Here is a 133321-nt window from a genome sequence, read left to right on the forward strand (position 1 = left end):
GCAAACTCCACACAGACAGTGACCCAAGGTTAGAATCGAACCCGGGTCCCTGGCGCAGTGCAGCGCTAACCACTGTGCCACTGTGGCACCAATTACCGAAAAGAGAACTGCACCGGGCATTGATCCGTTTGCGATCTAACTGGCCCGCTCCCGTTGGTGGAATTCGGACCCCAATGCAGCGTGTCGAGAAACCGATAATCACCACTTAAGCGCAGTCTCCCTCCAATTAACGGCCTCCCGTGATCTGAACCCCTCCCCAGCAAGTGGTTCTGTGGGCACCGATTAGTTCTCCTTTTTGAAAACAAGAACCTTGTGGAAGGGCTGCTGAGGGGACCCGAGGAGGTGGGTCGCCATCTTCACCCACAGGCACAGAGCACGGGGTCACTGGGGTTGCTGCAAGGCCGCCCCACTATAAATCGTGAATTGGCCCACTTAAAGTGGCCCTCCAGGTTTAACGCTGCAAATCACCATCTGTCAGCTGATTCATTGGGACCGCACTCTCCAGCCCCCTGCTAACAAGTGACAGCAGGACTTGCACAGCCAGCCCCACTCAGCTCGCAGCCGAGCTCCAAGGATACCAGCCACAGTTTGGTGGTACCGACTTGGGAAGCCTGCTGGACATGGTGGATGTGACAAAGGAGGTCCTAATTTGCCGAGGGTCCAGGAGGGTCAGCCACAGGTCAGCCAGTGTCGCCTGGGAAGACTGCCATGCACTGCCGTAAGAAGGTCAACCACCGCCACCGCGCCACAGTGGAGGTTGGCATTGGACCACCAGTAGCCTCTCAGGAATGTGTCTGGCACCGCCCCCACCCAGCTCCGTTCCATTTCCCTGCAGAACCATAGCCAGCCGTGCCACTCATGCCGCCCAATACTCCGCCCACCCTAGCCATACTATGTGCTCACCCATAAGCCCTAGTCCCGCATACTCCGCTTTCCTCTCCCTTCCTTACCACCGCCCTCATATGGCCCACCCCCCCCCCCCAATATGGCCATTTCCCCGCAGCCCCCACAAGCCTCCCAAACCCCGCGGTGAAAGATGCGTGCTGCACCGATACCCCCTCTGTGTGCTCACAGGAGAAGCTGGCTCACAACAGGAGGGAGAGGATCCAGACAAGCAGCAGAGTGCCAGACATACGAGTCCTCGCCCCCGACGAGGAACAGGCCCTGGTGGTTCCGGGACTGGGTGAGGACAGATCCGGAACCAACGTGGATGTCGGACTACGCCGCAGAGAAGAGGATCCACCGACATGCTTCAAGGTGCTCTGTCACATGTGAGTTGTTATTGCCTTCCAGACTGACCCAGTAACTGTGCTCCAGAAGCTCAGCATCTGACATTTCCCACCGAGTTGTGTATCTCTGGCTGGTTGAGCGGGGTGTGACAGCTGTGTCTTGGATAAGCTGGTGTTCTCGGCACTCCCATCTGGGGAGTTCCCATGGAATGCAGTGGGGGACCGTAATATACATGGACTTCAGTAAGGCATTTTATAAAGTTTCCCATGGCAAGTTGATGGAAAGAGAGAAGTCGTATGGGGTTCAGGGTGCACTAGCTAGATGGATAAAGAATTGGCTGGGCAACAGGAGACAGAGAGTAGTGGTGGAAGGGTGTGTCTCAAAATGGAGAAAGGTGACTTGTGGTGTTCCACAGGGATCTGTGCTCGGACCACTGTTGTTTGTGATATACATAAATGATCTGGAGGAAGGTATAGGTGGTCTGATTAGCAAGTTTGCAGATGATACTAAGGTTGGTGGAGTTGCAGATAGCGAGGAGGACTGTCAGAGAATACAGCAAAATATAGATAGATTGGAGAGTTGGGCAGAGAAATGGCAGATTGAGTTCAATCCAGGCAAATGCGAGGTGATGCATTTTGGAAGATCTAATTCAAGAGCGGACTATACGGTCAATGGAAAAGTCCTGGGGAAAATTGATGTACAGAGAGATCTGGGAGTTCAGGTCCATTGTACCCTGAAGGTGGCAACGCAGGTCGACAGAGTGGTCAAGAAGGCATACAGCATGCTTGCCTTCATCGGACGGGGTATTGAGTACAAGAGTAGGCAGGTCATGTTAGAGTTGTCTAGAACTTTGGTGAGGCCACATTTGGAATACTGCATGCAGTTCTGGTCGCCAGATTACCAGAAGGATGTGGATCCTACAGAGAGGGTGCAGAGGAGGTTCACCAGGATGTTGCCTGGTATGGAGGGTGCTAGCTATGAAGAAAGGTTGAGTAGATTAGGATTGTTTTCATTGGAAAGACGGAGATTGAGGGGGGACCTAATTGACGTCGACAAAAGTATGAGAGGTATGGACAGGGTGGATAGCAACAAGCTTTTTCCAAGATTGGGGGTGTCAATTACAAGGGGTCACGACATCAAGGTGAGAGGGGGAAAGTTTAAGGCAGATGTGCATGGAAACTGTTTTACGCAGAGGGTGGTGGGTGCGTGGAACGCTTTGCCAGCGAGGTGGGAGAGGTGGGAACGATAGCATCATTTAAGATGCATCTAGACAGATATATGAATGGGCGGGGAACAGAGGGAAGTAGATCCTTGGAAAAAAGACAGGTTTAGACAAAGGATCTGGATCGGCGCAGGCTGGGAGGGCCGAAGGGCCTGTTCCTGTGCTGTAATTTTCTTTGTTCTTTGTCCTTTGTATCCCTCCCACTAACCATTCTCCATTCTCCCGCAGGATCGTCACCCGCCGGTGCCGGCCCGTCCAGGGTGGTCCTCCCACACTGTTTCCCATGAGAACTCCCCGGAGGGGAGTGCCGAGAACACCACCTTATCCGAGTCACAGCTGTCACACCCCCTTCAACTAGCCAGAGACACAACTCGGTGGGAACTATCAGATGCTGAGCTTCTGGAGCACAGTTACTCAGAGTTCATGCAGATGCTGAGGACCGTCCATGATATTCAGATGGAGATGGAACGTTTAAGTTACGAAGAGATGTTGGATAGGCTTGGGTTGTTTTCACTCGAGCAGAGAAGACAGAGGGGCGTCTTGATCGAGGTGTACAAGGTTATAAGGGGCATGGACAGGGTGGATAGGGAACAGCTGTTTCCCTTTAGTTGAAGGCTCAGTTACGAGGGGCCACAAGTTCAAGGTGAGGGGAGGGAGGTTTCGGGGGGAATTTGAAGAGAAACCTTATTACACAGAGGGTGGTGACGCTGTGGAAGACACTGCCTGGGAGGTGGTAGAGGCGGGTTGCCTCACACCCCTTAAAAAGTACCTGGATGAGACTTGGCACGTCATAACATTCAAGGCTATGGGCCAAGTGCTGGCAAATAGGATTAGGTAGGGAGGTCAGGGTTTATTTATGCGTTGGTGCAGACTCGATGGGCCGAAGGGCCTCTTCCGTACTGTAGTATTCTGTGATTCTGATGTCAGCGACACTCAAGCAGGTCAATATCTGATTGCAGGAGCCCAGCTGCTATGGCAGCAGGAGATGGCACCGGCAATGCGTGGCCAACGTTGCTAGGGTGGCAACTGCAATGGAGAACCTCGTGGACGATATCAGCAGCATGAGTGGAGGTGTGAAAGGCATGGCTCGGCTCAGCCAATGACAGCAATAGCTGTGCTCTTCGACAGTGTGACCAAGTCGCTGGAGAACGTGACCCAGTACCAGAACTTGACGAGGCAGTGCAGATCATGTCCCATTCAAGGATGGGATGTCAAGGATGTTGACAGCATGCTGCAGCCATTGGTGAGCGGCCAGGCCTCTAGGGGCAACTGAGTTTAACCCAGCTGGCGTTCCATCCCGAGGTGAATCCAGGGCCTTGGGGGCTGGGGGGGGGGCTGGGTGACAACCCAGAGCCACCCGATGGAGTGGTGGCAATGCCCTCCCCCCTCACCCTGAACCCACCCCACTGTCAACGGTACATCTCAGAGTCAGCACCGGGAAACGGGCGGGAAGGGGGGGGGGCATGTGCCACCAGCAAGTGCCCTCTGACCCAGGTTCCCCAGAGGATGTTATCAGGAGCATCCAACGTCACAGGCTGCCTCGAGCTCTGATGTGCATCCTGGGGGCACACCTAGACACATTGGTGGAAAGACAAAGGCCATTGTGTTGATGTGCATCACTGTAAATACACAAGGGATTATTGTAAATTCATGGAGAGTAGCTAGACACTAGAGGGAGCACCAGAGACATCACACACACACACACACACACACACACACACTCATCCAATACATCAGTTAGATGGAACACGACCAATGGGCATTCACGATACACACAGAGGTGACACGACCACAGGAGGGCATTACACCAACCCATATATAAAGGATACCACACACATGATCTGCCTCTTTCCAGTGGGGACAGTCAGTGAGTAGAGACACAGGGTTCATTTGATATCACTCCCACCACGTGGATTGTAGCAGTCTGATTAGTTAGTCTGAGTAGCTATAGTAGGATTAACAGTAGTGTTGAACCCGTTATAGAAGTGCATATAGTTTAATAAACGTGTTGAAGTTATCTCCACGTCTGATCCTTCCTTTGTCAAGTGCACCACAAGGAAGCTGCTTATGCTACACCTAGAGCATAACAAGGCAGCCATGTCCTATGTGATGCAGGCGAGGATAAGGGCCTCGCTGGCCCTCTGTTCTTGCCGGACCCTCGTCACTGCCGCCTGCCATTTATCCTCCAGACGGTCCTCAGGATCCTCCCTGGGCTCATCCTCCAGACACTCCTGGTGCGGCGCCTCCCCATCCTTGTCATCATCCACCCCCACCTCCTCATCCTCCTGGTCCTCGGAGGCCACATGTGCCAACCCGTCCACCTCCAGCACATCGTATCACTGCTGTGCCAGGTTGTGGAGTGCACAGCAGACCATCACAAAGTGGGCCACCTTCTGGGGGCTGTACTGCAATGCCCGATCAGAGCAGCCAAGACTTGATGAGTCCGACGCATGCTCAGTGACAGCGCAGGGGGCTGCATGGGCCTCGTTGTATGGGGTCTCCGCATTGGTCACCGGCCTCTGTACCAGCGTCATTGGCCACGTCCTCAGCGGGCATCCCTAATTCCCCAAGAGCCAGCCGGGCATCCTGGGGTGGTCTTTGAAGGGACCGGGGTTGTCTAACGGCCGCAGGATGTAGCTGTCATGCACATTCCAAGTGGTGCAAAGTCCGCAAGTGTGTGGTATAGATGCTGCACCGTCCCTTTGTTGAGGTGGAGCTTCCTGTGGCACATGTTGTCCATCACGTGTTCGAAAGACCAGCAGGTACAATAGTGACATTTAAGGGGTGTATTGACAAATGGATGGGAATAGAGGGATACGGACCCCAGAAGTGTAGTAGGTTTTAGGTTAGATGGGTAGCATGGTTGGCGCAGGATTGCAGGGCTGGAGGGCCTGTTCCTGTTCCTGTTTCTTTACCCTGCTGTTGTAGGACCTTTCTTTGTTCTTTGATGCCTGTACACGTTGGATCATTGCCGGCTTCTCCCTCTGGGTCCCTCACTGGCCTGATGGATGGTCAGGTCCTCAGGGTGTGGGGAGGGGTCCTGTACATGGGCCTCCGCCTCTAGCCTCTGTCAGCACTGCTGTGACTACCTTCTCCGGCATCTGGCCTTCTGCACTGCCAGCAGACCGACGAGGGAAGCTGCCTCGGGTACCAAGATATCATTCATTCCAGGTAATATCTGTAAGGGATGGGAAAGTGTGAGAGACTGACAACCAACAGCGTTTTCCACCTTGGGACCATCCATTCCTCCATTGCTCCCTCCCCCCAACTCCCTGCCATCTGACATGCCCTGCCCACGCACCCCCGGGCACAGCAGGGGCCGCTGCTCACCGGACCCCTAACCCTTTACCCCAGACACCCACATGTAACGTTACCTGGTGCGGGTGCTGGTTCCCTCCCTGGTGCACACACCCTCCCTCTGGTCACGGAAATGTCCCCGGTGCCAGGGCCCTGCCTCTGGGTGATTGGATGTTGGCCCCTGCACCCAGGGTGTTGCCTGCCACAGTGCCCAGGCCTCACAGTCTGAATGGGTTGCTTCGCAAGAGCCCCCACTGTTACATGGCACACTTACCCATGGGAATCCACTTGGGTTGTGTGAAGTGCTCCCTTCACTCTGATGTCCAATTCCCAAATAACAATAGACTTCAGCCGCTCGGCCTGAGGCCTCCCCGGTCAGCGGGGGTTATCGGTGGGGCAGGTGGGCTGCATCCGGAATGGGACCACACGGTCCTGGGGTTGACATGGCGGACCCGCAGACGCTGAGGCACTCATCTCCCCCCTCCGCTCCCCCCCGCTCCCGGCCATGGGTGGCCACCCCCCCTGCACAACACCCCCAACCCCCCCCCCACCGAAAACACAACCACACCCACCCTCCAGCCCAGGTCATGGACAGCCACCCCCCCCCCCCTACACAACACCCCAACCCCCATCCACACATCCCACCCCCCCACCATGGGAGCTCCCCTCTCTCCGATCACCGGGACAGCAGCTCCAGTCCCCCTGGGCCCTGTGCCTGTGGGTGAAGATGGCTACCCACCTCCTCGGATCCCAGCTGCAGCCCTATAGCCAGCTTCCGTTTTAAAAAAGGAGTACTAACTGGCACCTATGTGACGACTTGCTGGGGAGGCGGTTAGATCACGGAAGGCGGTTAGATAGGGGTCGCTCCCGTTTATTAGATGGAGATTGGGCTAAGTGGTGATTATTGGTTTCTCACCGCGCTCCGGCAGAATCCTGATTTCACCAACAGGAGCGGACCGGTTACATCGCAAATGCATTGGCGCCGGGCGTGGGTCTCATTTTTGGTCTCTCTGCGATTTAACGGCCCGATTGCACTCTCGCTTAAGTGCAACATGGCTGCAGAATCGCACCTGAAATGTAATTTGACAGCGGTGTGGAACTCGCTGGCAGAATTAACTGGAAACTCCCCACATAACCAGCCACAAATGTTCCTTTTTTTAGAATCATAGTATCCCAACAGTACAGGAGGAGGCCATTTGGCCCATTGAGTCTGCACCGACCCACTGAAAGAGCCTTTCACCCAAACTCACTTCCCTGCCCTACCCCAGAACCCATTAACCTAACCGACACATCTTTGGACTGTTGCAGGAAACCTGAGCACCCGGAGGAAACCCACACAGACACGGGGAGAACGTGAAAACACATAGTCACCTGAGGCTGGAATTGAACCCAGGTCCTTTGTATTGTAAGGCAGCAGTGCTAACCACTGTGCCACCGTGCCGCCCCTTCCAATTTTTACATTTATATTCCACCCTCTGTCTGTATTGTTGTGAATCTTTTTCTCTCTGTGCCTCTCTTGTCATGTGTGTCTAACTTTCTCTGCATGCTTGTGTGTATCCCTCTCTGTCTGTCTCTCTAATCTCTGTCTGCCTCTCTGTCTCTAATGTATCTCTTGCTGCTCCTTTCTCACTGTGTCTAAATCTCTCTCTGTGTCTTTCCGCACCTCTCTCTCTTTATGGCTCTCTCATGTATACATCTGACGCACTCCCTCTTTCTGCTTGCCTCTGTGTCTCTCTCTCTCTTTCTCCGTGTCTCTCTCTTTCTCTCTCACTGTGTGTGCCTCCCTCTCTCTCTCTCTTTGAGCCTCATTTTGTTACCCGTTCAACCTCTTTCTTCATTTGATCCTTTAATAAATAAAAACACTCACACAGAGGAACTTGTTGTTATTATTTTAGACGAGGAGACTGCTCATTTCCATTAAGTGCACACATGGGATAGTGAGGGAAAGAAATAAAAACGTCTTGATGAGAGGAAGTGGGGGGGGGGGGGAACAGAGTGAGAAAGGGGAGAGAATGAGGGAAATAGCGCAGTGAAGGAAAACTGAGATAAGTTCACAATGACATGTTATTGTGCTTGATACCACAATGTGTGAATATGCTTATGCGAGCACCTCCTCACCCTCCTCATTCTCGTGTTCCTTCATGGTGTTCTCAATCCAGTCCAGATAGTTCCCTACATGGGTGTACACCCCATAATGGCCACACTGCGGCGGACCAAACGATGCAATGCCCCTGACAATGTGACGACTGCGGTCGCGACGGTCCCGGAAGACGTATGGGCCCCCACTGTCCCCACGGCAGGAACCCACGCCCTGTCGTCCAGCGCAGATCATGTTTGGGGTGAAAATGGGCTTCTTTCCCTGGAAGTTGGAATTCTCACACTCATCCATGCTGACGACGGGAACCTCGGCAAACTGCAGAAAGATCGCAAGGCTCCTATTTTCTGTCGTACCCCAGCCTGAAATGTAACCCAATGTACCGAAATCTGGCAGAGACACATCTCCTCGTTCAGGCAGGCAAAGGGGGGACAGGTTGGGTCCCAGTTTCACCTCTTCCTGGAGCTTGATCAATGCAATGTCGTGATTGAAGTTGGGTTGCCCGTGCTTGACCTGCTTGAATTTGGGGTGGATGAAGACCTGTTCAGCGAGGAGCATGTTCTTTGGTGATTTGTCCCTTAGATTAATAAATCCACCGTGAATTTCCACCTGGCGCGTGTTATCAAAGAGACAAGCGGTTGTCAACACCCACCTGTCGGAGATCAGGGCTCCTCCAGCCATCCGATTGCCGCTGGCGAGCAGACGTACCTGCCAGGGAAATTCACCCAGTTTTGCCCTTCTGCCACCAAAGATGCGTCCGGCATCGGAGGAGAGGAGGCATTTCCCGCAGACTGGGGAGAGATGATAGAATCAGAGGAATTGAAAAGCTCTTGGATCACTGTCCAAACACCAGGATTTGAGAGACTGCACACAGTGGCATCGTGTCACTCCAACAGATAAGCTAAAGTCACTATTGTCCCAGATGACCATAGTCTGCTTTCCACTTTCAGGGGGGAGAGCTGACTGGTGGTGATTTAACCTGAGGGTCACCACACCTCAAGAGAGGGAAAAAGTCGAGAGGGAAGGGCCTTCGTGAATAACCTCAGGCCGTATGGGGAATTGAACCCACACTGTTGGCCTCACTCTGCATCACAAACCAGCTGTCCAGCCATCTAGACTAAACCAGCCACCTCGCCAACAACCCCACTACACACCCTGCTCAGAGGGCATTGATTATTATTGTCACAAGTAGCCTTACATTAACACTGCAATGAAGTTACTGTGAAAAGCCCCTGGTCGCCACACTCTGGTGCCTGTTCGGTACACAGAGGGAGAATTCAGAATGTCCAATTCACCTAACAAGTACGTCTTTCGGGATTTGTGGGAAGAAACCGGAGCACGTGGAAGAAACCTACGCCAGACACGGGGAGAACGTACAGACTCCGCACAGACAATGACCCAAGCCGGGAATCGAACCCGGGACCCTGGAGCTGTGAGGTAACAGCGTTAACCACTGTGTTACCACCAACATGCCGCCCATTGAGTTGATATGGAATGAAAGAACATTAATATTATTGCTCATTTTGGGCACCCTGCATGTAAAATTTTTATGTGGGCTCGGTTTAGCTCACTTGGCTAGACAGCTGGTTTGCAATGCAGAGCAAGGGGTTGTTTAGCAGGGGCTGTTTAGCACAGGGCTAAATCGCTGGCTTTGAAGGCAGACCAAGGCAGGTCAGCAGTACGGTTCAATTCCCGTAACAGCCTCCCCAACCACGCGCCAGAATGTGGTGACTAGGGGCTTTTCACAGTAACTTCATTTGCTGCCTACTTGTGACAATAAGCAATTTTCATTTCACTTCATTTCCAGGCCTGGGAACATAGAACATAGAACATAGAACGATACAGCGCAGTACAGGCCCTTCGGCCCACGATGTTGCACCGACATGGGAAGTCAAAAACTAAAGGCCATCTAACCTACACTATGCCATTATCATCCATATGCTTATCCAATAAACTTTTAAATGCCCTCAATGTTGGCGAGTTCACTACTGTTGCAGGTAGGACATTCCACGGCCTCACCACTCTTTGCGTAAAAAACCTACCTCTGACCTCTGTCCTATATCTATTACCCCTCAATTTAAGGCTATGTCCCCTCGTGCTAGCCACCTCCATCCGCGGGAGAAGGCTCTCACTGTCCACCCTATCTAACCCTCTGATCATTTCGTATGCCTCTATTAAGTCACCTCTTAACCTTCTTCTCTCTAACGAAAACAAACTCAAGTCCATCAGCCTTTCCTCATAAGATTTTCCCTCCATACCAGGCAACATCCTGGTAAATCTCCTCTGCACCCTTTCCAAAGTTTCCACGTCCTTCCTATAATGAGGCGACCAGAACTGTACGTAATACTCCAAATGCGGCCGTACCAGAGTTTTGGACAGCTGCAACATGATCTCATGGCTCCGGAACTCAATCCCTCTACCAATAAAGGCCAACACACCATAGGCCTTCTTCACAACCCTATCAACCTGGATGGCAACTTTCAGGGATCTATGTACATGGACACCGAGATCCCTCTGCTCATCCACACTACCAAGAATTTTACCATTAGCCAAATATTCCGCATTCCTGTTATTCTTTCCAAAGTGAATCACCTCACACTTCTCTACATTAAACTCCATTTGCCACCTCTCAGCCCAGCTCTGCAGCTTATCTATGTCCCTCTGTAACCTGCAACATCCTCCCACACTGTCTACAACTCCACCGACTTTAGTGTCGTCTGCAAATTTACTCACCCAACCTTCTGTGCCCTCCTCTAGGTCATTTATAAAAATGACAAACAGCAACGGCCCCAGAACAGATCCTTGTGGTACGCCACTCGTAACTGAACTCCATTCTGAACATTTGCCATCAACCACCACCCTCTGTCTTCTTTCAACTAGCCAATTTCTGATCCACATCTCTAAATCACCCTCAATCCCCAGCCACCGTATTTTCTGCAAGAGCCGACCGTGGGGTACCTTATCAAACGCTTTACTGAAATCCACGTACACCACATCAACTGCTCTACCCTCATCTACCTGTTCAGTCACCTTCTCAAAGAACTCGATAAGGTTTGTGAGGCATGACCTACCCTTCACAAAACCATGCTGACTATCCCTAATCATATTATTCCTATCTAGATGATTATAAATCATATCTCTTATAATCCTCTCCAAGACTTTACCCACAACAGACGTGAGGCTCACCGGCCTATAGTTACCGGGGTTATCTCTACTCCCCTTCTTGAACAAAGGGACCACATTTGCTATCCTCCAGTCCTCTGGCACTATTCCTGTAGCCAATGATGACATAAAAATCAAAGCCAAAGGCTCAGCAATCTCTTCCTTGGCTTCCCAGAGAATCCTAGGATAAATCCCATCAGGCCCCGGGGACTTATCTATTTTCACCTTGTCCAGAATTGCCAACACTCTTCCCTACGCACCTCAAGCCATCTATTCTAATAGCCTGGGTCTCAGCATTCTCCTCCACAACATTATCTTTTTCCTGAGTGAATACTGACGAAAAGTATTCATTTAGTATCTCGCTTATCTCCTCAGCCTCCAAACACAACTTCCCAGCACTGTCCTTGACTGGCCCTACTCTTACCCTAGTCATTCTTTTGTTCCTGACATACCGAGAGAAAGCTTTTGGATTTTCCTTGATCCTATCTGCCAAAGACTTCTCATGTCCCCTCCTTGCTTGTCTTAGCTCTCTCTTTAGATCCTTCCTCGCTTCCTTGTAACTATCAAGCACCCCAACTGACACTTCACGCCTCATCCTTCTTCCTCTTAACAAGAGATTCCACTTCTTTGGTAAACCACGGTTCCCTCGCTCGACCCCTTTCCTCCCTGTCTGACTGGTACGTACTGATCAAGAACACGCAATAGCTGTTCCTTGAACAAGCTCCACATATCCAGTGTGCCCAACCCTTGCAGCCTACTTCTCCAACCTACACATCCTAAGTCATGTCTAATGGCATCATAATTGCCCTTCGCCCAGCTATAACTTTTGCCCTGCGGGGTATACTTATCCCTTTCCATCACTAATGTAAAGGTCACCGAATTGTGGTCACCGTCTCCAAAGTGCTCACCTACCTGCAGATCTAACTCCTGGCCTGGTTCATTACCCAAAACCAAATCCAATGTGGCCTCGCCTCTTGTTGGCCTGTCAATATATTGTGTCAGGAAACCCTCCTGCACACATTGTACAAAGAATGACCCATCTAATGTACTCGAACTATATCTTTTCCAGTCAATATTTGGAAAGTTAAAGTCTCCCATAACAACTACCCTGGTACTTTCGCTCTTTTCCAGAATCATCTTCGCCATCCTTTCCTCTACATCCCTAGAACTAATAAGTGGCCTATAGAAAACTCCCAACAGGGTGACCTCTCCTTTCCTGTTTCTAACCTCAGCCCATACTACCTCGGAAGAAGAGTCCCCATCTAGCATCCTTTCCGCCACCGTAATACTGTCATTGACTCACAGCGCCACACCTGCCCCTCTTTTGCCCCCCTCTCTGAGCTTACTAAAACACCTAAACCCCGGAACCTGCAACAACCATTCTTGTCCCTGCTCTATCCATGTCTCTGAAATGGCCACAACATCGAAGTCCCAGGTACCAACCCATGCTGCCAGTTCCCCTACCTTATTTCGTATACTCCTGGCATTGAAGTAGACACACTTCAAACCACCTACCTGAACACTGGAACACTCCTGCAAAGTCAAATCTGTGCTCCTGACCTCTATACTCTCAATCTCCCGTACCCCAAAACTACAATCCAGTTTCCCATGCCCCTGCTGAATTAGTTTAAACCCCCCAAAGAGCACTAACAAATCTCCCCCCCCCCAGGATATTGGTGCCCCTCAGGTTCAGATGTAGACCATCCTGTCTATAGAGGCCCCACCTTCCCCAGAAAGAGCCCCAGTTATCCAGAAATCTGAATCCCTCCCGCCTGCACCATCCCTGTAGCCACGTGTTTAATTGCTCTTTCTCCCTATTCCTCGTCTCACTACCACGTGGCACGGGCAACAACCCAGAGATAACAACTCTGTTTGTTCTCACTCTGAGCTTCAATCCTAGCTCCCTAAAGGCCTGCCTGACATCCTTGTCCCCTTTCCTACCTATGTCGTTAGTGCCAATGTGGACTACGACTTGGGGCTGCTCCCCCTCCCCTTTAAGGACCCGGAAAACACGATCCGAGACATCACGTACACTTGCACCTGGGAGGCAACATACCAAACGTGAGTCTCTCTCGCTCCCACAAAATCTCCTATCTGTGCCCCTGACTATTTAGTCCCCAATTACTAATGTTCTACTCCTTTCCCCCCTTCCCTTCTGAGCAACAGGGACAGACTCCGTGCCAGAGGCCCGTACCCCATGGCTTACCCCTGGTAAGTCCTCTCCCCCCAACAAGTATCCAAAACGGTATACTTGTTACTTAGCGGAACGACCGCAGGGGGTCCCTGCACTGACTGCTTCTTCCCAGTCCCATCTATCTCCAGTCTTTGGTGTAACTACCTCCCTGAAGCTTCTATCTATGACCCCCTCTGCCTCCCGAATGATCTGAAGTTCATCCAGCTCAAGCTCCAGGTCCCTAACACGGTTTTTGAGGAGCTGGAATTGAGTGCACTTCCCACAGATGAAATCAGCAGGGACACTGACGGTGTCCCTCACCTCAAACATTCTGCAGGAGGAACATTGTACTGCCTTCCCTGACATCCCCTCTAGATAAAAAAAAAACAAGAAAAGCACGGTAGCATTGTGGATAGCACAATTGCTTCACAGCTCTAGGGACCCAGGTTCGATTCTGGCTTGGGTCACTGTCTGTGCGGAGTCTGCACATCCTCCCCGTGTGTGCGTGGGTTTCCTCCGGGTGCTCCGGTTTCCTCCCACCGTCCAAAGATGTGCAGGTTAGGTGGATTGGTCGTGATAAATTGCCCTTAGTGTCCAAAATTGCCCTTAGTTGGTTGGGGTTACTGGGTTGTAGGGATAGAATGGAGGTGTTGACCTTGGGTAGGGTGCTCTTTCCAAGAGTCGGTGCATTCTCGATGGGCCGAATGGCCTCCTTCTGCACTGTAAATTCTATGAAAGGGCAAAGTAGCCTCTGGCCACCTGGGACTATGGTGACATTACTTCATGTCAGTTAATTGGTGACCAGGACAGTGACTGATAATCTGTTTTAAAGTTGCTGCTTAATTCTGCCATTCTGTGCACTGCACTTCAGAAGGTGAAGCTGGAAATAGCAGTGGGAGCAAAGCAGATTCAGGTTACTACTGGCGCTCAGAAGGAAATTGCAGGAATATTGAATAGGAGAAATAATTTATAGGGGTATGGGGAAAGAAGAGAGGAGGACGATATTTACTGTGTAATTCGGCTAAAAAGCCAGCAGAGGGGCAATGGAGGGAATGGCCTCCTGTGAGACAGCCAATGATTTTGTGCTACTTTCCTGCTCATTACACTCTTGTAAATATTTACCTGGTTTGCACTTTGGAAGGGTCTCCTGTCCACTCGCGACATCCACCCATTCAGCATTATGCGAGCAGTTAAAAATAGCTGGTGGGGAAAATACGTAAAGGGAGAGAGATATCAGATGGAGAGCGACATGTACAGCCACACCTTTATCCCAGCCATAATGCAGCTGATTGAGTCACTTACCCCTGTCATTCGTGGCTGAACTTGATTTACCTGCACATCATTTTTGTCATGGGAATGTCCCTTTAAGAAATGTGTTCTCTCATCACATGGCAGCAGTGATGTTATTGTGTGGGTGGAGCTGGGCTGTGGCACTGGGTTGTTAGTTTTGTTTTTGAGCTGGAAGCCGTTGTGTGGCCGTGAGTTTTACTTTCCGTTCAGACTTTTGGTTGCTGTATTCAGACGACAAGGATCTTAGATTATCTCTCTCTCGCTGCATGTTAAAAGGTGTCCAGGTCACGTGATATTTTAAAACGGATTACTTCTTTTCTCAAAAGAATTCAAACCTACTGTTTTGGTTAAAACGTTTTTTGTCTTGTTTGGATGTTGTTGCATGAGTGAAACAGGATCAGGAAGTTATTAATGGTTAACTATAGAGTACTGTAGCTGTGGAGGGTATTTATGTTTGTAGTTGATAAAAATACTTATTATGTGTGTTTATAAAATGTTAACTGAATTCGTAGGATAAACTTTGTTTTGTTTAAAAGTGTTTAGGGCCTCTGTTAAATAACACCTGAAAAGTAGGCCCTTGTGCTCCTCCTAGACAAAATCTATAAACAGTTGATCATCAGGTGAAGTCCATGATATACTTTGGTGTTCTCTGAACCATGGCCCATCACAATTTATATTTTTTAACTATCCTCCACCCACTGCAATGATGTTGGCCAAATCCCCCGATCCTCTTGGGAGACATTGCTGCATTTCCAGTCATATTCTGTGCAGTGATATCATGTGTGTGTTGTAATTCACTGACTGACCACTAGGAGTCTCATTAGTATATGAATGAATGTTAGAGTCTGGTGACCTTAGGCTGACTAGGGAGCCGGGAGAGAGGTTGCTTGTACATAATCATACTATTATTCATCTGTTGTTTGTTTCTATTTGACCCACAGTTAATGTTAATATTTTGCTTATAGCTTCAGCTGAAAGTGTTCTTGTAATATAAATCAGGTCATCCGACAAGAACATTACATTTGGTTTGCTGTAGTTTGGAGAGACTCATTGCAGTGATGGGCAACTTGGCTGGTGAGTGGGCCACATAAGCGGCACTCCTTCATCTCAATAGGTTGCAAGGTTGAAATTGGGCATAGAACCGCATCAAGTCTGCGCCGATGCCTGAGAGAGCGCTGGACCCAGGTCCACATCCCGCGTCCACCATACCTTATTTCCGTAAACTAACCTGTACATCAATGGACTCGAGGGGAAAATTTATCACGGCTAATCCAACTACCTGCAGACCTTTGAACTGAGGGAGGAAACGGGATATTCTGGAGGAAACCCACGCAGACACGGGGAGAGCGTGCAGAATCCGCACAGAGTGTCACCCAAGACCGGAATTGAACCCCGGTTCATGGCTGTATCAGACAGCGGTGCTAATCCGGGTCCCTGGAAATCTGAGGCAGCAGTGTTAACCTGTGTCCCTGGCACTGTGAGACAGCAGTGTTAACCCGGGTCCCTGGCACTGTGAGGCAGCAGTGCTAACCAGGGTCCCTGGCACTGTGAGGCAGCAGTGTTAACCCGGGTCCCTGGCGCTGTGAGAGAGCAGTGTTAACCCGGGTCACTGGCACTGTGAGGCAGCAGTGTGCTCACCTCGGTGCCGCCATAATTATTAACTGTGACCCTTGAATATGGATGAATACATTTAATGCATGCCGAATATTTTGTTATAGAAAATGCTGTCATCATCGTCAAGTGATTTTTAAAAAAGTGTGGCAAGGTGATCAGCGGTTTGCACTGCTGTCTCACGGCGCCCGGGTTCGATCCTGGCTCTGAGTCACTGTCTGTTTGGAGTTTGCACATTCTCCACAGCTAATGCTGTGAGCAATCAGCATGCACCTCGCTTTATTCATTTACATGCAAATCACTTCAGTCATAGAATCAGAGAATTTACAGTGCAGAAGGAGGCCATTCAGCCCATCAATTCTGCACCGGCCCTAAGAAAGAGCACCCTACCCAAGACCACACCTCCATCCTACCCCCGTAATCCAGTAACCCTGCACAACCCTGTTGGACACTAAGTGGCAAGTTAACATGACCCATCCACCTGACCTGCACATCTTTGGACTGTGGGAGTAAACCGGAGATCCATTGGAAACCCACGCAGACGTGGGAAGAATGTGCAGACTCCGCACAGGCAATGAACCAAGACGGGAATTGAACCTAGGACCGTGGGTCTGTAAAGCAACAGCGCTAACCACTGTGCTACCATGCTGCCCAGTCATACCGGCAGGATAGACACCAGTGGAACGTGGCAACAGTCAAGAAAATCTCCTGTGGGCCCCATTCAGATTCCTGACGGGCCACAGGTTGCCCCCGAGGCCTTCGGTTGCCCACCATTGATTTATGGACTGTTTGCTCTGGGACATTATTTAGGCAAACTCTGCTTGCTCCAGTAGCTTTCTAAAAACAAGAGACACCATAAACGTCTGCTGCAGTGTGCAGTTTACCAAGAGGCATCCTTCAAAAGTTTTCAAACGTTTCTGAATACACGAGGTAAAGTAAATCCTTCAATTCACCAACATTAAATAAACAATTCCAATATTGTGTGCAGTTTTGGTCTCCGGGCTTGAGGATGGGCGTTCTTGTTATTGAGGGTGTCCAGCGAAGATTCGCCAGACTAATTCCCGGGATGGCAGGACTGACATATGAAGAAAGATTGGATCAACTGGGCTTGTGCACACTGGAGTTCAGAAGAATGAGAGGGCATCCCATAGAAACATATAAAATCCTGATGGGGCTGGAAAGGCTCGATGCGGGAAGAACGTTCCTGATGTTGGAGACGTCCAGAACTAGGGGTCACAGCCTAGGAATGTGGGGTCAGCTATTCAGGACTGAGATGAGGAAGAACAGGGCAGTCACTGCTGTCAGGGCAGCACGGTAGCATGGTGGTTAGCATAAATGCTTCACAGCTCCAGGGTCCCAGGTTCGATTCCCGGCTGGGTCACTGTCTGTGTGGAGTCTGCACGTCCTCCCCGTGTGTGCGTGGGTTTCCTCCGGGTGCTCCGGTTTCCTCCCACAGTCCAAAGATGTGCGGGTTAGGTGGATTGGCCATGCTAAATTGCCCGTAGTGTCCTAAAAAGTAAGGTTAAGGGGCGGGGGGTTGTTGGGTTACGGGTATAGGGTGGATACGTGGGTTTGAGTAGGGTGAGCATTGCTCGGCACAACATCGAGGGCCTAAGGGCCTGTTCTGTGCTGTACTGTTCTATGTTCTAACATCTCTCAGAGAACATAAGAACATGAGAACTAGGAGCAGGAGTAGTCATCTGGCCCCTCGAGCCTGCTCTGCCATTCAACGAGATCATGGCTGATCTTTATGGACTCAGCTCTCTCTCTCTCTCTCCCCCCCCCCCCCCCCGCCCCCCCACACCCCCGAACACCAGTGTTGTGAACTGGTGGAATTGTCCACCGCAGAAAGCTGTTTGGGCAAGTTCGTTGGATATATTCAAGAGGGAGCTGGACGGGGCCCTTGCAGCTAAAGGGATCAAGGGGTATGGAGAAAAAGCGTGAATGGGAGACTGAATTTGCATGATCATATTGAATGGTGGTGCAGGCTCGAAGGACCGAATGGCCTACTCCTGCACCTATTTTCTATGTTTCCAAGTTTCTTTGTCACTACTCCTGTTTCTGAGATGCCAACCCTTGACAGTAATAACCCACAAACCATTTGACTTGGGTCACCACCAGCCCTCAGTGTTAATGGAGTCTTGCTGTATGCTTTTCCCTCCATGATAACAGCAACTGAAGTTTAAAAGGAAAGTTTTTTGGGAATATCCTGAAGGGTGAGGAAGAAATAAAAGCCATAAATGTAAAATGGCCAAGAGGACTTGTCATATCGCCCACTTGATTCTCGATTTCCTCACTTCAGTCAGATAGGGAGGGATGGGTAAAGGAAGGCGGGAAACATCCAGTTATACATTATCACTGCTGCTAAAAACTGCAGAAAAATTCAAAAGGGAAAGTATGTTTGGTTGTAAAGGAAAATGGTGCAGAGGATGTGAGGGGGACCTGGAAGGTGGTTCGACATTAGTTAAGTAGGAATACGACTTGCTTTCATTAACTGAGGTGTAGAATATAAGAGCTGAGAAATTAATGCTTTGAACCTATGGCAAGCCCAACTGGAAGAACATGTGCAGTTCTGGTCACTGTGTGTTGAAGTACGCAGCGTGCAACGGAGATTTAGGAGCACGTTGGCTGGAGTGGAGCATTTTATTTCTGAGGAAAGGTTGGATATGCTGAAGTTGTTTTGTTTGGGACAGAGGGGACAGAGGCGAGACCTAATTGACGTGTACGGAATTATGAAGGGTTCAGATCGGGCATTTTCAAAGTGGGGGTCGCGACCCACGGTTGGGACACGGGCGGGTGTCGGGAGGGTCACGGAGCCATCCATCGCGGCGTTCCCGATTGCAGGAATTCAGGCACAACGGCCGCAGCAACTGGCTTTTAAAAATGACGGCTGCGACCAACTTTAAAAATGCGGGCGCACTGCGCATCCATGCCCGCTCATCAGTGTGCATGCCCGGAGCCCAGGTGGAGTTCAGTACGAGCTCGCCTCCTCCTGACGTCGGCACGATGACACATCATTTTTTTTTCCAATTTAATTCAGTCTTCCTGCATCTGTCTTAAATATGCTCAATGGCTGAGCCTGTAGAACACTCTTTGGTAGTGAATTTCAGAGATTAAAAAGAGTCACAGGGTAGCACGGTGGCGCAGTTGGTTAGCACTGCTGCATCATGGCGCTGAGGTCCTAGGTTCAATCCCAGCTCAGGTCCACTGACCATGTGGAATGTTTACATTCTTCCCATGTTTGCGTGGGTTTCGCCCCCACAACCCAAATATGTGCAGGGTAGATGGATTGGCCACGCTAAATTGCCTCTTAATTGGAAAAAATTAATTGGTACTCTAAATTTATTTTTAAAAGAAGAATCACAATACTTTGAGTTAAGTCATGCCTCCTCATCTATGTCTAAAATTGTGGCATTGTAATCTGCAGACTATATCCCCAGGCTGTAAACCACCCACCTGCCTCTGCTCTGGACAGTCCTGAGAGAGTAATGCCTGTTTCAATGAGGTCATTTCTCATTCATCGCTACTCAAGACTATAGAATATAAGCCCAGGCTGACCTCTCGCACTACAGGTCAGAGAAAATGGTGGGTCGCGAAAGTTGGCCGGCATGGGCCGCGATGGCCGTCCAGCGTGGGTCGTGAATATCGGCCGGTGTGGGTCGCGAAAGTTGGCCAGCATGGGCCGCGATGGCCGGCCAGCGTGGGTCGTGAATATCGGCTGGTGTGGGTCGTGAAGGTCGGCCAGCATGGGCCGCGAAGGTTGGCCAGCGTGGGTCGTGAATGTCAGCCAGCGTGCGTGGTGAAGGACGGACAACGTGGGCCATGAAGGTCCGCCAGCGTGGGTCATCAATGTCGGCCACCGTGGGTCGTGTAGGTCGGTCAGCTTGGGCGCTGTGAAGGTCGGCCGGCCTGGTCGCGAAGGTCGTCTCGGGTGGGTCCCGAAGTACGCCCGGTTGAAAAAAAAGTTTGAATATCATGCTGGAGATAGAGTGGGTAGGGAGTCCTTTTATCCCTTTTATTGAGGAGTCCATAACCCAGGGGCAGGGATTTTTGGATGCTTGGTGGGGATTTAAGCGGAACTCTATTCACCCAGAGTGTGGTGGAGATCTGAAACTGCTTCTGAGTGTGATAGAGGCAAACACCCTTGTAATAACCTGCATGGGACACGGGGAGGCAATGATTGCTTTCCCCCTGTGGCCTGAGGAGTATGATCTCCCCTGCTCACTACGGGGCTGTTAACCACGTGTATAGGTTGGCCAGTCTGGAACCAACCAACAGATAGGTGAGGGATAACCTCGATGTATATAGTTGAAATAAATGTCACATTTTCTATACTCTACGGATCCTCTTGGCCTTGTTTAAACCCCTCAAAGGATTGAATATTCAGATTAGAGCTGGAAATGTCAAAATCTACAGGTTCCCGTACCAGCCGCCGGAATGTGGCAACTAGGGGCTTTTCACAGTAACTTCATTGAAGCCTACTCGTGACAATAAGCGATTTTCATTTCATTTCATTATAAACCAAGAGCTGGAAAGTGGGATTGGGGGATGGCCACGGCGCTGATACGATGGACTCACCATTTCCTTCAAGTTTATAGTATGGCTCTTCACAGCTGTACTTGCTCTGTGATTTGTAAAAGGTGGATGTGAAATTACTGTATCCATTCTTCAATTTTGCTGGATATCCACAGTCCACAGCTGAGAAAGGGAGATTGTACTTTAATAAAGCTCAGTCAGGTATCAGATGCACCCTCAAAATTCATTATTCCAGTAATCATTTGTACAAATATTTATTCTATATATTTATTGATCTTTTTCTACGATTGATAAATTCCAGGTTTCGCGCCTGAAAAATTCCATCACGTTCAAATCGCAATTCCCAGAATATCCTTCACCATAAGATCATGGACTGGATGCTCCGTCGACGGGATGCTCCGATTTGCCGGTTGTGCACTCACGCCTGCGGATTTCCAGACAGCGCGGGTGTGCCCACAATGGGAAACCCCATTGAACGGCTGCTGGGACAGAGGATCCCGTTGCCGGCGGGGAGTGCCGCACCAGAAAACTGGAGTGGCAGGACAGAAAATCCCGATGCATGAATTAATTCTGCCGTGTTACAAATGACCAGGTCAAAAATAGTTTCTGACCGGATGGTGCCGGAAGAACAAAGTGTATCAGGCTATCTGGCCCCGTGAGCCTGCTGTGTTGTGTGATATGGTCACAGTTGATACTGAGATTCAACTCCCCAGGAGATTCGGTTCCTGGGAGATGGGACAGGGCGGTGGGGGAAGTGAGGTCTAGAGATCGCCCTTGATACCCCGAAACACCAAAAATCTGTCTATCCCATCCTGAAATTTGTTCAATCATACAACATCCAAAATGGCAGAACCCTGAAGAGTATAAACAGAGGGATCTGCGTGTACAGGTCCACAGGTCACTGAAAGGGGCAACGCAGATGGAGAAGGTTGTCAAGAAGGCATGCTTGTCTTAATTGGCCGCGCTATTGAGTACAAAATTTGGCAAGCCATGCTGCAGCTGTACAGAACCTTAGTTAGGCCACACTTGGAATATAGTGTTCAATTCTGGTCACCACACTACCAGAAGTATTGGGGATGGGGGGCTTTGGAGAGGGTGCAGAAGACGTTTACCAGGGTGGTGGCTGGGATGGAGGGCATTAGGTATGGTTGGATAACTTGGTTTGTTCTCACTGGAACAACAGAGGTTGAAGGTGACCTGATAGAAGTCTACAAGATTATGAGGGGCATGGACAGAGTGGATAGTGTGAAGCTTTTTTTCCCAGGGTGTAAGTTAATTACGGTAAGACATAGGTTTAAGGTGCAAGGGACAAAGTGTAAATGTGCCAGAGACGTTTTTTTACACAGAGGGGAGTGGGTACCTGCAAACTCGCTGCCGGAGGAGGTGGTGGAAGCATGTATGATAGTGACGTTTAAGGGGCATCTTGACAAATACATGAATAGGATGGGATTAGAGGGATACGGACCTTGGAAGTGTGGAGGGTTTTAGGTTAGATGGGCAGCATTGCCGGCGCAGGCTTGGCGGGCCGAAAGACCTGTTTCTGTGCTTTACTTCTCTTTGTTCTTTAACCCTCTAGGGAACCCTGAGCACTTTTCGAGTGAAGAAGTGTGTCCTCACCTCGATCCGGAATGATCGGCTCCTTCTGCTGAGAATCTATCCCTTGTTCCAGCCATGTCAACCCTGTCAAAACCCAGTCAGAATCTTGTATGTTTCACAGAGATCAGCTCTCATTCTCCCATAGAACATCAGCCCAGTTAACTCAGCCTCTCGCCACGGGGCAATCCTCTGATCCCAGGATCCAGTGCAAGTGTATCTTTCAATAATTATCGGCCTGAATTTTTCGCATGGCAGAGGGTCAGCCCTTCCGGAGAGTCGACAGGGAACATACCCTGGTGACAGGTCCGTTATAATGAGCATTGACTGGCAGGAGACAGATGATCCATCTTCACTAGGGCAGACGTCCCACGTTGGAGAGCTGCTGGCCAATCAGATTAACATGCTGCAGGCCCTCTGGACACTGAGTTTCAGTGGCCGTTAGAGGCGAAAAACATGGATCTCAGTGTCAGAGCGTAGAGGCAAAGTGAGTGGCAGGGATCCTGGGAGGATATGGGACACCTGGAGAGGATGTTGGTGGGGGAGAGGGTGGGGGGGGGGACGGGGGGGTGGGGGACGACAACAATTGGTATCCTGAAAGATTGGTGAGGGTGGTGGGGAGAAAGAGGTCCTGAGGTCTCCAAACGCTCAGGTGCCGATGTCTGCCCCCACCCCCGGCCACATCCGTCTCACCAAGATTTAGGTATTTCAATTTTTCTGTTCCTCCCCCAATTGCTCATTCATCCCTTATTCATTCACTGGAATTCAGGCTCGGTGGGTGAAGGTCCTTAAGTGGCCATTGACTGGTCAGTTACTGACATTAGCAGGAGAAATGGCATGCTTCCCCCACTCCCACCCCCCACTGAGGCCCTGCCCACCCCATCGTACAATTGGCACCAAGGTGGCAGTGTCAGGGTGCCTCCAATCCCCTGAGAGACTCTGACGAGTGTCATTCCGTCTGGCCCTTGTTTGTGGAGACCAGCACTGAGCGCACTGGCCCAAGTGGAAGGGGATCGATCCCAAATCCTCGGGAAACTGAATATCAAAGTGAGGCTAGCTGTCTCTCTCTAATACACAGATCCAGCAGAGGGCAGCAGAGCAGAGCTACTGATCAGCTGTTCTGGGCAAATTTGCATACGTGCAGTGCGGTCAGCCTAATTTGAAGGTGGTTTGTGGAGGGGCTGTTGTCAAGAGATAACCCCGGTAACTATAGGCCGGTGAGCCTAACGTCTGTGGTGGGTAAATGCTTGGAGAGGATTATAAAAGATACGATTTATAATCATATAGATAGGAATAATATGATTAGGGATAGTCAGCATGGTTTTGTGAAGGGTAGGTCATGCCTCACAAACCTTATCGAGTTCTTTGAGAAGGTGACTGAACAGGTAGACGAGGGTAGAGCAGTTGATGTGGTGTATATGGATTTCAGTAAAGCGTTTGATAAGGTTCCCCACGGTCGGCTATTGCAGAAAATATGGAGGCTGGGGATTAAGGGTGATTTAGAGATGTGGATCAGAAATTGGCTAGTTGAAAGAAGACAGAGAGTGGTAGGTGATGGGAAATGTTCAGAATGGAGGTCAGTTACGAGTGGTGTACCACAAGGATCTGTTCTTGGGCCGTTGCTGTTTGTCATTTTTATAAATGACCTAGAGGAGGGCGCAGAAGGATGGGTGAGTAAATTTGCAGACGACACTAAAGTCGGTGGAGTTGTAGACAGTGCAGAAGGATGTTGCAGGTTACAGAGGGACATAGATAAGCTGCAGAGCTGGGCTGAGAGGTGGCAAATGGAGTTTAATGTGGAGAAGTGTGAGGTGATTCACTTTGGAAAGAATAACAGGAATGCGGAATATTTGGCTAATGGTAAAATTCTTGGTAGTGTGGATGAGCAGAGGGATCTCGGTGTCCATGTACATAGATCCCTGAAAGTTGCCACCCAGGTTGATAGGGTTGTGAAGAAGGCCTATGGTGTGTTGGCCTTTATTGGTAGAGGGATTGAGTTCTGGAGCCATGAGGTCATGTTGCAGTTGTACAAAACTCTAGTACGGCCGCATTTGGAGTATTGCGTACAGTTCTGGTCGCCTCATTATAGAAAGGACGTGGAAGCTTTGGAACGGGTGCAGAGGAGATTTACCAGGATGTTGCCTGGTATGGAGGGAAAATCTTTTGAGGAAAGTCTGATGGACTTGAGGTTGTTTTCGTTAGAGAGAAGAAGGTTAAGAGGTGACTTAATAGAGGCATACAAAATGATCAGAGGGTTAGATAGGGTGGACAGCGAGAGCCTTCTCCCGCGGATGGAGGTGGCTAGCACGAGGGGACATAGCCTTAAATTGAGGGGTAATAGATATAGGACAGAGTTCAGAGGTGGGTTTTTTACGCAAAGAGTGGTGAGGCCGTGGAATGCCCTACCTGCAACAGTAGTGAACTCGCCAACATTGAGGGTATTTAAAAGTTTATTGGATAAGCATATGGATGATAAGGGCATAGTGTAGGTTACATGGCCTTTAGTTTTTTTCCATGTCGGTGCAACATCGTGGGCCGAAGGGCCTGTACTGCGCTGTATCGTTCTATGTTCTATGTTCTATTTACCAAAAGTCAACCCACCCACAATGGGAGTGGGGTGTCTCGGCTTCTATCAGACATGTGCCACAGCAAGCTGCTTTTCAGAAGCTGTGTGGCCGTTCAATTGCGCCCTTGTCTCCTCGAATATAAAGTCCTGTCTGCAGATCTGGATTCAGCAGCGCAGTGGTCACAGCACAGTTCAGGTGTAGATCACCTCAAAGGCACAGCTCCCCTTTCCCCAGTACTGGTGCCAGTGACCCAGGAATTAAAATCCATTTCACTCCTGCTAATCTTTGAACCGTGCACTCACCTCTGATCTTCGTTTTCCTATGTCATTTTGCTCATGCCTTAGGTAGCACCGCGGATTACAACCTTTCTGCCTTTTAATTTAAATCAATAGCTGCTAATACCCCTCAGTATAATCTCTTTCTCAGTCCTGCCTATATTTGCCTATTTGAACTGTCCAATGTACATTAAGGTTAAAGTTGTTCACTATTATCGTGTTATTTTTATTACAAGCACAAGTTATTATTACAAGTTATTTCTTAATTTATACTCTGCCTACAGTTGCTAGTTCACACAATCACAGAATAACACAGCACAGAAGAGACCCTTCGTCCCATGGAGTCTGCGTTGACACATGGAAAACACCTGACTTCCAACGTGATCCCATTTGCCAGCACTTGGCCCATAGTCTCGAATGTTAAGACGTGCCGTGCTCAGCCAGGTACATTGTAAAGGATGTGAGGCAACCCGCCTCTACCACGCTCCAGGGCAGTGCGTTCCAGGCCGTCACCAGTCTCTGGTTAAAATCCCCCCAAAACCTCCTGCCCCTCACCTTGAACTTGTGTCCCCTTGTAACTGGCAGGGGGATGGGAACCAGATTAGGAAGTTAGAGTTCAGTAAAGAGGCAGCAACTAAAGCCAGTAAGGTACTAGATAATAAACTCATTGTGACTCAGGGGAAGAGTAGACAGGGAAGAGATGATGAACGCAAAGTGACAGGTGGTCTGAGGTGCATTTGTTTTAGTGCGATAAGTGTAGCAGGTAAGACAGATGAACTTAGGGCTTGGATCAGTACCTGGGAATATGATGTTATTGGTATTACTGAGATTGGTTGAGGGAAGGGGAGGACTGGCAACTGAATATCCCAGGGTATAGATCCTTCAAGAGGGCTAGAGAGGGAGGTCGAATGGGTGGAGGAGTTGCATTGCTCGTCAGAGATGATATCACAGCTGTGATTAAAGAGGGCACGATGGAGGATTCGAGCACTGAGGCAATATGGGTGGAGCTGAGAAGTAGGAAGGGTGCAGTAACATTGTTGGGACTTTACTACAGGCCTCCCAAAAGCGAGCATGAAGTAGAGGTACAAATATTCAGACAGATTATAGAAAAATGTAGGAGCAATAGGGTGGTTGTGATGGGAGATTTTAACTTCCCCAACATTGAATGGGATTCGTGTACTTTTGGCGGTGTAGATGGAGCAGAGTTTGTAAGGAGCATCCAGGAGAGCTTTTTTTAGAGCAGTATGTAAATAGTCCAACTCGGGAAGGGGCCATACTGGACCTGGTATTGGGGAATGATCCCGGCCAGGTGGTTGATGTTTCAGTCGGTGATTACTTTGGGAATAGCGATCACAATTCCGAAGTTTTAGAATACTCATGGACAAGGACAAGAGTGGTCCGAAAGGAAGAGTACTAAATTGGGGAAAGGCAGAGTATAACAAAATTCGGCAGGAGCTAGGGAATGTGCATTGGGAGGAGATGTTTAAGGGTAAATCCACATTTGAAATGTGGGAGTCTTTTAAGGAAAGTTTGATTAGAGTGCAGGACAGACATGTTCCTGTGAAAATGAAAGATAGAAATGGCAAGATTAGGGAACCATGGATGACGGGTGAAATTGTGAGACTAGCTGAAGTGAAAAAGGAAGCATACATAGGATCGGGGCAACTCAAAACTGATGAAGCTTTGGAGGAATATCGGGAAAGTAGGACGAATCTTAAACGCGCAATAAAGAGGGCTAAAAGGGGTCATGAAATATCTTTGGCTAACAGGGTTTTATTCATATGTAAGGAGCAAGAGGGTAACTAGAGAAAGGATTGGCCCAGTCAAAGACAAAAGAGGAAATTTATGCGTAGACTCAGAGGAAATGGGTGAGATTCTTAATGAGTACTTTGCATCGGTATTCACAAAGGAGAGGGACAAGACAGATGTTGAGGCTTGGGATGGATGTTTAAATACTCTCGGTCAAGTTGTCATACGGAAGGGGGAAATTTTGGATATTCTAAAAGACATTAAGGTGGACAAGTCCCCAGGACCGGATGGGATCTATCCCAGGTTACTGAGGGAAGCGAGGGTTGAAATAGCTGGGGCTTTAACATATCTTTGCAGCATCCTTGAGCATGGGTGAGGTCCCGGAGGACTGGAGAATTGATAATGTTGTCCCTTTGTGTCAGAAGGGTAGCAGGGATAATCCAGGGAATTATAGACCTGTGAGCTTGACGTCAGTAGTAGGCAAACTGTTGGAGAAGATACTGAGGGATAGGATCTATTCACATCTGGAAGAAAATAGACTTATCAGTGATAGGCAGCATGGTTTTGTGCAGGGAAGGTCATGTCTTACAAACCTAATAGAATTCTTTGAGGAAGTGACAAAGTTAATTGATGAAGGAAGGGCTGTAGATGTCATATACATGGAGTTTAGTAAGGTGTTTGATAAGTTTTCCCATGGCAGGTTGATGGAAAAATTGAAATCGTATGGGGTTCAGGGTGTACTAGCTAGATGGATAAAGAACTGGCTGGGCAGCAGGAGACAGAGAGTAGTGGTGGAAGGGAGAGTCTCAAAATGGAGAAGGGTGACTAGTGGTGTTCCACAGGGATCCGTGCTCGGACCACTGTTGTTTGTGATCTACATAAATTACCTGGAGGAATGTATAGGTGGTCTGATTACCAAGTTTGCAGATGCTACTAAGATTAGTGGAGTTGCAGATAGCGAGGAGGGCTGTCAGAGAATACAACAAAATATAGATAGATTGGAGAGTTGGGCAGAGAAATGGCAGATGGAGTTCAATCCAGGCAAATGCGAGGTGATGCATTTTGGAAGATCAAATTCAAGAGCGGACTATATGGTCAATGGAAGGGTCTTGGGGAAAATTGATGTACAGAGAGATTTGGGAGTTCAGGTCCATTGTACTCTGAAGGTGGCAACGGAGGTGGATAGAGTGGTCAAGAAGGCATACAGCATGCTTGCCTTCATCGGAAGGGGTATTGAGTACAAGAGTTGGCAGGTCATGTTACAGTTGTATTGGACTTTGGTTCGGCCACATTTGGAATACTGCGTGCAGTTCTGGTCGCCACATTTCCAGAAGGATGTGGATGCTTTGGAGAGGGTGCAGAGGAGGTTCACCAGAATGTTGCCTGGTATGGAGGGTGCTAGCTATGAAGAAAGGTTGAGTAGATTAGGATTGCTTTCGCTGAAAAGACGGAGGTTGAGTGGGGACCTGATTGAGGTCTACAAAATTATGAGAGGTATGGACAGGGTGGATAGCAACAATCTTTTCCCAAGAGTGGGGGTGTCAGTTACAAGGGGTCACGATTTCAAGGTGAGAGGGGGAAAGTTTAAGGGAGATGTGCGTGGAAAGTTTTTTACGCAGAGGGTGGTGGGTGTCTGGAATGCTTTACCAGCGGAGGTAGTAGAGGCGGGCACGATAGCATCATTTAAGATGCATCTGGACAGGTATATGAACTGGCGGGAACAGCGGGAAGTAGACGTTGGAAAATAGGAGACTGGTTTAAATAAAGGATCTGGATCAACCCAGGCTGGGAGGGCCGAAGGGCCTGTTCCTGTGCTGCAATTTTCTTTGATCTTTGTTGGTCCTTCAACGAAGGGGAACAGCTGCTCCCTATCCACCCTGCCCATGCCCCTCATAATCTTGTACACCTCAATCAGGTCACCCCTCAGTCTTCTCTTGGAGGGGTTTTCCCTTGCTATTTCTTAGTTCCATCCAAGCAAATTCTACATTTTCATCTTTGGGCCAAGATCATTTCTCATGACTGTACTGATCCCGCCCTCTGTTAACAGAGAGTTGCTCTGATCCCAGTGTTAGCGGGAAAGAGAGGTTTTAAACTAATGTGGCAGGGGGATGGGAACCAATGCTGGAAGTTGGAAGGTAGTAAAACAGGGACAGAAACAAAAGGAAGTAAGGGGAAAAGTGCAAGGCAGAGAAGACATAGTCAGAAATCCATAAGGGCGACAGTACAAGGTACAGTGACTGAGGGGAGCACAGTGAATAGGCCCAGTAATAACAAAAGGAATAAAACTGGAGATGTTAAGATTCAAAACAGAGGTTAAAAAACCAACATAAGTGTACTTTACCTGAATGCTCGTAGTATTCGGAATAAAGTAAATGAGTTGGTGGCACAAATCATCGTAAATGACTATGATTTAGTGGCCATTACTGAAACATGGTTAAAGGATGGTCACGACTGGGAGTTAAATATCCGAGGGTATCAAACTATTCGGAAGGACAGAGTGGATGGTAAGGGAGGTGGTGTTGCTCTGTTATTTAAGGATGACATCCGGGCAATAGTAAGGGATGACATCGGTGCTATGGAGGATAAGGTTGAATCCATTTGGGTGGAAATCAGGAATAGTAAGGCGAAAAAGTCACTGATAGGAGTAGTCTATCGGCCACCAAATAGTAACGAGATGGTGGGGCAGGCAATAAACAAAGAAATAACTGATGCACGTAGAAATGGTACAGCAGTTATCATGGGGGATTTTAATCTACATGTCGATTGGTTTAACCAGGTCGGTCAAGGCAACCGTGAGGAGGAGTTTATAGAATGTATCCGTGATAGTTTCCTAGAACAGTATGTAATGGAACCTACGAGGGAACAAGCGGTCCTAGATCTTGTCCTGTGTAATGAGACAGGATTGATTCATAGAACATAGAACATAGAACGATACAGCACAGTACAGGCCCTTCGGCCCTCGATGTTGCACCGACATGGAAAAAATCTGAAGGCCATCTAACCTACACTATGCCCTTATCATCCATATGCTTATCCAATAAATTTTTTAATGCCCTCAATGTTGGCGTGTTCACTACTGTTGCAGGTAGGGCATTCCACGGCCTCACCACTCTTTGCGTAAAAAACCCACCTCTGACGTCTGTCCTATATCTATTACCCCTCAATTTAAGGCTATGTCCCCTCGTGCTAGCCACCTCCATCCGCGGGAGAAGGCTCTCGCTGTCCACCCTATCTAACCCTCTGATCATTTTGTATGCCTCTATTAAGTCACCTCTTAACCTTCTTCTCTCTAACGAAAACAACCTCAAGTCCATCAGCCTTTCCTTATGATCTCATAGTTAGGGTTCCTCTCGGAAGGAGCGATCACAATATGGTGGAATTTAAAATACAGATGGAGGGTGAGAAAGTAAAATCAAATACTAGTGTTTTGTGTTTAAACAAAGGAGATTACAAGGGGATGAGAGAAGAACTAGCTAAGGTAGACTGGGAGCTAAGACTTTATGGTGGAACAGTTGAGGAACAGTGGAGAACCTTCCAAGCGATTTTTCACAGTGCTCAGCAAAGGTTTATACCAACAAAAAGGAAGGACAGAAGAAAGAGGGAAAATCGACCGTGGATATCTAAGGAAATAAGGGAGAGTATCAAATTGAAGGAAAACGCATATAAAGTGGCAAAGATTGCTGGGAGATTAGAGGACTGGGAAATCTTTAGGGGGCAACAGAAAGCTACTACAAAAGCTATAAAGAAGAGTAAGATAGAGTATGAGAGTAAACTTGCTCAGAATATAAAAACAGACAGTAAAAGTTTTTACAAATATATAAGACAAAAAAGAGTGACTAAGGTAAATATTGGTCCTTTAGAGGATGAGAAGGAGTTTTAATAATGGGAAATGAGGAAATGGCTGAGGAACTGAACAGGTTTTTTGGGTCGGTCTTTACAGTGGAAGACACAAATAACATGCCAGCGACTGATAGAAATGAGGCTATGACAGGTGAGGACCTTGAGAGGATTGTTATCACTAAGGAGGGAGTGATGGGCAAGCTAATGGGGCTAAAGGTAGACAAGTCTCCTGGCCCTGATGGAATGCATCCCAGAGTGCTAAAAGAGATGGCTAGGGAAATTGCAGATGCACTAGTGATAATTTACCGAAATTCACTAGACTCTGGGGTGGTCCCGGTGGATTGGAAATTAGCAAACGTGACGCGACTGTTTAAAAAAGGAGGTAGCCAGAAAGCAGGAAATTATAAGCCAGTGAGTTTAACTTCGGTAATAGGGAAGATGCTGGAATCTATCATCAAGGAAGAAATTGCGAGGCATCTGGATAGAAATTGTCCCATTGGGCAGACGCAGCATGGGTTCGTAAAAGGCAGGTCATGCCTAACTAATTTAGTGGAATTTTTTGAGAACATTACCAGTGCAGTAGATAACGGGGAGCCGATGGATGTGGTATATCTGGATTTCCAGAAAGCCTTTGACAAGGTGCCACACAAAAGGTTGCTGCATAAGATAAAGATGCATGGCATTAAGGGTAAAGTAGTAGCATGGATAGAGGATTGGTTAATTAATAGAAAGCAAAGAGTTGGAATAAATGGGTGTTTCTCTGGTTGGCAATCAGTAGCTAGTGGTGTCCCTCAGGGATCCGTGTTGGGCCCACAATTGTTCACAATTTACATTGATGATTTGGAGTTGGGGACCAAGGGCAATGTGTCCAAGTTTGCAGATGACACTAAGATGAGTGATAAAGCGAAAAGTGCAGAGGATACTGGAAGTCTGCAGAGGGATTTGGATAGGTTAAGTGAATGGGCTCGGGTCTGGCAGATGGAATACAATGTTGACAAATGTGAGGTTATCCATTTTGGTAGGAATAACAGCAAACAGGATTATTATTTAAACGATAAAATATTAAAGCATGCCGCTGTTCAGAGAGACTTGGGTGTGCTAGTGCATGAGTCACAGAAGGTTGGTTTACAAGTGCAACAGGTGGTTAAGAAGGCAAATGGAATTTTGTCCTTCATTGCTAGAGGGATGGAGTTTAAGACTAGGGAGGTTATGTTGCAATTGTATAAGGTGTTAGTACGGCCACACCTGGAGTATTGTGTTCAGTTTTGGTCTCCTTACTTGAGAAAGGACGTACTGGCGCTGGAGGGTGTGCAGAGGAGATTCACTAGGTTAATCTCAGAGCTGAAGGGGTTGGATTATGAGGAGAGGTTGAGTAGACTGGGACTGTACTCGTTGGAATTTAGAAGGATGAGGGGGGATCTTATAGAAACATTTAAAATTATGAAGGGAATAGATAGGATAGATGCGGGCAGGTTGTTTCCACTGGCGGGTGACAGCAGAACTAGGGGGCATAGCCTCAAAATAAGGGGAAGTAGATTTAGAACTGAGTTTAGGAGGAACTTCTTCACCCAAAGGGTTGTGAATCTATGGAATTCCTTGCCCAGTGAAGCAGTTGAGGCTCCTTCATTACATGTTTTTAAGGTAAAGATAGATAGTTTTTTGAAGAATAAAGGGATTAAGGGTTATGGTGTTCGGGCCGGAAAGTGGAGCTGAGTCCACAAAAGATCAGCCATGATCTAATTGAATGGCGGAGCAGGCTCGAGGGGCCAGATGGCCTACTCCTGCTCCTAGTTCTTATGTTCTTATGAAAGACAGCTAGTCTACCTTTGTTTCTTCACAAAATGACAAGTGCTCCTGAATACAAACACATCGCAGAATTGTAAATCAGACCAAAATATTGAACACTGTGCCCCATCAGGTGATGTTAGGCAAGGTGGGCCACAACTTAATTGAAAGCAAGAACATATTTGAGGTAAAAAGAGAAAATATCTGGACAATCTGAACAGGTCTGACAATATCTGTGGAGAGTGAAGGGAGGTAACCTTTTGAGTCTGGATAACTGTCAACTTTGAAAAAGAGTCACCCAGACTCAATAGTTAGATGCCTTCTCTCTCCACAGATGCTGTCCGTTGAAATTGTCCAGTGTTTTCTCTTTTTGTTTCAGATTCCAGCATCAGGAATAAGTCACTTTTATCAACAAATTTGAGAAGGTGTTTGACTGACTCCTGTTCCTACGTGAACAGTAGTTTACTCAATAGGTAACGTTGGGGGAGCCAGTATTGAGGGGAAATGACAAATAGAGAGACCTATTCTACCCCCACCTATCGGGATACTTACGCACGCAGGAGTACGGGATACTGTTCCAGGTCCCATCCTTCTGGCAATGCACCATGGCATAGTCAATGTACTGACTTTCTTGTGTATCCTGCAAGGTTAAGTTTAGGAAACCATATTATAGCAGATCATAGAAACCTGATGCGAGTTCTCAAGAGTGAGCCATTAGCTGTGGTTCTGTGACATCACCAACGGGGGGAGACAGAGAGCAGAGTGAATGAGTGACATGGGAACTGGTGGAATTTCAATTCAATTAAATTAAATCAGGAATATAAACCTAGTCTCAAAATCGAGGGCCATGAAACTATCAACTGTCGTTAACAAAAACCCATTCTGGTTCACTAATTGTGGTGATTATCCAGTACATCTTTACACTAATGTCCTTTGAGGAAGGAAATCTGCCATCCTTACTCAGTCTGGCCTACACGTGACTCCAGATCCACACCAACCTTGGGAGCTCTGCTGCAGACCTTCCTCCAAACTGAAAAAAAAAAATCAATTTTTAACCTCTATCTTTCCTGTCACTCGGCCAATCTCGTATCTGTGTTTCTACTATCCCTTTTATTCAGTGAGTTCGAAATTTGCTCACAAGTCTGTTGTGTGGTACTTAATGAAATGTGTTTTGGATGTATAGGCATGCCACATCAACAATATCACTCCCATCGGCAGCACGGTGGTGCAGTGGGTTAGCCCTGCAGCCTCACGTTGCTGAGGTTCCAGGTTCGATCCTGGCTTTGAGTCACTGTCCGTGTGGAGTTTGCACATTCTCCCTGTGTTTGAGTGGGTTTTGCCCCCACAACCCAAAGATGTGCAGGATTAGATGGATTGGCCGCGTTAAATTGCCCCTTAATTGGAAAAAATTAAGTGGATAAATTTATTTTTTAAAAATCATCCTCATCGACCCTCTCTGTTACCTCTTCAAAGAAAATCCAGCAAATTGGTTGAACACAATTTGCCCTCAACAAATTAACCCGTAGTTTCCTAAGGGAACATTAATTTTGCCTCTAATTATCATTTCTAGAAGTTCCCCCAGCATTGAGGTCAAACGGACTGGTTTGCAGTTGTTGAGTTTACCCTTACACCCATTCCTAAACAAGGGTGTAACATTTGCATTTCTCCAGTCCTCTGATACTATTCCGAGTGGGAAATTATTGTCAAGACTCTGTAGTTTTCACCCTAATTTCCCTCAGTATCCTTAGATGGATTTAATGCAGTCTTGGAGTCTAATTCTTGTTTTTCATTTGTTCATGGGACGTGGGCGTTGTTGGCTGTGCAAATATTTATTGCCCACGCCTAATTGCCCTTGAGAGGGCAGTTAAGAGTCAACCACATTGCTGTGGGTCTGGAGCCACATGTAGGCCAGACCAGGTAAGGACGGTAGATTTCCTTCCCTAAAGGACATTAGTCCTGATTGGTTTTTATAACAATCGACAATGGTTTCATGGTCACCGTTAGACTTTTAAATCCAGATTTTTATTGAGTTTAAATTCCATCAGCTGCCATGATGGGATTTGAACCCGGGTCTCGAGATCATTATCCTGGGTCTCTGGATTACTAGTCCAGCGATAATACCACCGACTATGCCACCGTCTCCCCAAATCATCTCTAAAGTACCGACATCCTCTTCCATTTCTCCTCCTTACCAATTTTAAATCATTTAAGTGTCTGAACTTCTCTCTCTTTCACCATGTATCTTCTTCCTTGGTAAAGACATTTAACATCTCAGCCAATCCCCTGCCTCCTTTTTGGTTCCGAATCATCCCAATCCTCCTCTTATCAGCCTTTTTACGTGCCGACAGAAGTCTTTTGAATTCCCTTTTATTTTAGCTACCAGCCTCTTCTCATACTCTCTCTGTACTTCTGTTATTTGCTTATCAATTCCTTGCTGCAGTTTCTATATTATCCATGTGTCATAAACACAGCTTTATCCAGATCTGTTTTGTTATCCAAGGAGCTCTAGAATTGTTTGCCTTTCCCTTCCTGAGGATGTACTTTGGTGGCTGCTGAATTCTCATTTCTTTAAAGCAGCCAATTCGTCTGTTACAAGCTAACCTGCCAACTTCAAATTCTAATTTATCTGAACCAGATCCATTCTTACTCCATTATAGTTCCCTTTTTCCACAGTTATTTATTCCAAATCTGTTCCTTGTTCTTTTCTATAGCCAACCGAAACCTCATGAGACAATGATCACTGTTCCCTTTTGATATGTGATGTACTTGGCCCACCTCATCCCCCCAGGAACCAGGTCTAAATGTGACGTCCCTCTCATTGGACTGGGAATAGATCACTGCAGAATCTTCACCCGGACACACTTTAGGAACCTTTATCCTTCTCTGTCTTTTAGGCTTTCACTACCCCAATCCTTATTTGGATAATTAAAGTCCCCCATTATGGCCACTGTACAATACCTGCACCTTTCTGTAATTAACTTGAAAATTGGTTCCCACTTAAAATTGTACCATTTTGTTTATAGCAGGAGCAGACCATTCAGCCCTTCAAGCCGACTCTGCCATTCATTGTGATCATGGCTGATCATCCAACTCAATACTGTAGTCTGTACCCACCTTCCCCCCATATCCTCTGATTCCGTTTGCCCTAAGAGCTGTATCTAACTGCTTCTTGAAAACATCCAATATTTTGGCCTCAACTATTTCCTGTGGTAACGAATTCCACAGACCGACCACTCTCTGGGTGAAGGAATTTCTCCTCATCACTGTCCTAAATGGTCTACCCTGTATCCTCCGACTGTGACCCCCGGTTATGGACACACCCACCATCGGGAACATCCCTCCTGCATCTATCCAGTCTCGTCCTGTTAGAGTTTGATAAGTTTCTATGAGATCCCCCTCAATCCTCTGAACTCCAGTGATACAATCCATTCAATTCATCTCTCCTCAGACACCAGTCCTGCCAGTCCAGGAATCAGTCTGGTAAACCTTTGCTGCACTCCCTCTAGAGCAAGAACATCCCTCCTCAGATATGGAGACCAAAACTGCACACACTATTCCTGTGTGGCCTCACCAAAGCCCTGTATAATTGCACCAGTTTGAAAGCTTTGAAATTGTGTTCTCTGCACCCAAGTCTAGGTCATTATCTGAAATAACGAAATATTTTTATTTATATAGCGCCTTTCAACACCTGAGGACATCAAAAGTGGTTTATCGCCAATGAAGTGACAGCACTATTCCAATATAGGAAAGGTTATAAGCAAATTACATGGAGAAAACTCCTGCAAACAATAATGGCCACTTTTTTTTCCAAGATGCTAACTGAGGGACATATGTTGGCCAAGACACTGGGGGTAACTCCCCTGCTTTTCTTCAAAATAGTGGTCGCGACAGCCTTACTGCTCCCTGAAAGGATCCCGGTTTAATGAAAGACTGAACCTCCGACAGTGCAGAGTTCTTTATTCAATCCTGCACTAACATTTTGGGTTAGACTCTTTCACTCTGGTGTGGGAATCAAACCCCCAACCTTATAAATCAGGGCAGAAACCGTCGACATTAAAAATTACAACCAACTTGGCCAGAATAAAAATGGGACCGAATGTTCACGGACTTTCTTCAATGGAACACACAATCTAATGGGTGATAACTTACGTAGAGTTCAAACCCACTCTCACAGTGCAGTCGCACAGAATCTTTATAATCATATTCCACTTTCTTTGGCTGAATAATGCTGTGCTCCAAGATATCGGTAGGACATTGTTTAGCTGCAGGCAAAACACACAGAATACCTTGTTAGTCTCCAATAGACCACAAACAACATTTCCACAGAGCAATACAGTACAGGTGAGGCCGGTCAGTCCGGGATGTCTCTGACAGACAATGGTCCCTCTCCCTATAGTCTTTTCCCTTGAAATATTTAAACAGTTCCCCCTTTAAAGGTTGAACTCTATTACACTTCCCCTCAATAATTTAAGATTATTAACACTTTTGGCAAACGTTTTCACAGCTCAACTCTGCTTACCACCTTTCTCTGTGTTGGTGTTAAATATCCGCTGTGGTTCAAAGGGTAAAACTCTCATTTAAGAGTCATGACGTCGGGGGTTCATGTCCCACACCAGAGAGTTTGGCTCATAATCTAGGCTGACATTCCCAGCGTTAACGAGGGAATCTGCCAGCGTTGAGAGAGTGCTGCGCTGTCGGAGAGTCAGTACTGAGCATGTAGATTATTAGCAACATATTGTGTACGAGCAGCACATAGACTATTAGCATCACATAGAGTATTAGCAGCATATAGAGTATGAGCAACATTTAGATTATTAGCAGCCTATAGAAACCCTGGAGAAGGTAAGCCACTGGGAAAAGTAGAAAGCAAGGTGGTTTCAGCAAATCCTGAGTATTACCGGTTGATTTGTAAATGATCTTCCAGCCTTTCCTCTCCCCGTGTTCATCCGTGTTGAAAGTTATTTCCACCACATTGGACAAATGTCCTTTTATAACTGGTGCTTGGTCTCCACAGAACGGGCCATATACCCTTCCTCCAGATGTGACCTGGAATCAGGAGAATCCGCATTGGTTACAGAATTATGGAAAAGTCCGATGCTGGAGGAGGCCACTCAGCCCATCACATCTGTACTAGAGCAATCCAGTTTGTCCCACTCCCTCTGCTTTGGCATCTCGTCCAGCAAAGGTTTTTCTATAATTTATTTGTCTAAACCTTTCACAATTATGAATGCCTCGAACCAATCCCCTCCTCGCTTTCTCATTTCTAAAGGGGACTAATTCCAGCTGTTCCAATCTCCCACGTAATCCCATTGCCGAACCCTGGAACCATTGGAAAATTGATGGTTAATATTCGTTTCACCTGTGAGGAGAGAAAGAGAGAGAGAGCCAGAGAGGGGGGGGGGGGGGGGGGGGGGGGGAGAGGGAGAGGGAGAGAGAGGGAGAGAGAGAAATAGAGAGAGAGAGAGTGAGAGAGAGAGCGAGAGAGAGAGAGAGATAGAGAGTGAGAGAGAGAGAGAGAAATAGAGAGAGTGAGAGGGAAAGGGAGAGAGCGAGAGAAAGAGAGAGAAATAGAGAGAGAGAGTAACTGAAAGAATGCTTAAGATCAAGTTCTCTCCAGTGGCATTGACCACGAGAGGTTAGCAGTCTGTGCAATGGGCTGGAGAAGGGCTGAATGTCCTCTTCCTGCTGTGTTTAACAGGCTGGAGTGGGATTCAATACAATGGTTAGTACTGTTGCTTCACAGCGCCAGGGTCCCAGGTTCGAGTCCTGGATTGGGTCACTGTCTGTGCAGAGTCTACACGTTCTCCCCGTGTCTGCGTGGGTTTCCTCCGGTTGCGCCAGTTTCTTCCCACAAGTCTCAAAAAACATGCTGTTTGGTGAATTGGACATTCTGAATTCTCCCTCGGTGTACCCTAACAGGCGCCGGAATGTGCGACTCGGGGATTTTCATGGTACTTCATTGCAGTGTTAAGGTAAGCCTACTTGTCAGAATAATAAAGATTATTATCATGTCTTAAGGGACTTGCTGTAGGGATTAAGGGACCATTTTAAAGAGGGCCATACCTTTAAGACATCAGTTATGCAACCGACTGAAGGGTCCCCTTCCACCTCAAAATCCTTTGCGAATCCCAGGATCACCTCGAAGCCTTGCTCAATCTCGATTCTGTACTGACACTGAGAGTTCTCCGCATAAGGTTCAGGATAGTTGGGGCTGGTGATCATGCCCTTGAAGCTGGTGGACACTTCGCCGCTGCAATTCACTGGGGGTGAAAAAAATACAGACTGGGTCTCAGACTGACAGCTCTGATCATAGAATTTACAGTGCTAAAGGAGGTCATTCGGCCCATCGAGTCTGCACCGGTCCTTGGAAAGAGCACCCTACCCAAGCCCCCACCCTATCCCCATAACCCAGTAACCCCACTTAACCTTTATGGGCACTAAGGGCAATTTATCATGGCCAATCCACCTAACCCTCACATCTTTGTACTGTGTGAGAAAACCGAAGCACCCGGAGGGAACCCACGCAGGGGGAGAACGTGCAGACTCCGCACAGGCAGTGACCCAGCAGGGAATCGAACCTGGATCTGTGAAGCAACTGTTCCAACCACTGTGCTACCGTGCTGCCATGAATCAATGTCCTCTTATTGCTGTATCGAAGCTGGTTACCATTGTACACCCTGTTTACTGTCTGGAATTGATATATTTACCACACACGGTTTGTCGTATGAAGAGAGATTGAGCAGTTTAGGCTTATGCTCTGTCGAGGTTAGAAGAATGAGAGGAGATCAATTTGAGGTGTATGAGATGATGTAATGTATGGATATGGTAAACAGAGCAGATCTTGCCTCTTGTAGGGTGGAGGCGTGAGCTTAAGTAGGGCAGACTCGATGGGCCGAATAACCTCCTTCTGCACTGTAAATTCTATGATATGATTCTATGATTGTGGTGCAATCTAGAACGAGAGTACTTTTAGGGTGAGGGGCAGCAGATTTAAAACCGAGATGTGGAGGTATTCTCCCAGAGGTTTGCGAACCTGTGGAACTCACTACCACAGAGTGCGGTGGATGAATCATAAAATAGAATCATAGAACCACCACAGTGCAGAAGGAGGCCATTCAGCCCATCAGGTCTGCACCGGCCCGCTGAAAGAGCACCCTACCCCACCTTATCTCCTTAACCCCAACTAACCATTGTACACCAAGGGGCAATTTAGCAAGACCAGTCCAGCTAACCCGCACACCTTTGGAATGTGGGAGGAAACCGGAGCACCCGGAGGCAGTTCATGCAGACACGGGGAGAACGTGTAAATTCCACACAGACAGTCATAGAATTTACAGTGCAGAAAGAGATCATTAGGCCCATCAAGTTGACAACGGCTCTTTGAAAAAGCAGCCTACATAAGCCACATCTCCACCCTATCCCCGTAACTCAGTAACCCCACCTAAGCTTTTGGACTCCTGCACACCTTTGGACTGGGAGGAAACCGGAGCACCCGGAGGAACCCCACGCAAGCATGGGGAGAACATGCAAACTCCACACTGTCACCTAAGATCAGAATTGAACCAAGGTCCCTGGCACTGTGAGGCAGCAGTCCCAACCATTGTGCCACTGTGCTACCCACAACTGGGACATTGGGAAAATTTAAGGAGGCGATGGGCAGATTTTTAATCAGTAAAGGGTCGAAGGGTAATGGAGAACGAGCAGGAAAGTGGAAATGAGGCTGAGAGGAGATCAGCCTTGATCGTATTGAATGGTGGACGGGATTGAGGGGCTGAATTACCCACTCCTGCTCCTAGGTCTTATGTTTTTCTGGGTTTAATAGCATATTAATCTCAGCACCTTGAACTATCAGGCAGGTATATTCTAGGAGGTTATGTGGGCTATAATTCCTTTGCCGTGATGCAGGGTATTATAGGATAACGGCCGGAATTCTCTGGCCGTTGGGATTTCTCTTTTCCCGCCGGCAGCGCACCCCTGGCCATGGATTTCCCGGCAGAGTGGGATGGCTTCAATGGGACATCCCATTGACAAATGGTGGGAAGAGGGAATCACGCGCCGTGTGAATGGCTGTGGGAGGAGAGAACCCCGGCCATTATTATTGCTTTTAGGGGTCTTGTGGTGCAGTGGGAATTGTCCCTGCCTCTGAGCCACAACCTCCAAGTTCAAATCCGACCCCAGGAAAGAAAGCAGAATAGCTGCAGCGCGGAAAAGGCCATTCGGTCCATCTAGTCTTCACTGATATTACCTACCCCTAATCTCACTTACCAGTGTTTACTACATGCCCTGAGTTGGCACATGGGTTCTTTTAAATTAAAAGAAAAAACAGTTACTATCACAAAAAGGGTTGGAAAAAGGAATCCCTGCCCCCCATTCCTGACTTCACCCTAACCCTGTTTCGCTGCCAAGTTAGCCAAACTCAGAGCAAGGAAAACCTGTGCCTTTCGCCACCTTACGACTTCTGGAAATTCTCGCCAGACAATAGAACTTTGGAGTGGTCACTACTGAACAAAGAAATAACAAGGAAAATTACAGCACAGGAACAGGCCCTTCGGCCCTCCCAGCCTGCGCCGATCCAGATCCTTTATCTAAACCTGTCGCCTATTTTCCAAGGATCAACTTCCCTCTGTTCCCCGCCCATTCATATATCTGTCTAGATGCATCTTAAATGATGCTATCGTGCCCGCCTCTACCACCTCCGCTGGCAAAGTGTTTCAGGCACGCACCACCCTGCGCGTAAAAAACTTTCCACGAACATCTCCCTTAAGCTTTCCCCCTTTTACCTTGAAGTCGTGACCCCTTGTAATTGACACCCCCACTCTTGGAACTAGAGGAACGCAGCAGCCAGCCTGTGCACAGCAAGATCCCATGTTCTCATCGCAGATACCGTATTATTATTTGTTATTATGTTAATTAGGGGGAAATATCGGCCAAGACTCCAGGGGGAAACCACCCTCTCCTGTTTTCCTTTGTTTGAACTTGAGACCATGGGATCTTCCCTATTCACCCACGACAGGCCTTGATTTAAAGTCACACCTGACAGAGAGCGCAGCACCGAGGAAGCACTGCGCGGCGAGAGGCAACCTAGTGTCCTGGGCTCATTTCTCTGGCGTGGGACCAGACCCACAACCTCCGTGGCTCACCAAAGGAGACATTGCTGATGTGATGACTGCGTTGCTCTTGAAGGACATTTTTGTTGTAAAGCGCATTGAGATTTTCTGTTGTAAAGCGCATTGTGGGTGGCATGGTAGCACTGTTCTCCAGAGTTCCAGGGTCCCGGGTTCGATTCCCGGCTTGGGTCACTGTCTGTGTGGAGTCTGCATGTTCTCCCCCGTGTCTGCGTTTGTTTCCTCCGGGTGCTCTGGTTTCCTCCCACATGCCCAGAAAGACGTGGTTGTTGAGTGAATTGGACATTCTGAATTCTCCCTCTGTGTACCCGAACAGGCGCTAGAATGTGGACACTGGAGGATTTTCACAGTAACTTCATTGCAGTGTTAATGTAAGCCTACTTGTGACACTAAAAAAGATGATTATTAGACTATTGCAATTATTCAAGAATGAAGAATTTTGAGGCCACAGAAGACCTGGGGAGTGCGATTGACTGATTTGCTTTCGCAATGTGTCTGCAAGGATTCAACTGGCCTTAATGTCCTCTTCCAGTCTTCTAACCCCCATTCTATGATCATATGATTCTACCATAGAATAAATGAAGAGGATGATATTTACCTCCACAAATTCTTTTGTTTTCTTGCAGGAAGTAGCCTGGTTTACAGGAGCAAAGGTATCCTCCGATATAGTTGTTGCAGTAATGACTACATCTATCCTCCTCTTCACATTCATTGATATCTGGAATCAAATGGAGATGTTGAGGTTCTGAGTTCCATTCATACTATGACTCACCTGCGCACCCTGCTGGTGGAGGCTGGCACTGGGCCGAACTTCCAGAAACTTGAGGTGCTGTCCACTCTCTGAGCACGAGAGAGGGGTGTGGATGTGTGAGATGTGGCGGGTGTTGCTGCTGAGAACACCACTGGCCCATATGAAAGTCAGACAGATGCACTGGCAATACACACACATATATGTGTACATACATGTAAATATACACACTGAAACACAAACACTGTCAGGCAGGGAGGAAGTTGTCGAGCAAGGGAACCGTGGTTTACTAAGGAATTTGAAGCACTTCTCAAGAGGAAGAAGATGGCTTATGTTAGGATGAGACACGAAGGCTCAGTTAGGGCACTTGAGAGTTACAAGTTAGCCAGGGAGGACCTAAAGGGAGAGTTAAGAAGAGCGATGAGAGGACACGAAAAGTCGTTGGCGGATAGGATCAAGGAAAACCCTAAGGCTTTCTATAGGTATATCAGGAACAAAAGAATGACTCGAGTAAGATTAGGGCCAATCAAGGATAGTAGTGGAAAGTTGTGTGTGGAATCAGAGGAGATAGGGGAAGCGTTAAATGGATATTTTTCGTCAGTGTTTACACTGGAGAAAGACAATGTTGTCGAGGAGAATACTCAGGTACAGTCGACCAGCCTAGATGGGATTGAGGTTCACAAGGAGGAGGTGTTAGCAATTTTGGAAAGTGTAAAAATAGATAAGTCCCCTGGGCCAGATGGGATTTATCCTAGGATTCTCTGGGAAGCCAGGGAGGAGATTGCAGAGCCTTTGTCCTTGAACTTTATGCCGTCTTTGTCGACAGGAATAGTGCCGGAAGACTGGAGGATAGCAAATGTTGTCCCCTTGTTCAAGAAGGGGAGTAGAGACAACCCTGGTAATTATAGACCTGTGAGCCTTACTTCGGTTGTGGGTAAAATGTTGGAAAAGGTTATAAGAGATAGGGTTTATAATCATCTTGAAAAGAACAAGTTGATTAGCGATACTCAACACGGTTTTGTGAAGGGTAGGTCATGCCTCACAAACCTTATTGAGGTTTTTGAGAAGGTGACCAAACAGGTGGATGAGGGTAAAGCGGTTGATGTGGTGTATATGGATTTCAGTAAGGCATTTGGTAAGGTTCCCCGTACTTCCGTATTTTATGGAATAGCAGCTGGATCAGTAACTGGCTAGCTGAAAGAAGACAGAGGGTGGTGGCTGATAGCAAATGTTCATCCTGGAGTTCAGTTACTAGTGGTGTACCGCAAGGATCTGTTTTGGGGCCACTGCTGTTTGTCATTTTTATAAATGACCTGGAAGAGGGTGTAGAAGGATGGGTTAGTAAAGTTGCAGATGACACGAAGGTCCGTGGAGTTGTGGATAGCGCTGAAGGATGTTATAGGTTACAGAGGGACATAGATAAGCTGCAGAACTGGGCTGAGAGGTGGCAGATGGAGTTTAATGCGGAAAAGTGAGAGGTGGTTCACTTTGGAAGGAGTAACAGGAATGTAGAGTACTGGGCTAATGGCAAGATTCTTGGTAGTGTAGATGAACAGTGAGATCTCGGCATCCAGGTACATAAATCCCTGAAAGTTGCCACCCAGGTTAATAGGCATATGGTGTGCTAGCCTTTATCAGTAGAACATAGAACAGTACAGCACAGAACAGGCCCTTCGGCCCTCGATGTTGTGCCGAGCAATGATCACCCTACTTAAACCCACGTAACCCGTAACCCAACAATCCCCCCATTAACCTTACACTACGGGCAATTTAGCATGGCCAATCCACCTAACCCGCACATCTTTGGACTGTGGGAGGAAACCGGAGCACCCGGAGGAAACCCACGCACACAGGGGGAGGACGTGCAGACTCCACACAGACAGTGACCCAGCCGGGAATCGAACCTGGGACCCTGGAGCTGTGAAGCATTGACGCTAACCACCATGCTACCGTGAGGCCCCAGTAGGGGGATTGAGTTTCGGAGCCACAAGGTCATGCTGCAGCTGTACATAACTCTGGTGCGGCCGCACCTGGAGTACTGCGTGCAGTTCTGGTCACCACATTATAGGAAGGATGTGGAAGCTTTGGTAAGGGTTCAGAGGAGATTTACTAGGATGTTGCCTGGTATGGAGGGAAGGTCTTACGAGGAAAGGCTCAGGACTTCAGGTTGTTTTCGTTAGAGAGGAGATGGCTGGGAGGTGGCTTAATAGAGACATATAAGATAGTCAGAGGGTTAGATAGGGTGGACAGTGAGAGTCTTTTTCCTCGGATGGTGATGACCAACACGAGGGGACATAGCTTTAAATTGAGGGGTGGTAGCTATAGGACAGATGTCAGAGGGAATTTTTTTACTCAGAGAGTAGTAGGGGTATGGAACGCCCTGCCTGCAACAGTAGTAGTCTCGCCAAATATAAGGGCATTTAAGTGATCACTGGATAGACATATGGATGAAAATGGAATAGTGTAGGTCAGATAGGCTTTAGATGGTTTCACGGGTCAGCGCAACATCGAGGGCCGAAGGGCCCGTACTGCGCTGTAATGTTCTATGTTCTATGTTCTACACACACACAGAGGTCAGAATATATTGTCCTCCCCATGGCGGGCTTGGAGGGGCGGGGACACCACTGATGAAGTCAAGGGCTGGATGATCTGTGGAACGACCTTGAATTCCATTGCCACTGGTCTCAACCCAGAAACGGGCTAGGGTCTTGCCACCCAGGGGGAGGGGGGGGGGGAGGGGGTGAGGTGGACAGGTCATGCAAACCTCATTGGTGTTGCTAGCAGTTTCTCAGGGGTGAGTAGACACTCATTGTCAGGACCTCAGTAAGTCCGCTCGAGTGTAACCCTCAACGCCAGCCCTGAGTACAGCACAGCTGAAGAGGGGTTAGAGCGCCCACCTGCACCATCCACCAGCAGAGACACGCACACAGACCTCCGCAGCTCCCTGTTCTAGAAGAGCCTCAGGATCACAATATGGTGAGCATGGCACACCATTTGCTCCACAGCAATCAGACACAGGGACATCCGAGACCACCAGCACTCAGAGGATACCTAGAGGAGGAATCTGCTGAGTCAGGGTCCAATGACGCCCCTCTGGATTTGGTCCGGGATCAGTTGCTGGAACTGTAATGACAAGTCTGGGACTATCACAAAGGGATGCACTCTTCAGATTGCTATGCACGATCGAGATGTCCGTTCGCATTCAGTCTGAGTGATATGATAGGCAAGCCAACGCACCAAGGTGAATACTGGCAGGTTGACAGAATGTGATCCAGCAGATTAGTGCTGCACTGCTGCAGGAGAATCACTTCACCACTGCAGCCAGTTCAGGCATTCATGGGTATCAAAGTGAAAGGGCACAGGCGTCATACAAAGTATCTCACACACATATACACACACACAGTGTCTCACACACACATACACACACACAGTGTCTCACACACACATAGACACACACAGTGACTCACACACATACACGCACACAGTGACTCACACACATACACGCACACAGTGACTCACATACATACATACACACATGCAGTGACTCACACAGGCAAACACACACACAGTGACTCACACACAAACACATACACACACACACACTGACTCACACAGACAAACACACACACAGTGACTCACACACAAACACATACACACACAGTGACTCACACACAAACACATACACACACACAGTGACTCACACAGACAAAGACACTCACAGTAACTCACACACACACACACGCACACAAAGTGACTCACACACACAAACGCATACTTTGGGGCAGCGTGGTAGCATTGTGGATAGCACAATCGCTTCACAGCTCCAGGATCCCAGGTTCGATTCCGGCTTGGGTCACTGTCTGTGTGGAGTCTGCACATCCTCCCCGTGTGTGCGTGGGTTTCCTCTGGGTGCTCCAGTTTCCTCCCACAGTCCAAAGATGTGCGGGTTAGGTGGATTGGCCATGATAAATTGCCCTTAGTGTTTGGTAGGGTTACTGAGTTATGGGGATAGGTGGAGGTGTTGACCTTGGGTAGGGTGCTCTTTCCAAGAGCCGGTGCAGGCTCGATGGGCCGAATGGCCTCCTTCTGCACTGTAAATTCTATGTAATCTATGTAATACGCTGATTCACACACACAAAAACTCATACACTGATTCACAAACACAGTGACTCACACACATACACACAAACTCATATTGATTCTCACACACACAGACATTCAGACATACACACAAACTCATGCACAGAGACTCTCACACAGACAAAAACTCATAGTGACACACACGCACGCAAACTCATACACACTGACACACACACAAACTCAGTGATTCACACAACACACAAAGAAATTCAAACACACACAGAAACTCAGGGATTCTCACATATTCACAGAAACCCGTACACAGTGACTCACACACATACACCTAAACCCACACACACATACACACAAATGCATACACATTGATCCACAGACATACACACATACACAGACACAAACACACAAACTCATACACCGTGACTCACACATGCACAAACTCACACACTGACTCACACACACACAAACCCATACACAGTTACACACACAAACCCATACACAGTAACTACGCACACGCAAACTCATAAACAGTGACTTGCATTTTGTGTTATTTAGGGTACCCACTTATTTTTTTTCCACTTAAGGGGCAATGGACCTTTCCTAAACATCTGTGGGTTGTGGGGTGAATCCCAAGCAGATATGGAGTGTAACTGTGTAAGTTACTGTGTATCATACTGAAACTGACCTCAGGCCTGGATAGAAACCCGGTCCTGAGGCGCCATTGGCAGCAGTGCTAACTACTGTGCCACCTTGCCGCCATTCACAGTGTCTCACACACAAAAACTTATACACAATAACACACACAAACTCATACACAGTAACTCACACACAAACACAAACTAATACACAGTAGCTCACATAAACACAATCTGATACACAGTAACTGACACAGACAAACTCATCCACAGTAACTCACACACAAACACAAATTAACACAGAATAACTCACACAAAACAAACTAACACACAGTAACGCACGCACAAATTCACACACAGTAACTCACACACACAAACTCATACACAGTAACTCTCACAAAACACAAACTAATACACAGTAACACACACAAATTCATACATAATAACTCACACACACAAACTCATACACAGTAACTCTCACACAAATGCAAACTAATACACAGTAACTCACACACAAAAACTCATACACAGAGACAGTCACATACACACAAACTAATACAGAGAGACACACAGACACATACACGAAAGCTCACACACAGTGACTCATATGCACACACAAACTCATACACTGACTCACAAACACAGAAACCCGTACACAGTGACACATGCAAACGCGTACACAGTAAATCAGGCACACACAAGCGAATAAACAAAAACACAATTTTTTTGAAATTTAGAGTACCCAATTAGATTTTTTTTCCAATTAAGGGGCAATCCACCTACCCTGAACATCTTTCGTTTGTGGGGGTAAGACGTACACAGACAGGAGGAGGATGTACAAACTCCACACCAACAGTGCCCCGGGGCCTGGATCGAACCCGGGTTCTCGCCACCATAGGCAGCAGTGCGAACCACTACACCACCGCACCACCCTTCACAGTGTCTCACACACAGAAACTAATACACAGTAACTCACACCCACACAATCATGCACAGTGACTCACACACACCTAAACTCATACACAGTAACTCCCCCACACACACAAACTCAAACACAGCGAATCAAACGCACACAACCTCATACACAGTGACTCACACACACACACATGCAAACTCATACACAGTGTCTCACACACACACAAACGTATACACAGAGACTCACACACACCCACAGAAACTCATACACAGTGAATCACACACATACACACACAAACACAAACTCATATACAGTGAATCACACACACGCAAACTGATACACAGTGACTCTCACACGCAAACACATACACAGTGATTCACGCACACAAACTCATACACAGTGACTCACACAAACACATACAAACTCATACATAGTATCTCACACACAAACTCATACACAGCAACTCACAAAGAAACACAAACTCATACACAGTGACTTTCACACACACACACAAACTCCTACACAGTGACTCTCACACACATACAAACAAATACACAGTGAGCCCCGCACACAAACACAAACCTATACACAGTAACTCACACATGCTCAAATATATACACGGTGACTCAGAGTCAAACTCATAGTGTATCTCACACACACAAATACATACACATTAACTCACACAGAAACACAAACTCATACACAGTGACTTTCACACACACAGAAACCCGAACGCAGTGGCTTTCACACACACACAAATGCATACACAATGACTTTCACACACACACAAACTCATACACAGTGACTCTCACATACACACACTCATACACAGTGACTCTCGCACACACACACACACACACACAAACCCATACACAGTACCTCACACATGCTCAAATATATACACAGTAAGTCACAGTCAAACTCATACATAGTATCTCACACACACACAAACACATATATACATAGAACATAGAACACTACAGCGCAGTACGGGCCCTTCGGCCCTCGATGTTGCGCCGACAGTAACTCACACAGAAACACAAACTCCTATACAGTGCCTTTCACACACACAAGCACAAACTCATACACAGTGACTTTCACACACACACACACACACACACACACACACACACACACACACACACACAAACACAAACACAGTGACTCACACACACAACTCGTACACCTGACTCTCACACACAGACTCATACACAGTGACTCACACACAAACACAAACCCACACACAGTGACTTTCACGCACACACACAGAAACCTGGACACGGTGACTCATACACACAAAAACTCAAAAAGAGTGAATCTCACACATACACAATAAATTATGCATAGTATCTCACACATACAAACTCATACACAGTGACTCACACAGAAACACAAACTCATATACAGTGACACACACAAACACATACGGTGACTCTCACACAGTCACACAAACTCATACACTGCGAGTCTCACATGCACTAACTCATACACAGTGACTCATACGCACACACATACACAGTGACTCCCACACACCCACAGAAACTCATACACAGTGACTCACACACATACACACACAAACACAAACTCATATACAGTGACTCACACACACACAAACGTATACACAGTGACTCTCACACGCAAACACAAACACATAGTGATTCACGCACACAAACCCATACACAGTGACTCACACAAACACATACAAACTCATACACAGTATCTCACACACAAACTCATACACAGCGACTTTCACGCACACAAACACAGTCACAGTGACTTTCACACACACAAACAAACTCCTACACAGTGAATCTCACACACACAAACACATACAAAGTGAGCCCCGCACACACACACAAACCTATACACAGTAACTCACACATGCTCAAATATATACACAGCAATTCAGAGTCAAACTCATTCAGTGTATCTCACACACACAAACACATACACAGTAACTCACACAGAAACACAAACTCATACAGTGTCTTTCACACACACACACACACACACAAACTCATATACGGTGACTTTCACACACAACCTCATACACAGAGACTTTCACACACACAGAAACCCAAACGCAGTGACTTTCACACACACAAACGCATACACAATGACTTTCACACACACACAAACTCATACACGGTGACTTTCTCACACACACACTCATACACAGTGACTCTCGCACGCACACACAAACCCATACACAGTAACTCACACAGGAACACAAACTCCTATACAGTGTCTTTCACACACACAAGCACAAACTCATACACAGTGACTTTCTCACACACACACACAAACACATACATAGTGACTCACACACACACTCATACACAGTGACTCTCGCACACACACACACACACACACACAAACCCATACACAGTAACTCACACAGAAACACAAACTCCTATACAGTGTCTTTCACACACACAAGCACAAACTCATACAAAGTGACTTTCACACACACACACACACACACACAAACACATACATAGTGACTCACACACACAACTCATACACCTGACTCACACACACAAACTCATACAGTGACACACACACAAACACAAACCCACACACAGTGACTTTCACGCACACACAGAAACCTGGCCACAGTGACTCACACACACAAAAACTCAAAAAGAGTGAATCTCACACGTACACAATAAATTATGCATAGTATCTCACACATACAAACTCATACGCAGTGACTCACAAAGAAACACAAACTCATACACAGTGACTTTCCCACACACACACACACACACACACACACTCCTACACAGTGACTCTCAAACACACACACAGTGCGCCCCGCACACACACACAAACCTATACACAGTAACTCACACATGCTCAAATATATACACAGCAACTCAGAGTCAAACTCATACAGTGTATCTCACGCACGCAAACACATACACAGTAACTCACACAGAAACACAAACTCATACACAGTATTTTTCACACACACACACACACACACACAAACTCATATACGGTGACTTTCACACACAAACGCATACACAGTGACTTTCACAAACACAGAACCCCAAACGCAGTGACTTTCACACACACAAACGCATACACAATGACTTTCACACACCCACAAACTCATACACAGTGACTCTCACACACACACACTCATACACGGTGACTCTCGCGCACACACACACAAACCCATACACAGTAACTCACACATGCTCAAATATATACACTGTAATTCACAGCGTCAATCTCATACATAGTATCTCACACACACAAACACATACACAGTAATTCACACAGAAACACAAACTCATACACAGTGTCTTTCACACACACACCCAAACTCATATATGGTGACTTTCACACACAAACTCATACACAGTGACTTTCACACACAGAAATCCAAACGCAGTGACTTTCACACACAAACGCATAAACAATTACTTTCCCACACACACAAACTCAAAAACAGTGACACTGTCACACACACATACTCATACACGGTGACTCTCGCGCACACACACACAAACCCATACACAGTAACCCACACATGCTCAAATATATACACAGTAAGTCACAGTCAAACTCATACCTAGTACCTCACAAACACAAACACATACTCAGTAACTCACACAGAAACACAAACTCATAGTGTCTTTCACACACACACAAACCCATACACAGTGACTTTCACACACACACAAACTGATACATAGTGACTCTCTCACACACACACTCATACACCTGACTCACACACACAAACTCATACACAGTGACTCACACACAAACACAAACCCGCACACAGTGACTTTCACGCACACACAGAAACCTGGCCACAGTGACTCACACACACAAAAACTCAAAAAGAGTGAATCTCACACGTACACAATAAATTATGCATAGTATCTCACACATACAAACACATACACAGTAACTCACACAGAAACACAAACTCATACACAGTATCTTTCACACACAAACTCATATACGGTGACTTTCACACACAAACGCATACACAGTGACTTTCACACACACAGAACCCCAAACGCAGTGACTTTCACACACACAAACGCATACACAATGACTTTCACACACCCACAAACTTATACACAGTGACTCTCTCACACACGTACTCATACACAGTGACTCTCGCACACACACACAAACCCATACACAGTAACTCACACATGCTCAAATATATACACTGTAATTCACAGAGTCAATCTCATACATAGTACCTCACACACACAAACACATACACAGTAATTCACACAGAAACACAAACTCATAGTGTCTTTCACACACACACAAACTCATATACGGTGACTTTCACACACAAACTCATACACAGTGACTTTCACACACACACAAACTGATACACAGTGACTCTCTCACACACACACTCATACACAGTGACTCTCGCACAAACATACAAACCCATACACAGTAACTCACACAGAAACTCAAACTCCTATACAGTGTCTTTCACACACACAAGCACAAACTCATACACAGTGACTTTCACACACACACACAAACACATACATAGTGGCTCACACACACAACTCACACACCTGACTCACACACACAAACTCATACACAGTGACTCACACACAAACACAAACCCGCACACAGTGAATTTCACGCACACACAGAAACCTGGCCACAGTGACTCACACACACAAAAACTCAAAAAGAGTGAATCTCACACGTACACAATAAATTATGCATAGTATCTCACACATACAAACTCATACACAGTGACTCACACAGAAACACAAACTTATATACAGTGACACACACAAACCCATACAGTGACTCTCACACAGTCACACAAACTCATACACAGTGAGACTCACAGGCACTAACCCATTGACAGTGACTCACACGCACCCACATGCAAACTCAAACACAGTGACTCACACACACACACACAAACTCATATACAGTGACTCACACACGCGCAAACTGATACAAAGTGACTCACACGCACACACAAACTCATACACAGTGATTCACACACACAAACTCATACACAGCGAGTCACACAAACACATACAAACTCATACACAGTATCTCAAACACAAACTCATACGCAGTGACTCACAAAGAAACACAAACTCATACACAGTGACTTTCACACACACACACACACACTCCTACACAGTGACTCTCAAACACACACACAGTGCGCCCCGCACACACACACAAACCTATACACAGTAACTCACACATGCGCAAATATATACACAGTAACTCAGAATCAAACTCATACAGTGTATCGCACGCACGCAAACACATACACAGTAACTCACACAGAAACACAAACTCATACACAGTATCTTTCACACACACACACAAACTCATATACAGTGACTTTCACACACAAACGCATACACAGTGACTTTCACACACACAGAAACCCAAACGCAGTGACTTTCACACACAAACGCATAAACAATGACTTTCACACACCCACAAACGCATACACAGTGACTCTCACACACACATACTCATACACGGTGACTCTCGCGCACACACACACAAACCCATACACAGTAACTCACACATGCTCAAATATATACACTGTAATTCACAGCCTCAATCTCATACATAGTATCTCACACACACAAACACATACACAGTAATTCACACAGAAACACAAACTCATACACAGTGTCTTTCACACACACACACACCCAAACTCATATATGGTGACTTTCACACACAAACTCATACACAGTGACTTTCACACACACAGAAACCCAAACGCAGTGACTTTCACACACAAACGCATAAACAATGACTTTCCCACACACACAAACTCAAAAACAGTGACACTCTCACACACACATACTCATACACGGTGACTCTCGCGCACACACACACAAACCCATACGCAGTAACTCACACATGCTCAAATATATACACAGTAAGTCACAGTCAAACTCATACCTAGTACCTCACAAACACAAACACATACTCAGTAACTCACACAGAAACACAAACTCATAGTGTCTTTCACACACACACAAACTCATATACGGTGACTGTCACACATAAACCCATACACAGTGACTTTCACACACACACAAACTGATACATAGTGACTCTCTCACACACACACTCATACACAGTGACTCACACAGAAACACAAACTCCTATACAGTGTCTCTCACACACACAAGCACAAACTCATACACAGTGACTTTCACACACACACAAACACATTCATAGTGACTCACACATACAACTCATACACCTGACTCACACACACAAACTCATACACAGTGACTCACACACAAACACAAACCCGCACACAGTGACTTTCACGCACACACAGAAACCTGGCCACAGTGACTCACACACACAAAAACTCAAAAAGAGTGAATCTCACATGTACACAATAAATTATGCATAGTATCTCACACATACAAACTCATACACAGTGACTCACACAGAAACACAAACTTATATACAGTGACACACACAAACCCATACAGTGACTCTCACACAGTCACACAAACTCATACACAGTGAGACTCACAGGCACTAACCCTTTCACAGTGACTCACACGCACCCACATGCAAACTCAAACACAGTGACTCACACACACACACAAACTCATATACAGTGACTCACACACGCGCAAACTGATACAAAATGACTCACACGCACACACAAACTCATACACAGTGATTCACGCACACAAACCCATACACAGCGACTCACACAAACACATACAAACTCATACACAGTATCTCACACACAAACTCATACGCAGTGACTCACAAAGAAACACAAACTCATACACAGTGACTTTCACACACACACACACTCCTACACAGTGACTCTCAAACACACACACAGTGCGCCCCGCACACACACACAAACCTATACACAGTAACTCACGTATGCGCAAATATATACACAGTAACTCAGAATCAAACTCATACAGTGTATCGCACGCACGCAAACACATACACAGTAACTCACACAGAAACACAAACTCATACACAGTATCTTTCACACACACAAACTCATATACGGTGACTTTCACACACAAACGCTTACACAGTGACTTTCACACACACAGAACCCCAAACGCAGTGACTTTCACACACACAAACGCATACAAAATGACTTTCACACACCCACAAACTCATACACAGTGACTCTCACACACACATACTCATACACAGTGACTCTCGCACACACACACAAACCCATACACAGTAACTCACACATGCTCAAATATATACACTGTAATTCACAGAGTCAATCTCATACATACTACGTCACACACACAAACACATACACAGTAATTCACACAGAAACACAAACTCATAGTGTCTTTCACACACACACAAACTCATATACGGTGACTTTCACACACAAACTCATACACAGTGACTTTCACACACACACAAACTGATACACAGTGACTCTCTCACACACACGCTCATACACAGTGACTCTCACACACACACACAAACCCATACACAGTAACTCACACAGAAACTCAAACTCCTATACAGTGTCTTTCACACACACAAGCACAAACTCATACACAGTGACTTTCACACACACACACAAACACGTACATAGTGACTCACACACAAAACTCATACACCTGACTCACACACACAAACTCATACACAGTGACTCACACACAAACACAAACCCGCACACAGTGACTTTCACGCACACACAGAAACCTGGCCACAGTGACTCACACACACAAAAACCCAAAGAGTGAATCTCACACGTACACAATAAACTATGCATAGTTTCTCACACATACAAACTCATACACAGTGACTCACACAGAGACACAAACTCATATACAGTGACACACACAAACCCATACAGTGACTCTCACACAGTCGCACTAACTCATACACAGTGAGTCTCACACGCACTAACTCATACACAGTGACTCACACGCACACACATGCAAACTCATACGCAGTGACTCACACACACACAAACGTATACACAGAGACTCACACACACCCGCAGAAACTCATACACAGTGACTCACAGACACACACACACACACAAACACAAACTCATATCGTGACTCACACTCGCAAACTGATAGACAGTGACTCTCACACGCACACACAAACTCATACACAGTGATTCACGCACACAAACCCATACACAGCGACACACACAAACACATACAAACTCATACACAGTATCTCTCACACAAACTCTAATACAGTGACTCACACAGAAACACAAACTCTTACAGTGACTTTCACACACACAAACACAGTCACAGTGACTTTCTCACACACACACACACTCCTACACAGTGACTGTCAAACACACACAAACACATACACAGTGAGCCCCGCACACACAAACCTATACACAGTAACTCACACATGCTCAAATATATACACATTAACTCATAGTCAAACTCATGCAGTGTATCTCACACACAGAAACACATACACAGTAACTCACACAGAAACACAAACTCATACACAGTGTCTTTCACATACACACACAAACTCATATACGGTGACTTTCACACACACAGAAACCCAAACGCAGTGACTTTCACACGCACAAACGCATACACAATGACTTTCACACACACACACACACAAACTCATAAACAGTGACTCTCACACACACACACTCATACACAGTGACTCTCGCGCGCACACACAAACCCATACACAGTAACTCACACATGCTCAAATATATACACAGTAAGTCACAGTCAAACTCATACATAGTATCTCACACACACAAACACATACACAGTAACTCACACAGAAACACAAACTCCTATACAGTGTCTTTCACACACACAAGCACAAACTCATACACATTGATTTTCACACACACAAACACAAACGCATACATAGTGACTCACACACACAACTCATACACCTGACTCACACACACAAACTCATACACAGTGACTCACACACAAACACAAACCCACACACAGTGACTTTCACGCACACACACAGAAAACTGGACACAGTGACTCACACACACAAAAACTCAAAAAGAGTGAATCTCACAAATACACAATAAATTATGCATAGTATCTCACACATACAAACTCATACACAGTGACTCACACAGAAACACAAACTCATATACCGTGACACACACAAACCCATACAGTGACTCTCACACAGTCACACAAACTCATACACAGTGAGTCTCACATGCACTAACTCATACACAGTGACTCACACACACACAAACTCATAAACATTGACACCCGCACACACAAACTTACACAGTAATTCACACACACAAACACACACAAACTCGTACACAGTAACTCACGCACAAACTCATACACAGTGACAAACACATACACACAGAAACCAGGACACGGTGACTCTCACACATACAGAAAAGATTATGCATAGTATCTCAAATACACAAACCCATACACAGTAACGTTCACACACAAACTCATACACGGTGACGCTCTCACACACAAATGCACACACAGTGACTCTCACAAACACAAACCCATGCACAGTGACTCTCACACACAAACTCATACACAGTAACGTTCACACACAAACTCATACACGGTGACGCTCGCACACACAAACGCATACACAGTGACTCACAGAGTCAAATTCATACACAGAATCTCACACACACAAATGCATACACAGTAACTCAGACAGAAACAGAAACACATCCACAGTGAATCTCACACATACAAACTCATACACAGTAATATTTGCACACACGCAAACTTATACACAGTATCTCACGCACACGAACCCGTGCACAGTAACTCACACAGAAACACGAACGCATACACAGTAACTCTCTCACACACACACACAACTCATACACAGTAATTCACACACACACACACATCACACACAAACTCATACACAGTTACTCACACACACACACACGGAAACCCACACACAAAATCATACACAGAATCTCACACACGCAAACTCATACACAGTAACTCACACACAGACAAATTTATACCCAGTAACTTATGCACACAGAAACTCATACACAGTAACTTACACACAGAAGCAAACTTATACACAGTAACTCACACGCACACAAACTCATACACAGTGAATCTCACACACATAAACTCAGACACAGAGACTCTCACAAACACAGTGACTCACGCACATAAACTCATACAGTGTGACACACACAAACACATACACAGTGACGCACATACAAGCATACTCACACACAGACACTCACACACAAACTCATATTGTGACACACATGCACACAAACTCATTCACACTGACAAATACACAAAAACTCAATGATTCACACACACACACACAGACACACAGACAATCAGACATACACACAAACCCATACACAGAGACTCACACAGAAACTCATACACAGTGACACACAAACACATACACCATGGGCGCGATTCTCTGATGCCGCGCCGGAGCGACCTCGCTGTCGTGAACTCCACTGAGTTTCACAACGGCATGGAACGGCCCCTATTGCGACCGATTCTCACCCCGGCTAGCATCGGTGCCGTGTGGAACACAGGGGGCGTGGTGTGAAATGTACCTCATCAGCGTGCGACACCCGAATGATACCGCACCGCATCTTAAAAGGCGCGATCTGCGCACGGAAGGACCCGGAGCAGAAGAGGGAAGAAGGTGACTGAGCCACGGAGGGCCACCCCGAGGTTCCGAATACGGACCTGGAGACCCTCCTCGAGGAGGTGGAGCAGCGCAGGAGCATCTTCTGCCCAAGACGAGGGCATTGCCACCCATCTAGCACAGTGCGACGGGCCTGGCATAAGGTGGGCACCACAGTGAGTGCTGTGGGGCAGACCCCTTGGTCAGGGGAGCAGTGTTGAAAGAAGCTCCACGACCTCACCAGGGCTGCCAGGATAAGTGCCACGAGGGTACCCCTGGGTCACAAATACCCCCTCCCCCCGGGCACGAGGTGGAGGGGGGGGCGAGAGTGAGTGGAGGGGGGTTACAACATTGTAACAGACCCACATGATCGCTGCGACCCCCTGGAGAGATGCCATGGTGTGGCTCCAACTTTCCCCCCACCCAGCAGTAATGTAGCCTATATCTGAACGCCCTGATGATACCCGCCTAATTGTGATGCTCTATCCATGCCCCTCCCCCCTCCCCCAACAGGACAAGACTGTTCACAACAACCGAAAGCGTAATAGAACCGGAGGGGGTTCGTCTGTGCTGCACCCCCCAACAGTCTTTGAGCAGAGGGCCCTGGACCTCGCTGGAGGATCCGCCACACGGGATGTCGCCCAATGCGAGGTTGGAGGTGCAGAAGCAAGTTAGACAGCCCTGCATGCCCCCCCCCCCAGTCCATCCTCTCTCCCCTCACACTCTGCCCACTGCACCACCCATCCTCTCTCCCCTCACATTCTGCCCACTGGACCACCCAACCTCTCTCCCATCACACTCTGCCCACTGGACCACCCAACCTCTCTCCCATCACACTCTGCCCACTGGACCACCATACACCAGGCCGAGCATGTCTAATGAACCCCATATCATTCTGTTCCCCAGGGCCAGCCGACGAACGTCCAGGGACGTCTTCTGCCACACAATTCCGACCATCAGCAATGACACCCGCACCTAGGGTCGCACGCCAGAGGGTGGCAGGAGGTCGGCCAGGAGGGCCATCCTCTCAATCCGGGACTCTGGAGGGGGACGTACAGACGACGGACAGTGACGACTATCATGGCTGTGCATTGCCTGAAAGTCGGGTCGCGAGACTTCACAGTGACGGGGACAGGACGGGGTCTGTGGAGCTAGACGCACAGAGGACAGCCATGCAGTCAACGGACTCAACCTCTGCGGAACTTTACATGGGCCGCGCGCGCCTTGCGCCGGGCCGTGAGTGGGACCAGGACTCAACGGATGTACTGACAGACGAGGATCTAGAGCTTGTGGCACTGCTGTCTCCCACACCATCCACCATCCCACTATTCTATGATCCCAGAGACACTCAACTCGGTTGGGCAAATAAGTAATGAGGCTCCTGGGTCACTGTCTGATGTGCACCACACAGCCGAGCCGGTACAGCAGGTGCAGTTCGGAGCAGCCTAGGGGCTGGACGGTCGGAGGCACCCCAGGTCCAGCATCCAGCTGCCGCCCATGCGGTTCCCGGGTTCCTGGATATACTCGACCCACCCGGACACCCGATGCATTTGGAAACCCGGGGACACAATGATGGAATGAGGGCCATCTTCCAGCAGATGCAGACGCAGTTGGAGGAGTCCATCCATGTCCAGGAGCAGGTAGTGGTGTTGCTCATCGCAGCCACCCAGGCCGACACCGCACGGGTGGCGTCCGTGGTCGAGGCAATGGGTGAAACGGTTTGGACCATGGGTCAGGTTCTGTAGGCGTTTGGCTTCATGTGCACACATCATCCATGGCCCAGGAGAGGGCTCCCCTCTCACAGGCAGCAATGTGCTAGAGCCGAAACGTCATTGCTGGCGAGCTCCGGCCCTGGTCGAGTCTCATCGGGTCATGGCCCAGTCCCAGCAGGCCCTGGCACAGTACCAGCAGTCAGTCGTGGAGAGCATCGACTGCCTGACGCACGTGCTGGATGGCATCGTGCACTCACAGGTCGAGGTCACACAGTCCCTGGCGGGAGTGTCTCACTCCCTGGACTCTGTCTCAGCGAACATTCGGACCCTGGTCGATACTATTGCAGGCCTCCAGGACCGGCAACGCCAGGTGTCAGTGGGTCGACGGGGCACGTCTCCGATCACACCTCCGTCCTACAGTGAGGCCTGGGGTCCACCAGGCTCCCCGAGGGAGGAGGTGGTTTTGGGGCCCGTCCCATTAACCCCATCACGGGGCGTCCCTGAACGCTCGGCCTCCCTCCTTCCCGTCCCTGGCGCATCTGGTGGGCAGTGGGCATAGCAGGGTGGCACAACATCATCCGAAACGCCCGCGGAACAGCCTGGCCCATCAAGGCCGGGTCTCCCCAGGAAACGCGTGCCGACGGGGAGCCACGTCGCGGGGCGTGATTCTCAGCAGTCCGCCTCCACTCCCGCTGTACCATCTGGGGATTGACCTCGCCGCATTGGTAGTAAGTAAGTAGTAAGGCAAGGAGGTTGGACACATAGTAAGTTGCCACGGGTGCAGGGCTCAGTTTAGTTGTAGGGGCTAGGGCATCTGTATATAACCTTCACTGTTAAACTCACTGTTGCACCTAACTTGGAAGTCTCTGCTATCTCCAGTGCCACGGAGCTCCTGATGGTGACCGACTGTCGCTGGGGTTGACGAGCGGTTAAACTTCGGTGCCGGGTGTGCAGTCCCTTCTCCACCCACCACCCCCCCCCCCCCCCCCACAGTCGGACACCGTAGTCCTCGGCACTCCGACGCCAGCTTTCACACATGGGCACGTGATGGAGTGTCCCTGACGGACACAGCGACTACCGAGAGGGATGGTTGAGCTATTGCCATGTGTCCGACTTTGTTTTAACGATTCTGAGCTCACAGCTCATCGCAGATCGGGCTGTCATCATTCATCATGGCAATGATCACACCCGCTTACACAATCATCAATGTAGTGCTGTACCATAGTGCCGCAGTGGTAAGGTGATGTCGAATTGGAGCAGTGAACGCGGAGCGGGGGTGCAGGGGAGGGGGTGGTGGGTGTTGTGTGCTGTCCGTGTGCACGGCTGACGATGCAAGTGGTACTGTTCAGCGATACCCTCCCACACAATGCGTGAACCTTGCTGACACTAACGTGTCGCATGCAGCCTCCTGGACATAATCAACACCCGGGTCGTGTCTATGCCCTGTGCCCCACGCCCCACCCTGCTGCATGCCATCCTCCTCCACCTCATCCTCCTCTCATCCTCCTCCTCATCCTCCTCCTCATCCTCCTCCTCATCCTCCTCTTCATCCTCCTCTTCATCCTCCTCCTCATCCTCCTCCTCTTCGTTAGCGTTAGCACTGCTGCCATTGGCTTCTCCCTCCGATTTCCTCCACCAGGGCATTCCCCCCTCTGCATAGCAATGCTGTGCAGCGCACAGCAGACCACAACTATGTGACCGATCCTGTCAGGCCGGTACTGCAGGGCCCCTCCAGAGTGGTCCAGGCATCTGAATCTCATCTTCAGCAGGCCGAAGCATCTCTCCACCTGGTTGCTGCATGGGCCTCGATGTATAGGGTCTCCGCATTGGTCTGAGGCCTCCGTATCGGCGTCATCAACCATGACCTCAACGGACAACCCAGCAACCAGCCCCTCAGCCGGGGGGGGGGGGGGCATCCCTCGAACATTGCGGGGATGAACGACTGTGCAAGAATGTAGGCGTCGTGCACACTCCCGGGGAACCTTGCGCACACGTGCATGATCCTCATGTGGGGGTCGCAGACCACCTGGATGTTCATGGAGTATGTGCCCTTCCTGATACTGAACACTTCCCTGTTGCCTGCAGGCGGGTGCATGGGGACGTGAACACCATTGATCACTCCCTGGACCATCGGTATCCCGGCCACGTTGGCGAGTCCACGGGCTCGTGCTTCCTGATGTGCTCGGTCCTCGGGGAATGCAATGTGATGGTCCACGATGGCAAACAAGGCATCGGTCACGTCCCAGATGCACCTGTGGACCGATGCCTGTGATATCCCAGATAGGTCCCCCTTCGGAGCCTGGAGGGAACCGGTAGCATAGACGTTTAGGGCCACCATCACCTCGACGGATAACGGTATGGCATGTCCTCCTCCCATTCCGCATGTGGTGAGATGCGCGACGTGATGGCAGATATGTGCGACCATCTTCCTGCTGAACCATAGTCTCCTCCTGCATGTGAGGTCCGGTAGGGCCTTGAACGACATTTGGTCGGTACACCCGAGGCTTTGATGGCCACCTGTGGTGCCCTGGCTCCAACATCTGTGGCTCCTCCTCCTCCTCCTCCTCCTCCCCCCCATTCACTTCAACATCAGTGCCCACATCCTGTGCCTTCCTCAGCGTTTGGGGGTCAATGTTCCCCTCGGCATCCCCCTGAACATACCGGCCATGAGCGCCTGTGGCCTGCGTGGCGACGACGGACCACTCTGCGACTATCCACTCTGCTGCAGCAGCAGCCCCTGCATCTGCATCCACTGTGGGCTGTCGCAGTCGACGCTGCTGGATGGACAACTTCAGTGCAGCGTCCCCAAGCACTGTGTTGAACATCGCTGTCTGGTTGGCATACATGGTGACCTACAGAAGGGTAGTGGGAGGCTGAGAAACGATACGTTACACAGAGGTTGTTCGACACCTCGGCAGCCGGCTGCCATGGGATACCTGGTGTGCCCCAGGTGGCCTGGTTGCGCTGTTGACACGCGGCCAGCCTAACCCCTGGTACGTATCTGCGTCCAACGGTCAGTGAACAACGTCCTCCTCACCGGTGCGTCAGTGGGCTCTGCCCATCTGCCACACGACAACCTGCGGACGAGTTCTCATCACCGTTCTGCCATGGCAGGGTGGCTGACATGTGGCATCCGCGGATGGACGACCCCCTCCACTCCCTCCCTCCCCGTCCCACCTCCACTCCCTCCCTCTCCACCCTCCCACCTCCACTCCCTCCCTATCCCCCCTCCCACCTCCACTCCCTCCGTCTTCCCACCGCCAGTCCCTCCCTCTCCCCCTCCCACCTCCATTCCCTCCCTCCTCCCACTTCCACTCCCTCTCTCTCCCCCCTCCCACCTCCCACTGCCCCCCATTGGCCGCAGTGTTCTCGGGGATGCCTTACCCAGTCTGCGGAGACTCCAGGGCTGTCCGCTCACCTCCTCAGCGCTCAGCGTCAGCCAGGACACTGGTTCATGACTAAAAAATGCAGGTGTGAACGGTGACGGCGTGACCCCAGTTCACGGGGTCAGGACTTCGGCCCATCCGGGCCGGAGAATAGCGGGGGCACCAGAGAATCGCCATTTAGGGTGTCTCGGGCATTCTCCAGCTTGTGCCACGCGGAACCCAACGGGACTGATTTCGCCTTTTGGGAGAATCGCGGGAGTGCGTCGGACCGGCGTTGAGTGAAAAACTGGTGCGGCTGGCGATTCTCCCAACCCCCGCGGCCTCGGAGAATCAGGCCCCTTGACTCTCGCATACACAGAAATTCAAACACAGTGACACACACAAAAGCATAATCATACACAGACTCTCACACACACATAGATTACATGTAGAATTTACAGTGCAGAAGGAGGCCATTCGGCCCATCGAGTCTGCGCCGGCTCTTGGAAAGAGCACCCTACCCCCTATCCAAGGTCAACACCTCCACCCTATCCCCATTACCCAGTAACCCCACCCAACACTAAGGGCAATTTTGGATACTCAGGGCAATTGATCATGGCCAATCCACCTAACCCGCACATCTTTGGACTGTGGGAGGAAACCGGAGCACCCGGAGGTAACCCACGCACACACGGGGAGGATGTGCAGACTCCGCACAGACAGTGACCCAAGCCGGAATCGAACCTGGGACCCTGGAGCTGTGAAGCGATTGTGCTGTCCACAAGGCTACCGTGCTGCCCCCACACAAACGCTTAAGGTGACACACACGCACACGCACACACAAACTCGTTTACAGTAACTAACACACAGACACACACACACAGACTTGCACACTCACTCCCACACACTCATGCACAGAGACAGGCACACTCACATGTACTCAGACATTCACATGCACACACTCTCGCTCACCCTTCCCTTCTTGTCTCTGTCTACCTCCTTCGTCTATTCTCTCTCACTCTCACTGTCTCACTCTCTTTTTCTCCCTCCCTCCCCTTCAGATTCTTCCCTCCCTCCCTCCCTCCCCCTCGTCCTATGCTCTCTTTCCCTGCCTTCCCTTCTCTCCTGGCCTCTCACCCATTCCCTCTCCCTCTCTCCTCTCCCTCATTTCTCTCCCCCTCCCTCTCTCCCTTCTCTCCCCCTCCCTCCCTCCCTTCTCTCCCCCTCCCTCCCTTCCTTCTCTCCCCCTCCCTCCCTTCTCTCCCCCTCCCTCCCTTCTCTCCCCCTCCCTCCCTTCTCTCCCCCTCCCGCCCTTCTCTCCCCCTCCCTCCCTTCTCTCCCCCCTCCCTCCCTTCTCTCTCCCCCTCCCTCCCCTCCCTCCCTTCTCTCCCCCTCCCTCCCTTCTCTCCCCCTCCCTCCCTTCTCTCCCCCTCCGTCCCTTCTCTCCCCCCTCCGTCCCTTCTCTCCCCCTCCCTCCCTCTCCCTCCCTTCTCTCCCCCACCCGCCCGCTCTCTCCCCCTTCGTCCCTCTCCTGCTCCCCTCCTTCCCATCTCTCTATCCTCTTCTCTCCCCCTCCATTCCTCCCTCTCTGACCCTCCCTCCCCTGCTTTTTTCTCATCTTCCTCTCTCTCCATCTCTCACTCCCCCTTCCCTCCTTCTCTTTCCCCCTCCCTCCTTCTCTTCCCCCTCCCTCCTTCTCTTCCCCCTCCCTCCTTCTCTTCCCCCTCCCTCCTTCTCTTCCCCCTCCCCTCCTTCTCTTTCCCCCCTCCCTCCTTCTCTTTCCCCCTCCCTCCTTCTCTTTCCCCCTCCCTCCTTCTCTTTCCCCCTCCCTCCTTCTCTTTCCCCCCTCTCTCCTTCTCTTTCCCCCTCCCTCCTTCTCTTCCCCCTCCCTCCTTCTCTTCCCCCTCCCTCCTTCTCTTCCCCCTCCCTCCTTCTCTTTCCCCCTCCCTCCTTCTCTTTCCCCCTCCCTCCTTCTCTTTCCCCCTCCCTCCTTCTCTTTCCCCCTCCCTCCTTCTCTTTCCCCCTCTCTCCTTCTCTTTCCCCCTCTCTCCTTCTCTTTCCTCCTCTCTCCACCTCCCTCAATATCCCCTTCCCTCACTCTCCCTTTCTGCCTCTTGCGCCCACCCACACTCTCTCTCCCCTCCCTCAACACCTCTCTTCCTCTCCCCCCTCCTTGTCTCCTTCCCCCTCTCTCGCCACCTCCCTCCCTCTCTTGCCACCTCCCTCCCTCTCTCACCCGCTCCCTCCCTCCCTCTCACCACCTCCCTCCCTCTCCCCCACATTCCTTCCCTCTCCCCCTCTTTTCCTCTTTCTCCCCCTCCCTCCCTCTCTTCCTCACTTTCTCTCCCCCTCCTTCCCTCCCTCTCCCTCCCCTCTCCCTCCCCTCTATACACATTCTGTGTAACTCTTACCAACTGCTGCGTAATATGCCGCAAATCCAGTGTAGCGTTCCTCGTTGGAGAAATTGGATACAAACGTCACCTTCATCCAGTTTCCAGTGGTGTAGTACTCAAGGGGGAATTGGAACTCCATCTCCACTCTGTCCTTGCTGCCACAGATTGGTGGATGAAGAGCTTTTTCACTAAAAACCTGGGAAATGAGAACAGGAAATGATTAGCATCTCTTCGAATGTGAGATCCTCAAAGAGACAGAAAGGGATAGAGGGAAGCAGGGATGGAAGGAGGGAATTTTATGGGAGACAGACTGACGGACACAGAGGGACATACGGATATGCAGTAGACAAACAGGCCATTCGGCCCTCTTCGTAATATTATTATCTTTCTATCCCTTCGTCCTTCATGTGCATATCCAGTTTCCCCCTGAAATACATCAGCACTCAATGAAAGGTCAGGAGATCCGACAAGGTGATTCAAATGGAGGTTTATTTTATTCATTGGACGTGAGCATCACTGGCTGGACCAGCATTTATTGCCCATCTCTAATTGCCTTTGAGGGGGCAATTAAGAGTCAACCACATTGCTGTGATTCTGGAGTCACATGTAGGCCAGACCAGGGAAGACGGCAGATTTCCTTCCCTAAAGGACATTACCGAACCAGACGGGTTTTTACAGCAATCGACAATGGTCATCGTGAGATTTTAAATCCAAGATATTTTAGTGAGTTTGAATTCCACCACCTGCCGTGGCGGGATTCGAATCCAGATGCCCAGAGCATTATCCAGGGTTTCTGGATTACTAGTCCAGCGACAATACCTCCACACCACCGCCTCTCCTTAATTACTTATCACCAACAGATCCCAACCGGGACTACAGATCATGCCAGTCACAATGTGGGCCATTTTTAAAGAGTGGATTCCATGGACCCCAGCTGATAGGGTCATCCCCGTGGGTCCCGTAAGGGTTATTTACATATTCCCTGTGGCAAAGACTTCCTCATCCTCACCACACTCTCCAGATAAGCAAATTGTCTTCTGAGCTCCTGATTGGATTCCTCGTTATTGTCTTCGACTCCTGTTTTGCTTCCCCCCCTCCCCCTTCACCCTTCCCCCTCACCCTCCATAAAAGGGGAAACACCCTCTCTGTGTCAACTCGATCAAAACCTTTCAAAATGTTAACTGTGACTCACTTCAGCATTAGTTTTCCTCTGTCTGAGAAGATAGACCATCAGCATCGCAAATAGTTTGTGCAACCTCTCAGGTGCCGTTACATCTTATAATAGATCAGTAGATAAACAGAGACAGGTGATAAACATATAAAGCCATGATAGAGAGTCAGTTGGATAGATAGAGAGAGAGTGAGAGACAGACCACTAGACAGACAGATAAAGGAGACAGATGATGGATAAACAGAGTGAGGTAGACGAGAGACAGAAATGGATAGAGAGATACTGAGAGAGATGTTTGAAATTAATGGACGTATAATGGATATACTGACATTTAGCAAGATTTAAGAATTCTAGCTGAGAAAAATAAGACACACAGGAAGCGACATTGCTGTTTGGAGGAGAGGCTCATCATTCAATCCACGAGGGCTGAAGCATTGTTTGCCACAGAAAAGGATTACCTGCACATGATCATAGGCACAATCTGGGGTTGGCTCAATGTCGATGTGGGTGAAGGACAGTCTGATGCCGTAGCCAGTGGCAACCTGGATCTCCCAGCTCTGCTGCACATCATTGGGGTAACGCTGGGGGTAATCGCGAGACGTGATCTGGCCTTGCAGCCCACACATCGAGATGATGCAGGAGGCCGAAGGCAGCAAGAGGAGAGAGAAAGTCAGCCTAAAGCAGCAAGAGAAACACATACACACAAACTGAATACACCAAGGAAAACAGGGCAGCGGACACAAATATTCCTCATTGTTCCAGATTAGTTATTCTTCCACTCCCTGCCCAATTCACACCCTTATCTACATAACCCCGAACAGGCGCCGGAATGTGGCGACTAGGGGCTTTTCACAGTAACTTCATTTGAAGCCTACTCGTGACAATAAGCAATTTTCATTTTCATAACCATCTGCAATGTCAGAGGGCCAGTACTGAAGGAGTGCTGCACTGTCAGGGGATCAGCACTGAGGGAGTGCCGCACTGTCAGAGGGTCAGTACTCAGGGAGTGCTGCACAGTCAGTGGGTCAGTACTGAGGGAGTGCTCCACTGTCAGAGGGTCAGTACTGAGGGAGTGCTGCACTGTCAGAGGGGCAGTACTGAGGGAGTCCTGCAGTCTCAGTGGGTCAGTACTGAGGCAGTGCTGCACTGTCAGAGGGTCAGTAATGAGGCAGCGCCGCTCTGACAGAGAGTCAGTACTCAGGGAGTGCTGCACAGTCAGTGGGTCAGTACTGAGGCAGTGCTGCACTGTCAGAGGGTCAGTACTGAGGGAGTGCTGCACTGTCAGAGGGGCAGTACTGAGGGAGTCCTGCAGTCTCAGTGGGTCAGTACTGAGGCAGTGCTGCACTGTCAGAAGGTCAGTAATGAGGCAGCGCCGCTCTGACAGAGAGTCAGTACTGAGGGAGTGCTGCACTGTCAGAGGGTCAGTACTGAGGGAGTGCTGCACAGTCAGTGGGTCAGTACTGAGGCAGTGCTGCACTGTCAGAGGGTCAGTAATGAGGCAGTGCCGCTCTGACAGAGGGTCAGTACTGAAGGACTGCTGCACTGTCACAGGGTCAGTACAGAGGCAGTGCTCCTCTCCCACGGGGGGGGGGTCAGTACTGAGTGTGTGCCGCACTGTCAGAGGTTTAGTACTGAGGGAGTGCTGCACTGTCAGTGGGTCAGTACTAAGTGAGTGCCGCACTGTCAGAGCATCAGTACTGACGGAGTATTGCACTGTCAAAGGATCAGTATTGAAGGAGTGCTGCACTGTCCCAGGATCAGTACTGAGGGAGTGCTGCACTTTCAGAGGGTCAGTACTGAGAGGATATTGCACTGTCAATGGATCAGTACTGACGGAGTGCCGCACTGTCAGAAGGTCAGTATTCAGGGAGTGCTGCACTGTCAGAGGGTCAGTACTGAGTGAGTGCTCCACTGTCACAGGGTCAGTATTGAGGGAGCGTGGCTCTGCCAGAGGGTTAGTACTGAGGGAGTGATGCACTGTCAGGGGCTCAGTACTGAGGGAGTGCCGCAGTGTCAGTGTCAGGGTCACAACTCTGACAGTGCACCACTCCCTCGATACTGACCCTCTGACAGTGCAGTACTCCCTCAGTACTGACCTTCTAACTGTGCACCACTCCATCAGTCCTGACCCTCTGACTGTGTTTCACTCCCTCAGTATTGACCCTCTGACAGTGCAGCACTCACTCAGTACTGACCCTCTGACAATGCAGCACTGTCTCAGTACTGACCCTCTGACAATGCAGCACTTGCTCAGTACTGACTCCCTGACAGGGCGGCACTCCCTCAGAACTGACCGTCAAACAGTGCAACATTCCCTCAATACTGATCCTTTGACAGTGTAATACTCCCTCAGTACTGACGTCTGACCGTGCAGCACTGCCTCAGTACGAACCCTCTGGCAGAGCCACGCTCCCTCAGTACTAACCTTCTGACAGTGCGGCACTCCGTCAGTACTGACCCTCTGGCAGTGCAATACTCTCTCAGTACTGAACCTCTGACAGTGCAGCAATGCCTGAGTAGTGACCCTCTGACAGTGCAGCAGTCCCTCCGTACTGACCCTCTGATAGTGCAGCACTCCCTCAGTACTGACCCTCTGACAGTGCGGCACTCCCTCAATACTGATCCTTTGACAGTGCATCACTCCCTGAATACTGATCATTTGACAGTGCGGCACTCACTTAGTACAGACCCTCTAATAGTGCAGCACTCCCTCAGTACTGACCCTCTGACAGAGCAGCACTCCCTCAATACTATACCTCTCACAGTGCGGCACTCACTCAGTAGTAACCCACTGACAGTGCAGCACTGCCTCAATACTGACCCTCTGACAGTGCAACACTCCCTCAGTACTAAACCTATGACAGTGCTGCACTCCCTCAGTACTGACCCTCAGACAAAACGGCACTCCCTCTGTTCTGACCCTCTGGCAGAGCCACGCTCCCTCAGTACTGACCCTCTGACAGTGCGGCGCTCCCTCAGTACTAACCTTCTGACAGTGCAGCACTCTCTCAATACTGATCCTTTGACAGCGCAATACTCTCTCAGTACTGAACCTCTGAAAGTGCAGCACTGCCTCAGTACTGACCCTCTGACAGTGCAGCACTCCCTCAGTTCTGACCCTCTGACAGTGCGGCACTCCCTCAGTACTGACCCTCTGACAGTGCGGGACTCCCTCAGTACTGACCCTCTGACGGTGCAGCACTCCCTCAGTACTGACCCTCTGACAGTGCAGCACTACCTGAGTAGTGACCCTCTGACAGTGCAGTAGTCCCTCCGTACTGACCCTCCGACAGTGCGGCGCTCCCTCAATACTGATCCTTTGACAGTGCAGTACTCCCTCAGTACTGATGATCTGACAGTGTGGCACTCACCTAGTACAGACCCACTGACAGTGCCGCACTGTCTCAGTATTAACCCTCTGACAATGCAGCACACCCTCAATACTAAACCTCTGACAGTGCGGCACTCCCTCAGTACTGCCCCTCCGACAGTGCAGCACTCCCTCAGTACTGACCCTCCGACAGTGCAGCACTCCCTCAGTACTGACCCTCTGACAGTGCAGCACTCCCTCAGTACTGACCCTCTGACAGTGCGGCACTCCCTCAGTACTGACCCTCTGACAATGCTGCCTCAATACTGACCCTGTGACAGGGCAGCACTCCCTCTGTACTGACCCTCTGACAGTGAAGCTTCAATACTTTTTTTTTTATAAATGTTTTTTATTGAGTTTTCATATTTTATACATGACAAATTACAAATTATTAGAGAGAGAGAAAAAAAAAGAAAACACAAAAATTTAACATGAATATTTACAGGTAAGCATCTTCATAACAACAATTGTGGCCGCCCCCTTTAGCCAGCATACATATTTTACATTCCCCAATATGGCCGAGGCACATGTTTATAGGCATTTATTTATAGTTTGGTTTTGGGCCTTGGCTTGCCATCAAACCCCCATAACGAGCCCGTAACCCCCCCCCCCCCCCGCCCTCCCCCCGGCTACCTTCCCCCGATTCCCGTCCATTTTCCCCTGGTTCTTGGCCACCCGACTATTCTTCCTCATGTACGTTGGCCACAAACAGGTCCCGGAACAGTTGCATGAATGGCTCCCACGTACTGTGGAAGCCGTCGTCCGACCCTCGGATGGCGAATTTGATTTTCTCCATTTGGAGAGATTCCGAGAGGTCGGACAGCCAGTCTGCAGCTCTGGGTGGTGCTGCTGACCGCCAGCCAAACAGGATTCTACGGCGGGCAATCAGGGAGGCAAAGGCAAGGGCGTCCGCCCTCCTCCCCAGGAATAGATCTGGCTGGTCTGAAACCCCGAAGACCGCCACTATCGGGCATGGCTCCACCCTCACCCCCACCACTTTGGACATAGCCTCGAAGAAGGCTGTCCAGTACTCCACAAGTCTGGGGCAAGACCAGAACATGTGGACGTGGTTGGCCGGGCCTCTTTGGCACCGCTCACATCTGTCCTCCACCTCCGGGAAGAACCTACTCATACGGTTTCTCGTTAAGTGGGCTCTATGTACCACTTTTAGTTGCGTCAGGCTGAGCCTTGCGCACGTGGAGGTGGAGTTGACCCTATGCAGTGCTTCGCTCCAGAATCCCCACCCTATCTCCATCCCCAGGTCGTCCTCCCATTTCCTTCTTGCTGCGTCCAGTACGGTGTCATCCCTATCTACCAGTCGGTCATACATGTCACTACAGTTCCCTTTCTCTAGGATACTTGCGTCCAGTAGGTCTTCCAGTAGTGTCTGTCGTGGCGGTTGTGGGTATGTCCTTGTCTCCTTTCGTAGGAAGTTTTTGAGCTGCAGGTACCGTAGCTCGTTCCCCCCAGCTAGCTGAAATTTCTCTGTCAGTTCGTCCAGTGTTGCGATCCTGTCGTCCGTGTATAGGTCCCTGACTGTCAGTGTCCCCCCGTCCTGCCTCCACCTTTTGAAGGTGGCGTCAGTCAGTGCTGGTTTGAACCTATGGTTGTTGCAGATGGGAGCCTTGTCCGACATTTTGTACAGGCCAAATTGCTGCCGCAGTTGGTTCCAGGATTGGAGGGTGGCTGTCACCACTGGGCTGGTGGAGTGTTTTTTGGGTGGGGATGGGAGTGCTGCCGTGGCGAGGGCCCGGAGGGAGGTTCCCATGCAGGAGGCCTCCTCCGCACGCACCCACTCGGCTTCTGGCTCCTGGATCCATCCCCTTACTCGCTTGGCTGTTGCCGCCCAGTGGTAGAATTGTAGATTCGGGAGGGCTAGCCCCCCCCCTGGATTTTGTTTTTTGTATGACCTTCTTTGGGATCCTAGCATTTTTACCCCCCCATATGAACGCCATGATATGTTTGTCCAGCGCTTTGAAAAAGGCCTTGGGGATGTAGATCGGAATGGATCTAAACAGGAAGAGGAACCTGGGCAGTACGTTCATTTTGATCGTCTGGACTCTTCCCGCGAGGGAGAGTGGGAGTGTGTTCCATCTTTGCAGGTCCTTTTTAACTTCCTCCGTCAGGCTGGTGAGGTTCCATTTGTGGATCCCTTTCCAGTCATTGGCTATTTGGATCCCCAGGTAGCGGAATTTATTTCGGGCTTGTTTGAACGGCAGCCCCTTTAGTGCTCCCCCCCCCCCCCTTACGGGTGTACTGGGAAGATCTCGCTTTTGCTCATGTTGAGTTTGTAGCCCGAGAAGGCTCCAAACTCTTTCAGGAGCGCGATGATTCCGTCCATGCTGCTTTGTGGGTCCGAGATATAGAGGAGAAGATCATCCGCATAGAGTGAGACTCTGTGCTCTCTGCCTCCCCTTCGGATCCCCCTCCAATTTTTTGCTGCCCTGAGCGCGATTGCTAGCGGTTCGATTGCTAGTGCGAACAGCAGCGGGGACAGTGGGCATCCTTGTCTGGTGCCCCTGTGCAGCTGGAAGTATTGAGAGTTGGTATTGTTGGTCCATACACTCGCCATGGGAGCGTTGTATAGGAGCTTTACCCAAGCGGTGAACCCTGTTCCAAGCCCGAACTGCTCCAGTACCTCTATGAGGTATTTCCATTCGACTCTGTCGAAGGCCTTTTCTGCGTCCAGGGAGACGATCACCTCTTGTGTTCTCTCCCCGGAGGGGGTTATTATCACGTTCAGCAGGCGCCTGATGTTCGAGGTGAGCTGTCTACCTTTGACGAAGCCCGTCTGGTCCTCTGTGACCACCTCAGGTACACAGTCTTCTAGCCTTTTGGCTAGGATTTTGGCCAGTATTTTGGCGTCTGCGTTCAGCAGAGATATGGGTCTGTATGACCCACATTCCGTTGGGTCTTTGTCTTTCTTAGGTATCAGCGAGATTGAGGCCTGTGCTAACGTGGGTGGCAGTGTGCCCCTAGCTAGCGAGTCTGTGAACATCTCCCGCAGGTGCGGGGCCAGCGCTGTCGCAAATTCTTTGTAGAAGTCCGCCGGGAATCCGTCCGGTCCCGGCGCCTTCCCCGTCTGCATGGAGCTAATGCTCTCCATGATCTCTCCCAGTGCTAGTGGTGCTTCCAGATCCCGTTTTCTGCCCTCTCCCACGACTGGTATGTCCAGTCCGTCAAGAAACCGGTTCATCCCAGCCTTCTCCGTTGGGGGCTCTGAGGTGTACAGCTCTTGGTAGAAGGCCTTGAAAGTTTCGTTAATCCTCTCTGGTTCTGTTTCCCACGTGCCTCTGGTACCTCTGATTTGCGCAATTTCTCTGCTGGCAGACTGCTTTCTCAGCTGGTGTGCCAAAAGGCGGCTGGCTTTGTCTCCGTGTTCGTACAGGGTCCCGCGCGCCTGGCGGAGTTGGTGCACTGCTTTCCTGGTGGAGAGCAGGTCAAAGTTCCTTTGTAGTTCTTTTCTCTCCGCCAGGAGCTCTACGGTCGGGGCCTCGGAGTATTTACGGTCTACCTCCAGTATGGAGTCGACCAGCTTCTGCCTAGCCACCCTTTCCACCCTATCTCTTTGCCCTTTGTAGGCAATGATTTCCCCTCTTAGTACGGCCTTAAGCGCTTCCCAGAACGTGGAGGATGAGACCTCCCCGTTTTGGTTGTTCTCCGTGTATTCCGCTATGGCCCGCGCTATCCTTTCGCTGAAGGCCTTGTCAGCTAGAAAGGCACCGTCCAGCCTCCATGTGGGGCGCTGGGCCCTTCCCGTCTCCAGCCGCACGTCCATGTAGTGTGGGGCGTGGTCTGATATCACAATTGCGGAGTATTCCACGTTGTCTATCCCTGGAAGCACCGTTTTCCCCACCACAAAGAAGTCAATTCTGGTATACACGTTGTGTACTGGGGAGAAGAAAGAGAATTCTTTCTCCCACGGGTGGGCGAATCTCCAGGGGTCCACTGCTCCCATCTGCTCCATATAGTGACTGAGTTCCCTTGCCATGTTTGAGGTTTTCCCCGTTCTGGGGTTTGATCTGTCCGTCTTTGGATCCTGTACACAGTTGAAGTCCCCCCCAATGATTAGTCGGTGCGTGGAGCTTCAATACTGACCCGGTGACAGTGCAGCACTCACTCAGTAGTACTGACCCTCTGACAGTGCAGCACTGCCTCAGTACTGACCCACTGACAGTGCGGCACCCCCTCAGTACTGACCCTCTGACAGTGCGGCACTCCCTCAGTACTGACCCTCTGACAGTGCGGCACTCCTTCAGTACTGACCCTCTGACAGTGCAGCACTCCCTCAGTACTGACCCTCTGACAGTGCAGCACTCCCTCAGTACTGACCCTCTGACAGTGCGGCACTCCCTCAGTACTGACCCTCTGACAGTGCAACACTCCCTCAGTACTGACCCTCTGACAGTGCAACACTCCCTCAGTACTAACCCTCTGACAGTGCGGCACTCCCTCAGTACTGACCCTCTGACAGTGCGGCACTCCCTCAGTACTGACCCTCTGACAGTGGAGCTTCAATACTGACCCGGTGACAGTGCAGCACTCCCTCAGTACTGACCCTCTGACAGTATGGCACTCCCTCAGTACTGACCCTCTGACAGTGCGGCACTCCCTCAGTACTGACCCTCTGACAGTGCGGCGCTCCCTCAGTACTGACCCACTGACAGTGCGGCACTCCCTCAGTACTGACCCTCTGACAGTGCGGCACTCCCTCAGTACTGACCCTCTGACAGTGCGGCACTCCTTCAGTACTGACCCTCTGACAGTGCAGCACTCCCTCAGTACTGACCCTCTGACAGTGCAGCACTCCCTCAGTACTGACCCTCTGACAGTGCAGCACTCCCTCAGTACTGACCCTCTGACAGTGCGGCACACCCTCAGTACTGACCCTCTGACAGTGCGGCACTCCCTCAGTACTGACCCTCTGACAGTGCAGCACTCCCTCAGTACTGACCCTCTGACAGTGCGGCACTCCCTCAGTACTGACCCTCTGACAGTGGAGCTTCAATACTGACCCGGTGACAGTGCAGCACTCACTCAGTAGTACTGACCCTCTGAGAGTGCACCACTCCCTCGATACTGACCCTCTGACAGTGCAGCAGTCCTTCAGTACTGACCTTCTAACAGTGCACCATTCCATCAGTCCTGACCCTCTGACTGTGTGGCACTCCCTCAGTACTGACGCTCTGACAGTGCAGCACTCCCTCGGTATTGACCCTCTGACAGTGCAGCACTCACTCAGTACTGACCCTCAGACAGTGCAGCATTCCCTCAGTTATGGCCCTCTGACAGTCCAGCACTCCCTCAATACTGACTCTCTGACAGTGTAGCACTCCATTAGTACGCCCCTCTGACAGTGCAGCACTCCTTCAGTACTGACCTTCTGACAGTGCGGCACTCCCTCAATAGTGACCCTCTGACAGTGCAGCACTGTAACAGTACTGACCCTCTGACAGGGCAGCAATTGCTCAATCCTGACCCCTTGGCAGTGCGGCACTCTCTCAATACTGATCGTTTGACAGTGTAATACTCCCTCAGCACTGGTGCTCTGACCGTGCAGAGGGTCAGTACTCAGTGAGTGCTGCACTGCCATAGGGTCAGTATTTAGGCTGCACTGTCAGACGGTCAGTACTGAGGGAGTGCTGCACTGTCAGAGGATCAGTTCTGATGGAGTGCCGCACTGTCAGAGTGTCAGTACTGAGGGAGTACCCAACTGTCAGAGGGTCATTACTGAGGGAGTGCAGCAGTGTCAGAAGGTCAGTACTGAAGGAGTGCTGCACTGTCAGAGGGTCAGTACTGAGGGAGTGCAGCACTGTCAGAGTGTCAGTACTGAGGGAGTGCAGCACTGTCAGAGGGTCAGTACTGAGGGAGTGCGCCACTGTTCGAGGGTCAGTATTGAGGGAGTGCTGCACTGTCAGAGGATCAGTACTGAGTGACTGCTGCACTGTCACAGGGTCGGTATTGAGGTTGCACTGTCAGAGGGTCAATACCGAGGGAGTGCTGCACTGTCAGAGGGTCAGTACTGAGGGAGTGGCGCACTGTCAGAGGGTCAGTACTGAGGGAGTGCTGCACGGTCAGAGGGTCAGTACTGCGGGAGAGCTGCACTGTCAGAGGCTCAGTACTGAGGGAACGCTGCACTGTCAGAGGGTCAGTACTGATGTGAGTGCCGCACTGTCAGAGGGTCAGTACTGAGGGAGTGCTGCAGTGTCACAGGGCCAGTACTGAGGGAGCGCCACACTGTCAGTGGGTCAGTACTGAGGGAGTGCTGCATTGTCAGAGGGTCAGTACTGAGGGAGTGCCACACTGTCAGAGGGCCAGTACTGAGGGAGCGCCACACTGTCAGAGGGCCAGTACTGAGGGAGCGCCACACTGTCAGTGGGTCAGTACTGAGGGAGTGCTGCACTGTCAGAGGGTCAGTACTGAGCGACGCCGCTCTGTCACAGGGTAAGAACTGAGGGAGTGCTACAGTCTCAGAGGGTCAGTACTGAGACAGTGCTTCACTGTCAGAGGGTCAGTACTGAGGAAGAGCCGCTCTGTCAGAGGGTCAGTACTGAGGGAATGCTGCACTGTCAGGGGGTCAGTACTGAGTGAGTGCTGCACTGTCAGAGGGTCAGTGCTGAGAGAGTTCTTAACTGTCAGAGGTTCAGTACTGACGGAGTGCCGCACTGTCAGAGGGGCAGTACTGAGGGAGTGCTGCACTGTCAGAGACTCAGTACTGAGGGAGTGCCGCACTGTCAGAGCGCTTGTACTGAGTGAGTGCCGCACTGTCAGAGCATCAGGACTGAGGGTGCATTGCACTGTCAAAGGGTCGGAACTGAGGGAGTGCTGCACTGTCAGAGGGTCAGTACTGAGTGAGTGCCGCACTGTCAGAGCATCAGTACTGAGGGTGCATTGCACTGTCAAAGGGTCAGTACTGAGTGAGTGCTGCACTGTCAGAGGGTCAGTACTGAGGGATTGCTGCACTGTCAGAGGGTCCGTACCGAGGGAGTGCTGCACTGTTCGAGGGTCAGTATTGAGAGAGTGCTGCACTGTCAAAGGATCAGTACTGAGTGAGTGCTACACTGTCACAGGGTCAGTATTGATGTTGCACTGTTAGAGGGTCAATACTGAGGGAGTGCTGATCTGTCAGAGGGTCAGTACTGAGGGAGCGTGGCTCTTCCAGAGGGTCAATACTGACGCAGTGCTTCACGGTCAGGGGATCAGTACTGCGGGACAGCTGCACTGTCAGAGGGTCAATGCTGAGGGAGCGCTGCACTGTCAGAGAGTCAGTACTGATGTGAGTGTCGCACTGTCAGGGGGCCAGTACTGAGGGAGTTCGACACTGTCAGTGGGTCAGTACCGTGAGACTGCTGCACTGTCAATGGGTCAGTATTGAGTGAGTGCTGCACTGTCAGAGGTTCAGTAGTGACGGAGTGCCGCACTATCAGAGGGTCAGTACTGAGGGAGTGCTGCACTGTCAGAGGGTCAGTACTGAGGGAGTGCTGCACAGTCAGACGGTCAGTACTGAGTGAGTGCCGCACTGTCAGAGCATCAGTACAGAGGGTGTATTGCACTGTCAAAGGGTCGGAACTGAGGGTGTGCTGCACTGTCAGATGGTCAGTACTGAGGGTGTGCTGCATTCTCAGAGGGTCAGTAAAGAGGGAGTGCCGCACTGCCAGATGGTCAGTACTGAGCGAGCGCCATTCCGTCAGAGGGTCAGTACTGAGTGAGTGCTGCACTGTCAGAGGGTCAGTACTGACGAGTGCCGCACTGTCAGAGGGTCAGTACTGAGGGAGTGCAGCACTGTCAGAGGGTCAGTACTGAGGGAGTGCTGCACTATCAGAGGGTCAGTACTGAGGGAGAGCTGCACTGTCAGAGGTTCAGTACTGAGGGAGAGCTGCACTGTCAGAGGTTCGGTACTGAGAGAGTGCCACACTGTCAGATGATCAGTACTGACGGAGCGCTGCATTGTCAGAGGGTCAGTACTGAGGGAGTGCGGCACTGCCAGAGGATCAGAACTGGGTTTGTGCCGCACTGTCAGAGGGGCAGTACTGAGGGTGCTGTGCTGTCAGAGGGCCAGGACTGAGGGAGTGCTGCACTGTAAGAGGGTCTGTACTGAGGGAGTGCTGCACTGTCAGAGAGTCAGTGCTGAGGGAATGCTGCACTCTCAGAGTGTCAGTACAGAGGGAGTGCTGCACTGTCAGAGGGTCAGTACTGAGGGATTGCTGCACTGTCAGAGGGTCCGTACCGAGGGAGTGCTGCACTGTTCGAGGGTCAGTATTGGGAGAGTGCTGCACTGTCAAAGGATCAGTACTGAGTGAGTGCTACACTGTCACAGGGTCAGTATTGATGTTGCACTGTTAGAGGGTCAATACTGAGGGAGTGCTGATCTGTCAGAGGTTCAGTACTGAGGGAGCGTGGCTCTTCCAGAGGGTCAATACTGATGCAGTGCTTCACGGTCAGGCGTTCAGTACTGCGGGACAGCTGCACTGTCAGAGGGTCAATGCTGAGGGAGCGCTGCACTGTCAGAGAGTCAGTACTGATGTGAGTCTCGCACTGTCAGGGGGCCAGTACTGAGGGAGTTCGACACTGTCAGTGGGTCAGTACCGTGAGACTGCTGCACTGTCAATGGGTCAGTATTGAGTGAGTGCTGCACTGTCAGAGGTTCAGTACTGACGGAGTGCCACACTGTCAGAGGGTCAGTACTGAGGGAGTGCTGCACTGTCAGAGGGTCAGTACTGAGGGAGTGCTGCACAGTCAGACGGTCAGTACTGAGTGAGTGCCGCACTGTCAGAGCATCAGTACTGAGGGTGTATTGCACTGTCAAAGGGTCGGAACTGAGGGCGTGCTGCACTGTCAGAGGGTCAGTACTGAGTGTGTGCTGCATTCTCAGAGGGTCAGTAAAGAGGGAGTGCCGCACTGCCAGATGGTCAGTACTGAGCGAGCGCCATTCCGTCAGAGGGTCAGTACTGACGAGTGCCGCACTGTCAGAGGGTCAGTACTGAGGGAGTGCAGCACTGTTTGAGGGTCAGTACTGAGGGAGTTCTGAACTGTCAGAGGTTTAGTACTGAGGGAGTGCCGCACTGTCAGAGGGTCAGTACTGAGGGAGTGCTGCACTGTCAGAGGGTCAGTACTGCGGGAGTGCTGCACTGTCAGAGGGTCAGTACTGAGGGAGAGCTGCACTGTAAGAGGTTCGGTACTGAGAGAGTGCCACACTGTCAGAGGATCAGTACTGACGGAGCGCTGCATTGTCAGAGGGTCAGTACTGAGGGAGTGCGGCACTGCCAGAGGATCAGTACTGAGTTTGTGCTGCACTGTCAGAGGGGCAGTACTGAGGGTGCTGTGCTGTCAGAGGGCCAGGACTGAGGGAGTGCTGCACTGTCAGAGGGTCTGTACTGAGGGAGTGCTGCACTGTCAGAGGGTCTGTACTGAGGGAGTGCTGCACTGTCAGAGAGTCAGTGCTGAGGGAATGCTGCACTCTCAGAGTGTCAGTACAGAGGGAGTGCTGCACTGTCAGAGGGTCAGTATTCTCACCGCCCTCTGAGTAAAAATTCCTTTTCTCAAATGCCGTCGGAATCTCCAGCCTCTCAACCTGAAACGGTGTCTCCTGTGATTGAGCCCTCAACCAAGTGGAATAGCTGCTTCCTGTTTCCCCTGTCCAATTCCCTAATAATCTTATACACCTCGATCATATCCCCCCTCGGCCTTTTCTGCTCGAAAGAAAACAGTCTCAGTTGATCCAGTTTCTCCTTATCGCTCAGATGCTCCATCCCAGGCGGAATCCTGTTGAATTTCCTCTGCACCCTCTCCAGTGTAACTGCACAGTGGCCGAACCAATGTTCTGTACAACTCCAACATAACCTCCTTGCTCTTGTAATCTTTGTCACGACTGATAAAGGCAAGTGTCAAATCTGCCTTCTTAACTATCCTATTCATCTGCTCTGCCGCCTTCAGAGATCTGTGAACAAGTGCCCCAAGATCCATCTGTTCCTCTGAGCTTCCTAGTGTCCTGCCATTCATTACATACTCCCCTATCCTGTTTATTCTTCAAAAGTGCATCACCTCGCACTTATCAGGGCTGAATATCATCTGCCACTGCTCTGCCCAGCTGATCAGCCCATCTGCGAACAATGGGCTGTTTGAACAACTTCAAACAACCGTGCAACCTCAAACAAACATTGTTTGCAGCAAACTACCCAGCCTTCAGAACAGCGACCTCGACACTACGCAACCCTGCCATGGCAATCTCTGCAAGACATGCCAGATCATCGACATGGATACCACCATTACACGTGAGAACACCACCCACCAGGTACGCAGTACATACTCGTCCGACACGGCCAACGTTGTCTACCTCATACGCTGCAGGAAAGGATGTCCCGAAGCGTGGTACATTGGCGAGACCATGCAGACGCTGCGACAACGAATGAACGGGCATCGCATGTCAATCACCAGGCAGGAATGTTCCCTTCCAGTTGGGGAACACTTCAGAAACTTGAACCAAACTGTGTTGTGATCGCTATCACTAAAATGCTCCCCCGCTGTCACATTGAACATTCAGCAGTCAAGGGCATTCAGCCCCAGGTCTCTGGATAAGCGTTCTCCAAGGTGGTTTCTGCTTGAAATGGGGAGAGTACAGGTTCAACATTTTACCAGGAGGTGGAAATGTAGGAACAATAACTTCAGGGAACCCTGGATGTTGATGACAATCCAGGCAATTCTACATTGTTGCGCAATTCCTCTCGGGTTGCATGTGGACTTGCTAAAAGCCTTATCGGGCTTTTAGCAAGTCCAACTGCAACCCGAGAGGAATTGCGCGACAATGCAGCATTGCCAAGCAGAAACCTATAGCCAAGTTCCGCACACATTAGTGCGGCCTCAACCGTGACCTGGGATTCATGTCGCATTACATTCACCCCTACCATCTGGCCTGGGCTTGCGACATCCTACAAACTGTCCTGGCTTGAGACAATTCACACCTCTTTAACCCCTATCTCTGGATCTGTAAAGACTTGATTACCTGCAAATGCTCGCATTCTAAGCATTGTCTGGCATCTTTGAATTTGTGTATACATATGTTTCTGGAACATACCTCATCATTCACCTGAGGAAGGAGCAGAGCTCCGAAAGCTAGTGTTTAAAACAAACCTATTGGACTTTAACCTGGTGTTGTAAGACTGTGCTTTGTACTCAGATTGCCCCCTTGATCTCTAATGGGTCCTAGTTAACCTCGTTTCCATGGTTTACACTTCCCCTTAATGCATTTATAGACTATTTTAGAGATCTCCCTAATCTTATTCACAAGTTCTTTCTTGTGCCCCCTTTTTGCTCGTCTAATTGCTTTCTTAAGTTTCCTCGTGCATTTCACATGTTCTTCTCGGGTTGCAGTTGGACTTGCTAAAAGCCTTTCTCATCCTCCTTATCCAGTCCTGGATTGTCCTCAACATCCAGGGTTCCCTGAAGTTATTGTTCCTACATTTCCACCTCCTGGGAACATGTTGGGCCTGTACTCACCCCATTTCATGTTGGAGTGTCCCCCACTGCTCCGCCGTAGATTTTCCCACAAGAACCTGTACCAAGCCAGATTTTGCCAGATTTGGCCTTATTTCAGTCAAATCTACCTTGCACTAACCCAAAACCATTTTGCGCAGGTTATCTTTTTCCTTGTCCATCACAAACTTGAACCAAACTGTGTTGTGATCGCTATCACTAAAATGCTCCCCCGCTGTCACATTGAACACTTGTCAGCTTCGTTCTGCAGAACCAGATCCAGCACTGCTCCATCTCTTGTTGGGCGTTCTACGTCTTGATACAAAAAACCTCCCTGAATATATTTCAAGAAATGCGCCTCTTCTAACCCCTTTACACTATGACTATCCAAATTCATGTTGGGGAAGTTCAAATCCCCGAGTCTAATTACTCGATTCTTATTCTTACACACATCAGTGAATTGTCTACAAAGCTTCTCCCCTATATGCCACTGACTCTTTTAGGGTCTATTATACACTCCCAGCAATATGGCTGCCCCCTTTGTATTCCTAAATTCTACCCATAAAACCTCATTTGAAAACCTTTCCAAGATATCATCTCTCCTCGTTGCAGTAATTGATTCCTTAATTAATAGTGCAACACCACCTCCCTTTTCAAACCCTCCTCTATCTCACCTAAAGATCCTCTACCTCATAATGTTAAATTGCCAATCCTGCCCTTCCCTTCACCATGTCTCTGTGATGGGAACAATGTCACAGTTATATGTGTCAATCCACGCCCTTAACTCATCAGTCTTACCTATTACACTCCCAGCATTAAAGTAAAGACCATCCAGCCTAGTCTTACTCTCTTGACATTCAACATAGCTGAATGCACTCTGTCTTGCTTCCTTTATTATAGTATGACGTGTCTCTATTTTATTAATGCTCTGTGTTCCCTCCCCCTACCAAACTAATTGAAACACCTCCCAACAGCACTAGCAAACCTACCTGCAAGGATGTTGGTTCCAATGTGGTTAGGGCACAGACCATACCTCTTGTAGAGGTCCCACCTTTCCCAGAAATGGTCCAAGTGACCCAAGAATCTAAACCCCTCCCTCCTGCACCAACTCTTGACCCATGCCTTCAAAGAACAAAGAAAACTAGAGCACAGGAACATGCCCTTCGGCCCTCCAAGCCTGTGCTGATAATCCAACCGTCTAACCTGAAACCTTCTACACCCGGGGTCCATATCCCCCTATTCCCATCTTATTCATGTATTTGTCAAGCCCCCTCTCCAATGCCACTATCGTCCCTGAATCCACCACCTCCTCCGGCAGCGGGTTCCAGGCACCCACTGCCCTCTGCGAAAAAAACTTCCCTCGCACATCTCCTCTAAACTTTGCCCCTCGCACCTTAAACTTAATTCCCCGGGTTCCCCCTCGACCTCGATCGTTCCAGTGAGAACAAACCGAGTTTTTCCAACCTCTCCTCGTAGTTAATACCCTCCATACCAGGCAACATCCTGGTATTCACCCATCGTATTTTTATATTTCTACACTCGCTAGCATGTGGCACAGGGAGTAATCCAGAGATTATAACCTCAGAGGTCCTGATTTCTAATCTACTGCCTCGTCCCCTGAAATCTTAATGCAAGGCCTCAACCAATATCGTTGGTGCATCATGAACTCTGATCTTTCACCCTCAGCCTTTAGGATGCCCTGCATGGGTCACATTAGAGGAGTTACTGACCATCGGACTTGGGAGCTTTTGAAGGAAATATTAAACCGGGGCCTGCCTGCTCCTCAACCAGACACTAAAGGTCCCTTTCGGTCCTCCAAACTTGTACCGGTCATTATACCACCCTTAATCAAAACCCTCAGCACTTCCTTGTGCCGTATCCCTTTATAACCATCCTATCCATATATTTGTCATGATGCCTTTTGAACGCTGTTAATGTATCTGCTTCCACAACTTCCCCTGGCAACACGTTCCAGTCACTCACCACTCTCTGCGTAAAAAACCTGCCTCGTATACCTCCTCTAAACTTTGCCCACGGACCTCAAACCTATGAGGTGTGCCAGAATTCCAAACCTTTTTATCCTTTCAGCCTTAGACTCTCTCCCTCACTTCCCTTCCGTTTCTTTTTCTATCTTTCTCACTCACCACATTTCCACTGGCTTTTCACAACCCTCAGAAGAACGGGAGTCTCGGCATGTCGCTTCCTACCAGTCAAACATGAACTGGTTTGATTTCATAGGTTCAACACTCTGACTCTTGGTCCCTGGGATCTAAGGTTGTTTGGCACCCGCCCCAGAAATACACAAATTGCCAGTCATTGAGCCAAAGCACACTAGTCCAGCCCAACTCTGAAAGACTGTACAGATCCCGTGTATTCTCATTGAAACCTTGTCCGTCAGACCAAGTTTGTGGCAGGGGTAATTTAATCACAGCTTTGTACAGGGGTCCCTTATTTCTTGTAAATTAATTCATCATCGGGCTGCTTTTCGGCAGAAGTGCGATTAAAGATTAACCGAGTGATCCACAATCGCTTGAGGACAGTAAATAGAGATTTTTTATTCAGTAAACACTTGTCATTCCAAACCCTAACCTGATCATTTCCAAGAATAAGGTGTGGCCAAAGGACCAATTGGGACTGGTCACTTGTTTAATAAAAACAAAAACAAAACATGCTGGAGAGTGCTAGATAGTCTGAGATGGATAGACTGAGAGTGACGAACAGACAGATAGACAGAGAGATATTGATCATACTCGTGCAACAGTCAATCGTGAATAAAGTTCAACCCCATGACTTCTGGTCTGAAAAAGCTGAATTTTTCATTAATTTTGTGTAATAGGCGATCCTCGTTTCTTGAGGGATCAAAGGCTTTGTAATTATTAATTACTTGCAGATAATTAGTGCAGTTTATTAATTTGATGTTACACACTGGAACTGTTAGACTTTCCCTCTGAAAATTCGAGCAGCAATTGCAGTTAATCAGCGAGGCAGCTGGAAACCTCGGAACCTTCAAGGGAGAATAACAATGCACAGCTCAATTTAAATGGAAAGTTGTAGAACTTGCCAAGAAGGCGAATAACTTGCAGTAGCAAGAGAGTTTTAGAACATAAGAACATAAGAGCTAGGAGAAGGACTAGGTCATCTGGCCCCTCGAACCTGCTCCGCCATTCAATGAGAGCATGGCTGTTATTTTGTGGACTCAGCTCTACTTTCCGTCCCAAACACCATAACCCTTAATACCTTTATTCTTCAACAAAATTATCTATTTTTATCTTTAAAACATTTAATTAAGGAGCCTCAACTTCTTCACTGGGCAAGGAATTCCATAGATTCACAACCCTTTGGGTGAAGACGTTCCTCCTAAACTCAGTCCTAAATCTAGTTCCCCTTATTTTGAGGCTATGCCCCGTAGTTCAGATTTCACCCGCCAGTGGAAACAACCTGCCCGCATCTATCCTATCTATTCCCTTCATAATTTTATATGTTTCGATAAGATTCCCCCCTCATCCTTCTAAATTCCAACGAGTACAGTCCCAGTCTACTCAACCCCTCCTCGTAATCCAACACCGTCAACTCTGGGATTAACCTAGTTAATCTCCTCTGCACACCCTCCAGTGCCAGTACATCCTTTCTCAGGTAGGTAGACCAAAGCTGAACACAATACTCCAGGTGTGGCCTCACTAACACCTTATACAATTGCAGCATAGCCTCCCTAGTCTCAAACTCCATCTCTCTAGCAATGATGGACAAAATTCCATTTGCCTTCTTAATCACCTGTTGCACCTGTCAACCAAGTTTTTGCGCCTCATGCACTCGCACACCCAGGTCTCTGTGCACAGCAGCATCTTTTAATATTTTATCATTTAAATAGTTATCCCTTTTGCTGTTATTCCTACCAAAATGGATCACCTAACATTTGTCTTAGGGGCTGGTTTAGCACAATGGGCTAAATAGATGGCTTGCAAGTCAGAACAATGCCAGCAGCACAGGTTCAATTCCCATACCGGCCTCCCTGAACAGGCGCCGGAATGTGGCGACGAGGGGCTTTTCACAGTAACTTCATTGAAGCCTACTTGTGACAATAAGCGACAGTCAATTTTGGACGGACAGAGGCTTTTCCCCAGGGTAGAAGGGTCAATTACTAGGGAGCGTAGGTTTAAAGTGCGAGGGTCAAGGTTTAAAGTAGATGTACGAAGCACGTTTTTTACACGGAGGGTAGTGGGTGCCTGGAACTCGCTGCCGGAGGAGGTGGTGGAAGCAGGGACGATAGTGACATTTAAGGGGCATTTGACAAATACATGAATATGATGGGAATAGAGGGATACAGACCCAGGAAATGTAGAAGATTGTAGTTTAGTCGGGCAGCATGGTCAGCACGGGCTTGGAGGGGAGAAGGGCCTGTTCCTGTGCTGTACTTTTCTTTGTTCTTTGTTTGTCAACATTGTATTCCATCTGCCAGACCCTAGCCCATTCACTTAACCTATCCAAATCCCTCTGCAGACTTCCAGTATTCTCTGCATTTTTTGCTTTACCACTCATTTTAGTGTCATCTGCAAACTTGGACACATTGCCCTTGATCCCCAACTCCAAATCATCTCTGTAAATTGTGAACAATTGTGGGCCCAACACTGATCCCTGAGGGACACCACTAGCTACTGATTGCCAACCAGAGAAACACTCATTGCTTTCTATTAATTAACCAATCCTCTATCCATGCTGCTACTTTACCCTTAATGCCATGCATCTTAATCTTATGCAGCAATCTTTTGTGTGGCACCTTGTCAAAGGCTTTCTCGAAATCCAGATGTACAACATCCATTGGCTCCCTGCTATCTACCGCACTGGTAATGTCCTCAGAAAATTCCACTAAATTAGTTAGGCACGACCTGCCCTTTATGAACCCATGCTGCGTCTGCCCAATAGGATAGTTTCTATCCAGATGCCTCGCTATTTCTTCCTTGATGACAGATTCCAGCATCATCCCGACTACCGAAGTTAAGCTAACTGGCCTATAATTACCCGCTTTCTGCTGACCTCCTTTTTTAAACAGTGGTGTCACGTTTGCTAATTTCCAATCCGCCGGGACCACCCTAGAGTCCAGTGATTTTTGGTAAATTATCACTAGTGCATTTGCAATTTCCCTATCCATCTCTTTTAGCACTCTGGGGTGCATTCCATCAGAGCCAGGAGTCTTGTCGACCTTTAGCCCCATTAGCTTACCCATCACTACCTCCTTTGTGATAACAATCATCTCAAGGTCCTCACCTGTCATAGCCTCATTTCTATCAGTCACTGGCATGTTATTTGTGTCTTCCACTGTGAAGACCGACCCAAAAAACCTGTTCAGTTCCTCAGCCATTTCCTCATCTCCCATTATTAAATCTCCCTTCTCATCCTCTAAAGGACCAACATTTACCTTAGCCACTCTTTTTTGTTTTATATATTTGTAGAAACTTTTACTGTCTGTTAATATGTTCTGAGCAAGTTTACTCTCATATTCTATCTTACTCTACTTTATCGCCTTTTTAGTAGCTTTCTGTTGTCCCCTAAAGATTTCCCAGTCTTCTCGTCTCCCACTAATCTTTGCCACTTTGTCTGCTATTTCCTTTAATTTGATACTCTCCCTTATTTCCTTAGATATCCACGGCCGATTTTCCCTCTTTCTACCGTCCTTCCTTTTTGTTGGTATAAACATTTGCTGAGCACTGTGAAAAACCGCTTGGAAGGTTCTCCACTGTTCCTCAACTGTTTCACCATAAGGTCTTTGCTCCCAGTCTACCTTAGCTAGTTCTTCCCTCATCCCATTGTAATCTCCATTGTTTAAGCACAAAACACTAGTGTTTGATTTTACTTTCTCAACCTCCATCTGTATTTTAAGTTCCATAATTTAAAACTTCTGAAAAAAATAACGAGAGACTGGAGAAAGATATTCAATAAAATATTTGATAAATACCGTGGGCGCACGGTGGCACAGTAGTAGCACTGCTGCCTCACATCGCCAGGGACTTGGGTGATTGTGTGTGCGGAGTTTGCAGTTCTCCCCGTGTCTGCATGTGTTCCACCGGGTGCTCCAGTTTCCTGCCACTGGAGCACCCTGTATGCAGGTTAGGTGGATTGGGCATGATAAATTGACCCTTAGTGTCCTAAGGCTAAGTGTGATCATGGGGATTAGACAGCGTTGTGGTCCTAGGTAGTGCATCGGTGCAGACCTGGTGGGCTGAATGGTCTTCTGCACTGGATTCTATGAACTAGAAAAGATAACAAGAACTAAGTGCACCAGGAGATGAATAACTATGTGGCCTTACCTGGAGATCAAAGTGACAGAATTGGTCAAAGGACATTGCCAGAGAGTCATAACATCACACAGAACAATCTACCTCAACGCTTTCAGTGAAGAAAGGTGGTATCCGGAATTCAATGCTAGTGCTGGGTGATGGGCAAGATTCATGAAGAGCTGTGATTTAGCACACCGTCAGAAAACAAAACATTCTCGTTCTCTGCCACCTGAAATCGACAGGAAAGGACAAAAAAACGAAGGACAAAGAAAAGTACAGCACAGGAACAGGCTCTTCGGTCCTCCAAGCCTGCCTCGAGTTTGCTGCCCGACTAACCTAAAACCTCCACTTCCGGGGCCATATCCCTCTATTACCATCCTATTCCTGCATTTGACAAGACGCCCCTTAAACGTCACTATCGTACCTGCTTCCAGCAGCAAGTTCCAGGCACCCACTACCCCCTGTGTAAAAAAAACTTCCCTTGCACATCTCCTCTAATCTATGCCCGTCGCACCTTTAACCTATGCCCCCTGGTAATTGACTCTTCGAGCCTGAGAAAAAGCTTCTGACTATCCACTTTGTCCATACCCCTCATAATTTTGTAGACATCTCCACCTCAACCTCCGTCGTTCTCAAAGCTAATGCCCTCCAGACCAGGCAACATCCTGGTAAACCTCTTCTGCACCCTCTCCAAAGCCTCCACATCCTTCTGGTAGTGTGGCGACCAGAATTGAACACTATATTCCAAGTGTCGCCTAACTAAGGTTCTATACAGCTGCAGCATGACTTGCCAATTTTTATACTCAATGCCCCGGCCGATGAAGGCAAGCATGCCATATGCCTCCTGTACTACATTCTCCACCTACGTTGTCACTTTTAGTGACCTGTGGACCTGTACACCCAGATCCCTCTGCCTGTCAATACTCTTAAGGATTCTGTCATTTACTGTATATTTCCCACCTGTATTAGACTTTCTAAAATGAATTGCCTCACATTTTTCCGGATTAAACTCCATCTGATATATCTCCCCGCAAGTCTCCAACCTGTCTATATCCTGCTGTATCCTCTGACAGTCCTCATCACTATCTGCAATTCCACCAACATTTGTGTTATCCGCAAACTTACCAATCAGACGTTTTCTTCCAAATCATTTATATATACTACAAACACCAAAGGACCCAGCAGTTAAGGTTGCGGCACATCACTCGTCACAGCCCTCCAGTCAGAAAATCACCCTTCCACAACTGCCCTCTGTCTTCCATGACCGAGTCAGTTCTGAACAAAGAGAACATAGAATAATATATCACAGGAACAGGCCCTTCGGCCCTCCAAGCCTGTACTGGTCATGATACCAAACTTGGTCAAAAATCCTGGGCACTTCCTTGTGTCATATCCCTCTATACCCATCCTATCCATGTGTTTGTCAAGTTGCCTTTTGAACGCAGTTAATCTACCTGCTTCCACATCCTCCCCTGGCATTGCGTTCCATGCACACACCACCCTCTGTGTAACAAACCTTCCTCTCACATCTCCTCTAAACTTCACCCTTCCATCCTGGGAAGGAGTGCCTGCCCATCCACATTATCCATGCCCCTCATAATCTTGTAAACCTCTATTAGGTCACCCCTCAACCTCAGTCGTTCTAATGAAAACAATTTGAGTCTATTCTGCCTCTCCGCGTAGATAACATCCTTCAGACCAGGAAACATCCTGGTAAACCTCCTCTGCACTCTCTCCAAAGCCTCCACATCCTTCTGGTAGAGTGGCGACCAGAATTCTATGCAATATTCCATCTTGCCAGCTCACCTCTACGACTTCAGCTTCTGTACCCGTCTCCCATGCGGGACCTTGTCAAAGGCCTTCCTGATGTCCATGTAGACAACATCCACTGCCCTTCCTTCATCAATCATTTTCGTCACTTTCTCAAAAAACCCGATCAAGTTAGTGAGACATGACCTCCTCTTCACAAAACCACGCTGCCTCTCGCTAATACGTCCACTTCCTTCCAAACGAGAGCAAATCCTGTCTCGAAGAGTCCTCTCCAATAATTTCCCTACCACTGACCTAAGGCTCACCGGCCTGTAATTTCCTGGGTGATCCTTGCTACTCTTCTTAAACAAAGGTACAACATTAAGTGAAGTCATCAAATGTCACCGTTTTGCTATCCGCCATTGAGAAAAGAATGGGTACAGATGGGACTACATTGGAAATATGGACGGGACACCAGTGACCATCACCATGCCACCAAATAAAACTATTCGCAACAAAAACAGAAAACACCAGACAATCTCAACAGACTTAAAGCATCAGTGGAGAGAGAAACGGAGCTAACATTTCAAGTCTGGATGATTTACTATTCCCAAGACTGGTGGAAACAAGTAATTATACAGATAACTGAACACGCGAAGACACTGTTCACCCTGGTGCTATGTTGGATGGGCTGATATTCCAGCACAAAGACCACCCCAAAGAGATATTCCAGAAAGGTGGAGTCCCCGGTGCACACGAGAGACGTTGAATGGATAAATGCAGTTGCAAGAAATGGGTCATAGAAGTGTGGAATTTGAAACCAGGAGGATTATGCAAAGAAAAGAGTTTGTTTGTCTGGGATATGTTCAAATCCCACCGTGTTGATGATGTTGTGCGTGACGGGAGAACAACCAACACAGACACGGCAGTTATTCCCGGTTGTTTTGGGAGTGTTGTTGAATCCTTTAATGTGTTGTTGAATCCCTAAGGAAAACCTCTCAAGGGCAGTGTCTGAAAGATGTGGAACAATTGGATGTTGTAAGATGAAAATTGAGAATGGGAATATGCAAACCTCATTAACAGGCTCGGTAACATTGTGTCGATGGGCCACAGACACCGTGGACTGAACTTGATCCTGAAATTGTGAGAAAAAATCAATTGTAAAATGTGGAATATCTAATGCGCTTGGCTGTAACTGGGATGAGTACTTGTGGAATGACGGTGGCAAAGTTAACAGTACTCCTAATGATGAAGCAGTGGAAGGCCCAAATGTTATTATTCTATCAGGTCATTGTGATAAATTGTTTAGCGTTTCAAAGAGTGATCAGAGTGATTCAGAAGGAATTTACTGTGACATGTCATAGTCAATACATTATGACTTACATTTACATTGTGTTGGATCAATTTATATGTACGTATTTAATGCTATAAGGTTAATAAATGTTGGAGAATTAGAATGAATTCTTTAATATTGTTGGTTTGCATTTTATTCAATTATGAGTGCAGATGACTGCACAATGTTCATCACCATTCGCAACTCCTCAGATAATGAAGCAGTCCGTGTCCAAATGCAGCAAGACATGGACAATATCCAGGCTTGGGCTGACAAATGGCAACTTACATTCGCACCACACAAGTGCCAGGCAATGACCATCTCCGACAGGAGAGGATCTAACGACCGCCCCTTGACATTCAATGGCATTACCATCACTAAGTCCCACACAGTCAACATCCTGGGAGTTACCATTGCTCAGAAACTGAACTGGACTGGCCATATTAATACTGTGGCTACCAGTACAGGTAAGGGCTATAAATCCTATGATGAGTAACTCAGCTCCTGACCCCCAAAAGCCTGTCCACCATCTACAAGGCACAAGTCAGGAGTGTAATGGAATACTCTCCACTTGCCTGGATGAGTGCAGCTCCAACAACACTCAAGAAGCTCGACACCATCCAGGACAAAGCAGCCAGCTTGATTGCACCCAGTTCCACAAACAGGGGTCATAACAGGCTGCGTGTGCTGGCGCCATCCCCGTGCATGTGCAGAGGGATTTGCTTCTGCACCGGGAATGACGCAGGACCACCGATTGCGGGCCAGGCCACCATGGGGGCACCTCCCGGGGCCAGAGCCCCACGCACCCTCTCCCCCCCCCCCCCAAGAGCCCCGGAGCCTGCCCGCGATGATGGGCCGAAGTCCCGCCGCTGAGAGGCCAATCCCGCCGCCGTGGTTTCAACCACCTCTGGTGCCGGTGGGAGCAGATGGAGCGATCAGACCCCTGGGTCCTGGGGGGGGGGGGGGGGGGGTGCGCGGGGCGATCGGATCCCGGGGGTGCCCCCACAGTAGCCTGGTCCGCGATCGGGGCCCCACCGATCGGCGGGCGGGCCAGTGCCGTGGGGGTACTTTTTCTTCCGCTACCGCCAGGGCCTCCACCATGGCGGAGTCGGAAGAGAATCACCCAGCACGCATGCGCCGGTGGTGAAGCTGACGTACCGGCGCATGCGCGAACCGACGAAGGTCTTTTGCCCATCCCCGACGCCAGGCGTCGGGCATCAAAGGCCGTTGTTGCCAGTTTGGGCGCCAGTCGGCGTGGTGCCATCCGCTCCGGCGCAGGCCTAGCCCCTCAATGTGAGGGCTTGGCCTCTAAAGGTTCGGAGAATTCCGCACCTTTGAGGAGGCCTGACGCCAGAGTGGTTGGCGCCACTCTGCTACGGGACCCCCCCCCCCACCCCCGCCCGCCCCACCGGGTAGGGGAGAATCGTGGCCCTGAGAACTTGTGGAGCCCCTGGGTCCATTGAGTCACGCCGGTCCCCACCATTCTCCGAGGCCAACTCACGCCGGTGCAATTCTTTTGGGGATGGGTGCGGGAGAATTTGGAGAACGGCGGGGGCGGGAGTCACACCGACCCCCGCCAATTCTCCGACCCGGCGGGGGGGTGGGGGGGGGGGGTCGGAGAATCCCGCCCCTGGTGTCTCTTTCGGTGGTGTGTGGCGTGCTGGATGTGACACACGGGTGATCAAAGGCAGGACGCACTTGTGAGGACAATTGCCAGAAGGTGGCGTTCACACGCTCAATAAATTGTTTCTGTTCCTTGTCGAATACAAGGTGTATAAATCAGCTGCATCAGTGTCTGTGTTCTCGAGAGAGGACACACAGCTTCTTTATTCAGGCTTCCGTCATCCCATTAACTCAAATGCTCTTTAATGCTTCTTGTAGATAGCAAGTAACCCACAGCCTGTGGCAGGCACTTTGGCTGAGAAACGCCATTCCTGAGTGAATAGTGGCAGCACGGTAGCACAGTGGTTAGCACGGTTGCTTCACAGCACCAGGTTCTCAGGTTTGATTTCCGCCTTGGATCACTGTCTGTGCGGAGTCTGCACGTTCTCCCCATGTCTGCGTGGGTTTCCTCCGGGTGCTCTGGGTTCGTCCCACAAGTCCCGAAAGACGTGCTTGTTAGGTTATTAGATAATTTGGACATTCTGAAGTCGCTCTCAGTGTACCTGAACAGGCGCCGGAATGTGGCGACTCAGAGCTTTTCACAGTAACTCCATTGCAGTGTTAATGTAAGCCTACTTGTGACAATAAAGATTATTATTATTATAACGTGGTCACTGTCCTGCATTTTATGGACTCCTGAGGCAGGAGGGTTGTGGTTCCGATGAAGGGCCAGGAAATTGTGCTGACGGACCTTCACAATGGGCGCCCAGAGTGTCCAACGTGAAGATATTGGAGAGAAGCTACATCTGGTGACTGGGGTTCTCCCCGTGTCTGCGTGGGTTTCCTCCGGGTGCTCCGGTTTCCTCCCACAGTCCAAAGATGTGCAAGTTAGGTGGATTGACCATGATCAATTGCTCCTTATTGTCCAGGGTGTGCAGGTCAATTTATGGGGTTACAAGAACAGGGTGGGGTGAATTGGGGAGTGGACATGGGTGGAGTCATGTCCGCACTGCTCCATACAATCCGGCATCGAATGGCTTGGTAGAGAGAGCCATACAACTGGGGGCTCAAGAAACGGTCTTCGGGCTTGATGGGCACCGGGGTGGCATGTTGTTCTCAGGTTATTTCCATTATACACGGGCATGAGGCAGGGTGCCCCTGTCTCCGTTATTGTTTGTTTTAGCGACGGAGCCATTGACCACTGTGCTTAGATTGTCAGGAGAGTGGCGAGATATTGAGAGGGGGGATTAAGAGCATAAAGTTCCCCTTTATGTGGACGATTTATTGTTGGACGTCTCTGATCCTCTCACAGGTATGGGAGAAATTATGAAACTTGAAAAAGTTAAGACCCTTCTCAGGGCACAGATTGAATATGAGCGAGGACAAAATCTTCCCGATGAATTCCCTGGGGAAGAGGACAGATCTGGAGAGGCTGCCTTTTAAACTGGACAAGACAAAGTTTAAATAATTAGGAAATCAGGTGGCGCATTACTGGGCTCTGTTTCCTAAACTTTTGGCTGGTCGAGTGGAGGAGGTGAAGGGGCACCTGAGGAGGTGGGGTGCCTTGCCGCTATCACTGTGGGTAGAGACAGACGTTCAAAATGAATGTTCTGCCAAGATTTTTATTTGTGTTCCAGTCTCTTACCATCTTCCTCCCTAAATATTTTTTCACGAGGGCTGACAGGTTCATCTCTGCCTTTGTCTGGGTGGAAAAGACTCCCAGGACAAGAAGAGATTTCCTTTTCTTTACTTTTATCAATTTTAGAGTCCCCAATTCATTTGACCAACTAAGGGGCAATTTAGCGTGGCCAATCGACTTGCCCTGCACATCTTTGTGTTGTGGAGGCGACACCCATGCAAACACAGGCAGAATGTGCAAACTCCACACAGACAGTGACCTGGGGTCGGGATTGAACCTGGGACTTCAGCGCCTCGAGGCAGTAGTGCTAACCACTGTGCCACCGTGCGGCCGAGAAGAGCTTGCCTGTAGAGAGGACGACAATCGGGTGGGTTGGCGCTGCCTAACCCAAATCTTTATTACTGGGCGGCGAACATTGGGAAAGTGAGAGGATGGTTCGAGGAGCTGGACCAGGGTAGAAGGGGCCTCGTGTGTAGGGTCATGTTTAAGGACGTTTGTTACAGGCCCCTCTTCCACTCTCCCGGGCCAGACCTGTGATCAGCCGGTCGTAGTGGCATCTTTAAAAGTCTGGAACCAATTTAGGCAACATTTTGAACTGGGGGACAAATCATTACTGTCACCAATCTGTGATAATCATAGGATTCCACCGTCAGGGAAGGAGGCAATGTATAGGATCTGGAGAGAGAAGTGGCTGAGATGTTGAAGGATTTGTCCGTGGAAGGTGGGTTTGCGATTCTAGAGGAGATGGAAAAGACATTTCACAGCCCGAGGGTGAGTGCATTTCGGTATTTGCAGCCGAGGAACTTTATCCGTGAAGAGCTGTCTTCATTCCCCCAATTGCCGAGACCCACACTGGTAGATGGGATGCCATCATGGGATGAGATGGGGCAAGGGAAGATCTCCGATATATATCAGTGTTTGCTGGTGACAAGAAAGTGAAGGGGAAATCATAACCTGTCTGCTCTGATCTGAAATGGCTTCTGGAAGTCCATAAATAACATTCTTTCAACATTTCCCTGCTCACTACCTTACTCATCTCTTCAAAATATTCCTGTGGTGAATCCATGCTGTCTCTTCCTGATTAACTGAACGTTTTCGACGTATTCAGTTATCCAATCCCTGATTATAGAGTCCAACAATTTCCCCACCATAGATGTGAGACTAACCGCGCTGGGATTCCCTGCTTTCCTCCTTTCATCCTTCTTAAAAAGTGGAATGCCATGAGCAATTTTACAACCCAGAGCGAGGACTCCTGAATCTAGGGACCTCTGGAACATTACAGTTAGGGCATCTCAATGTGTTCCTCTACTTCCTTTAACACTCTCGGAAATAACCTGGTCCTGGGGATTTGTCACTCTTTAGTTCCATTAATTATCTCATTAATAATGTTTTATCGATTAATTGTATTTACTCTTTATCCCCCATCCTCAGCTGATGTCCCCCTGATTTCCGTTTCTCCTGCAAGTTATCCTCCTTTCCTACTGCAAATGCTGAGGCAAACTAATTATTCAACATGTCTGCCATGTTCTAATACTCACTGACAATATCCGCACTTTCAGTCTTTCATTGACCAATATTGCTCCGAACCACCCACGTTCCCGTTCAGTAATAAAGACATGTTTGAGTCAAATATCAGCTTTTCCCAACAAATTGGCCCCCTTTTTCGCTGAATGTGTTCAATAAATTAGTGCCAGATGGGTTCCTGTTATATCCTGACAGCTTTCATTTTTATTCTTTCCTCAGGATGGTCAAATGGGCAGAAACGTGGCTGATATATTCTAACCCTGAAAATTGTGAGGCGATACACTTTGGATGAAGCAATTTGAAGAGAAAGTATACAATGAAAGGCCTGACACTAATAGGTGATGAAAAATGTTTATGGGTCACTCGTCTTTATCAATCGATGTATGGATAACAGAAGCATGGACGTCATGTTGGAGTTGAATGGAACGTTGGTGAAGCCAACTGTGTGCAATTCTGGACGCCAGATAACAGGAAGTATGTAATCGCACTGGAGTGAGTGAAGAGGAGATTCACAAGGATGTTGCCTGGGATAGAATATTTAAGTTATGAAGAGAGGTTGGATAGGCTTGGGATATTTTCTCTGAAGAAAAGATGGTTGAGGGGTGACCTGATCGAGGTGTACAGGATTATGATGGATATAGACAGGGTGGAGCTGTTCCCTTAGTTGAAGGGTCCCTTGCGAGGTGACACAAGTTCAGGGTGAGGGGCAGAATATTTATGCTGGATTTATGGGAAACGTTTTTTCCCCCAGAGGGTGGTGATGGTCTGGAGTGCACTGCCTGAGAGGTTGGTAGGGGCCGGTTGCCTCACATCCGTTAATAAGTACCTGGATGAGTACTTGGCACGTCATAATATTCAAGGCTAATATTCAACTAATGGCCAATTGGATTAGGTGAGCAGGACAGGTGATTTCATGCGTAGGTGCAGACTGGATGGGCCGAAGGACTTGTGAGCTGCATTAATCTGTGATTCTGTGATTCTCTGGCAAGACACACTTATCCATTTCTGCCACCTGGTGGCGGGAATGAGCTCTCGGTGCAGGTTTTTGTCGCTGTGGGTCCGCTTTCTCAAACGCTGTGATACTACAAGCACAGAAGTAGACAGCGGTGTGAGATACAGCGGCCTGTCTCAGTTTGAGACTAAACAGCGTGTTGCTAGTCCTGGCTGCATCGAACGGCTCGGAGGTGTAGTTGTTGAGATTCCCTGCTCCAGCAGAATAGAAAAGAGCTTCTATTGCCCGATTTGGTTGTTGTCTGTACCAGAACATTTGCGGATAGTTGGTATTCTTCAGCGTGCAGCTGATAATGGCTGATTTTCCTGCTGCGATCGAGAGCACAGATGGCGACTGTTCCACGTAAGAGGCGAGTATTCCTGCCGAATAAAACATCCGTTAGAATCTCAGGTTAGGCAGAGATAAACATATAAAACCGATTTATAAAGCATGTTTCGCGCTCCTGAAAGTCCCAAATCCTTTTATGAACAAGAAAGAATTCGTTATAATCTGGTCATTGTTGTGATGGGGTCACTGACTTCCGCCCAGAGGGCACCTCTGAAAATACCGAACTCCCGCCGCACTGACCTCGAGAGAATCACCGTGTCCTCAATCTCAGGGGTAAGAGTGGCATCTGCACCTTCTGATTCCGAGGACAAATTCCTCCGAGTGAGTCGATAACTGACATTATAATGCAGAGCTCCACAAAGACCTCTCCAAAGGTTTGAAACTTTGACTTACGTGGAATTAGTAACACCATCAATGTTAGATAATGAACTTCACACAACATGTTGTCAGCTTGAATCGATACTGCTTCGCTCTGTAAACTAATGGAGCTCAGGACCACGTTCAGAGGCCGCCCCTGTCCTCTGGCTGATTAAATATGAAGCATTCGGTTGAGGTTAACACGCTGACGTCATCTTCCGGAATAACTGACCCCCCCCCCCCCCCCCCAGTCTTCGGGCGCGTCAGCAGCGCCACATATTGGCAGAGCACAGCATGACAAGTAGGGATGTAATACTGTAGAAGTGTTCACAGTGATGACCGCATTTGATTGAATTGATCAGGAAACAGTAATTCCATTGGATGAGGCTCGTGGACCACAGGGTACATGCTTAAGATGATTGACAGAAATATACCTTGGGTGACAGGGAATTCCTGTGCACCGGAATAGACTGCCTGATCGAATGTGAGCAGCAGAATCAATTATATCTTTCTAAAGGGATAATTAGTTGAAGGGGAGACTTTTGGACACCGAGTGGCAGCCACGTTCCAAGATAAAGGGGGTGTGGGTTTTGGGAGCTGGGTGGTGATAATTAGGCAGCAGGCACCAAACCGGGAACCGTAAGTGGTTGTAATAAACTCACTCGGTTAACTGGGATGGGTGGTGAGAATGTGGACCTCGCTCATGCAAAACGTGTTTCAGGAAAACAGTGCTGGGTATTTAATAGAATTTCCGGAAATACTGAAGAATTACATCGGAAGAAATTAATTGAAAGATATTCAATAGGGATAGGTGAGGAAGGTTAGGATTTCTAATAGGGAAGATTTTATAAAGAGAGCTGGCAGAGACTCGATGGGAGAAATAGCCTCTGCTTTTCTTTTAGATCAGGCGGTGCAAGTTTCTGCTCCAATTGGCTAAAAGTGAATCAACGGGTTAAATTATTTTCCGAATACAAACTACAGATTATTACACAAACACCTGAAAAGCGGCCTTGAGTCTGAGAGAAGCGAGTTAACGGTTGTCAACAGATTCTCAACCCGCCCTCAAGAGACAGGTGTCCCTGTGATGAACAGATGAACAAAGGCCTTTGTACAGGGTGAAACTAAGAGATGTTTAAAGATTCTGAACTGAATTATTTTCTGTGTGTGTGGGGCATTCCTCTTGGAACTGAGGAGGCTATGCCGAGGTTATCCAGAATGGAGGATTTTGGTTACTGTGCCGACTGTAGAATCTACTCCATCCAGCGAAGAGATGAGGGGCAGAATTGATTGAGCCGTTGAGAATCAGGAGCGTTTTTCATCGTGCGAATAAAGAACAATTGTTTCCAGTGGCAGATGGTTCGCTTGCTGAAGGAAAATGCTGTAATATAACTGGAGGAGCCATTTAGAATCGGTTTATTCTGTGTTTTTTTATGTTCTGGAAGAGGTCACCTGGAGGGATACTATACGTAGACCGAATCGGGACTGACTGGATCATTCTTTATCAGGGCTAGTACAGACAGGGAAGGTAGAATAACCTCCTTTCGCGCTAAATCAGTCTATGGTCTTATCAGAATCAACCTCTCCATCGTTACTACTGTGACGTGTTGATCCGTTAACAACGTCATCTGATTGTAAACATGTTGATGACACCTGAAAGGAAGGACATTAACTGCATTGAAAAATTGTTCGTCATTAATTAGTGCCAATTGCAATCAATTAAATTTAGACTAAAGAATCTGAGAGTGAAGCAACAAAGGCCAGCGGCCGGAGACTTTGTCATCGAAGACCTAAACTGGGGACTGTAAACTGAACTAGCAGAAAACGCTGAGGCCACAATACCCCGTCCTCCAACCTTAATTTACAGCTCCGCCTTCACCTGATTGGCTGCAAGTAGCGCACATGGGAGCCGGCGTTGCTCAGGGTTCATCAGACATAAACGGGGTGGGCCAAAAGGTGTCAGATGAAATCTATTGTGACCCAATTCAGCACCAAGAATGATCCTCTCCAGTATCCAACTTCTAATGACAGTGCTGTCTCTAAATGGTGAGAAAGTAGAACACGAGGTGGAAGAAAGGAATATGTGTCACACAAACAAGTAATTACAAACTGGGACACAGGCAATTGGAGGAGTAGCAATCTTGCGGGTTTTTGGTCCTTCCCTCTCGGAATACAAAAGGAAAATGTGTCGCTTCCGTTGTATACAACATTGGTCAGTCCAGAATACAGAGCTGAATTTTGGGGAATATCTTACAATACCTTCGGGGTGAGGGACCGCGGGGTGGGGTGGGGGGTATCTTCGACGCACCCGTCACATTTGGGATTTCTGAGCTACATTCAAAAGCAAGAACATGCGTGGAACTTTCGACCCATCGAATTGCCCCGCCAGTGAAGCAGTTGAGGCTCCTTCATTAAATGCTTCCAAAATAAAGATAGATAGTTTTTTGAAGAATAAAGGAAGAAAGGGTTCTGGTGTTCGGACGGGAAAGTGGAGCTGAGTCCACAAAAGATCGGCCATGATCTCATTGAATGGCGGAGCAGGCTCGAGGGGCCAGATGGCCGACTCCTGCTCCTAGTTCTTATAACTCCATTTTTCAGCCTGTTCGTATAATCCTCGAGCATTTTGCCAGTCAGAATTCTCTCTAATTCATTCTTGAATATATTCAATAAACGCAGCCTCCACTATTCGCTCGGAAGACAAATTCCGACAGAATCAACCGAAAAATTCCTCTTCAATCGTCTTCTTCTTCTTTGGACTTCACTAGTTTTACTCAGGGTCCCACAATGCCAGTTGATTGCGCAACCCCCATCTCCTCTGCTAAGTCACTCATTCCATCTGCTCTAAGGTATTTCTCTCTTTCGTTGTTCCAGGCAGTCTCATCGCCCACTCGCCGTCACCCAACTCACCACATTTCCGCTCTCTCTTTACCTCTGAAAGAGATGACTGGAGCATTTCAGCTTCTGCTGGTCTCCCCTCTCCGATGTTTCCAGAATATTCCCTGAATACCCCTCACACTCCCCGGCGGGTTGGTTCCTGAATTGATTCCTTTCAGTCCGCTTCCCTCATTCAGATGGCATTACTGCCCAGTTCTTCTTCCTCTCTGCTTGATGTTGTTGAAGTTTCTGCACGGAATACCAAGCCCCATCTCATTACTGTCTTGTAGATTAAAGAAGAGCATAATGTCCCGGCATCCATTGCTCTCGTGAGTTCTACAGACTCACGCCCCTTTGAGAGACGTAAGATTGCTTCAGCAGCAACTTCGGTAGAGTGCACTAGGGAACTGGTAATGCTGGATTTGGTGATGCGTAATGAGGTAAACTTGATTCGGGAACTTAAGGTGACGGAGTCTTTTGGGGCAGTGACCACAATATGATATAATTCGTCCTTCGGTTTGAGAGGGAGAAGCTGCAATCAGATGTAACGGTATTACAATTGAATAAAGGTATCTACAAAGACATGAGGGAAGAGCTGGTCAGAGTTTTTAAAAAATAAATTTAGAGTACCCAATTCAGTTTTTCCAATTAAGGGGCAATTTAGTGTGGCCGATCCACCTACCTTGCACATTTTTGGATTGTTGGGGCGAAACCCACGCAAACATGGGCAGAATGTGCAAACTCCACACGGACAGTGACCCAGAGCCGGGATCGAACCTGGGACCTCGGCGCCGCGAGTCAGCAGCGCTAACCACTGGGCCGCCGTTCTGCCCCGAGCTGCTCAGAGTTGATTGGAAGGGGTGCCTAGCAGAGAAGACAGTGGAACAGCAATGGTAGGAGTTTTGGGGGTTTATTCGGGAGGCACCACATCAATTCATCCCAAGGAGGAGAAACATGCTAAGGGAAAGACTTTCGTAGAAAGAATAGAGGCTGAGGCTATTTTCAAAATTGCACAAGGCTTCGGAGATGTGACGCACAAAGGGATGTAGGAGTCCTAGTTCACGATTCTCTTTAGGTTAACATGCAGGTTCAGTAGGCAGTTAGGAAGGCAAATGCAATATTAGCATTCATGTCGAGAGGGCGAGAATAAAAGAGCAGGAATGTTCTGCTGAGGCTCTTTCAGGCTCTTCTCAGACCCTATTTGGAATATTATGAGCAGTTTGGGGTCACGTTTCTAAGGATGAATGTGCCTGACTTGGAGGGGGTCCACAGGAATGATCCCGGGAATGAAGAGCTTGTCATGTCAGAGGTATATTCTCGAAGGTATTCAGAAAGTTGAGGGGGAGGAGATGACGGGAACAGCAAGTTGCAGTAGATGAAGTGAGTAAGACAGTACAAAGCAGGGTAGAGTTTATTGCGGGTCATCCACGGTGGGTCGAAGGTGTTAGAGTAATTTCCAACTGATGCGAGGCAACGAGACGTTGAGGAAACGAATTCGTTGTCCAGCTCTCCAAATCACTTACCCTAGAACACAAATATAATTCAAAATCATAGGAAGCGGAGTGGAGAACTTGCCCCTGTCTACATCAATGGGAACGAAGTAGAAAGGGTCGAGAGCTTCAAGTTTCTATGTGTACAGATAACCAACAGCCTGTCCTGGTCCCCCCCTTTCTTAACTACAGTGTCGGCATTGGGGGGGGGGGGGGGCGCAATGCCGACACTATAGTTAAGAAAGCCCACCAGCGACTCTATTTTCTCAGAAGACTGAGGAAATGTGGCATGTCAGCTACGACCCTCACCACGTCTACAGATGCACAATAGAAAGCATTCTTTCTGGTTGTATCACAGGTTGGCATGGAGCCTGCTCTGCCCAAGACCGCAGGAAACTACAAAAAGGTTGTGAATGTAGCCCAGTCCATCACGCAAACCAGCCTCCCATCCATTGACTCTATCTATAATTCCCGCTGCCTCGGAAGGGCGACGGCATAATTAAGGACCCCACGCACCCCAAACATACTCTCTTCCACCTCCTTTTGATGTTTGAGGTCATGTACCAACCGACTCAAGAACAGCTTCTTCTCTACTGCCACCAGACTTTTGAATGGACCTACCTCGTATTAAATTGATCTTTTCTCTACACTTTGCTATAACTTAAACATTATATTCTGTAGTCTCTCCTTCCTTCCTTATATACGGTATGCATTGTTTGTACAGCATGCAAGAAACAATAGTTTTCACTGTACACAAATACATGTGACAATAGTAACTAAAATCAAATCAAAGAGACCATAGAACCTCATCGAATTCAGCCTTCCTATCGGGAGAATGTACAAAATGGTGGATGTTCGACTCGAATTGTTCCAGAGACCGGAACATATGGAACAAAGTGCTCAGTTAGAATCCAAAGACTCCCTCCAGTGCAGATGAGGCCATTCGGTCCATCGAGTTGTCACCGACCATCTGAAAAATTTCTGGGCAACGCGCTTCAGGAAGGATATATTGGGCCTAGACAGTGTTGAATGCACATTGACTGGAATGCGACCAAGCGTTGTGGGTTAAATGTACAGGGGTATGAAACATAAGGTTGTCTGTATTACCTTCAGTTTAAATATTATACAAAATAATAAAAATAAATTGAAAACAAATTATGGGGGTGATTGAATAGTTTAAGCACTGGAGGAGGAATTTTAAGCATAGAAACAGAGGAACAAACTGAAGGTGCTCAAGTGTCATTCATGTCGTTCATGGTCCTGGGGTGTCCTCTGTTGGCTGCTGGAGGAAGAAACCAGAGTCCCTTAAACAACCCTCTTCACTTTGTTACTTTGCATTTCTATTAATCAGCCATTTCTTTCATACGCTCCTGCTATCCTTATTTTATTCATCAAGTCTTCTCATCATTTATCATCGTCATAGAGCATTACAGCATAGAAAGAGATCCTTCAGCCGATCTTGTCTGTGTCGGACATTAGCACATACCTCTTCCACTCTCGTTGTCCTGAACTTGGTCCGTGGCATTGTGTGCTGCGGCGTTTCAAGTGCTAATATAAATATTTCCGAAATGCTGTGAGGGTTCCCGCCTCCACCACCCATCAGGCAGCGAGTTCCAGATACCCACCACGCTCGGGGTGAAAAAGATTTTCCTCAAATACCTTCTCAACCTCCCTCCTCTCACGTTAAATTTATGCTCAGTGGTGATTAATACTGCCATTAAGAGGAGTGATTTCTTCCTATCTGCCCATGTCCTTCATAATTTTGTACACCGCAATCAGGTTCCCCTTCAGCCTTCTCTGCTCGAAGGAGAACAACCCCGGCCTAACCAGTTTCTCTTCATAACTCCAGAAATGCTCCAGCCCAGGCAACATCCTGGTGAATGTCCTCTGCACCCAATCACATCCTTCCTGTAGTATGGTGACCAGAGCTGCACCCAGTACTCTAGCTGTGGCTTAATGAGCTTTCTATAGAGCTCTATCATAACCTGTCTGCTCTGATCTCAAATGGCTCCTGGAAGTCCATAAATAACATCCTTTTAACATTCCCCTGCTCACTACCTTACTCATCTCTTCAAAATATCCCTGTGATGAATCCATGCTGTCTCTTCCTGATTAACTGAACGTTTTCGAGGTATTCAGTTATCCAATACCTGATTATAGAGTCCAACAATTTCCCCACCGTAGATGTGAGACTAACCGCACTGGAATTCCCTAGTTTCCTCCTTTCATCCTTCTTAAAAAGTGGAATGCCATGAGCAATTATCCAACCCAGACCTAGGACTCCTGAATCTAGGGACCTCTGGAACATTACAGTTAGGGCATCTCAATGTGTTCCTCTACTTCCTTTAACACTCTCGGATAAAACCTGGTCCTGAGGATTTGTCACTCTTTAGCTCCATTAATTATCGCATTGTCAATGTTTTATTGATTAATTTTATTTCCTCTTTGTCCCCCATCCTCAACTGATGTCCCCGGGTTTTCATTTCTCCTACAAGTTATCCTCCTTCTCTATTGCAAATGCTGATGCAAAGTAATTATTCAACATGTCTGCCATGTTCTAATACTCACTGACAATATCCGCACTTTCAGTCTTTCACTGACCAACATTGCTCCGAACCACCCGCGTTCCCGTTCAGTAATAAAGACATGGTTGAGTCAAATATCAGCTTTTCCCAACAAACTGGCCCCTTTTTTCGCTGAATGTGTTCAATAAATTAGTGCCAGATGGGTTCATGTTATATCCTGACAGCTTTCCTTTTTAGTCTTTTCTCCATCGTCTGTTTATCCACTTTATTATTCAACTCTTAAATGTACCTCCGCTGTTCACCTGAAGACATTGTGGCGAGTTCCACATTCCCAGCAGCCTATGGGAATCTATCTCCTGAATTCCGATTCGATCTTTCTCGTGACGATTTTATATTGATGATCTCCTAAATCTGGTGTCTCCACAAATGGAAACAGCTATCGAACCCGATTCATAATGGCAAACACTTCGATCAGCGCAGCCCCCAAACCGTCCCTTTTCTACAGAAACGAACATGTTCTGTTATCCCTGATATTTATAACAGTTCTGTCAATACCGCTGTCCATTTTCCAGTTCCCCTTTTCCAATGCTCATCTAAATCCAATCACTGACATTGATAATAATCTTGATCCTGTTGCCAAAAATATAGTCACTCAGCACGACAAACTACAGCTGCTGAAAGCACCGCGCGGTTTTCTCGCTCACAGCTGTCCCCTGCACCCTTTCGGGTTTTTGTTGAACTGCTCCATCTCTCAGTCACTGTGAAGACTCCAGGCGCAGTAATACACGGCCGAGTGATCCACCCGTAGGCTGGAGGTCGCCAGTTTGAGCTCGGAGCCACTCGGTCTCTTGGCGGTGAAACCGTCCACCGGGTTACTCAAATCCACATCACCGCTAAGCGCAGAGTAAAACATAAACTGAAGCTCCTTCCCCGGGTATTGTCTGTACCAGAACATATCAGGGTTACTGTTGCCCTGGACACCGCAATGCAGTTCCACACTGTCCCCGGGATATTTAGAGACAGCTGCGGGAGTCTGGCGGACAGTCTGCGAGTTCACGTCTGGGGAAGAGACAAGAGAGGAAGAGGTCAGAACCGGGGTAATCTGGGAGGTGCAGAAGGGAAGATAGAAAGAAAAAACTAAGAGGAAAGAAAAGTTCCTTGTTAATAATCACTCACATTGAAATAAGATCAGGAGACTCAGTAACGCACACATGTTGTCTGGCAGGCTTTATTCGAATAACGAATGAACTAAGTCAACAGCGTTGCATCTTGTTGCTTTTTCGACGTCAATGAGTCATGACGTTTTTTCCGAACTGACGTCCTTGTGGGTGACCAGGCTCCTCCTACTCTGATTGAAAGGCCCATGATTGGCTGATGGGAACAGGCGACTCCAAAATCGAGAGAGACAGGTGAAGCGAGTGGGCAAAGCAATAGCAGATGCAGTTTCATGTGGGAAATTCTGAGGTCATCCGCGGTCAGGCCTTATGAAGCGGAAGAGGAATAATACTTAACTCTGAAGAACTGTGGAGTTACAAAGGCATTTAGTTGCCCCGCTAATCAGAAACCTGAGCACGTTCTGTTTCATTGTAGAGAACCCTCGGTAGATTCTAAAGGTAATCCGTTTTTCCTTCTGAGCAGACAATTCAGGAAAGGGTGAATAAGTAAGGCTGGTGACGACGCGGTGGCCTAGAGGTTAGCACTGCTGCCTCATGGCGCCGAGAGCCCAGGTTCGATCACTCTCGGTGTGGAGTTTGCACATTCTCCCCGTGTCTGCATGTGTCTCACCCCCCACAACACAAAGATGTGACGGGTAGATGGATTGGCCAATTTAAATTGCCCCTTAATTGGAAAAAATGAATTGGGGACTCTAAATTTTATTTTTAAAAGAGTTAAAAACTGATTCTGCAGAATTATCTCCCGCCCTTACTGTGAATATTCCTCTCGCTGCACTCTGTCTTTCTCTACGTAATTCTCTGTGCAAGGAAACTGCATTGAAAAGTAAAGGGGCTCTGATCTCAGCTGCTGCCCAATCACAGGCAGTGAAGGAGGATTCACAGGGACCTGGATCCATAGCTCCCAAGTTCTAGGCCCATCGCCCCTTCACTGCCATGCCAACGTCTGTTACTCAATCTTGTAATCAGTGCAAATTGAAAGGAAGTGTTGTAAATGCTTAGCTTAGCAGGTCTGGCAGCAACTGTGGAGACAGAAACAGTTCACATTTCGATTCCAAATGACTCTTGTTGAGAAAAGTTATACAATATTGTATTGGAAACGTTAACTCTGATTCTCACTTCACAGATACGGCCCGACCCACTGATTATTTACATCATTTGCGATTGTTCTTTCAGATTTTCCACCTCAGCTGTATTTCGATTTGAATTTAATATGCAACATGCTGGTTCAGAGATTGAGACCTGAAAGATGGTCGCTTGCAAGGGCTGGAACAGGCCGGTCCGGATCATTCATGAACAGAGCGGGAGACTGGAGTGGAGCAGCAGAAATCTGAGACACAGAGGGACCTGACTGTCCTGGTTAATGATTCACAAAGAGTTAGTCTACAGGTACAGCAAGTGAAGGTGAATGAAACATTGGAGTTTATTGCAATGGTTTAGAAGATAATAGTAAGTAAGCATAGGAAGTATAGGACTTTAGGGTGACATTACGTGGACTATCATAGAATGATTGAATCCCTACAGTGCAGAAGGTGGTTATTCGTCCCATCTATGGGTTGAAAGCGCCATTGCCTCACATTGCCAGGGAATTGGGGCTCGGGTCACTCTGTATGAGGAGTTTGCACTTTCTCCCCATGACTGCATTGGTTTCCTCCAGATTCTCCAGTTTCCTCCCACAGTACAAAAGATGTGCAAGTTAGGTGGATTGTCCATGCTCACTTTTGGACCCATTGCAGGTTCCTGCCCCCCTCCCCCCACCCCACCCCCACCGCTGTTTTCCGATGCCTTTAGGGTTCTTGTTGTATAGTTCCATCCCTCTCAGTCACTGCGAAGACTCCAGTCCGAGCGCGTCAGCCACTGGCCAACGGACCCCAGGTTGGTCTTATTCACTGGGTCCCCTCAATGTGAAACTGTCCATTGCCCTGTCTGGATCAACATAATTTGCAGCATTAGAATAAAACATTAGCTGCAGCTCGGAGGGAGTAGTGTCTGTACCAGAACATGTAGATGTTGCTGCAACTGCCCTCCACACTGCAGCTCAATCTCAATCTCTCCCCTGGACATCTGGAGAGGGCGGCGGGAGTCTGGCGGATAGTCTGAGACTTCACATCTGAGAAAGAGACAGGGAGAGGAGATCAGGAGATGAGACCCTCTGCTTGGTGAAGAACCAAGATGAAAGATAGAAAGAAGGAAAGAAAGAAGGAAAGAAAGAAGGAAAGAAAGAAGGAAAGAAAGAAAGAAGGAAAGAAGGAAAGAAGGAAAGAAGGAAAGAAAGAAAGAAAGAAAGAAAGAAAGAAAGAAAGAAAGAAACAAACAAACAAACAAACAAACAAACAAACAAAGATGTCTGGAGACATCTATTGACAAAAACATCAGAGGAAATGTGGAAGCCTGACTCTGTCTGGGTGAATGGGAGCTTTTAACACAAAAAAATATCGTTTTTCTACTAAAATAGCTCCTCGAGATTTAGGGAGAAAGACGGGAAGACGGTAATTAGTAACAGAGCGGTCATGATCTCAGTCAATGATTGATAAATCCCAAGATGCTGGACCGGCTCCTTCACAGACTTGAAGGGCTGAATGGCCTCCTGATGTCCCTGAGCAACAAATTCAAAGGAGGATGAATGACCCTTTGGTTGTGAGGGGCTGAATGGGCTCTTCATGTTCCTCAATAGCAAGTCCAGAGAGTCTCAATGACCTTCTTTCTTACGCTGTTTCGTAGGTTCACAGGAGCCGAATAGTCCCTGTGTCCCTGTTAAACAATGTACGACACACTGCTCTCCTTTCATGGTCCTCGAGCGCCGCCTGCTGTTACTCTGGAGAATAATTACACAGTCAATAATTGAACCCCAAACAGTTTTCCGCAGTCAATCCTTTCAATTCTCCTGTTATGTTTGTCAATCTATCCCCAGATACCCATCCTATATCACTTTTTAATTGTTTATTGTCACAATCACGTTCATTGTACAAGAATGCGACACCGCCTGGTTATCTCGCTCACAGCTGTTTCTTGCTGCCTTTGGGTTTTTTGTTGAACTGCTTCATCTGTCTGAGTCACTGTGAAGACTCCAGGCGCAGTAATACATGGCCGAGTGATTCACCCGCAGGCCGGAGGACTTCAGGTTGAACTGGGAGCCACTCGGTCGTTCTGCGTTGAAACTGTCCACCGTCCCCGGCTGAATCACACTTGCTGTAGCTGCTGAATAAAACATCAGCTGGAGCCCCCTCCCGAGGTGTTGTCTGTACCAGAACATGTCACCGCTACTGGCTCCCTCCGCAGTGTACTTCAGTTCCACTGCCTCTCCAGGGGATTTGCAGACATTGTTAGGAGTCTGATGGACTGTCGCTGAGTTGACGTCTGAAAAAGATATGGGGAGGTGAGGGAGTCAATAAAGAGGGAGAATTAGACAATAGGAGGAAGGAAATTAGAAAGAAATTAAAGGATAAATGATGATGCCAAAAAATATTGCAAGAAAAGACATTCACATTGTAATAAGTTGACGAGGCTCAGTAACAGATACATGTTCACTTGCAATTTGTTTTGCAAACAGGAAATCGAGTAAATAAGGCTCTAGTCCTGCTGGAATGAGACCGTCTCCTTTCAAATTATTCAAGTAAATACGTGTCAAGGGGGAGTAGACGTTTGAAGACTCCCCTGACACTGTCACTGAAAGGCCCGCCTTTCTCTGTCATTGGCTGCAATGGGTGCAATGAAAACAGGCGTTTTCGAACGCGTCACTGTTTGAAGAAGTGGGTAAATCCGTGGCAGATGCAGTTTCATGTGAACAAGTCCATGCTCCTCCGGGGCAGGGTGAAGCGAGAGATCAGCACTGTCTAACTGGTGAGAAGAGACGGTCTGTGGAGCAGCTAGTGAATTCATTTCTGTAGCTGTACTAGACTCCCGAAACACGGATAAACATGTACAACAAATATCAAAACCTAATGAAATGCTCGCCTTCAATTGTATGGGGGCTCGGTAGCACAGTGGTTAGCACAGTGGCTTCTTAGCTCCAGAGTCCCGGGTTAGATTCCCGGCTTGGCTGATGGTCTGTGTGGAGTCTGCACGTTCTCCCCGTGTCTGCGTGGGTTTCCTCCGGGTGCTCCGGTTTCCTCCCACAGTCCAAAGCTGTGCAGGTTAGGTAGATTGGCCGTGCTAAATTTCCCCTCAGTGTCCAAAAAGGTTCAGTGGGGTTACAGGGTTAAGGGGAGAGGTTGGAGTTGTGGTCTGGGTTACAGGGTGAGGGCCGGTGCGGACTCGATGGGCCCAATGACCTCCTTCTGCCCTGTAATTCCTCCGATTTCTATGAATTCCGGGGAGCTCATAATCGAATGAGGGAGGTTCTGCTCCAGTTTTTGAGAAGCTGAGGAAGACTCCAGACGGGATATGTGTTCCAGCCCCTGGATAGATTCTCCCGGACAAACTTCAGGAGGAGGATTCACCAGAATGATCGCAGGCCCCAGAGGGTGACATCTTGGGGCACTTTGCACAATCTAGCGCAATTTCCCTTGATTCTCGGAGGCTGAGGGGAGAACAGACTTGTGGTGGTTTTAGACGCTATTGGGATTAACAGGGATGGGACTGAATTCACAAATCAGAATGTACAATTCGGACTTCAGGCTGCGAGGAAGGGGAAGCATTTATTACACACATGGGGGTGGGAATCTCGAACTCTGCCACCCAAATACAGTCAATGTTGTTGCTGAGTTGGATATCTGAAGGCCGAGATTGATAGATGTCCATTGATTAGTCGAGGGATACATACTGGAGCCGGGTAGATAGAGTGCAGGTACAGATCAGTGCAATCAAATTGAACGGCTAGACTCTCGGGGTCTTTCTGGGGTCTGACTGATCCTATTCATGTCCCAGGCAATGATGAGTTTCATTGTTTTAGAGCGCCCTCTGTAAAGACAATTTGGAAATTCAGTGTAACTCGGGTCTTTTCACTGATTCCCCTGTTCGTTCCCTCTTGTTTCTATTGTCCATCAACTCTAACCTTTATTTGTATTTATTTTTATTTTTATTACCTTTTCGCATTGTGTGGGGGCGGGGGGAACTGAAGTGACATCACAGTAAACCTGTGACCCGATTGGCTGGTTGGGAATCTACACTAAATTTAAAAATTAAGCATTGTTAATCTAATTAAACATAATTACTTGATTACTTAATTATAATTTACTGGTGTATCTGAGCCAAAGATCGGAGAGTACTGTATTTAGCTTTCAGATTTATAGTAGAAATCTAGTGCTCGGAAACATATAGTTAACAGTAACTTTTAAAAATGTTAAATTTAATTTACTATTTAATTGATGCAATGTCAATTAGAGGGGTGCATTGCTCTGACTGTGAGATGTGTCAGGTCCAGGAGGCATCCAGCGTCCAGGATGGCTTAATCTGCAGAAAGTGCACCCAACTGGCTCCTCACAGACCGCATGGTTTGGTTGGAGCAGCAGTTGGATGCACTTAGCAGCATGCAGGTGGCGGAAAGCGTCATTGATAGCAGTTATATAAATGTGGTCACACCCAAGGTCCAGGCAGAGAAATGGGTGACCACTAGAAAGGGCGGACAGTCAGTGCAGGAATCCCCTGTGGTTGTCCCCCTCTTGAACAGGTATACCCCTTTGGGTACTGTCGGGGGGGATAGCCTATCAGCGGAAAACAGCAACAGCGAAAGCAGTGGCACCACGGCAGGTTCTGATGTTCAGCAGGGAGGGTCAAAGCGCAGAAGAGCAATAGTAATAGGGGACTCTATAGTCAGGGGGACAGATAGGCGCTTCTGTAGACATGAAAGAGACTCAAGGATGGCGTGTTTCCTCCCTGGTGCCAGGGTCCAGGATGTCTCTGAACGGGTAGCGGGAATCCTGAAGGGGGAGGGCAAACAGGCAACGGTCGTTGTACATATTGGTACGAACGACAGAGGCAGGAAGGGGCATGAGGTCCTGCAGCAGGAGTTCAGGGAGCTAGGCAGAAAGTTAAACGACAGGACCTCTGGGGTTGTAATCTTGGGATTACTCCCTGTGCCACGTGCCAGTGAGGCTAGTAACAGGAAGATGGACCAGCTAAATATGTGGCTAAACAGCTGGTGAAGGAGGGGGGGGGGGTTTCCGTTATCTGCACCACTGGGATTTCTTCCGGGGCAGGTGTGACCTGTATAAGAAGGACGGGTTGCATCTAAACTGGAGAGGATAAATATCCTGGCCGCGAAATTTGCTCATGTTACACGGAAGGGTTTAAACTAGTATGGCAGGGGGGTGGCTACCGGAGCAATAGGTCAGAAGGTGAAAGCATTGAGGGAGAACTAGGGAATAGGGTGATTATGGATATGAGGAAGAGCAGACAGGGAGATATTGCTAAAAATTGCGGGTCTGGTGGCCTGAAGTTCATATGTTTTAAGGCAAGAAGTATCACGGGTAAGGCAGATGAACTTAGAGCTTGGATTAGTACTTGGAACTATGATGTTGTTGCCATTGCAGAGACCTGGTTGAGGGAAGGACACGATTGGCAGCTAAACGTTCCAGGATTTAGATGTTTCAGGTGGGACAGTGAGGGATGTAAAAGGGGTGGAGGAGTTGCGCTACTGGTGTGGGAGAATATCACCGCTGTACTATGGGAGGGTACCTCAGAGGGCAGCGAGGCTATATGAGTAGAAATCAGGAATAAGAAGAGTGCAGTCACAATGTTGGGTGTTTACTACTGGCTTCCCAACAGCCAACAAGATATAGAGGAGCAGATAGGTAGACAGATTTTGGAAACGAGTAAAAACAACAGGGTTGTTGTGATGGGAGACTTCAACTTCCCCAATATTGACTGGGACTCAAAAGGGGCTTAGACGGGGCAGAGGTTGTAAGGAGCATCCAGGAGGGCTACTTAAAACAATATGTAGACAGTCCAACTAGGGAAGGGGCAGTACTGGCCTGGTATTGGGGAATGTGCCCGGTCAGGTGGTAGAGGTTTCAGTAGGGGGAGAATTTCGGGAACAGTGACCACAATTCAGTAAGTTTTAACGTGCTGGTGGACAAGGATAAGAGTGGTCCGAGGGTGAATGTGCTAAATTGGGGGAAGGCTAATTATAACACTATTAGGCGGAAACTGAAGAACATAGATTGGGGGCGGATGTTTGGTAGTAAATCAACATCTGACATATGGGAGGCTTTCAAATTTCAGTTGAAAGGAATTCAGGATCGGCATGTTCCTGTGCGGAAGAAGGATAAATACGGCAAATTTTGGGAACCTTGAATAACGAGCGATATTGTTGGCCTCGTCAAAAAGAAAAAGGAAGCATTTGTCAGGGCTAGAAGGCTGGGAACAGACAAAGCCTGTGTGGAATATAAGGAATGTAGGAAGGAACGTAAGCAAGGAGTCAGGAGGGCTAGAAGGGGTCACGAAAAGTCATTGGCAAATAGGGTTAAGGAAAATCCCAAGGGTTTTTACACCTACATAAAAAGCAAAAGGGTAACCAGGGAAAGGATGGGCCCACTGAAGGACAGGGGAGGTAATCTATGTACGGAGCCAGAGGAAATGGGTGAACTACTAAATGAATACTTTGCATCAGTATTCGCCAACGAGAAGGAATTGGTGGATGTTGCATCTGGAGAAGGGTATGTAGGTAGCCTGGGTCAGATTGAGATACAGGAAGACGAGGTGTTGGGCGTCTTGAAAAATATTAAGATAAATAAGTCCCCAGGGCCTGATGGGATCTACCCCAGAATACTGAAGGAGTCTAGAGAGGGAATTGCTGTTGCCTTGACCGAAATCTTTGGATCTGCACTGTCTTCAGGCGATGTCCCGGATGACTGGAGATGAGCGAATGTTGTTCCTTAGTTTAAGAAGGATAGCAAGGATAATCCAGAGAACTGCAGGTCGGTGAGCCTTACGTCAGTGGTAGGGAAATTACTGGAGAGAATTCTTCGGGACAGGAAATGCTCTCATTTGGAAGCAAATGGACGTATTGGTGAGAGCCAGCATGGTTTTGTGAAGGGGAGGTCGTGTCTCACTAACTTGATAGAGTTTTTCAAAGAGGTCACAAAGCCGATTGATGCAGGTAAGGCAGTCGATGTTGTCTATATGGTCTTCAGTAAGTCCTTTGACAATGTCCCTCTTGGTAAACTGGTACACAAGGTCAAGTCACACTGGATCAGGTGTGAGCTGTCAAGGTGGATACAGAACTGGCTGGGTCGTAGAAGGCAGAGAGTAGCAATGGAAGGGTGCTTTTCTAATTGGAGGGCTGTGACTAGTGGTGTTCCACAGGGATCAGTGCTGGGACCTTTGCTGTTCGTAGTCTATATAAACGATTTGGAGGAAAATGTAACTGGTCTGATGAGTAAGTGTGCAGATGGCACAAAGCTTGGTGGAATTGCGGATAGTGATGAGGACTGTCAGAGGATACAGCAGGATTTAGATCGTTTTGAGACTTGGGCAGAGAGATGGCAGATGGAGTTTAATCCGGACAAATGTGAGGTAATGCATTTTGGAAGATCTGATGCAGGTAGGGAATATACAGTGAATGGTAGAACCCTCAAGAGTATTGAAAGTCAGAGAGATCTAGGTGTACAGGTCCACAGGTCACTGAAAGGGGCAACACAGGTGGAGAAGGTAGTCAAGAAGGCATAAGGCATGCTTGCCTTCAGTGGCCAGGGCATTGAGTATAAGAATTGGCAAGTCATGTTGCAGCTGTATAGAACCTTAGTTAAGCCATACTTGGAGTATAGTGTTCAATTCTGGTCGCCACACTACCAGAAGGATGTGGAGGCTTTAGAGAAGGTGCAGAAGAGGTTTACCAGGAGGTTGCCCGGTATGGAGGGCATTAGCTATGAGGAGCTGCTGAATAAACTCCGTTTGTTCTCACTGGAACGACGCAGGTTGAGGGGCGACCTGATAGAGGTCTACAGAAGTGTGAGGGGATAGACAGAGTCGATACTCAGAGGCTTTTTCCCACTGTAGAGTGGTCAATTACTCGGGGTCACAAGTTTAAGGTGCGAGGCACAAGGTTTAGAGGAAATATACGAGGCACGTTTTTTACACAGAGGGTAGTGGGTGCCTGGAACTCGCTGCCGGAAGAGGTGGTGGAAGCAGGGACGATAGTGACATTTGAGGGGCATCTTGACAAATACATGAATAGCATGGGAATAAAGGGAGACGGTCCCAGAAAGTGTAGAAGGTTTTAGTTTAGATGGGCAGCATGGTCGGCACGGGCTTGGAGGGCCGAAGGGCCTGTTCCTGTGCTCTACTTTTCATTGTTCTTTGGTAGGTAGTCTCAAGTTCCTCCTGAATTTCCAAGACTTCCCTTTCCAGTGCCACACCAAGCTGAATCTTCCGACGTTCTTCCAAAGTGTTTTCAGCCAGTCTCTGTGCATTTCCCAATGAGCTTCCGACACGAGGTCCACGTTGCTGCCTCAATGGGTCTTAAATCCCCACAAGCTCCATTGTGCCAGAAACATCCTCTTGCAAACATCCTCCTCTGGCAGCAATAACTTCATCGTCCAGCAGCACATGTCTCTGCCTCCTCATATGCCTCGGTCCACAAACCCCAACAGCCCCTCTTCTGTGCCAATGTGTGAGCAGCGGCGCTTGAGTTTCTAGGTTTGGACTTTGGCTTTTTTTCTCATTGATCATGGACACTTATCACGTGATCTCCGGGCAGAGCTCAGCAATTTCATCATCCCCACTGGGACATTATCTGTGACCTTAAATTAGAAGAGTTAGCTGAATAGCCTTATAAAGTGTGGCCTTTCGGGTCGATGGAGATGAACATTTTCAAAGATTTCATAGACTTCTGACAACGCAGGAGGAGGCAATTCGGTCCGTCGAAGCGCAGCCCACCTCGGGTCAGGCACCCACTCTATCCCCATAAGCCAGGAACCCTAACTAACCTGCTGGACACTAAAGGCAATTTAGCATGGCCAATCCACCTAACCTGCACATCTTTGGGCTGTGGGAGGAAACCGGAGCACCCGGAGGAAACCTACGCAGACACGGGGAGAACGTGCAAACTCCGCACAGTCACCCGGAGTCAAAATTGAACCCATGTCCCTGGCGCAGTGAGGCAGCAATGCTAACCACTGTGCCGCCCTGGATGATGACGGTGGGGAATGAGCTGGGGGAGTGCGGATGCTGGAATTCCAGATCAAGGGACAGAATCTTCAAATTAACAGCAAGCTGGTCAGTACTGATGTCAGGAGGCATTTAGTGACACCAACTGGAACAGTGTCCCCTGTAAAAAAAACTTTCGAGGGTGGAATTGAATTGGAAATTTCAACAGAAAATTGGGGTTTACAAACACATCAGCCATGATTACATCATTAAAAAATGTCAAGGTGCTGAATAGCCTCCTGATATTTCTGAAGAACAACTTCATGGGGGGGGGGGGGGGGGTTAAACCCAACAGAGTTTCATTCGGTTTCTCCACAGTGCACCTAAGGGAGATTAATCAGGGCAGTTTCCAATTTATAAGAATGAGTGTGTTGTGGAGCAACAAGGGAATTTAAGTGTCCACAGACACAAACAATGTGAAACACAGAATGAGGCAAGATGGAATCATGGAACCTAATCGAATTCAGCCTTTATATCAATAGAATGTCATACAAAATGGATTCTCTTGGATTTCTTACAGAACCGCAAGCATCGGAAACACTGCTCTGCTGGTGGGAAGCGGACCTCAGGGCGAATATATCGGACCAAGGAGGCAGTCAGAATAGTACCAAATGTTAGAGATAAAATTACAGGGCACAGGGCACAAGACGTTGACATAAGAACATAAGAACTACGAGCAGCAGTAGGCCAGCTGGCCCCTGGGGCCTGCCCCACAATTCAATAAGATCATTGCTGATCTTTTTGTGGAGTCAGCTCCACTTTTCCGCCCGCTCACCGCAACTCTTAATGCCCTGACTTTTCAAAAATCTGTCCATCTTTGCCTCAAAAAACATCTAACAAGGTAGCCTCAACTGCTTCACTGGACAAGGAATTCCACAGATTCACAACCCTTTGAGTCAGGTCAGAACGGTAGCACAAGTGGATAGCACTGCAGCTCCGCTGCGCCAGGGCCCCGGGTTTGATTCCCTGCTGGGTCACTGTCTGTGCGGAGTCTGCACGTTCTCCCCGTGTGTGCGTGGGTTTCCTCCGGGTGCTCCGGTTTCCTCCCACAGTCCAATGACGTGCAGGCTACCTGGATTGGCCATGATAAATTGCCCTGAGTCTCCAAAAAGGTTAGGAGGGGTTATTGGGTTACGGAGAGAGGGTGGAAGTGAGGGTTCAAGTGGGTCGGACTCGATGGGCCGAATGGCCTCCTTCTGCACTGTATGCTCTCTGTCTGTGAACAAGTTCCTCCTCAACTCAGTCCAAAATCTGCTCTCCCTTATTTTGAGGCTATGTCGCCGAGTTCTAATTTCAGCCACCAATGGATACAACCTACCTGCTTCTATCTTATCCATTCCCTTCATAATTTTATAGGTTTTCTGTATTCCCTCCTGAAGAAACATATTGCAGTGGAGCTGATTGTGTATTTTCAGCATCTGGTGTGCTGAGCATGATTTCAAATTTGCAGATGATAGGAAGATTGGAAGTGTTGGCAAGTAGGAGGAGGATTGAACGTCAAATGGACATAGACATGTTGGTGGATTGGGTGGTCAAGTGGCAGATCGAGGTTAATGCAGAGAGGTGTGAGGAGGTTCATTTTGGCAGGAGGAATCTGGAGAGACAGATGTGAAGGTTAGGTAGATTGGCGACTCCACATTGCCCCTGAGTGCCCAAGGATTAAGTGTGGCTATGGGGATGGGGCAGAGGTGTGGGAGAAATAAAGAGAGAAACTCTAAAGGACGAGCCAGAGCAGGGGGACCTCGGTGTATATGTGCAGAAAGCATTGGCAGTGGTTGGTGATGTTGAAAGAACAGTTTTCATGCATATATTCATAGATAGTCATAGATAGATGTTTACAGCATGGAAACAGGTCCTTTGGCCCAGCTTGTCCATGCTGCCCAGTTTAAACTCACTACGTTAGTCCCACATGCCTGCATTTGGCCCATATCCCTGGATACCTACCCTGCCCATGTAACTGTCTACCTGCTTGTCCAAGGGAAAAATTGTACCAGCCTCTATCACTGCCTCTTGAAGCCAATCCAGGTTCTCAACACCCTCTGTGTGAAGAGATTTTCCCTCTGGTCTCGTTTGTATCTCTCCCCCCTCACCTTATATCTATGCCCCCTAGTTCCAGACTCCTCAACGTTTGGGAAAATATGTGGACTATCTAACTTATCTATGCTCCTCGTTGTTTTATAGACCTCTATAACATTACCCCTAAGCCTCCTACGCTCGAGGGAAAAAGTCCCAGCCTATCCAGCGTCTCCTTATAACTCAGACCATCAAGTCCTGATAGCATCCTCGTAAAGTCCTTTTGCGCTCTTTCTGGTTTAACAATATATTTCCTTTAATAGGGTATCTAGAACTGGGCACAGTATTCCATGTGTGGTCTTATCAATGTCTTCTGCAGCTTCAACAAGATGTCCCAACTCCTGTATACAATATTCTGACCAACACACCTAGCATGCTGAATGCCTTCTTCACCATCCTGTCCACCTGCGACTCGACCTTCAAGGAGCTATGAACCTGCACTCCTCGATCTTTTGTTATGTAACTTTCTCTAACTCCCTACCATGAACTGACTATGTCCTGCCCTCATTTGATCTACCAAAATGCATCACCTCAGTACACCATAGTTTCCTAGGTTTTATCAATAGGGGCATTGAGTACAAGAGTAAGATGGTCATGTTGAACCTGGAGATGACACTAGATTTGCCTCATCTGGAGACGGAACCCAGTCTGGGCATAATACTTGAAGATGGATCTGGAGGCATTGGAGGGAATACAAACGAGATTCCTAAGAATGATTCCTGTGAGGGCATATTAGAGAGGTTGGGACAATTTTTGATGGGGAACAGTGGGTCGAGAGAAGATTTGATAGAGGTATTCAACATCCTGAGGGTCATGGACAAGGTAAATAGTGAAAATCTGTTCCCACTCGAGAGAGCATCAAGAGAGGACACCGATTCACAATCATACGTGTAGAATGAAATTCAACCAAGGCTGGTTGGAGTCTGGACGGAGCATTCAGTGGAGGTAGGTTCAATTGAGGTATTCAAAGGAGAATTGGAGTTATACCTGCAAAGTGTCAAGGGCATGTGCGATTAAATTGGAGTGGCATGGCAAGGTGGCACAGTGGTTAGCAATGCTGCCTCACGGCTCCAGGCTGCTGGGTTCATTTCAATTTCAGAGAGAGCAGAGTTCTTGAAATACATTGAAGAGAGCTTTTTATATTAACATGTTGACGGTTCAAGAAGGCACGGTGCAGTGCTGCATCCAGCTCCGGGAATAAAAGCAGGACAGGTGTTCAAGGGAACAGTGGGGGAGCATTTTTCTGAGAGCGACCACAACGCAGTACTATTTAAATTCATCATGGAAAAGGAAAAAGATGGTCTGTCAAGAGATGATCGCCACAATAAACCTCATTTGATTCTGTGAGTAGAAGTTATTCCAAGGATAAAACACAGAAACAGGCTACAGGGGCTCAGTTGCCTCATTCTATCCTCCATAAAGCTTGTCGCAGACAAGGGGTTCATGGTCACGTAGTGCCCTCTGCTGGCCCGTTGAAGGAACATCATTTGTTTTACTCAAAACCACCTTATGGACCCTTGGTCGCTGAATGTATCTAATGGATTGGTCCCAGCAGGGTTCCTGTGAAATCCCAACATATCCCTCATCCACTTATCCAGTATATCATTTATCTCTAAGATCCACCTACGGTGTTCAGTTTAAGACACTCTCTGTGGCGGCGAGTTCCACATACCCAGCAGCCTCTGTGTACAAAGCTTTCTCCTGAGTTCCCATTAGGTTTAATCATGACGATTTTATATTGATGATCTCCTAAATGTGGTGTCCTCACAAGTGGAAACAGTTTCTCTCCCTCTATCAATCCCGTTTCATAATGTCAAACACCTCGATCAGCGCAGCCCCCATAACCTTCCCTTTTTTACAGAACCGAACATATTCGGTTTTTCCTGATAATGAGAACTTCTGAGTTCCATCAATGCCGCTCTCCCTTTTCCAGTTCCCCTTTTCCAATGTTTATCTAAATCCAAACGCTGACATTGATAATCCTAATCTGATTGTCAAAAATATACAGGGTCAGCACGATAATCCACAGCTGCTGTAAGCACCGCCTGGTTTTCTAGCTCACAGCTGTCTCCTGCACCCTTTGGGGTTTTTGTTCAACTGCTCCATCTCTCTGAGTCACTGTGCAGACTCCAGGCGCAGTAATACACGGCCGAGTGATTAACCCGCAGGCTGGAGGATTCCAGGGTGAACTCGGAGCCACTCGGTCTCTTGGCGGTAAACCCGTCCACCGGCTCTTTCGGTAACACGAAACCTTTAGCAGTGGAATAAAACATCAACTGCAGCTCCTTCCCCGGGTGTTGTCGGTACCAGAAAATAGTCGGGTCACTGCTGCTCTTGACAACACAATGCAGTTCCACACTGTCCCCGGGATATTTGGAGACAGCGGCGGGAGTCTGGCGGACAGTCTGCGAGTTCACGTCTGGGAAAGAGACAGAAGAGGAAGAGGTCAGAGCCGGGATAATCTGGGAGGTGCAGAAGGAAAGAAATAACGGAGGGAGGAAGGAAAATATAAAGGATAGTTGTTTCCAAAAAATATTCGTGGAAAGGTCTCACTGACATTGGAATAAGATCAGGAGAGTCAGTAACACACACATGTTGTCCGGGCAGACTTTCAAAATGAACTACAAGAGCGTTGAGTCTTGTTGGGGGCAGAGCGTTTTTTTAAAAAATTATTGAGGAAACGAGGAAGAGCGAACGGAAGTGATGGTGTTGGATGACCAGGCCCCTTCCCCTCTCAAAGCCCAGCCCCTCTGAAAGTTCCACCCCATGATTGGCTGATTGGGACAGGCGGCTCCGAAAGGGGCAGACACAGGTGAAGCGAGTGGGCAAAGCAATGGCAGATGCAGTTTCATGTGGGGAATTCTGAGGCTATCCGCGGTTGGCCTGGGGAAGAGAGAGAGGAATACTTTCTAACTGGTGTCTAGTGAGGAAGTTTGGAGCTGCAAAGACATTTAGTTGTCCTGCTCCGCTAATCATTAAAAAGAGACAGTCATGAACAGGGATCAGACATACGGTTCCGGGGAATTCTAACCTTTCTTTCCTGGGACATGGAATGGGGAATCTTCGAGAACACTGGAAAGTTTGTCTGGTGGGCCATTCTTTCAGCTCCGGGCAGATCGCTCAGAAAGAATTAATAAAACCTGGAGAGAATTCAAAGCAGATTCAACAGAATGACACCTGGCATTAAAGTGTATTCCATCTACAAGATGGGCAGCACGGTAGCAGTGGGCAGCACGTTAGCATTGTGGATAGCACAATCGCTTCACAGCTCCAGGGTCCCAGGTTCGGTTCCGGCTTGGGTCACTGTCTGTGCGGAGTCTGTGCACCCTCCCAGTGTGTGCATGGGTTTCCTCCGGGTACTCCGGTTTCCTCCCACAGTTCAAAGATGTGGAGGTTAGGTGGATTGGCCATGATAAATTGCCCTTAGCGTCCAAAATTGCCCTTAGTGTTGGGTGAGGTTACTGGGTTATGGGGATGGAGTGGAGGTGTTGACCTTGGGTAGGGTGCTCTTTCCAAGAGCCGGTGCAGACTCGATGGGCCGAATGGCCTCCTTCTGCACTGTAAGATCTATGAATAAGATGTACTGCAGGAACTCACCAATGCTCCCGAGGCAGCACCTTGTAACTCATGACCACGACGCCGAGAAGGAGAAATGCAGCTGATAGTTGGGTTCATCACCACCTGGAAGCTCCTCTTCAATTTCCTCATCGTGACTTGGAAATATAACATTGTTCCTTCACAATCCTGGGACTCTCCCCCTCACTGCACTGTTGGTGTGCCTACACCTCAGGGCCTGCAGCGGTTCAAGATGACAGCTCAGCACAACCTTCTCACTGGCTATTGGGATGTGGAAGAAATGCTGGCCTCGTCAGCAACGCTAACATCCCGTAAATAAGTAATGTGTACTTTTCTGGTCTCCTTGTCAATTAAATGTTATAATTACATCAGGAACAGTTCAGTTCAGTTGACCCACATTAATGTTTATCTGAGAAGGAAAGGTAAATCAGGTGGGGCCTTCCAGCCAATCGAGAAGAAGAAAGAAACAAACAAACCCCTGAATATTCTCGACAAGAGTGGAGGCTGAGAGAATGTTTCCGCTTGTCGTGAGTCTAGAGATAGGAGGTACAGTTTTAAATTAGGGTCTCCCACATGAGACTGAATGAGCAGATGGTATTTTTCTTAGAAGGTCGTTTATTGGAAGTATCCTCTTTCCCAGAGAGCACTGGAGGCTGGGTCATTGAATAGGTTCAAGGGTGCGGTAGTTACACTTTGAAAATGGAACGGAATAAGGGGGTGACCTAATTGAGGCACAACATTATGAGACACCTACACAGGGTCAACAGGAAAGACTTGCTTCCCGCTAGCTCAGGGGTCAGTTACCAGGAGGCATCGGTTTAAGGTGATTGGTCGAAGGGGGCATGAGGAAAAACATTGGCAAACATCTGGAATTCACTGCCTAACTTGATAGTTGAGAGTGAAACGTTCAACTCATTTAATAGGAACCTGGATCTGTATCTGAAATGTTGTAACCGGCAAGGGAATGGACCAGAAACTGGACAGTGCAATTCAAATGAGCGGCAAGTTTATTTTATCCTCTTTCTTGACTGGTGCATTGCTGATGGACTGAATGGCCTCTTTTAGCACCGTCACTTTTGAATGGTTCTATCATTTCAATGCTGGTTGGATATTTAAAAAGGATTAAAGATCAAAGCCATTCTCCAGTGTCGAGATATTTAATCGCTCACTTCTAACCTTCTTCTTGTGAAAAACAAGCTCCTTCACAAAACATAAACAACACAAACAGGCTGCAGCGCTGTTATAATAACCAGGTGCTTCCTGTTGCCTTTGGAGTTTGAACGGTTCCACTCTCTGAGTCACTGTGAACACACCAGATGCTCAAACACCCGCCTCAGTGACCCGCCTGCAGGCTGAAGGACTCCAGATTGGACAGTTTGTACAACTGCAGAGTGAAAGATCATCTTCAGCTCCCACACCGAGCAATGTCTGTGCCAGAAGATGTCATCGATAGTGGTTCCCCCACCCTCACACTGCAGTTACCCTCTGGGGAAATTTGGAGACGAGATGCTAATTTTGGAGCAGAGAATATTGAGAGGAAGTGTTGACAGTTTAGGTGCGGAGGGAACCTTTCCCCCTGGGAGCGGAATTCAGAACTCGGGACAATGTCTCGGGTAATCAGATTCGTGTTTAAGACGGAGATGGAGGAATTTATTCTGTGAGAAGCTGATGGAATATTCCACCTCAGAAAACAATGGAAATTGGGGTATTGAATATATTGGACATTGAGTTAGATTGGTGACCTGCAGACGAATTGAGGGAGGGTGAGGGTGGGTTTAGGTACAGTTGGTAGTGGACTTGATGGTGTTGGATGTTGAGTTAGATTGATGGACTGATAAAGGCGTCAGAGTCATTGGGGGGGGGGGGGGGTGAGGCTGAAAAGCGGTTTCACGGCCACTGTTCAATCAGCCACAACCTTATTCAATGGCACAGCAGATTAGAGGGGCCGAATGATCTCTTCCTCCTCCTGCTCTTTTTCTGACATGTGAATGGATAAACCCTCCCGTGTCAGTAACGAGTTTATAGTTTCCCTGAACATGTGAGATTCTGTCGAATTGAAAAGTTTGTGCTGTGACCTATTATTCCAATCCCAGTAGAAACCGATTCGTGTAATAGAGACCGGAATTTCCCTGTGACGGACGGACTGTGTCACATCACAAGAATTCACATTTAAAGGCACTGTCTGTAACAAACAACTAAAATCAAGAGAGTAAACATTAATAGGTAACTAATATACCAAAATCTTAGCTAAATACTACACATACTGGGAATCGGAAAAATAACAAGACTGAGGCAACAGAAGGCTGTTTCTCATTAACCAAATAATTGAAACTCTGACATTCTGTTGTACTTCAAACTAAAATATATAAATGAGGAAGAATTGGGTGTGGTTCCGGTGCCGCCTCCCAATTCAAGCGGACGGAACCTTCAAGTTGGAGCCGGGCTGTTCAGTGTTGATGTCGCCAGATATTTATTGACACAAACTGGAAACGAGGAACTTGCTCTGTCTGGAGTGAACGGGAGCTTTAACACAATCTGTCATTGAGTTTTCCTGAACCAGGACATGGAGATTTGGGGATAAAGGCGGGATGATAGGGCCCAGAAACAGAGCGGCCATGATAGTCAATGATTGAACATTCCCAAGGGTCTGAATCGGCTCCTGCGCCGAGTAGAAGGGCTGAATGGCCTCCTACTGCTCCTGCGAAACAACTTCAGGGGAAGGTGAATGACCTAGTGCTTGGCAGAGGGAGGAAAGGCTTCCTGCTGTTCCTGAACTGAAAATTCAAGGATTCTCAATGAACGATCTGACCTTAGTTTGCGGGCTCACAGGAAGCGAATGGTCTCCTCCTGTCCCCGTGTCCTTGTTAATCTCTGTACCCGACACTGCTCCCTTTCATGGTCCTCGAGCGCCCCCTGCTGTTACTCTGGAGAAACACGTTCTGATGCTAAAATCTAAATATTTTTCCTCTCATTCTATCCAGATGGTCAAACTCCTGAATTCTGGCTATCTCCATTGTGAGACTATCCCCAATGTCTCTATACTCAGTCACCTTTTAGAGTACCCGTATTTTGTTATTGCAATAAAAGCGTCCATTCTACAAGGACGCGATACCGCCTGGTTTTCTCGCTCACAGCTATTTGCTGCTGCCTTTGGGGTTTTTGTTGAATTGCTCCATCTCTCTGAGTCACTGTGCAGACTCCAGGCGCAGTAATACACGGCCGAGTGATCCACCCGCAGGCTGGAGGACTCCAGGGTAAACTCGGAGCCACTCGGTCTCTTGGCGGTGAAACCGTCCACCGGTATCTTCGGATCCACGTCACCGCTAACCGCAGAGTAAAACATCAACAGCAGCTCCTTCCCAGGGTGTTGTCTGTACCAGAACATACGAGGGTTACTGCTGCCCTGGACACCGCAATGCAGTTCCACATTATTCCCGGGAAATTTAGAGACAGCGGCGGGAGTCTGGCGGACAGTCTGCGAGTTCACGTCTGGGGAGTAGACAGGAGAGGAGGAGGTCAGAACCGGGGTAACCTTGGAGGTGCAGAAGGAAAGATAGAAAGATAGAAAGAAAACATGAATGCAGGAAAGAAAAACATTAAAGGATCGTTGTTAACAAAAAATATTGTTGGAAAGGTACCACTCACATTGAAATAAGACCAGGAGAGTCAGTAACACACACATGTTGTCCGGGCAGACTTTCGAAATGAACTACAACAAGAGCATTGAGTCTTGTTGGAGCAGACCTGTTTTTTTAAATAATTGAGGAAACGACGAAGACAGAACGGAAGTGATGACGGCCCCGCCCCCTCTAAAAGCCCCGCCGCCCTCAGAAAATCCCACCCCATGATTGGCTGATGGGAACAGGTGGCTCCAAAAGGGGCAGATACTGGTGAAGCGAGTGGGCAAAGCAATGGCAGATGCAGTTTCATGTGGGGAATTCTGAGTTGTTCTGGGGAAGAGAGAGAGGAATACTTTCTAACTGGTGACTAGTGTGGAAGTCTGGAAATGCAAAGACGTCCCGCTACGCAATTCATTAAAAGGAGACAATCATGAACAGGGAGAAGCCATACGGTCGAGGCATCTCTAACCTTTATTTCCTGGGACAGGGAATGGAAAACAGAGGGAGTTCTTCACCTTCGAGAACCCTGAAAGTTTGTCTGTCGAGCCATTCTTTCAGTTCCGGGCAGATAATGCAGAAAGAATGAATAAATCCTGGAGAGAGTTCAAAGCAGATTCAACAGAATTACACCTGGCATTAAAGTGTGTTCCATCTACAAGTTGTACTGCAGAAATTCACCAAGGCTCCCGAGGCAGCACCTCGTAACTCATGACCGCCGAGAAGGAGAAATGCGGCTGATAGTTGTGATCATCATCACCTGGAAGCTCCCCTCCAAGTTACGCATCATCGTGACTTGGAAATATTACATCGTTCCTTCACTGTCGCTGTGTCAATATCCGGCAACTCCCTCCCTAACCACACTGTTCACGTGTCTACACCTCAGGGACATCAACGGTTCAAGAAGGCAGCTCACCACCACCTTCTCACTGGCTACTGGGGATGGTCAATAAATGTTGGCCTAGTCAACAACGCTCACGTCCCGTAAATAAATTAAAATATTAAGGTTGAGGACAGGCTGTGTAATCCTGTCTGCGTGACCTTCAGTCGAATATATTCCTGGGTTAACTGATTGGATGTGCGTTCAAGGATTTGAAGAGTTGCCAGTGGAAACAGAAATAATGTCCTCTGGTCAGTGAAAAGAGGGAAAACCACACTTCGGGAATATCTTTCAGTTGTGACGCAGCAAATATTTTGGGGGGCAAAGTGTATCGGAAATCTGGGATCATCTCCGGACAAAATGCCGTGGATACTGGGCGACGGATGGGTGGGTGTTACATTGCAAAGCTGAGATTTATAGAATTTTATTGTGTCAGTGTGCTGAGAAATCAGGGTGGATGGAGGGGTGATCCATATCAGCTGTGCTCGATGATTGGTTGATCAAGCTGCAAGGACTGAATGGTCCCTTCCTGTTCCTGTATTCCAATCAAACCATTCCCCGGACACTGACGTCATTAATGGTCCTGGCGCGCCCTCTGCTGTCCAGATGAACAAATAAACATTATTTTCGTCATCGAAGGAATGACCAATCATTTACTAACACTGTCTCTCACTTTGCTCATGTCCCCCCTTCCCTATCCTTCCTTCTCTTTTTCTATAGTTATTTCCTTCCCTTCATTTGTGCCTTTCACTTTAAATTGTGCCAACCTCACTCACCATGAAACCCAGCGGCCAATGCGCACGAAGTTTCGGCACCACTTCATCCAATGGCCGGGTGAATCCTGCCCTCTTGATGGAGATTTCTGTTTATTTCTCTCTCACGTGTTTGTCTAACTTCCCCTTCAATGTATCTTCTTGCTCCGTCAGAAAGCAAACATCCCTGATATCAAAACCCTGTCAGTTCTGGTAACCGCCTCCTTTAGGAAAGAGCTGGTTTAGCTCAATGGGCTAGATAGCTGGTTTGTGATGCAGAATTAGGCCAGCAGCGCAGGTTGAATTCCCGGACCAGCTTACCCAAACAGACGCCGGAATGTGGCGACTAGGGGGCTTTTCACAGTTACTTCACATTCCTGACAATAAAAGATTATTATTCATTTTCTTTTTCACTTGCTCTGTCACATTTTTGGGTCTTGTCTGTAGATGAACGTGTGAAGGATTCCCGTTCACTCCAACATACAGTTTCTCCCCAGGAAAGCTGGAGACAGGAGCGGGGGTCAGTCAGTGAGTCTGCGGGTTCCTGTCTGGACAGTGACCGGGGGGAGAGGAACATCAGTAATGGGGACTTGCAAGGAAACGGGGGAAGGAAGATAGAAAGAGTGAAGTGATGCTAAACTCCAGTGTCATCGCCCCTTCCTTGAACCAGGTTCAATCAAGACCAAAGTTATACATAGCGAGGCGGAGTTGGCCCCTTTCTAATTATTGGAGCAAATATGAGAAGGAGGGAGGGTGCGAAGCGAGTCTTTCTGCAAATGAATCTTGAAATAATCCATATAAACCTAAAGAAAGTGTTTCAAATGCTCAGCGGGTCTGTTAGCATCTGTGGAGACAGAAACCGTTCACATATCGAGTCTATATGACTCGTATTGAGGACAGTTATATTATATTGCACTGGAAACGTTAACTCTCTTTCACCCTCCAGAGTTTTTCCGAATTTTTCTGTTTTTATTTCCCATTTCCTGCCTCCTCTGTATTTTTATTTTTATTTCTTAAACATGTACATGTTCAGAGATTCAGAGTTGAGCGACAGTCGCTTGCAAGACTTGGAACTGATGTGTTGGCACCACTTCTATTCTCACTTTCCTCCTTTATAAAACATAACCAACACAAAGAATCCGGAGCGCTGTTAGAACAACCAGATGCTTCCTGTTACCTTCGGAGTTTGAACGGTTCCGCTCTGAGTCACTGTGAACACATCAGATGCTCAAACACCCACCTCAGTGACCCGCCTGCAGGCTGAAGGACGCCAGATTGGACAGTTTGGGCAACCGCAGAGTGAAAGATCATCCGCAGCTCCCACCCCGGGTAATGTCTGTACCAGAACATGTCATCGATAGTGGTTCCCCCACCCTCACACTGCAGATACACTGTGGAAACTTGAAGACAGAGGAGGGAGACTGATTGACACTGGCTGAGTTTATTCTGAAAATGAGATGGAGAGGGGGGGGGGGGGGGGAGGGGTCAGTAATTAGAGCCATTCTTCTGGAGAATCAGTGGAGGCAGAATGAATAGAAATGATAATGGATACTTGTGATAAAAATTTGCCTTAAAAATGACTCAAATTGAAATGAGATCAGGTTATTCAGAGATAGATCCTTTAATTTAAACCTGCATTGTAAGAGTGAAATACGTCAATAAAAGAAAGCTCGGTCTTGCTGAGAACGAAATCATCTGGTTTGAAAGGATTGAGGAAAAGTAGGAATGACCAAAGGAAGTGATGCAGTTTGGACAACACACCCGTCTCAATCTCACTGAAGCTCCTGCCATCGTTGTAGGGAAGCAGATGTGGAGGGAGAGTTCCACATTCTCACCACTCTGTGACAAATGATCTTTTCTCTGAATTCTCACTTGGATTTATCAGTAACGAGCTGCTCTCTGTGCTCTCTGGTTATAAAATTCCGCACAAGTGAACATGTTTCCCTCCAACACAGTTCACTATTTAAAAAACCTCCCTCAGGTCCGCTCATTCCCTTCTCGCTCCAACAAAAATGAACCAATTAAAACTTTCCAAATCGTACAAAATCTGCATTCAGTTATCGTTCTTGTTACACTCCATATTCACATCCACCAGTGGTTCAGGAACAAAGAACAAAGAACAATACAGTACAGGAACAGACCCTTCGGCCCTCGAAGCCTGTACCAGTCATAATACCAACCTTTGCAAAACGCTCAGCACTTCCTTGTGCCATATCCCTCCATACCCATCCTCTCCATGTGCTTGTCAAGATGCCTTTTGAACGCTATTAATGCATCTGCTTCCACAACCTCCACTGGCAACACGTTGCAGGCACTCACCACCCTCTGCATAAAAAACCTGCTTCGCACATCTCCTCGAAACTTTTCCCCACGGACCATAAACCTTTGCCCCCGGTGACTGACTCCTCCACCCTGGGAAAGAGTGCCTGCCCATCCACTCTATCCATGCCCTTCATAATCTGGTAGATCTCTATCACCCCTCAACCTCCTTCTTTCTAATGAAAACAGTCTGAGTGTATTCAGCCTCTTCACATAGCAAACATCCTCCAGACCAGGCAACCTCCTGGTAAACCGCCTCTGCAGCCTCTCCAAAGCCTCCACATCGTTCTGGTAGTGCGGCAACCAGAATTGTGCGCAATATTCCAAGTGCGGCCTTACCACTGGAAAGGCGGAGGTTGGGGGGCGACCTGATTGAGGTCTACAAAATTATGAGGGGCATAGACAGAGTGGATAGGGAGAGGCGTTTCCCCAGGGTAGAGGGGTCAATTACTAGGTGGCATAGGTTTAAGGTGCGAGGGACAAGGTTTAGAGTAGATGTACGAGGCAAGTTTTTTACACAGAGGGTAGTGGGTGCCTGGAACTCGCTGCTGGAGGAGGTGGTGGAAGCAGGGACGATAGTGCAATTTAAGGGGCACCTTGATAAATACATGAATAGGATGGGAATAGAGGGATACGGACCCAGGAAGTGTAGAAGATTTTAGTTTAGACGGGCAGCATGGTCAGCACGGGCTTGGAGGGCCGAAGGGCCTGTTCCTGTGCTGTACTTTTCTTTGTTCTTTGTTCTTACCAAGGTTCTATACAACTGTAGCATGACTTGTCAGTTTTTATCCTCGATGCCCCAATATGTAATAATTCACATTTTATTCTATTTTGTCTCTTTTTCCAATCACACGTTCAATCTACAAAAAATTAAAGTGTGAGACTGCGGTTTTCTTGCTCACAGCTGCTTCTTGCTGCCTTTGGAGTTCTTGTTGAACTTCTCCATCTCTCTGAGTCACTGTGAAGACCCCAGCCGCAGTAATATACGGCCGAGTGATCCACCCGCAGGCCGGAGGACTCCAGATTGAATTCGTAGTCCTTCGCTCGCTTTGCTGTGAAACTGTTCACAGTACTTGCTGGATAGACAGTCTTTGCTGGATTGGAGTAAAAGGACAGCTGCAGCTCCATCCCCGGGTATTGTCTGTACCAGAACATGTTGATGCTGCTGCTACTTCCCTCCACACTGCAGCTCAATCTCAATCTCTCCCCGGGAAATCTGGAGAGGGCGGCGGGAGTCTGGCGGATAGTCTGAGACGTCACATCTGAGAAAGAGACAGGGAGAGGAGATCAGGAGATGGGACCCTCGGTGTAGTGAAGAAACAAGGAGAAAGAGACAAATACAGAGGCATAGGAAGAACACAAAGGATTGTGAACAAGAGGCCAGGTGAGGAAGTGGACAGGAAAGCGAGATATTGGATAAGGATTGTTGTTGGGAAAGTTCCTTACGGTGAAACATGATTAACAGAGACAGCAGCAGATATATCTTCCACTTCCATTTCGCTTTTGAACAATCTTCATCACTGGGAAGACAACACTGAAATTACAAAGCTCCTCCTCCTCACTGATTGATTGACAGCCCAGCCCCGCCCACTCTGAGTTCAGCCCCGCCCTATCACATTATCAGCCCCGCCCCCTACTCTCTGAAGGGTTGATGCGGAGCTGTCAGCAATAGGAAGTTGACACATTGAGGGTCTGGGGATAGGGGGAAATGTGGAGGAGGGTTCACAGTTCAGAGGCACCAGAACAACCTCGGGGCTGAGAGGTGAATCCAGAAGTCAGGATGCATAAACCTCGCTTCCAGTCCCTTCAATGTAGAACGCTGAGGGTGGATTAATTAAACTACTCCAGATTAGAAATTAAGCATTTGAGCGTGTCTGAGAGAGAAAGTGGCCCCTCTGCCGGGAGGGCACCTGAGCCTGTTGGAATAATCTCAAATTAGAGTTCAGATAATATTGAGAGGAGATGTTAACAGTTTAGATGCTGAGCGAATCTTTCTCCCTGGGAGCGGAATTGAGATCACGGAAAAATGCCTCAGGTAATCAGTTTCCTGTTTAGACGGAGATGGAGGAATTTCTTCTGTCAAAAGGTGATGAATCTTTGGAATATTCCACCTCAGGGAACAATGGCTAGGGGGCTGGTTTAGCACAGGGCCAAACAGCTGGCTTTCAAAGCAGACCAAGGCAGACCAGCAGTGCGGGTTCAATTCATATACCAGCCTCCCAAAACAGGCGGCGGAATGTGGCAACCAGGGGCTTTTCACAGTGACTTCATTTCAAGCCGACTTGTGACAATACGCATTTTTCATTTCAATGCGGATTGGGACATTGAATATTGAGTCAGATTGGTGACCTGCGGAGGAAATGCGGGAGGGTGATGGTGGGGTTAGGTTCAGCTGGTGGTGGAGATGAGGGACTTGGACGTTGGGCTAGAGTGATGAACTAATAAAAGAGTCAGAGTCATTGGTGGGGAGTGGGTGGGTGGGTTGATGCTGAAAAGCGGTTTTACAGCCAATATCCAATTAGTCACGACTTTATTCAATGGCGCAGCAGATTAGAGGGGCCGAATGATCTCTTCCTCCTCCTGCTGTTGTTCTGACATCTGAATGGATAAAGCCTCCCGTGCCAGTATCTAGTTTATATTTTCCCTGGACAGGTTAGATTCTGTCCAAGTTAAAAGTCTAAGTTGTGACCTATTATTACAATCCCAGTAGAACCTGATTATTGAAATAGAGACAGGAATTTCCCAATGACAGCTGGAATGTGTCACATCACAAGAATTCACATTTTACGGTTTTGACTCTGACAAACTACTAAAATCAAGAGAGTAAACATTAATACGTAAATACTTAGCTAAATCTTGAATGTTAGCTAAATATTGGACATCTTGGGAATGTAAAAAACAATAAGACCAATAGACTACAGAAAAGGCTGTTTCTCATTCACCAAATAATTGAAACTCTGACATTCTTTTGTACCTCAAATTAAAGGATATAAATGAGGAAGAATTGGGGTGCCGGCCCCCAAGTCAAGCGACGGAATCTTCAAATTGGACCCGGGCTGATCAATCTCTGCAGATATTTATTGACACAAACTGGAAACGTGGAACTGGCTCTGTCTGGAGTGAACGGGAGCTTTAACACAATCTGTCATTGAGTGTTCCTGAACCAGGACATGGAGATTTAGGGAGAAAGGCGGGATGATAGGGCTCAGAAACAGAGCGGCCATGATCTCAGTCAATGGTTGAACATTCCCAAGATACTGAATCTGCTCCTCCGCAGAATAGAAGGGCTGAATGGCCTCCGACTGCTCCTGCGATACAACTTCAGGGGATGGTGAATGACCTAGTGCTTGGCAGAAGGAGGAATGGTTTCCTGCTGTTCCTGAATTGAAAATGCAAGGATTCTTAAAGAAAGATCTAACCCTAGCTTGCGGGGCTCACAGGAAGCGAATTGTCTCCTCCTGTCCCCGTGTCCTTATTAATCTCTGCACCCGACACTGCTCTCTTTCATGGTCCTCGAGCGCCGCCTGCTGTTAGTCTGGAGAAAAATGCATTTAGTGGATAAAGAACAAAGAACAATAAAATGTGCAGCACATGAAAAGGCCCTTCGGCCCTCCCAAGCATGGGCCGACCATCCTGCCGGTCTAACCTAAAAACATTTACACTTCGTATCCCTCTATTCGTATCCTATTCATGTATTTGTCAAGTTGCCCCTTAAATGTCACTATCGTACCTGCTTCCACCACCTCTTCCGGCAGCGGGTACCAGGCACCCACTACCCTCTGTGTAAAAATCTTTCCTCTCACATCTCCTCTAAATTTTGTTCCTCGCACCTTAAACATATGTCCTATCATAATTGATTCTTCCACCCTGGGAAACATCTTCTTTGTCTCCACTCTGGCCATGCCCCTCATCAAAGCAAATTACTGCAGATGCTGGACTCTGAAAGGAAAGAGAAAATGCTGGACTATCTCAGCAGGTCTTGCAGCATCTGTAGGGAGAGAGATGAGCCAACGTTTTGACTCCAATGACTTTGACAAAGAGTCATTGGACTCGAAACATTATCTCTTTTCTTTCCCTACAGATGCT

The 133321-nt window shown here is 48.2% G+C and overlaps 1 protein-coding gene across 1 annotated transcript; it reads right to left on the reverse strand.

The window, feature by feature from the left end:
* Positions 1 to 7617: 7617 nt before the first annotated feature.
* LOC119957846 (complement C1s subcomponent-like) lies at positions 7618 to 84276 on the reverse strand. Its single transcript, XM_038785997.1, has 11 exons — positions 84204 to 84276; positions 67679 to 67895; positions 66068 to 66245; positions 42149 to 42268; positions 38489 to 38685; positions 37324 to 37471; positions 36575 to 36687; positions 32978 to 33065; positions 20659 to 20778; positions 14302 to 14379; positions 7618 to 8635 (listed from the first exon to the last, which is right to left on the reverse strand). Exons 1-11 carry the CDS (start codon positions 84206 to 84208, stop codon positions 7848 to 7850), a joined length of 2052 nt encoding a protein of 683 aa, XP_038641925.1. The 5' UTR covers positions 84209 to 84276; the 3' UTR covers positions 7618 to 7847.
* Positions 84277 to 133321: the final 49045 nt, after the last annotated feature.

This window comes from Scyliorhinus canicula, chromosome 27 (genome assembly GCF_902713615.1).
Source record: "Scyliorhinus canicula chromosome 27, sScyCan1.1, whole genome shotgun sequence".
Taxonomy (NCBI): Eukaryota; Metazoa; Chordata; class Chondrichthyes; order Carcharhiniformes; family Scyliorhinidae; genus Scyliorhinus; species Scyliorhinus canicula.

Coding starts and splice junctions, on each gene's coding strand:
- LOC119957846 (XM_038785997.1), bottom strand. Junction 42,269..66,067: donor GGCATATTACGCAGCAGTTG/GTAAGAGTTACA, acceptor ATTTGATTCCAG/ATATCAATGAATGTGAAGAG. Junction 36,688..37,323: donor GATCATTTACAAATCAACCG/GTAATACTCAGG, acceptor TTTTGCCTGCAG/CTAAACAATGTCCTACCGAT.